This window comes from Hydra vulgaris, chromosome 12 (assembly GCF_038396675.1).
Source record: "Hydra vulgaris chromosome 12, alternate assembly HydraT2T_AEP".
Taxonomy (NCBI): domain Eukaryota; kingdom Metazoa; phylum Cnidaria; class Hydrozoa; order Anthoathecata; family Hydridae; genus Hydra; species Hydra vulgaris.
In genome coordinates, this window is record NC_088931.1 from 64,362,241 (window position 1) to 64,506,419 (window position 144,179).

The following is a 144,179-nucleotide window of genomic DNA, read 5'->3' on the forward strand; positions in this document are numbered from 1 at the left end:
TGTTTGTTTTACTATGTATTTTTGTGCGCTGTTAGGACTGTTTGTTATTTTTTCAGACATTCTCTTTATTGTGTTTTATCTATTTTGTGTATTGTGTATTTATCTATGTTGTGTATTGTGTTTATTAGGCATTGTCAGGTATTGCTTAAATTATCATGTTTTTTTGTTCCATGTTAGTATTGTCCTGTCTTGTTATTATTTTTTCTTTTTGGTTTGTTTAATGTTGTTTAATATCATACATTTTTTAAGTTGAATATATTTTTAAAAGTGTATATCTATATGTGTATGTATTCTTTTTTGTTATTGTTATTTTTATTATAATTATTGTTATCATTGGAATTATTATTTTTAATTTAATTATTATTTTTCTTATTTTCTTGTTTTCTATTTAAATAATTGTTTAATATCATTGTTAGTTGTTACATTTTATCAGTTTTTTAACTGTTTGTAACTGTCTACCATTGTACATATAGCTATTTGTGTTTATAAAAACATATAACTTATTATTATTTTTATCATTATTATTTTTATTACTACTATTGTTATCATTATTATTAGTAGTGATGTTTTTCTATATATTTATGTTGTGATTTTATTGTACATTTTTGTAAATATTATTTTTATTATTACTATTATTATTTTAATCATTTTCATTAGATGTTTGTTTAATATTAGTAATATTACTATTTGTAAACAACTTTAAAATGTAACCATCAACTATTTCAGAAATATATTGATTGATTATATACCAGGGGAGCATTGATGCCAAATTTTGGCAGATTCCGATTGGTATAGGCAGATACATTAGCAATAGGCCTAATTTTGAATTTATACTCTTTTCTTTTTTTTATAAATAGGTAAAGGAGCCCCTTATGATAAAAAATTTTTTAAAAATATTTTGACAGGTTTAGTGGCTGCAGATATGTCTATAAATTTTCATTTATTGAATATATATATATATATATATATATATATATATATATATATATATATATGTATATATATATATATATATATATATATATATATATATATATATATATATGTATATATATATATATATGTATATGTAAATGAATAAAAGTATTCATTTGTTAATATTATATTTATTTATAGGAATAAAAGTATTGATTGTTATGTCATCACGGATAAAGCACCGGAGAAAAATTATTAATGCAAGTATTTATTTATTTACTAAGTCAGAAAGTACTCCAGAAACAAATGTAGAACAAATAATGTTTCAGATAATGAAGTTGTTTCGAAAGCATTTTTTTAATCAATAACACTTACTAGTTTTGTAAAGAAAATCCGTTTAACCGATTTTTCCTTAAAAAAAATGTTGAAGTTTTCCTTTGACATGTTTAAGGCTGATGACAAACATACTTCAATCAAAGTTCAATTTGGTTGGTTCGAAGAGAAAAGTAATTGTGAAATTACCTATTGAAGAGTAAATATTTTCAAAGCTATAAATAGTAGGATATTATTTTGATTTTAAGTGTAAAAGTTTAATTTCAAGTGTTTATTTCTCTTTAATGGCAGCCTGTTGAAAACAAATGAGTTCTGTTAAATTCACAAAAAATAGGTGTAAAACTTTCCTTGAACAAATCAGAAAATAAATCAGTTAACATGAAAATTGTAAACTTCGAGTATTCATTTGAAATAATATAAATTGAAAATTTTCTTTTCTCCTTTCTCTACAGTTACATTTGCTTGACTAAATTTAAATATTTTTACATTTATTTTCTAGAATCGATCAAGCGCTATTATGCAAAAGCAACACACAAAGAAACTCGTACATAATTAGCCTCCTGCTTGAAGTATGCACCTCATCGTTTAAATGGAAGTAAACGGAAATCCTAGAAGTACTAAAAAGAAGATGAAGAAGTTAATAAAAGTAGGTAATAAAGAAAATCAAAAAGATGATACCGGTGAAGTAGAAGGTGACGTTGAGTTAAACGATAACGACGGTAGTTGTGAAAATGAAAAATAAATTACCCTCTTACCATAACTTGTAAAACTTTTAAAAAAATACATTTGGTAAATTTTTTAAAAGTGTTATCTTTCGAAATCGTTAAAAAAACATAACATAAGTTCAACGTTGTTTTTTTGATGTTGTATATTTTTTGTTTCCAAATCAACGCTTAAATCAACGTTTGTAAATCAACGTCAGTTTCAAGTTAAATTATTGACGTTAAATCAATATTGGCATTTCAACGTTTTGTTTCCTTATCAACGCTTCAATCAACGTCCTCAAATCAACGCGTTTTCAACGTTGAATAGACGTCAAAATGCTTGCTGGGTCAAAAACTCAAGATGTTTCTAAAATATTTGTGGTCATTCACAATTATTTTTTAAAAAGTTTAATTGTACATTAAACTTTGTGGTTTGCGTTTAATCACTTGGCAACTTTTGATTTATTAATTATTTTGTTTTAAACATTGATTTTTTTTTTACTATTTTACATATCCATACAAAATGTTGAAAACGAAAGAAATTAGCTATAACGCTCGTAGGTCTGTTTACCTGCCTAACTACTATCTACTTATCTAGCTATCTACCTAAAAACTAACTTCCATCGAATAGAAGTATTTTTCGATATTACTTATTCCTAACTTCAGCTAGAGATAAGCGATTCAAACCTATTAAAACAAACTTTTCATGTTTTCGAGCACGAGAGGATGTTATATGCAAAGGGAAAGACGAGTTTTGTAATTCAAATACCAAAAAATATTGCTTACTCCGACAAATTGTAAATGTTTGGAAGTCTGCTGGTTTTAGTAACTACTTGATTTCTCAGAGAAGTATGGTGGAAAAGTTTAAATCTCTTCACAACAAATACGAAGTTTTTGTGCAACAGTAAAATCTTTCAAATCAAAAAGCAAATTTCCGAACGCCACAAAAATGACTTTTACAATATGGTAGAGCAATTGTTTGACATCAGTGCAAAAGACTTTGAAAAGAACTTGAGACACAATGAATCAATGCCTCGTAATACTTCTGCTTAACGAGAGGATAAGGCCTTCCTAGATGATCATAGATATTTTTTGCTTAAATTTTTTTGCGAAGATTTAACCTATTGAAATGACATACCTACTAATTTTTCCTAAATATAAAAAACCATTTTTTTGAGAAATTTTGTTATTTTATTCAAATTTATCTAACGCTAAGTTTTTAAAAATCTTTCTGCACAGAACTAACAGAAATATAATCATATCTTCTAAAATTGACACAGAGCTTAAAGCAAGGTTTCAGAGAATAATAATATCAAAGTATATCAACTTAAAAGTCAAAGTATATCAAGGTTTCAGAGAATAATAATATCAAACTTTATATCAACTTCTAATTAAATAAAAAAAGAGAATATGAACAATTTTTTCTAATAATGCTGGGGTATTTTAAGTAAAATTATTAATTTTTTGAAGTAAATGTATAACTGAGCTAAAAATCTTTGTATTAATTTAGATGCTGGAAGTGTAATTGCGGAGTTGGAAGTTTTGTCCCAAATAAAAATTTTAACTTTCACAAAGCAAGTCAAAAGGTAGGCGTTAGTTTAGACCAGCATACTTCAAAGTAGAAAAGGAGATAACCAAATCTTTCTAATTGCAAGCGTAGTAAACTATTAAGGAGGAGATGTTAAACAACTAAAGTTAAGCAAAGAATCTGTCAGAAGGGGGCGTTACAGATTTTTAGAAGAAGAAAAAGGCCAGGTACCTAATGAATATATTGATTTAAAAGCTAATAAGGTGTAAGTTTACATTTTGATGGTAAAATTTTTAAGCATATTGAGGAGGACACTAGACAGGCAACTACTGCAAATAGACTATCGGCATCTGTTACTAGCCATAGTTTGAAACCAGAGATGATATTTTAATTGGTGTTTAGCCAACTGATAGTGGTAAATGTACCGATATGGCTATAGGTATTATGAATCTTCTAAAATATTTGGAAATTTGTGACTATATTGTAGGATTTTGTTATGACATCACAGTAAGTAACACGGGATGGAAATATGGTGCAATAACTATTATGGCAAGATTTCTTGGTAAACAATTTCTTAAGTTATTGTGAAGACATCATATTTCCAAGTAATATTTCCGAGAAATATTACTTGGGCTTCTAAGGCAATTTTAAAGGAAACATCTGAAAGCCCAGCAAATAAGTTGCTAAAAGATTTTCAAATGAAATGGGTAACAGAATTTTATCCAAAAGTTTCAGCCAATGGTGCTGTAGAAAAGTTCAAACAATTTCCTGAGCAAGACCTTATTGTTGGCAGTGATCTCTGCACACTCTATTTGAAGTCTAAAAAGTTTGTAACTAAAGCACTTGAACATGAAATCTTCCCCAGGTATTTAACAAAAATATAAAATGAATTGATTTTTCCATAAATATACTCTTTTTTTTTAAAGGATAAGGAAAAAAAAAAAAAAAGAATATTTTAGGAATGATTATAGGCATCTTGTTAAATATTTGCAGTATTACATGAACATGAGAAACTAAACAATTTTCACATCTATCAGCCTGGCGCTTGTCACAATGAAAGGTTTATAGCCTATGCAATATACTTTTTAATGCTCAATATGACATCCACAGTATCTGAATATCTGACTCCTGAAAAGAAACATATGGTCTCAAGGGTAGCATTTATTGTTGCTATTTATTATGGACCTGCCTTTCTTACATAAGGCAAAGCAGAGCATGCCGTTCTAAATGATCTTAATGCATTCAAAATTGCTAAAACAATTAAAACAGAATGGGATTGTGAAGTTGGAAACTTACTTCAGAAAAACATGAGTAACCACATAGGGTATTTGTCTTCTAAAGTTGTCGTACTATCGTTAGGTGATCCTCAAAGCAAATGGTAAGCGTTTAATCATTAGGAAACTTTTAAAATTTCTAAAGCTGAAATCTAGAGTTGAAAAATTAATGGAATATCATAGCTAACTGCATGAAACTATAAACATTGTTTTTTTTCTTCTAAGATTAAACAAAAGTTTAGTTATAAACATATTTTAACCCATAAAAATGACATAAAGTTCAGCTAATCCTAAATATTTGAAAAATTTCATGTTGCACTTCCAACGAACAAAAATAAGTGGAATTTTGTATTTAGACTAACTGAGTGCTATAGAACAGGATAAGCAACTGCGATTATTGATTTTCAAAAAATTTCATTTTTTGACCCTATTTTATGTCACCCTAATATATACAGGGTGGGGCAGAGGAACTTGCTTATTTGAATTAGCCTTCCTGAAGTGTGATTTGCTTCGATAACTTTAAGGAGGGGCTTAATCAAGAGCGCAAACTGTAAAGTTTTGTTTATATGATGAGCCGCATTAATTTATTTTCTTTTATCTTTGCAGTAATCATGGAATGGACGAACGTGGAACGTGCTTTTGCGGTTGAGGCATATTTTTCCTGTGGTAAATCAATTATCGCCACACAGCGTGCATTTCGTCGGCACTTCAATGTTGCACCTCATGGCCGTGTTCCAGGACGACAGTCAACTGTTTCGTGGGTAAAGAACTTCAGGGAATCTGGAGATGTGAAAAAGAAGCCTAGTCTTTAAAGGACTGCAAGATCTACGCAGAACATCGAAGCGATACGGCCTCCATGACGATCTGCCCGCAAGCATGCATCAGCTCTTGGGTTATCAGCTTGTTCTGTTCCTTTATGAGTAATTGAAGTTCCATCCCTACAAGATTGTTGTCGCCAAGAAACTGATTCTTCGGTATTTCGATGCTCGTGAGGCTGCGTATAGGGCCCTTCTCAACTTGCCTGATGACACGCTTGTGTTCTTCAGCGATGAGGCGCACTTTCATCTTTCTGGGGCTGTGAACAAGCAGAATATGCGGTATCGGAGCGCTGAAAACCCACGAGAACTTCACCTACGACCTCTACACTCGCAACGTGTGACTGTTTGGTGCGTAAATCCGGAGTTGGAATAATCGTTCCCTGGTTCTTCGAAGAAAATGAGAGGACAGTTTCGGTGACATCTGAGCGTTACGTGACGATGTTACAGGATTTCTTCCTGCCAAAACTGAACGAGATGGGCTTGGACGATGTTTGGTTCCAGCAAGATGGTGCAACTGCGCATACATCAGGAGCATCCATGGTTTTCTTGAACGAAGCCTTTCCTGGGCACTTGAAATTTGGGCACTTAAAATTGTTGTCGACTCTTTCCAGCATCTCAATAGAAACGTTGGCGACGGCTTCACATTCGTGAAGCCGTCGCCAACATTCCAATTGAGATGCTGGAAAGAGTCGACACCAATTTCCGGACACGACTGATACAATGTATTGACAATAACGGACATCATTTGCGTGATATCATCTTTAAAACTGGCAAATTTTAAAATTTACTTGTTCTTAATTATGCTATTGCAAAATTCATTTGTATATATTCAACACTTTTGTTATAATATATGTTTCAAATAAGCAAGTTTCTCTGTATATATATATATATATATATATATATATATATATATATATATATATATATATATATATATATATATATATATATATATGTATATGTATATATATATATATATATATATATATATATATATATATATATATATATATATATATATATATATATATATATATATATATATACATACATACATATATATCATAATTCATATTATCAAAATTTCAAGATCCAATAGAATTGCATTATTTTCTCTTTACTGATGCAAATTTTACAATTTTTTTTTAAAAAGCAAATTACGCGTTTGTCAGTTTTCCTCCGATTTCTCAAAATCAATTTACTCAGACTTTACTCGCGTTTTGCTAATACTCTTCACGTGTGCGTAACAAAATACATCACAAAAAACAAAACAAAAAAAAGTGATAAACAGTACGGCGTATGCTCTAACTCCTCTCTCTATTTAATTCCGTCACCGGCAATTGATTTAGTTAATGATTTTAGAGCATTATCATCATTTTCTCGTTAAGTTTATTTGACCATGAAAGTTTATTTTATGGTTTTGGAATAAAAATTTTTATTTAACCCTCAACGACTGTATTTGTGCGCCGCCCAAATTAAAGTTTGACGACTTTTTTTTTTTTACGTTTTTTACGGCAAATATCGTTTTCGCGATAAAACGCCGATTTTCCGCCAGGACGGAAAGGAGGAGGGAGGGTAGGGAAAGAAAAGGAGGGGGAAGGTACCACCGCCAAAATTTTTTTCCGAGAATAGGCCCTGCTACAACTAAGATTACACTAAAAAGTTAAAATACGATTAAAAGTCTTGGTAGATTATGCGGCATAGCCTGTGATTACATTTTTAATATTAAAAAAAAGAGCACGTGTTAAGAAAAAATATTAATGCAAACATAATTTTATTGAATTACTAGTTTAACCAGGTTGTTTTTACTGAATTTATTAAAGCAGTGGAATAATTGTTTTCAAATAGTCAAACCAGCTATAAATTATATCACTAATTAATAATATATTGATAATATTATTAGTAATATAGCTGGGTTTATAACAATAATTAGCATGTAGCAGCAGTATCATTTATGATAAACAGTGATAAATTATACCATCAATTATGAGTTAGTACATAATAGGGGTAACTAAATATTAACCACTGGTTAATATTTAGTTATTCCTAAATCAATCATTTAAAAAGAATAAAGGCTTATGAGAAATCATTACTATCCTTTTTAATGGCGTTTTGTTCGTTTGTACAGTTTTTTTTATCTAATATCTTAGTCATACAAATCAAATTATTGAAGAACACTACGGTTATTTTTTTATGTATTGCTTTGCTTTTTAGCCATGTATCATGCATGGCCCTTACAGCCCCATACATGATGTATGGGTAAGGTATTTATAATATTTTAGTGTTATAAGTATTAAATCTTCATGTGGATTATATATGGTTATCACCGAAGTGTTATAAATATTATATCCACACCTTGCTCACATTTATGCTATCCCATAAATCAAGTGTGGCTATCATTTAATGACACATGTGGCTCACTTCAATTTTTTGGTCAGGAAGTGTTATTTGTTTAACAAATATCCCTTTTCAAATCTGTGTATAAAAAATTGGATAAAGCTACAGTTAAGCAGCCTATAATATACAGGGTTCCCGCTCCTACTTAAGAACGTTAAATATCCTTAAAAAATCTTTTTAAATGTCCTTAAATAACCTTTGAAAAAATTAAAATTTGACTGCTCTCCTTAATTTATTCTTATTTTATTTAATTTTTTTAATCATCTAGGAAATTGTATTAAAGTGAGTGGATTATACTTATTAATAAAGAAGAAAATATATAGTTCTTTGATAGTTTGCGAACCTTTACTTTTATTATATATATATATATATATATATTTATATATATATACATGTTTTTACTAATTTATTATTACTCTGTTCTTTAAGAACATTGAGCACTCTATTTGTAGACCACACTGACATATAGTTTATATTTATATATATATATATATATATATATATATATATATATATATATATTATATATATATATATATATATATATATATATATATATATATATATATATATATATATATATATATATTTGGGAATTTCCACGTAAAATAGCAAAAAAAAAAAAAAAAAAAATTCTCGGCGACTTATAATAACTTCATTAAATTTATTTTCCAACTATTTAAGAATACTGTTAAGAAAAAAATTTATTAAAAAAATAATTTTATCATACTATAACATACTCTTAAAGTTGTAAGGGTTATATGAGCATTTTTTGACGTTTATATATAGTTATGTTGTGAAGCGTTGAAAAAAGTTTCAGTGCTGTTTTTTTAAATAACTATTACTTCTAAGTTTGACTAAAAGGCAAAATCAAGCATTATGCATAATATTTTTTATAAAAACGAACTCTAACTAGGTCTATAAGAAGAACATATTAATGAAAACAAGACGTTACGACCGTCACAAAAAAAAGTCGAAAAGCTTTTTCTATCCTTCGTATCGAACTTTTTAAAACTACAACCATGGTAAAAGTAAAGATACTCTTACATATTTTATCATCGTTTCAAAAAAAAAACATTAAAATGCTTTAAATCACCCTTTCAACATATTACTAAGTACGTTACGACCATCACGATACGTTTGCTTTTCCGTAACGGCTTCTTGACTTAAAAAATAAAAGTTTAAGCGCGAACGATATAATCCATTTCAAACGATTTACGTCATTTAAACCAAGTTATAATATTAATCAACTTTGTTTATTGTTTAATTTGCAGTTTGTTTATTCATTTTATTACTAAACTTGTTAAAGTTTTTTTTGAAACCATAAGTAACTGTTTTCAAAAAATTGATGTAAATAATTTTTTTTTAAGAAATAAAAACTTTTTAACAAAAAGGCAATTTTTTTTAGATTAAACGTTGTTTATAGTTTGCCCTGCAACTTTTTGGTTTAATCGATTTCGCGGTTGTTTTTTTATTTACAACATTTCGCGGATTTTTTTAAAATATATAACGGAGCATATATCATAAACAGCAGCCGTTATATTTAATAACATATTTAAAATGCCAAAATCAGATGCTGAAAGATCGAAAGCTTATAGAGCAAGAAACAGAAAAGCTTTGTTAGAAAAAGAAAGAATTAGAAGTTATCTAAGGAGGCAGTTATTGACACCAAGAAAAGAAAACAAACAAAAAAATCAAGCGAAGGTTCGCAACCAAAGGCTAAGAATGAAAAAAAAACTTGATTTCATAACTAACGTCAGTCTAAATTCTACGCAAAACATTTCTTATAACTGCAAATCGTCAATGAGAAAGGCATTAAACAAGTATTTATTATATTAACATATATTTTTTAATATAATTGCTTACACATAATTTGGGTTCTTTTATATCAAATAACATATTTAGGACAAAACAGGCTCTTTCAAAATCTCCAAATAAAAGACGAACTATTTTAGAGCAGTTGGGTGCTGAATATGGCCTATGCACTGCTAAAGAAACACATCGAGTTCACTTTACATCAGAAGAAATTAAAAAAGTAAAAGTATTTTATGAAAGAGAAGATATATCAGTTATGTCTCCTGGAAGAAAAGACTTTATGAAAATTGACGGAGAAATAGTTCAAAAACGCTACTTAGTTATGAATTTGAAGGAGCTGCATCAACTGTATTGTGAGGAGAATGCTGACAAAAAAATTAAATTGAGTAAGTTTTGTGAATTAAGGCCAACATACATTCTTACGTGCAAAGATACACCACTTGAAACATGTGGTTGTATTTATCACAGTAATTTTACTTATTTGTGTGCTGCTTTGGCAAGTAAAATACCTTTTCCTTTGTATTGCAATAAATGGTTAGAAAATTATGTATTGTGCAAGCCCACAACGTACCAATGTTGGATAATGAAATGTTCATTGTGCTGTGATAGTAAACTATTGAAAGTTTCTTTGCCCGAAATCGGAGACATGGATACCTTAATCACCTATAAATGGTGGATTAAAGAAGATCATCGCTGTGTACTTAGTCAACATAAAAAAACATAAAAGATACTTTTAAACATTTCCGCGACTATTTACCAGAGTTTACTGAGCATCATCTCACTAAAAAGCACCAGTCTGAGCAATACCGCAGTCAAAAAGAAAATCTCGAACCAGGCCAAATTTTGATACACTTTGATTATTCACAAAACTATACATGTGGTTATCAGGATGCTGTTCAAGCTGCTTATTGGTCGCAGTCAACTATTACCTTGTTTACAGTTGTAATCTATCGCTACCAATTAGAGTCAAAATCATTTGTAATAATATCCGACGATAATGATAAAACAAAACGCGCCACTACAACATACTTAAGTGAAATATTTGACCTCTATTGCATTGATTATTTAAAAAAAGTTATATTATGGAGTGATGGTCCATGCACTCAATTCAAAAATAGATACATGGCCAAATTCATACAACATTGCTCTGTGAAATATCATTTTCAAAGTATAGAATGGAACTTTTTTGCTACCTCTCACGGTAAAGGAGCAGTTGATGGGGTAGGAGGGTCATTAAAGCGATTTGTTTGGAACAGCGTAAAATCTCGTGAAGTGATCGTCTTAAACGCTAAAGACTTTCTCTTAGCATCAAATTGGTGCAAAACTTATGTTAGACTTATCAACACAGATGATATTAATCTAAGGTGGGCCTTAATATCTGATAAAATAGAAAAAGCGAAAGCCGTTACAAATATTACCAAAATGCATTTCTGGCAAGTAAAAAATGGAAAGTTTTTGGTTTCAAAATTCTCTAATATTTTGTAATGGGGTTGCGGAACTATTTTAAAATTTATATATTAGTAAAAAAAATTTACTTGTCTAAGATATTTTTTTCCTATATTGGATTCCCGGCTCCGCAAAACATTTGCGAGTCGTATGAAAGTACATACTCCTAGATATTGAGCTATACTAAATAGAGTTAATAAAACAAAAAAAACAGGGAGCATAAATAGCATTAAGCGTTCGTTGCCTACTCCAAATAAAACGATCCCAGTATTGAAGAATCACCATGGATAACCTTGATAATGTTATAAAGTTCATATTTTTTAACATAATTTAATTGGTTTTTATAGACATTTATCTTTTTTTATTTCATTTATTGCGTTATTTGTTGTTTTTCATTTTTGGCTTTTTCGTTACGACCGTCACAGTTACGACCGTCACGACATAAAACTTAATAAAATTCATGGAAAACTTCAAGCGAAAACTATGAAACTTACCATATAGTAAGTTCAATGTGTAATTAAAGAACACAGCAAAGGATTTTTTTTCTCTCTGTGTAGATGGCTGCATAAAGATTGACAAAGTTTATTTGTTTAGATTTGTCAAAAAGTAAGCGTTACGACCGTCACGCTACGTTGAGTTGATTTTTCAAATAAATTGAACACTTAAATAATTTAACTTTTGAATACTAAATTATATAATAGTATTTAACATTTCTGGAAATTTTCATGTAAATACCATTCTTGGTTCATTTTTAATGGCTGAAAACGCGTCAAATGTTACGACCGTCACTTGCGTGGAATTGCCCATATATATATATATATTATATATATATATATATATATATATATATATATATATATATATATATATATATATATATATATATATATATATATATATATATATATATATATATATATATTATTACTCTGTTCTTTAAGAACATTGAGCACTCTATTTGTAGACCACACTGACATATAATTTATATATATATATATATATATATTATATATATATATATATATATATATATATATATATATATATATATATATATATATATATATATATATATATATATATATATACATATATATATATATATTGCACTTTCGTCAGTGGAGACTTTTAAAACATAAGGAATATTTATTGGCTTCAGTTTATACATCAACTATCTTATGGCCTCCTTCTGCAAGGGATAGTTAATGTATATACTGATGATGCTACATAGACTATAAATTCGGAACATTTATTACTTCAATAAATATTCCTTATTTTGAAAAAGTCTTCACTGACAAGAGTGCAACAAGCAAAAAAATAAAATTAACTGTAGGTTTACCAGAAATTACTATACACAGTGATTTAAAATGTGTTTAAAAGTGAAATAAGAAAAAAAATTTAAATTTTCTTATGAAATTTGTTAATTTTTTTCAAGAGTCTTTCGATAAATAGTTTCAAGTTATTGTAATATTTTTAGTGCAAAATAGTTCCACAAGTTAAAAAAAATGATCACACAAGTTTTTAATGGAGTTGCAAGTAAGGTTGCCAGATGTCTGGCTTTTGGGAAGGTGAACACATTTAAAAAATTCATTTATACAGGTTTAGTACTGTGTTCTCCTCCATAAAAGCAGGATGTCTAGCAATATCCAAACAAAGGAATAAATAGAAATACTATTCTTTTAAATTTTTTTTTCATTGTTTAGAAATATAATATAATAATATAATTAATATAGTTAATATAATTAATTCTTTATTAATTGATCTTTTGTTTCCAAACATTAAAAAAAAATTTAAACTATAAAGAAAGATACTTTAATCAAGTTTTTTTTAAAAGTTGTTTTGAATAATAATAAAGAAGAGAAAATCTTATTGAAAAGTTAGTTATAATTTTGTTTTCATAATCTCTAATCTTTAAGTTTCTGACTTGATTTTATAATCGGTTCTAGCTTTTGCACAAGACCAAAATATTCAGGACTCAGAATTTTAGAAACAAAATTAGGACTTGAATTGAGTGAGCTTGAGTTGATTTAAACCATATGTGCATCATAGATCAACTCAAGTTCTTTTAATTTTTTGAAATAATCAAATATTTAGATTTATTTAACCATTATAAAACAAGATGGTAGAGCCAACTTTACATATTTTAATTGTGTAATGAAAATATTAATTCCCAATACAGAGTAGGAGTGTACCACATATATGAAATTAAAAGTTGTAACATTAAATTAAAAGTTGTAACAGTTGTAACTGTTTGTAACATTTAAAATTAATTTATACTTATTTTTAAAATTTATCGTTCAGCACTTTTTTATCTGATTTTTTAATACTTAATTTAACAATATTTATACAAAATTTTCAAATTTAAATGATTGAATTCTTGATTTTTAATACAAGTTTTTTAGCCTAAATTTTATACTTATTAATTGAAAATTTTTTTCTTTAATATCTATATAATTTTTATGTATTTTAATTTTCATTTGTATAATATTTTTATTATGCATATTTAAGTTATATGATGATAATTATGGTATGATGAACCCTGATGAACAGAAGTTAAAAAAACTTAAAGATGAGTTTCTTTACATGCTAGGAGAAGAAGCGAAATACAACTGCATTGAATTCAGAAATCAAATGTGCAAGTGCTTAAAAGAGGGTTGGTTCGGAATGTGTACAAAAGAAAGACATGATTATAGACAATGTTTACAAAAAGCTTTTAAAAAGTTAGAAGACCAAGAAGAAAACAAGAAGTTGCTTAGTTTTAAAATAAATGCTTAAAAAGTATGATATGAAAAATAAAAGCCTAATAATATAAAAACTTGATTTTGATATTATACAAAATTTTAAAATAATTTTAAGTATCCAATTTAAGCATATTTAAGTTGACTTTAATTAAACTAAATTTATTGGGACTTACAATAGAGGTTGTTAAGTACTAAAATAGAGATTAGTTATGTTTCTGTAAACCTTAAATCAAAAATCTTTTCCATGGATTTCTCTGTCTCTTTTGGACCAGACTAAAACTTTTATTCACATCTGTTTTGTCTTTAATAGTCAAGAATTTCTCCTCAACTTTTTTTTTCAAAACAAGTTAATTTATATCAAATAAACTTTTATTCTATTTTTTCTCGTTAAAATAGTACCAGCCCAAATTCTAAGTCCTCAGCTGTATATATAAATATACTATGCCCCTGCAAATCAGAAATTTTAACATTGAATTGAATCTTGAATCAAGTAACCTGTATATTCTCAAACCAAATTAAATCTTGAATCTTAAAAAAGTTAGTTTTTTCCTATTTCTAATTCTTATAAGAATGTCTAAAAACAAGATTCACTTACTTGAATGTTTTTGGTTGGAGATTTGGGGTAACTGTTTATTAAAAGACCCTAATTTATAACTTAGTGCAGAATAATATTCATTGTCATCACAAAATAGTTTGTGAGCATGTCCTCTAAAAGTTCTGAGGTGTTCAAAAAACATATTAAAAATTGGTATGCAAAAAATTGTTATTGTAAAATCTGTCGTTTTTAATTACTATTTTTATTTATTCTGACATTATAATACAATATTTACTCATTTTTCTGTAATGAAACGGTTGTAATTTGGATTTGAATTTGAATATTTTTAATGTTATTTTTAACGATTTTCATGTGAGCGTGTATTGTCTATAATTGTTAAATGTGTTGATTTTAATTAGTTTATTCTTGTTAAAACTATTGTAACCATCAACAAAAAATAAAGTTTTTAAATTAAATTAAATTGAATGACAATGAATATATATATATATATATATATATATATATATATATATATATATATATATATATATATATATATAATGGTCTACTAAAGTAACAGGCTAAGTAAATGTGTGGCTTTAAAAAAAACTGTAGGTGAGTTTTTTTATATAAATTTTTAATATGGCACAACCAGAAAAGGTATGTGGTCTTTTAATTTATTATGTTTTGAGTTTTAGTTTTATGTATATTAAGTTTGCTTACTTTTTAGACCTAAATAATTAAATTTAAAGATTATGGTTAAGTGTTGTGTCACTGAATGCAGAGGTAACTACGGTGTTACAAGGTCTGTGAAACTTTTTTTGCCTTGCAAATAAAAAAAATGAATGGAAAAGATAGAGATAATATTTCAAATAGCCCAAATACTTTTATCTGTGAAGATCATTAGCTTAAAGTCTATGAAAAAATTTTAGTTTACAGAAAGTAAAGACCAAAACATCCACCATGTGTATTTCTTGTGTAAATCCAAGTCAAATTCTGACTCCACAGGCACCACCAAGACTAACTACTAAATCATTGCCATTTTTAAGAAGTATTGTTGAATGAAATAGAAGCTTTTGTGAGAGTGGACAATATTTCTCCTAGAGAGATTTGTGTGGTAAAATACTATAAAACTTTTTCCTTTACAATAATAACAAGTATCTATGAAATCTGTTAACATCTTTAATCTTTTTATTGGATAACTTGGGTTTTCCAAAGTTTATTTTAAAATTAAAAAATGATTTATCCTTCAATAGCTATCACTGTGGGTGATAAGTGCACCATAAAACCTTTTTGTTACAATCATTTGTATATTTTTTTGACTGTATTAGCCGTCTTCATGCTGCAATACACTATCTGAATTCTTTACCAATTGATCATACAAAAAATGTTAGAAATGAGCAAATGCATGAATTCCTTAATTAGTGATTTTTAGGTTGGACATTTTTACTAATAAACCTATTGAGAAAGCATTTGGAAAACTTTGACAAGGATCAGGTGGTAACTATTTTATAAATGTTCAGCAAAAATTACAAAAATTTAACATTAAAAACAGTTAAAACAAAACTTTGTTTGAATATTGGCATAGTTGCTAATGATTTAAAAATTTTATAAAGCCTCTTGTGTGACATGTAATTATGTAATGCAAGAAGATATTTTCTTCAATGTGTTTCATAATTTTCTAGTCATTGAAAGCAAATTGTCTAAGAAAATTAAAATGTCTTTGCTTTACATTGCTGTTTATGTCAATAGAGAAGATCCTACAGTTGAAGGTACACATTTTGTTTTGACTGATTTAGAGAATATGTCAGAGAGATTAATTGTGGTAGTTTAAATTTGCCTGGAGATAATATCTACCATTGGATATTTTAATTATTTTGTCAATTGTGTTAGCTTATCGAACTGCTTTTTGATGCTATCTAATGAATTTACCAACATTTCAAAAAACATAGAATCCTTGTCAAAAAAAAATTTTGAAAACTGTTGCCATCTTTATTCCCTGCAATATTCAAAGATGTTCAAAGGAACCCAAAATAAAAATTTTGAAGTTAATTTAAATGTGATATATATATATATATATATATATATATATATATATATATATATATATATATATATATATATATATATATATATATATATATATATATATAGGCCAGAGCAGGAGGAGAGAGCTTTAACTCTCATTTCCTGCCAAGCGGCTCTTACCCACATTCCCCTAAAATGTTTTACAGGAGAAATTTATGGCTCTCACAAAACTATAATTTTTTGTGTAAAAAAAATTTAAATAAAAAAGACAAATTTCGAGTTTAAATTCACTCAGATCAAATTTTTTTGCGTACAAAATGCAATTGTTTATCTTTTTTGCATAAAAGCTGATTTATATTTTGAAAATATAAATCATTTTTTTGCAAGCAGTAAAAATTTTTATAGCTATTTGTCAAATTTTTTATCAAATAAGTAATGAAAATAAATGAGTAGTTAGTGTGAAAACCTCAAGTCCACACTTGTTTAAAGAATTATTTTTAAATATATACAATTTTTTTTAACTAATTGTAATTTTATTTTGACAAGTTATTTTTTCATAAAGATTTTAGCGTTTTTTTTCGCAATAAATAGTGAGTTTTTACTATATTATTTTGTATAAAATGTGATCTAATTTTCTCATTTAAAATGTTTTATTCGTTTATTTCTTACAAAAATCTTTATAATAAATTGATTACTATCAAATTAACTTTTGACAGTAATTTTATTTATTTAAAATCAAATTAAAAAAAGGAGTGCTTTCATTAAAAAACTTTCCTTAATTTTTTTAAAAGATGTATGCAGAGATGCTGAGTCCCAAAAGGACTCCGCTTTAATATCTCTACTTTTTCCAAGTCTGTACTGTCCAGAAGCTCTAAACTCTAAAGCTCTAGTTTGTTGACTTATGATCTACTAAAAGAAAAAAAATCATGAGATTTAATGACTTGAAACTTATTGTTTTTAAGCCCGGAGTCCCGAAGTCCTTACCGCCATTATACCTACGGGCTCTGGGTTCAAAAAATGGTTGTTCCTCTAACCTTAGAGTCCTAATTTTTTTCCTATCAGTTGTCCATAAACTTATTTATATTTTTAGAGCTCCTGGATACCAAACACTAGGATGAAGTAATCTTTTTGTGACTTTCAAATCCAGAGTCCTTTTTGGGACTTCGCATCCCTGGGTGCATGTTTATTTGGCCTGTCATTATAACAGGCTATGATATATATATATATATATATATATATATATATATATATATATATATATATATATATATATATATATATATATATAAATATATATATATATATATATATATAATATATATATATATATATATATATATATATATATATATATATATATATATATATATATATATATATCATAGCTTGTGAACATTTTTTTTCTCATACATATTTTTAGCTTGCCTGCATATCAAAAATAAAAAAATGTTAAAAAATGAACACACCTAATATTCACAGACATAAAGTTGGGAGATTTAAAGCAATTGCAGGATATAATTTTAATTTTTTAGAAAAATAATTTTTTCATCTCGTGCAAGTAGACGACATTTTTTATAAATTTTGAAATTTTTACAGATTGCCAAATATCTGGAGACCTGAGCGTAATATACACATGTATATGACATATTTTATATTTGACCATGTATAGATAATGTGTAGAAAAAATCAAGCTCCTAGCTCTATTGCTTCATAATGCGCCAAACTATTTTTTTAAAGTTATGCAAGAAAACAGAGGTCAATCAATCACTCACTAAAACCATACAGATTTTGGCGCAACATGATACAACAGTCATAGCAACCTAAAATTTTGTGTGCAAACTCCTTAAGAATATAGATATCAGATTTAAAATATACATCTGTGTATCTTGGGGCAAAGCCTCCCCCTCCCCCATGGGGGGGGGGCAGTGCCCCAACTTGACTTCAGTACTAATAGGGCTATCAGCTCAATGTTAGTCCAATGCATGATTAAAATGTATGTTATTTTGTTTCAATTACAATCTTTCATTTTGGAAGGGGGTGGGGATTACACATCCTCTGAACACCTCTACCCCCCCTCCCTCATGCCTACCCAACAATTTATGTATTGAAGGATACTAATTTTTTTATATTTTAGCCTAGTTCAGCAGAATTGAGTTGAGGATTCACTCTTTCTGGCAATAATCTAAACAATTTATCCATAAATGAAGTGTACAAAATAACCTTTAAATATTGGAAGTTATGAACATTAGTACTCAACTTTCCAATATTAACATGTTTTATCTATCCAATCAGTTTTTGTTTAATTTTTTTTTTATATCTCAATTATTTCAAGCATTTATCATATTTTATAAATCCAATTTGTTTAATAAATTAAAATTTCAAAATTATTTATAGATATGAAAACCTGAAACAATGTAGAAATTCCTTTGGAAAATGAAAATGTGAAAATTCCAAAACATTCAAGTAGAAGGAGAGAAAGTGGTAGTACAAATAAATACTTCTTAGTTGGCAAACCAATCAAGATGTCCTCAGTTAGGCTGCCAACCAGGGCTGACGTTATCAAGCACTTCTTCTACCTGAAGGAGAAGAATGGTCCAACTTAGAAGACAAAGTGACTTGTATCCTGTCCTTTAAGTTACCGCTTCAGGTTACTTTTTATAAAGAACCTAACACAAATATAGTAAACTTTTTCAACTTTTTTTTCATAGTAAGCAAATATTGTAAATTGTTTCCTTGAATATCATTCAAAAATTGTAAGGCAATTTTATTTTATTTTTGTTATGCAACTGAGGAATGTTTTATAAGAAAAAAATATTTTTGCTTTAGTGTGCAGTGTACCTCTGTGGATTCTCCTTGCAATGAGGAATGTATTCTAGGCTCATGGTTTCATGGCTAAGATCAGGTTTTTCTATGATTGGACCTGTTACCCTTCAAAGGAATATATCAAAATATATTGGCAGATATTTGAACCTTAAGAAGAGCCAGCATAAGAGTCAGAGAGGGTATGTTCAATCATGTGTGCAGTTAGTGAGATCAGTGAAAGATTATTTATCAATCTTTTTAAAAATAATATTTTTTTGTTTATTACCAATGAACATTTTCTAAAAATGTTTAAATATTTTAAAAATCAAGATTTAATTTTCTTGTTAAGTTTTAAAATGATTTTTTATGATTAAGACTGTTCTGGTTGAGTGATATGTCTGATAAAAGCTATCAAAGCAGACAAGGATAGGCTTCCATCGGACGAGTATGAGGATGTACTTTTTGTAAAGGATCAGATGGGAGAAAGGAAAATGACTCTAGCACCTATTGACAAGTGAAAAAAAGAGATCAAATTGAGGAGAATGGAGCGTGCAAAGAAATCAGTAACTGTTATTGGATCTACAGAAGATGATTTCTAGTACCTCAGTAGTACCTAGTACCTCAGGAGTTGCAAAACATTTATTGTTAGTATTCTTTTCAGAATCAAGTTCTGAGTCCGTCTCAGAGAATGAATTCACACCTGTTTAGAAAAACAATAGAAAGGATTAGATCATTACTGTTATTAAAGAAGTTATTGAGGAAACCATAAGAACTGCTCTGGCTTTGGATATATCAGCTCATAAAATGACTGCAACAATAGTTAAGCTGATTACAGAAGCAGGAGGAGATCCCAATGAATTTCCACTTTCCTATACCTTAGTTTTCAAATGAAAAATTATATCATTAACCAAGATGCAGACAATATAAAGATTCATACAAAATGAGATTAAATATGATAGTCAGAATGTTCAGTTACACTTTGATGGAAAGCTCATCAAGGTTAGTAAATGTGTACCAAAAAAATAAGCAAATTGAACTTAGCTTAGTCTCATATATGAGGAAAAGGCTTTGAGGAAACAGAAGTTTTCCTTTCCAGCAACAGTGAGCTTGACAGCAGTATTGATATTCTTGGAGAGAATGATGTTTTGAAGGCTCTGTGGGCAAAGAATGAGGCCCTAAACAATGCTGAAACCTAATATATTTTTTTCATTGAATATATATATTTTTTAAAAGTTTCATATTAATGCTGAAAGTGCATGGAAGTTCAAAAGAAGAATATAAAATCCCTCCTCCTTTCTGGATAAATAAGAATGGGTTGTAGTTAATAAATAAGGAAAGTCTACAGCTTCCTGCCCCCCCTCCCTCCAACACCTCAAAGTTTGTGAATTTTCCTATGCATTTAAGATTTTATTACTAAATTCCAGTAAGTAGGTTATTACTACTATTAAGAATTATGACTGTGTGGAGGGGGAGGGTCTATGCCATAAGAAACACAAATTTGTATTTCAAATATGCCATCTATATCCTTAAGGAGTATTTGGTCAAATATAAAATATGTCATATACATGTGTATATTACACTCAGGTCTCTAGATATTTGGCAATCTGTAAAAATTTCAAAATTTATAAAAAATGTCGTCTACTTGCATGAGATAAAAAAATTATTTTTCCAAAAATTGAAATTATAAATTTAAGTTTTCCAACTTTTAACTTGCATGCAAATCAAAAAAAAAAAATGGTTGAAAAATGTACACCCCTAGTATATATATATATATATATATATATATATATATATATATATATATATATATATATATATATATATATATATATACATATATATATATATATATATATATATATATATATATATTTATATATATATATATATATGTATATATATATATGTATATATATATATATATATATATATATATATATATATATATATATATATATATATATGTATGTATATATATATATATATATATATATATATATATATATATATGTATATATGTATATGTATTTATATATGTATATGTATATGTATATATATATATATATATATATATATATATATATATATATATGTATATATATATATATATATATATTTATATATATATATATATATATTATTTATATTTATATATATATATATTATATAGTATATATATATATATATATATATATATATATATATATATATATATATATATATATATATATATATATATATATATATATATATATATACACACTTTTGCGAGAGCTGTAAATTGCTCCCATAAACTGTTTTAGGGGAGTGTGGGCAAAAGCAAGAGCTATATATATATATATATATATATATATATATATACATATACATATGTACAATATTATATATATATATATATATATATATATATATATATATATATGTATAATATTATATATATATATATATATATATATATATATATATATATATATATATATATATATATATATATATAGATCTATAGTTTGTTGGCTTTAGGAAGAGCGGAAGGAAAAAAGTGATTCTTACGCCAACACATACGTCACTTTTAATTACTTTTGACTTTCGTCCAACATTTCCGTGTTGGACGAAAGTCAAAACCATTAATTTAATTACAAATTAATTGTTATATAAAAAACCCACAAAAACGCAAATTTAATTGACCAGAATGTTTTTAAAAACATTTTGAATGTTTTTAAAACATTCTGAATGTTTTTAAAAATATAAACAATGTTTTTATTTTTATTTTTTTTAATAAAATGTTTTTATTTTTATTTTTTTTAATAAAATGTTTTTATTTTTATTTTTTTTAATAAAATGTTTTTATTTTTATTTTTTTTACTGTAAATCATGCGCGGAGTGTTGCTACTTGACTATCTTATAGCCTGACTCGCAAGGGAGTGTTGCTACATCGACTATCTTATAGCCTGACTCGCAAGGGAGTGCTGCTACATCAACTGACAAATAGCCTGACTCGCAAGGGAGTGCTGCTACATCGACTGACAAATAGCCTGACCCGCAAGGGAGTGCTGCTACATCGACTGAGGGTTTGGTTGGGGCAGGCAGTCTATCATTATTAAAAAAAAAAAATTCCGGTCTTGCATTTTAATTTTTACTTTTTGTCAACAAAGTATGGAAAAAACTTTCGGACAACATCTAAGGGTTCTATATATATATATATATATATATATATATATGTATATATATATATATATTTATATATATATATATATTTATATATATATATATATATATATATATGTAAATATATATATATATATATATATATATATATATATATATATATATATATATATATATATATATATATATGTATACATATACATATATACAGTATTCAAAGTGGAAAAATAAAAATAATGACATGGTATTCAGTAAATTAAAAATTATATCCTTCTTAATTGTTATATATAGAGAATGATAAAAAGATGGTTTATACTTTATAAAAAAAGTAACTGGATGGCATCCTGCCCCACTTTGAGAACTGTATATATATATATATATGTATATATATATATATATATATATATATATATATATATATATATATATATATATATATGTATATGCTATTTACAAGTATTCATTATATGAGGATTTCAAAAATTATTTAAAATTTATACAGGACAACAGCAACAATTTGTATAAAGTAGCATTAGTTATTATTTAGGTTTAAAATGAATTCAATAATGCAAGTCTTGTTTAAAAGAGCTTGCATTCATCTTGTTCAGTTGTCACATTTACGAGTGCAGTCGTCGCTACAGGGAAAGAAATATTTGACATCAGTACATCTAGAAGATATTGTGGAGTCACTAAGTTCTGAAACATCTGCAGGGTTTCAGCAAAAACTTATTGACTTAGATAACCATAATAAGTATTGGCCATTTGAACTAACTGGACAAAAATCATTAGCATCATTGGTGCATAAATTATACTGTGAGAATCGCCATAGTGATATATCCTTAATCACAAGAAAGTTAAATTCCATTAGTTATGATATTTGGGGTGGTTTGGCAACCACAATTTTATATTCAGCCATTGATCAAAAAAAATGGAAAGAGACTTTTTTGCTGTTTGAGGTATATGTTTAATTATTAGCAATTCTTATTCTGTTTAAATTTTGAATGGTATGTAAATTTATGATAAAGTAATGCAAAAGTCAATATAATATTTAACATTTCTTTATCATTTAGGGTTTTAAAGTAGTTTGGGTTTTTTTTTTAGGTCAAAAAAATTAATATTAAAAAAATGTTTTTCCAAATAAATTATTTAAATAAAAATTATTTAAATACAAAAAACAAAAATAAAAACAAATTTTCAAGTATAAATTGTTACATAAATTTATGATTTTCGGCCATATTTAACATCTATACTATTTAATATCTATAATTATATTTAGACAAGTATATAAAATATTTTCAATTTCACTCTAACCAAAAGTGATTCTTTTTTAAACTTCTCCCTTTTCATGTCAAATGTCACTCCAGAATATACAAAATTTTTTCTTTATGATGTTTCAACTTGTTTTTCTGCATATTGTCATCAGACATAAAAAATAATTACAAAAAAAAATTGTTACAATAACTAAATAAAAACATCAAAGATGGCATTAAAAAGAAGCAATTAATGGTTATATAAAAACATATAAATTAGCAATTATTATTATTGTTGTTTGGGTTTGGCACATTGACTCATTAACTTAAAATGGGGCTTTTTCATTTACATATAAAATTGAGTCTTCAACTTGATCCCAAGTAAGGATACTTTCTAGTTTTATCCAACTAAAAGGTTTTAACTCTTATTATTGGGAATAATAAAATGTCAAAGTTTGCACCTTGGGTAACCTTTTTATCGTTGTAAGTATTAAGTGACCGGGGTTGATATTTGACCGGGGCTGAGGCCGGGTTTAATAAAATATAGCTGGGGCCGGGGCTGGGTTTGTTACTGGAGCTGCATACATCCTTAAGTATATTTTTTTAATTCAAAATTCATGTTGTACTTTGTATATATATGCATATATAAACATCATTATCATCAATATGATCATCATAATCATCATTATTATCATGATGATGATGATGATGATGATCATCATCATCATCATCATCATCATCATCATAATCATTATCATCATCACCATCATAATCATCATCATCATCAAAAGCATAAAAGAGGAAGCCTGATAATGATGATCATGATCATCATGATTGTGATGATCATCGTCATTATCATCACCATCATCATCAGGCTTTAGACTTCCTCTTTTATGCTGTTTTCTAATATAAACAATCTAGAGCTTTTTTTTTCTTAACTAAAGCTCATCCATACAATATGTAAGGCACTCTCTTCAAGTTTTCTTATTTCTACCACTACCATTTTCTACTGAAGCTGCTACATCTCTACATGCTGACACCTAAATTACTTTAATCTTTTCTAACAAACCTTGTTTGATACAACATTTTTTCTAATCTGTCTAAGATTATACCTCCTTTTCTTGTCTTACTAGAGTCACACTACACATCCATCTGATCATCTTCTTTTTCGGCAAATACTACACCATATAAATACTAAAGTTTATATAACAATGAAAGGATATTGTATGCCAGCATTTAAATAAATAGCAAACATATATGTTTATATCCATAATATGTATGCATAAAGTGCATCTTGGAAGCTTTCATTCCTTCTATAATAAAAGTTTGGAAGCTTTTATTAATTCTCTTCAATTTTATATCAAGCCTTATTCTACTCTACATTTTTTACCATCTTGAGCAGTTGTTTTATTAAACATTAATCATTTTTTCATCTTTATTACAAGAACCTCTCTCTTAAAAACAAGTGTCCTTTTATTATTGCAAGAAACCAATGTAACGTTAAAAACGTTAAGATGTTAAGCTCTTTTATTCTCATTTTTCTAAATCTTGTATCTTATCTCAGATGTTAGGTTCTAGAGATTTTTGGTCTTCAACAATGTCAGTAATTAAAGTAAGTCTAACATTTAAACTCTAATTCATGGTTCAATTACTTCTACCTAGAATAAAGCAGAGTTATTTGCAAAGTAATCTTACTCAAATTTGAAATATAATGGCCATACTCTTCCTGAAAGTTAAACAGATTAACCCTTGATAAACATCAAAATCACTCTAGCTTTCAATTCTAAAGTTAATTCTCAATTAAACACTTCTACAGTTTGTGCTCCAGAATAGATTTCCATTATAGTCTTAAAAAAGTGTTCTCCAGAACTCTCTTCAATTTTTCAAAACTCTAGAAAACACTTTGACCTCTCCAACTATCCTACGATTAGTCTTCATTCTGTTATTAGTTTCTTTACATAAAGGTTTTAAGGTTATTAAATTATTTCTTTCTAACTGCAGTAGTAAAGTTATTCTTGAAGGCCTACCCTCTTCTTTATTTTAAGTAACTTTAAGGGTACCACAAGGTTCTATCTTTGCTTTTGTATCTTTGCTTATTGTTTCTAATCTACAATAATGATCTTTATGAAATCTAAAGTGGTTCTATTTGCTGGCAACTCAACTTTATACTCTTGTCTTGACTAAAAGTATAGTCAAGACAAGAGTATAAGTATTATAGATTTTTTTCTAGCCCAGCTATCAACACCTGCCAAATCTTATAATTTTGTTGGGGCAGGATTTGCAAAAAGTCTCATTTTAAGCTGGGGCAGGGCAGTGCCCATTATAGTATTTATAGAAAAGAGGAAGAGAAACAACATTATGACAGTGTGTCCATGGTTGGAGGTTGACTGCAAAAGCAGGTCCAACTATGTTTACAATGCATTTTTGCACCTCGTCTAAAAGAGAAAAGGGTATCATTGGAAGATCCGCCCCAGATATACCAACAATATTTCATATAAAGACACATTTGAGATTCATAAAGATAAAGAATAGAATTGGGAGTAAGTAAGTGGCGAGCACAATAAAGGGATGCAACCTTAGCAGATGCATATTTTGCAATTGATTTGATATATGGTTTCTAAGAAAGATTGAAAGTAAGACTTAATTCTAGAAGATAAAGGGTAGATGACTCATTAAGTACATTGCCGTTCATTAATATAGGAAGATCTAAATTATTGCGATAACAATTAGCTGAAAAAAATTGAGTTTCATCTGAGTTAAAGTTCACCAGTCACTGAGAGCTTCATGCTGTAGCAGAATTACTAAACATTGCTAAAAGTGCACCTATTCTGTTACTTGTTAGACTTTAAACTTTAAGTTCAAGGAATAATCTTTCATGTAGTATCAACCAAAATACTTTATAACCTTAATGTAATTTAATGGTCGCAGCTTTTGTTTTTGCAAGTTTGGATGTGTGCTAATTTTTAGATATTGTGTAATGAAGAGAAGGGAACACGTGTTGTTTGAGCATTCACAATAAATTGGTAGAGAAAAACAACTTACATTTAATAATTTTTATATTTTAAGTTCTATATATACTTAAAATTTAAGTATTTAATATTGAATTTTTATAAAAATTAAATAAAAAACCTGCAAAAATAGATTTCATGTTTTTATCTGAAATCCCCCAAAGCCTTATTTTTTGCCTTTAAATCATGAGATCTCCGGGGAAATCCGGAGATATGTGAACCCTATCCAAACATAGTCGAAAATATGATGGCAAATTTGATTGATCAATTACATCAGGGTATGAAGTACATAAAGTGAGAAAATCCCTCAAAATCAATTACACATTTTAATCAATCAATTACACGTCAACCAAAAAATAAAACATGCTCTTATACTTCTCAAGCGTGGCGTTGTAAAATATTCATAATCAGTTGGAGGAAACTATTTAAAAAAAAATTATCCAAAAACGCAGATATAATAACTATAAAAATTATCCAAAAATATAATAACAGTTTCTAATATTAACATTGTTATGTAATCATTTATGGTTGTTGTATTTTTTAATGTCTCTTTTGTAATTATATTATTAATTATATTTGTAATTATGTCTGATGATTATCTATTTTAAAACAAACTGAACATTTTTTTAAACAACTGTATTTAATGGTCAGAGAAAAGAGTGCATACATAAACTTAGATTTTTGTAGGGATACCTATTCCTAGTTATATAAAAAATTGATTATGAATAAGATACTGTTGTCTGACACTAAAGAAGCAATTTTTAAAAACGGGCTTAAGTTATGTGCTCATAAACGAGGTCCTACAACATAAGTCTTAATTTATTTGAGTTTTTCTTTCTTAAAATTCTTTAAGTATTGTACAGTTTCAAAATCACCATTGTACAGTTTCAAAATCACCATTATATAAGAAACCATTGTATAAGAAATTCTTGTAACTATTAAACTACTGTTTATTTAGCTTCAATTGCAAAAAGTCAAAAATCTTTCTAAAAATCAATTGCAAACAGAGCTATGTTCTAAATGTAGTCATAAATCTATCTCTTATTTATTTTTGCAACAATGGATTTTAGCAGTTAACAGAAAAAGTTTCTCAAATTGAATTGGCAGTCGTATTGCCAAAGGTTTCATGCTCGCCCAAATTTTGGCGACATAAAAAAAGCGCTTGGTAAAAAAATAAGTGTTTTTCTTTTTGTTCATCAAGTACTTTTATGAAAAATCCTCCAAACGCTTTTACGCATAAATCAATTTATCTAGAATTTAAATAAAACTTCGTTTTGCCATTCTTTTTTTTTTTAACTATTTCATTTAGAGTTTATTTAAAGCATTTTTTTTCGCAGTTTTTTCTATTTCACTTTAAATAGCAAATGATTAATTTATTTATTTTTGTGTGCTGACATTAAGTTTTAAACAGAGAAGACTGAATAGGTAAGGCTTAAGTTAAATTAAGTTAAAGGTGCTTGTAAAAAAAAGACTTTACTTTACAAACTGTATAAAACATAACCAAGGTTACTTAATATTAAAAAACCATAAAAAAAGGTTTTAAAACAGAAGTACAATTTTTTTTTTTATCATTACAGAAAACCAATAGAAAAAGATCTGAGGCTAAAGTCCATTATTTTATTAATATGAGAGTAACGAATCTAAATCTTGTATTTTATCTCAAAAGTCCCTGAGATTAACTGGAAAATCTTTAACATTGTCTTACCAAAAGCAAGTCTCTCCATTTACTAATATTTGGATCTGATCTGATTATCTCTCAATAGATAAGCCAGGTTGTTGTTTGTAAAGAACTTTTTCTTTAGTTCATCTCTTGAATATACTGACCAGTCATTCGTTCTGTCATCGCTAGCATCCTTAAAGAAATATGTCCCACTAAAAAATTTTTACATTCTTAAAGAATATAAAATTTTTTTGGTGGGATGATAGAAATACTATTGGTAGTAATAATTCTGAACAAATGTAAAATAATATCAAATCACCCTAAACCCATGAAGAGAACAGAAAGACTGTTTGCTTCTTGTGTCTTCACAAAAGCAAACTCTTATTAACTAACTTTAGTAAGAGTCTTACATAACACAATTGAAAAATTTAAAAAAATTCTAAAGCAATGATATTTGCGGTTGTTGCTGTTTTAACAGCAACAATCGCAAAAACAAGGACGTTCTAACCAAATTATTTAATTTATATAACATTTTGAAAACTATATATGAGCAAACTATTTATTAGGCATTGAACTATCCTTCAAATGATATATAAAACTATGATTTTAATACCATGAATTAATTTTGCATAAATTTATGTTTGAAAAATGGGTCATAAACTCAAAATTTTTATTTGGTCATTGATGCTAACTATTGTGTGTAACTTATGTGTGTAAGTCCTGCTAATTTTCTTCTACTTTCCTCTGGAGGTGTTTTCAATCATTTCTGCCTTTTTGTATGAAAAACTGTTTTTTTTTTGTTTGTTTTTTTAATAATGCTTGTTTCTTTTACGCAAGGTTTAAAAAAGCTTATGAATGTTGGTAGATCCGCTGTAGCCACTTCTGTCCTGTTGTTGGCAGGTTGCATCACTTTCTCTTTTTAAAAAATCCATAGATGCTTTTTAAGTAAGCATGTATCTATTTTTCTTTCAATCAAAACCTTATCTTTTCTGACTTGTTATTCAAAAAAACTGCTTCATTTTGTTGTTACTGTTTTTTCATGTTTAAAAAAAGTTTTTTCACTTAGTTCTTTCCTTGAACATCAATGCTTAAGAATTTTCTTTTGTTGTATTCTGGCTCATACAATTTATAGTTTTTGAAGTCATCTGTCATCGAAGAAAAAAACAACATTTTTTTACCTAAATGATACCTGACTAAGCCCAAACGGTCAAAATGGTCAATATGTTGGTTCGGATCAAAATAGTAGATATGTTGGTTTGGATGAAAATCGTAATTTTTTTAAAAGTATTTATGTTTTCATGATTGTAAGTAGTGATCGACCGAAACAGAAAAAAAGCCGAAACCGAAATAAACCGAAATTTCGGGTACTCGATTTGGTGCCGAAACCGACATTTCGGCAAATATTTCACCGAAACCGATACCGAATTTCGGCTGGTCAAAATTTATTTTATTAGAAAAATTTATTTAAAAATGCACTTTTACATTTGTTGTTTTTTATACTCGTATTATGTTAGAATTAATTTCACGTGAATCCCAAATTGAGATTTAATACTTAAGTTAGCGATAAGTTAATAGCGAAATTTAACAACTAGCAGATTTTCTCTACAAAACAAGATTTTTTTGAGGTATTTTGTGAAAATTCTCAAAATATTTTGTAAAAATTTTAAAAATAACTGTTTTTCTAAATTAGATAAAAATCGGTTTTAGATATGTTTTTCAACCGAAATTTTGGATTTTACCGAATTTTTAAAAAATACCGAAACCGAAACATCGGTATCGGTTCAAATTGAAATTTCGGCCGAAACAGATACCGAAACAGAATTTCGGTCGATCACTAATTGTAAGTTTTTAATTCTATCCCCTATGTAATAAAGTCTTGTCTACAAGCTGAATTCAATGGCAATATTCTTTGATAATAAAGAAAGTTTACCAGTTAATAACATCAGGAGCATTTATTTTATATTTGAATGTTGCTGACAACCATTCTACAAATGTATATAGATATGGACTATTAATTTAAAAACTGAAGATCATCTTACCCTATTCAAAGAAAAGAAAATTTATGTATTTTCCATAAAATTTACGCGGATAAAGAAAAAATTTAAAATTTATTGACAATATTTAAAATAGATTGACAAATCTCAATCTAGTTAAAATAACTTTTTTTTTTTCAAAATTTCACTACCAGAAGTTAAAAGCTATTCTTTGTAGTTTTTTTTTTGATTCAGTGCTCTAATTATCTTGATATTTTTCCATAAAATATTGCATGTAACATCTATTACCATACAGAATAAAATTACATCAGATTCCTTAAGATGTTGAGAGAATGTTCTAGAATAAAAGATATAGTATGTTTAAAATAAAAATCCAAAATAACCTTAAAATCTTCAAATTTTGTAATCCTTTTTGCAAATATAGATGTCTGTACTATATTTTTAACTAAGTGAGTTAATATAATTGTGTGTACAATTTTTTCATGTAATTATTATATAGTTATTGTCATATTACGATATAATTATCTTTAATTATTATTGTATTAATTCCATAGAGTATGAGAGACAAAGGTCAGCTGAAGCATGTGCGGTTGTACAAACGTCTTATAGTTGAACTAGTTGAAGACGATAAAGTTAGTGATGCGCTGAAATATTTCAATGAACTATCGGGCTTGGAGTCTCAACTAACAAGGCTTAAATCGTCTGATGTACTAATGTTGATTTCCATAATAAAAGCAGCGTGCCGTAGCAAAACTCAAATTTCATCTTTACTTATTGAGAGTCTGTTGGTATATTTGGAAACTAAAGATGGCAGGCTTTTATATGGAGTTATTTTAGAACTGCTACAATACTTTAGAAGCAGTGTAAACCATTTTGTAAAACAGGCAGAATTTAGCAACAATACTTGTTTAAACTGCTCATGTAAGTTAGTTGATAAACCAAATTATGAAGTTGTTTGCAATATGATTATAAATTCTGTTAAAAGAACACACGATTTAGATTTAATTGATGAAATGATTGAATCTAATAATGGTTTTCATATCATTATAGACAGTGGTAATGTTCTTTTTCACGGTAAAGGGAAAACACAGCGTATTCTTTCCAACAGTTTAAAATATATTTTGTTAGATGTTAAAAAGAAATTCGATAAAGATGACATTTTGCTTGTTTTTCCAACAAATTATTCAGGTTATGATGACTTAAGCTACTTTCAAGAACTATCTAGCAAAGTGAGCTGTTTTGTGCCTAAAGTTACTCATGACGATCAGCTCATTTTGTATGCGGCAGCCAAAAGTGAATTAAAAAAAAAATTAGTTTGTATGGTTTCAAATGATAACTTTACAGATCATACGCATCTTGCTGCGAGTCATATAAATAACTGGATTCGATTTTTACATGACAAATTAAATCCCTTTAATTTAAATGGTTCATTGGAAAATAAAACATCGATGCCGTCTGTTATTTTAACTAAAACAAATATTCATTTATTTGATGGTTCAAGCTTATGGTGTATAAATAAATAAAGTTTTAATTTCATTTTTATTTAAAAACTTTCTATTATGATTGTTATTATTACTATTATTGTTATTATTATTATTAAAATCGACCAGGTTATTTCGCAATTGCCATAGTCATTTTTTCATGTCTTAAGAAAAATAAAAAAAAGCTGCAAAAAACTTCGCTATTTCTTCTTCAACATTACAATGAAACAAATAAAAAAGCTTTCTTCTGATTGGATTAGAATAGATTGATTTAGGCGATTTCGTCATATACAATACTGTTAAACAGGAGTAAGTCAACCTTTTCATACATACCGCTCACCTTTTCACCTCGATTAAAGTATTCTTACCGCCCACCTATGTTTTAACAATCCATTAAGGAGAGTTACAGAAAATTAAAGCATACAAATACAATATTTTAGTACACTAGAAAAATATGTATAAAAACTTACTGCATCATAAAAGTACCTTATTTAGAAAGTATCACACTTCATCTATTTGAAAACTAATGATATAAAATATATTACTGTATTAATTTGTTAATATTAAGGGGTATACTCCCCGATTTTTAAATATAGACAATAAATAACTTTTGACATAAAATGATTAACCATATCATAAAAGTAGAAAATTTAAAAGAAATTGGTCAACGGTTGCTGTAGTAACCGTAAAAAACCCCCAAAATAAGCAAAAAGTAAGATTTGCGCTGGCCAAGTTTTAGCAAAAACTAATTAAAAAAGGCTGAATGAAACTTTGGAAACACAATTAGAATAGGTTTATGAGTGTTTTAAACAAAACAGATTTTTTAAAAAAAGGTTCTGGGCTTAAAGACTTGTGCTCTAAAGTTGACAATAAAAAAAAGTACATCTTTTGAAAAATTAAATTAGCCGTACTGTTTTATTCATAAGTATTTAATAATTCTGTTCCGTTTAAAAGACAGTTTTTATAAAAAGGGAAATTTATTGAAAATTTCAGATAAAACGCTCAAGCGGTTCTCTTCGAATTTTGGCCGGCATATTGAAAAACCTCAAACTGAGAAAACGCATAAAAACTGAATATAAAAGATCTACAAATATACGTAACATACATTGGACTATATTTAATATTAAAAACCTACTGCTTCATACGCTTTACTTTCTTTTTCAGAGGTTTTGTCACTTTTCTCCAGTTTTTTAGCCTTTAACTTTTGACGATGCAGCTTGTTATCGGGTTTTAGTTTATAGATCGACCATTTACTGCGTGTTTTATTTATGTCGTTAGGACCATTTAGTGTATAAAAACCTGGAACCATGTTCAGTTTTTCATATATTAGGATTGAAGACTTCATCCCAATATTAAAATTGGCAACAGCATCATAAACACCAAACTTCAGCGAGTCATATTTTGTTTTTGGTATGCGATCCCAAATTTCAAAATCAATCAAAAGTCAGCGAGACATATTTTGTTTTTGGTATGCGATCCCAAATTTTCCCATGGAAAGACTCATTTGCATTTTGCGTTTTACCGTGCAGACATTTTTTAAGTTCATCTTCTTTTGTGAGCTCTTCAAACACAGGTCTGATCTTGTATACTTTTGCTATCTCCATCACCTAAAAAATTGATGCACTGCAACTTATGTTTTTTAATTGATCGCTAGAAAATACGACTGGCTCCTTCACACTCCATTCCACCTGCAGAACCAACAAAATTCATTTTACAAATGTGGGAATTTCTCCACTCAGAATAAGCAGTAGGATCTTTTTTAGAAAGTTTTTGATTTAAGGAGTACCCTCTGCATATTCGACTCATCACCTCAACATCTAAAACTTTCCCACTGTCTATTGAAAGTGCTGTAAATACAATATTTAATGATGAAAATCTCCTTCGCTGCCATTTTTAAAACAAGTTTGTCATAGTTTTTTGGCGTCATTGGTTTTGGCATGTTCATGAGGGTTGTAAACCGTTCAATTTCGGAATGTCCTAATACAAGAGTCCTCATTGTATATACTGTTCGATTGTTTATATCAAAGTTTCCTTTTTTATAAATTAACATAGAAGTGTAAAAGTCATTTTGATATTTACACTTTAAACAAACAATAGAAAGTTCATATGCAAGTCCTTGCTTTTTGCTTTTGTTTTCAATGATTGCTAAAGTCGTTTGGAAACAAGTTGGAGAGCTCAAAACGCTAATAACATCAGACAAAATCGAACAATCAATAATTCTATATCCTGTCAGAACTTTGTTTTTAATATTGGTATATTTTTTTGATGTTGAGCTACTGCCTCAACTTTGCGAAGAGAAGAGCTTGGCATAAAGAAGATGTCAGTTTGATAATTTACAGGTAATTCGATATTTACACTTAAAGAAGGAAAATTTACATTTTTTACACTACGTACGTATTGGCTACATAACACTTTTCGATAAAAAGTTTTCTTTCTTTTGCCTGCTTGCTTAGTTCTTACTTTAATTCGATCAGCTTTAACCATGTTTGAGAACTAAAAAGTATACAATTTCTGGCAAGAAAATGCGACAAAAAATGAGCTACAAATCAACAAAAACGAACTTAGTCTTGATATACCAAAAATAAGTTGTTAACAAGTCTAACAAGAAGTCAAAAATGCTTTTAACTTGTGAAATCAATTCGTTGTTTTGGTTTACAAGTGATTTTTTTAGGGTAAATTTTCTCTTTTTTGTACCTAACTCTAAAAAACAAAAAGTTTTGGTATTTATAGATATTTTTAGGTAAAACCATTATGATTTCTGAATCCATATATTTAATTGTCTAAATCAGTTTGTTTTTTTTTGATTTTTTTTTTAATTTATGGGGGAGTATACCCCTTAAGCATTAATAAAAGTTATTGTTTAATTACAATAGATTTTATATTTCTAAAACTTGAGCAATGGAGTATTCAGGACCGACAACACCGGGGTCCCTCCTCCCCCACTTTTTTCTAAAGAACCTTTTTTTATTTTCAGAAAATTCTACATATAAGAGACTTTTTTTAAAAATTGACGATTTGCCCCTCCACTTCGAAACCCGTGTCGTCGGCCATGGTATTAAAAAAGGAATTTATTCTGGTTTAAAAGTTTCCTGTCAAACAAAAAACAATGCATAGTATATAAAGCTAATGAAACCAATAAACACATACTTTGTGGTGTTCCCAAGATCAATTTTAGGACCGCTATTGTTCCTACTATATATAAATGATTTATATTTAGCATCCAAAATTTTAAATGTTGTTTTAATTTTTTTATTTAGATGCCCTAAGAAGTCCTTACGATCTTATCACAGAGCACCGCGGATGAGCATTTAATAGGAAGTTCACGCCTCCTTCCTAACCGATGTCGTAAAATTTGCCCAGAAGGTGGGGTTTGAACAACGGATCCTTTATTTTTGAGGCAAGCGCGCTGCCACTGCTCCACGGCTGATATTTTGCTTTGCTGACGACTCTAATCTTTTTTACTCAAACAATATAAAAGATCTGTTTGAAATATTTAATGAAAAATTATTAAAAGTAAATGAGTGGATTAAAAGTAATAAACTTTCAGTAAATATAGAGAAAACTAAAATTATGTTGTTCCAGAAACCTAGTAAGGGTGACCTTTCTTTAAAATTAGCTAATCTCTTTGTGAATAACACAGGTATTAAAATCTCCAATAATATTTCTGTGCTATATAGACCTAAACCCTTTCTAAATATTGAATTTTTGAAATATATATATTTTTCACTTATTCATAGTTTTCCTATTGCAATATTGCATAGGAAAGTTACGACTATGGAAAACTTCAAAAAATTTATGGTAAACCGAAACATGCATGCAGGATTATATTTGGCGTTAACAGAGCTGTTAATGGAGAATCTTTTTGTAAAGAAGTTAATGCACTCAGTGTTTATAAACTTAATATATACAGTCCCTGGCCACAATCTTATAATCACCTCAGTTTTTCCACATTTCTTGTTTTCAAAGTTATTTTAAAGTAATTTTAAGGTGAGTATATTATTATGACTAACTTATTATACAATACTGACATCTATCGAATAAAATAGAAAAGAAAGAAGCAGAGGCATGTTGCTCGTCTAATCAATTTTAAAGATAAATTTCTAAATATTTTTTACTTTGTTTTATCTACAAATGTAAAACTAACGCATCTCCTATTTCTTTCCATAATCTATATACCTTAAAGATATAAGTAAATACAACTAAAGAAAAGATTTAATTCAACAACCTTTTTTTCAAAGCTAACTTTGGAAAGTTGTTTCATTTCGAGGAGTTGTTATTTGTATACATGTGTATTTTTGTATATGTACATAAAAGTGTATTTGTATCTTTGTATTTATGTATGTGAAGAAATGTATATTGGTATGTACGGTATCGGACAAAACGAGTGCAATTAAATAATGCTAATTTAGTTTCTTTATATAAAAGTGCTGCTTTTTTTCAATTTAGAGAAATAACTATGCAACTGTTTAGAGACAAAGTTCTTCAAGTTTTATTCATCACAAAGTTCATTATTTGTACACGAAAATTAATAAATTAATCAAAAGTATTAAAAAAAGTTGATTTCCTTCCGGACAAAACAAGTGCAACTCGACAAAATGTTGACCAAACTGTATTTTGCTATCAATATTTCGTGGCAAATCCTTTGTTTTCGATCACAGCCTTGCATCTTCGAGACATAGATTCGAAACTTTGTGGAATCGCTGCCCAGGCCTTTTGGATTTTTTCAAACAGTTGATCCTTATTACGAACACCTTCACGATTAATTCTGCGGTTGACGATCTCCCACAGGTTCTCGATAGGATTGAGATCCGGAGATTGAGGCGGCCAATCCATCACCCTTAGGTGGTTGTCTTGAAACCACTGCTTGACTACTTTTGCAGTGTGTTTCGGATCGTTGTCTTGCTGAAAGACCCATTTTATTGGCATATTCCATTCAGCATGAGGTAACATAACATCTTTCAGGATATTTTTATACATGAAACGGTCCATTATTATATCGTTTCGATGTATTGGACCTAGACCGTTAGCAGAAAAACACCCCCAGACCATTACATTGCCTCCACCATGCTTCACGGTCTAATGGCAGTAACGTAAATCGAGGCGTTTTCCGGCCGGTAAACGTACACGGCAATTGCCATCGCTCCCAATGATGTTGAACTTCGATTCATCAATGAACAGGACAGTTTGCCATTTCTGCACATTCTAGTCAATATGAGATGTAGCAAACAAGAGTCTTTTCTTCTGGTTTTTTAGTGAAATCAGCGGTTTCTTTGCAGGGTGTCGAGAAAACAATCCGGCTTCAACAGCACGTCGTCTGATTGTTCGGTCCGATACAAGCAGCTCTAATTGCTTTTGTATCTCAACTGATGATATCCAGGGATCTTTCTTGACGGATCTGACGATCATAGAATCCTCTCTAGAAGTGGTGGAACGCGGTCTTTCACCTTTGTTATCTGCTGCCAACATCCCCGTAGAACGTTATTTGGAACATAGTCTTGATACGATCCATTTTTTCACGCGATATTTATGACAAATACTTTTTTGTGACATTCCACTTACGTAATCGCCAATAATTTTCTTTCTTAGTTCCAATCCAAGACTGTCGGGAGCCATTTTTGCACTTGAAGTCATACAAATAATAAAAATAAACAATCACGCTTCTCAAGGCTTACCGTGTTACATTTACCTTGTGATGATACAATAATGCTCTGTGGAACACAACGTCATGGTTGGATGTGGACTGTATTGATGTAATGAAACACTTGTTGTATTTCACTTCTTGTATTGATGTTCTTCGATAAAACACTTTGATAAAACTCACTTCGATAAACTGTCTTGATATTACTGACTGATTGACTTCCATATACTGACTGAATTACATATCGATTTACATGTCTCTTATATAGTAAAATGAACCTGTGTGAACCTGTTCTGGAATATTCTAGATGTTTCTTTACGATGCTTCTGGAAGCTTCTGGATGCATCTGGATGCTTCTGAATGTTTCTGGATATTTCTGGATGCTACTGGATGCTTCCAGATGCTTCTTCTAGAAACTTTTGGAAGCTTCTGCATGCTTCTGGAAACTTCTGGAAACTTCTGGATACTTCCTTTAATAATTAAAAAACTTCCGTGACGTTGACACGGACCAGACTTAGGAAAATGAAACAAACCAAAATAGTTGCACTTGTTTTGTCCGCTGCAGAATGGCACTTGTCAACGAAACTCTGCCTGTGTGCTGTCACCTGTCAGCTGATTGCTTATGTCATGGCATGCTATGACTCCAGACTCCTGAACTGTTTGCTGTGGTAGTATAGTTCGTTTCGTTTTAAAGACATGTAAAAATAGGAACACTTTTTAGCATTGTTCGATGTTTGATACAAATGTTTTGTCCAATACTGTATGTATGTTAACCTTTAACTTACCTGTTTTGTTGTCTTCTTACCCAACCTGTTTGTGCATTGTCAAAAAACGAAGAACAAGCATTAAGAACTTTACACAAAGTTATATTTATCAATTAATTAATTAAAATTCATAATAGAAATAATGAATTATAAATAACTGCAAAAAAAATTTTCATTTTAAATTTATTTTAAGTGCGCCAAGAAGTCCTCTCGGTCTTATCACAAAGGTCTGCGGAAAGCATTGGAATGGAAGTTCACGTCTTCTTCCTTACTGATAAAACTTGCTCGGAGGTAGCGTTGAACCACGGATCTCTTCTCGAGCTTCTCAGCCAAGTGCGCTTACCACTGAGAATGTTTAGTTCAGTTCGGACAGACACTTGGAACTGAAAAAAATTGACAATAAGACGGTATATATTTTCTTCTTGCTCCGGCTATTTATTTTAAATCTACATTTAATATTATTATATGGCAAAAAAAATTAAACTAAAAAAAAAAGAAAAAATTAACCAACTGAATCATTAATGAGATCCTTGAGGCTGATGCTGGGAAGATAAATTATTATTCTTTTTTGCAAGAAGTAAGCGAAGATCTTCTCTTCCAGAAATATATAGGCTTTATTTTTTGATTTATATCTTTGCAAATATAGTATATGTATAGGACTTGAAAATTTATTTTTAGTTCCGCATTTATTGTGCTTTCTGGCAGCATATCTAATATTCATATATCTAGTAATCAGCATATCTAATATTCATATATCTAGTAATCAGCATATCTAATATTCATAATAATCACCCTTTAAAATTTTTCTTACCCTTTTTTAAAAAGCAAATTTGTATGCTCAATACAAGCGGTGATTTTTTCATGATTTAATAAGGCTTCACATTTAGCAAAAACAAATATTTTAGAGGTTTTTTTTTATAATTTCATGAACCAATGCTACGGCTTCTCTTAAACCGTGTGTACGACATTGCTAAATTTAACTTTTAAAAAAAGAGTCAAATTGTGCATTAAATTGGTCAAATTTAATTAAATTTTTTTGGATTTGCTCAAGCAATTCATACGTTTTTTTCTTCTTCTACTAAATGATCGAAGTTGATTCAAGATTCAAATTTATCTAAAACGCAGTGGAATGCGCACAAAATATCACCACAATAAAGTACAGCTATCATGATATTTTGTACATATTGAATTCAATATGTAAGAATCATTTGACAGTGAATCTCGAGCAGAAGCGCACAATTTAATGACAAAATGGAAAAGTTCTCGTAATTCACATTGTATCTAAACTCCTTTTTTTTCTTTAATTTCCTCAGGTTAATAAAATTAGCTTTTTCCGATTAAAAATACTTGATATTTTTAGAGCAGTAGAGATGATTTTTTATAGTAGTTTTTTATAGCATAAGCGGTAGTTTTAGTTTTTCGTACCAGTAAAGATATTTGCAGTTCTCCGTACTAGCAGAAACGATTGTGGTTTTTAAGGGGTGATAAGGTTAGCGCAAAATGTCAGTTTGTTTTTCAATGTTATTTTTTCAGAAGTAACTTGTTTGCCAATTCACGATAAATATTTCCTTCTTAAATATATAAATTAGTAAAAACATTTATCTGATTTTTAAACCTACAAAAGTAGAAACAGGCTGTTTCTACTTTTGTAGGTTCATCAGGAACCTGATGAAAAATATTTATTTAGTAAATAGTTAATAAAATTTTTAATATTTTATTAATAATAGTTAAAAACAATTAAAATTAGATATGTGTTTTGACTAATTTACTATTATACTATTTATATACTAAATATAAATACTATATATATATATATATATATATATATATATATATATATATATATATATATATATATATATATATATATATATATATATATATATATATATATATATATATATATATATATATATATATATATATATATATATATATATATATATATATATATATATATATATATTTATATATAGCATATATATTTAGTATTAAATGTAAATTAAATACAAATTATATGTTATATATATTTTAGAACAAATATATAATTATGTTTATATACTTAATATATATTTTATACATTTAGTATATAAACATAATAATTGCTATTGTCGAAAAACGTTGGGATTCGCTGCTGCTCTATTTTGTAGTCGGTATTGGCTTCCGCCTTTATGTCATTAAATTGTTTGCTTATATCCATACTAAAGTTATTCAACGATTAAAACAAGTTTGTACAAGTTTTAGTGTCAACTTTGTGCTCTGTAGGCAGAGCTTAAGAGTTGGGGTCGGAGTCGTGGAGTCAGAGTTGTGATATTTGTCTCAAAGTCAGAGTCACTTAACAAAATCGCGACTCCGATTCCAATAGTAAAACTTCTCGGTATTGCATTTGCATGTACAAAATGTTTCTACTTCAAAAATTTTTTCATAAATTTGGTAAAAAAAAAAAAAAAAAATTAAATTATCGCGTAAAATTTTTAAAGAATTCAAAGAATTTTTCACAAGTTTTGCGTCGGAGTCGGAGTCGTATTTCTGAAAATTTCAACAATTGGAGTTGGAGTTGGTACTTATTTTTACGACTCCACACCCTTGTCTGTAGGTATTGAGAAACGAAGTCACTGCAAAGTCCTTTCACAAGGATTTGTTTACTTCGCAAACTCAAACTCTTTATTTTCGTCACCAAACTGTACGCTTTAGCTCGAGATTCAGCGTCAAATATATGGTTTTCACACATTGAGTTCAATTCGTTTAAAATGTCATAAAAGTGGTATTTTATTGTGGTGATTTTTCGCGTGTATTTTGCCGCATTTTAAAGATCCTTAATACGCAAAAATATAATAGACATATAAATATAAAAGTTGTTTAAACACTCTTTTCGCTTAAAAAAAATAACCTCTTGTAACAATTAGACGATTTGCAAAAATTTGTACTTTTTTTACAAATATTTTATGATGGCATATTAATATGTTAAGCATTTTTAACTAACATATTAAGTTGAACATAACGGTTTAACTTAACGTTTTTCATTTGTATACAAATACGCTAATAGTTTTAAGGCAACTTAACCCTGTAAAAATTTTTACTAACATAAAAAATTGTTACTTATTGTTATATAACATAAGATTAGCGTTATATTTTTTGGTGTGGCTGAAGATCCATCTAAAACAACCATTTATTAATTGGTTGTATATATTTTCAGGTGCTTATTACAATGTGGGAATAAAAGTTGGGGGAGGGGGTAGATAATTTAGTCCAAGTCTTATAAAAAGAGGGAGGTGGGGGGGGGGGTTGATAAAAGGGTGGGAGAAAATTTTATACAGAATACGAATAAACAATTTAATTTTAATCGCCATTAAATGCGCATTTTAAAGCAGTTTCATCATCTCATTTCAAAAGAATCTGGTATGTTTTCACAAGTTTTATACTATGGCGAGAAATAAACAAAAGCTTAAATTTTGATAAATCCAAACTTACAAGATTTTAATGGTTGACAATTTTAAGTTTTTGTTAGATCATTGAACCAGGGGCTTGCAAATATGATGGGCTAAAACAAACTTAAGTATTAAACAAACTAAAAGTATTTTTTAATGCCTTTGATTTCAGATCAGGTCTCAGCAGTCAGATTTAGTTTCTTAATAACTTAGACAGCATTCTTTTAACTTGGATAATCTTCTTTAAAAGGTTTTACACCGTTAATCTTAGTTGATTAACGTATATCTGACATGCTATGCAAAAACATTATAAGATTTACCAGCGTTGCGGAGTAGAGCAAAATAAGTTTTAAGGTGCTCAATGAAGTCCTAACGGTCTTATAACATAGCAACGTGGAATTGCATTTACATAGGATGTTTACGCCTTCTTCTTTATCAAAGTTGCATGTATGACCAGAGTCGGCTTCAAACCACAGACCTTCATTTCTGAAGCCAGAACTTTAACCACTACACCAAGCTAAATGCTGCTATATTTCAAATAGTTTTTCCTTTTTTTTTTTGTTGCTTACGTTTACAAAAATGAAAGAAAAACAAAACAATCGAATCAATAGGCAACAAAACAAAGGTTGTTATATTTTTCTTAAAACAAGCCAATCACGGAAAATAAGCTTTTAATTTTTCATGTTTGTATGTAGTAAGTAAGCATAAAATAAGCGTCTAATCGCGTTTTTAGAAAGTTGACATTAAATCTTTTCTGGTTCCGTTCTATCTGCTTCCCCAATTTCAGAAGCGTTTTTAGGCATGTAAGGTATTTTAAAATGCACTCTACAAAATAGAGTGGTCAATGTTCTTAAAAGAACAGAGCAATTATAAATTAGTAGAAAATCACTTAACAAATATTTTTTTTCATTTAACACTGTGTTTCATCAATAAAGACTCATCAGAAATGGATTTCTGATGAGTCTTTATTAATGAAACACAGTGTTAAATGAAAAGAAATTTTTGTAAAGTGATTTTCTACTAATTTTTTTAAATTATGTCACTGCAATTGTGGATTTGTTGAGGCTTCTATTTCAATACTGCAAGGGCTTAAAAATGTGTAAAACGTCCAGCCATTTAATACGTAAAATAATATGACTGAGCGGAATAATATGGTTCGCATGTTAATATGTTTTGGAAGTTGGCTTTATATTTTAGATGTAACAGATTATGTGTATAATCTGTTCTGTAGTTAGCTTTATAGCTTCCACATTGTTTTCGTCATATGTATATTTTACTTTTAACATTTTTAATGCAATATATATATATATATATATATATATATATATATATATATATATATATATATATACATATATATATATATTTATATATATTTTAATTAAATAAAAAGGCATAACTTATGTTATGAGAATAATATGAATTATGTTATGAAATTTAAAAACTTTTGCAAAAGTAACTTTTTAAATGAAAATCTAAAACAAAAAAATAACTTTGAGTTCAATTTTTTTAATTTGTTAATCCAAAATTGTAAAGGAATTTAAAAGAAGCGCAAAGCTACTGGATTTCTATAAAAGAAATTCCGAATCGAAATGTTGCAGACAAAGATTTTGAAAAATAAAAAAAATGTAAAAAGCATATTTAAGGTAGTGCGTTCTAAACTATTTTTCTCTCAAGTTGAAAAATGATGAAATTCAAAAGAGAGACATTAAATTACCAACTACTGGAAAAAAAACTTTTTTTTTCTGCTGCTTTTTCAAAATTTAGATAACAACTTCAAAACTGGATGGTCACAATGACAGCATTCTATACAAAGGCATGAACAACGCAAACAGCTTACTGATGCAGTGCTTTTTTAGAACATTCCCAATAAAAGTTAAAAGTAATGCTTATTAAAAACAGCAGTTGAATGATATAAAGTGTTACTGAAGGGGTGTTCTAAAAAGAGTAGTGTATTAGTTAAAATTTTTGCATATTCAAGGTCTAGCTCTAAGAGATGATAAAGAAGATATAGACGCTTTAAGTAATGGAAGCTTTCTCTTGACCTTGGTGTTCCTTTCAAACTTTGACCCTTACCTTGCTAAAACGTATAGAAAACTGAGAAAATCAGGGCAGAGAAAATGTTTCATAAGTTTCATTGATAGTTTATGAAGAAATTGTCATCTTAATGACAAAAAGTATTCTGCAATCCATTGGTAGCGAAGCTACCAATGGATTGCAGAATACTTTTTGTCATCCAATGTTGTGAATCCAATACTTGCAGAATACTTTTTGTCATCCAATGTTTGTGAATCCAAAGCTAAATACTTTTCACTAATTGTTGGCTCATCATCTGACACTGAACACTTTGACTCATTTGCAATAAATATTCGATATGTAAACCAGGAAGCAGTTGTGGAAAAAGATTTATTGGGTTTGAGTCTTTTTGAGGACATAATGGAAAGGCCAAGATAGATGCAGCCAAAAGATTAAAAGAGCTTAGCCTTAACAATTAACAGTACTTGTGGTAAGTCATTTGACAATGCACCTGTCATGTCTAGTAAATACAACAACCTACAAGCATAACTGAAAAATGAGAACCCAACCCATTGATTTTATTTCAGTGCAGCATATTCTTTAAATTTAGTGAGCTTAAACGCTTTGCGACTACAATGTGTTTTTTTGGGCTTTAATGTCTGTTTAATTTCTGTGCCTCTTCAACTCACAGATGGCAGATAATTTTTTCTGGTCTTGTAAGTGGTTTAGGAAAGGACAGGAAAGTTACCATAAAAAATTGAGTTAAAAAATGTGGTCAGCAGGAGCCATTTTTATTCAAACTTTGCATCAAACTTTCCTACAAATATTGTTAAGGTTCTAGAATCAATTGTTCTGGATAAAGATGAAGTTACCTAATAAAGATGCAGATACACAATAAAGTCATACACAAAATAAAGTTACTACACTTTTCAAAAAAGTGAAAACTTTCGATAATGCTTTTGTGAAAGAGACACAGAATCATGTTACGGTTTGATGCTACTAGTATTAAAATTCAGGACAAAAGCTCAGATTTAGCTCTTGGTGTGCGATTGCTTCGAATATGTGACGTCAGTTCATGAAGATTTTCATGACATTCATGAATGTTCTGGAATGTAAATCAAGCATTATTACTAAGCAGTACAAGCATGAAAGTACAAGAAAGAAGATGTGCAAAGTCAGAGTTGGTGAGTATACAGTGAATGAACTATATTATCTTCTATATATATAAAGGGCAATGTGTGTGTGTGTGTTTGTTCTCTATAGAAATCCAAACCGCCGGACCGATCTCGATGAAATTTGGCATGGGGGTAGTCCTCGAGGGGGAGAAGAATCTTAGCTGGGTTTTGACCCTGTACCCCGACCCCCGGGGTCAGGGGGCCTAAAAATAGGCCCCCCTAACCCCGGGGTCAGGGGGGCCCATTTTTTGGGCCCATTTTTGTGTACAGATATCAGGTAAGCCAGTTTAAATATTGGCCCGGGCAACGCCGGGTAACTCATGCTAGTACTGTATAATAGACAAGTTAAAAATGTGCTTAAAACAAAGACTTTTTGCTTATAAGTTTTCTGAGAGAATATATATATATATACATATATATATATATATATATATATATATATATATATATATATATATATATATATATATATATATAATACATATATATATATATATATATATATATACATATATATATATATATATATATATATATATATATATATATATATATATATATATATATATATATATATATATATATATATATATATATATATATATTAGGGTTATGACTTTTTGACTTTTTGAAAAAAAAAATTTCCTGTATCATAAATTGATCAACTTTTGTTAGAAAACATTAAAAACTTGTTCAATTCCTCTAGGTTGTAAAAAAAGGTCACCCCGCAATTAAAATTACGAAATGTCATTTATTTAATCTTGTTACTGTTACTACTAATACGTGTGGCTTTGCTGAAAATCATTTAAAACTTGTATAGAAGTGTTTAGAACTTTAGAACATTTTGAAAAATTCCAAACTTTAAACATTTTGGAACACATAAAACATTCTGAAACAATTTAGAATATTCTAAAACAATTTAGAACATTCTGGAACAATTTAGAACAGTCTGGAACAATTTAGACCATTTTGGAACAACTTAGAATGTTCTAGAACAATTTAGACTGTGTATATATAGCTGCTTATCTAATTTTATAGTTATTATAGAAGTAATACATGGCGACGTACAAGCCTTGCGATAGTAGCATTCACAAGAACAAGGACGCCTGGACCAATAATCAGGTAAATTTTGAAGACTCTCATAAAAGAAGAAGAATGGTCTTTTTGGAAAAATATTCACTGGAGAAAAGTGCAGAATGTCTCTCCAAAAGCAAATTATCGGACGCTACTATGTCCTTGGACCAAAAATCAAAAGAAGAAAGGAGTTAATAGAGGAAATTTCCAAAGAAGTAACCAAATTGTAAAAGAATAAACTGAATTTTCTTCGTGTATCTGATCAAGTTATACGAGCAAAACTTGATAAAATACTAAAATGTTATGATGAATGTGTCAAGCGGATAGCTACGAACCCCTTGATAAAAATTTTGATATTGCTAAAGTAGATAGAATATGGTTATCTTCCGAGGACAAGCGATTTTACCATCTCCAAGTGGAAAACAAAGGAACAGTGGGATACTCTACAGGCCGAGCAGCCAGTAAAGAAACGATCCACCCCTCTAAAAGATAAAAGCTTTCTAATAGGTTAATGGAGAATGAAATTTGTATTTCATCCTACTCGAGTGTGCCAATTTTTTTTGATGAAAAGGAACATTTTCGATTGATAAGGTTTCAGGAATTACCCAACATCAGCAATGCGAGTTGGAATTCCAGAGCGATCCTGGCCTTCATTTTAATTTCTTCAACAAGGTCAGTTCTGCAGAGAGGGTCGATTTATACCGTATGGCTGGGCAGACCATTGGTTTACAGAATAACCGTAGAACGAAAACGACTTTAATAACTTGGCTGATGTTCTGAACCTATGCAAAAAGGCTTTAAGCTCTTTGAAAAATTACTGGAAGCGAGAGCCATCTATACTACAGATCCCCAGAAGTAATCAATGCGCATAGCGCGCAATCAAAGTAATGAGGAAATGTATTCGTCTTTCAAAAATAAAGACAAATTGCACTTTCTATTTCTTCTATGCAACAAGCAAGAGCAAGAGGAAGGTCAACGGTCTGAGTTATTGTTGGATTGAAAATTTATTGTATTACATGACTATGACATTCTAAATACATTTTTACTTATGTCAAAATCGATTTTTCAATGACGGGGTGAACTTTTATCAAAAGATATGCAATATCTTTTGATAAAAGTTCATATCAATATGCATGTATATATGTATATATATATAATGGTTAAAGATGGTCACACAAAACTTGTGTTGAGTTATATCCCAACTCTGGCTATAATGAATACGACGTGTATGTATTGTTGAAGAATAAATTAGATCAATTATATTTGTTTGAATTCTATATCTGGTGCTTTTGATTTACTTTTGGTCATTTTTTTATTTTTTAGTAAAATTTTATATATTTTTTTTGGTTTAAATTCCTGTAAAAAAGACATGATTTGAACAAAGTGTTTTGAATAAAGCATGAGCAAAGCATGTTTTGAATAAAGCATGAACAAAGTGTTTTGAATAAAGCACTTTTTAAATTGATTTTCATTCCATGCTTTATATAAGGTTACTTTCTATATATATATATATGTTTGTGTGCCACAAAATTTGAAATCAATTTTTGAAAGCTTTTTTCTCAACCAATTTTGCTCAAATTTTGCACACTTAATCATTTTCGATGACAATACAAGGAAATGGAAAAATTTGACCAAAAAAAGTTAATTAAGTTAACAAAAATTTAATTTGTATTTCCCCATAAGAACACTGAATTAATAAAAAAAAAATTTAAAAACGTAATAGTAATTTTTCCTTCTACAAAAGATAACAAAAAAAAGAATTTCTAGGCCCAATAGAATTCTGCTTGCATAAAGCATGGATTTGAAAAAAGAATTTTTTTTTGATTTACTAGTTAGTAAAAAGTTTATTGTTTATAATTGTAAACAATCGCATTTTTAAAAGGATTACTTTGTTCCCACACATCAGAAAAACAGACTAGCAAGGATTTTTTTAAAAATGTGTAACTAAATCTAAAAAAAAATCCGTAATACTGAAGATGTCACTCAAAATGGTATTAATATTTATTGATTTATTGATACTTGCCGCTGTTATCAAAATGGAAGTTCTGTGAAAAATGCAAACTATAAATATTACCAAGTTTGTGTCTAATGATTGAAAATTAAATCGTGTTTAAAGTATATGTCTAAGACAGCGTTCAGATTTTAAAAATCCTTTCGTTTTCTAATTTTTTTTTTTTTTAAATTGTTTTATGCTTTATTAAAGCACAACTATTTTCTGTTTTTAGTTTGATAAATAAATGTTTCTACATTCATTTAATAGTACACTTTATTTTCTAATAGTGTGTATAATATCTTTTTTTCCCTCTCAAGTGTCCGGGGCTACTTTTTCTAAATAGTTCTACGTGCATGTTTTTGCACATTAGGCGGGTGAATAAAAAATGCAATTGCTTTTACTCATTAATTGGTCAGTTTTATGTTAATAAAAACATCAGCGCAAATTTTTATTCACGTAAAGTTAAGCAATTTACTCAGTAATTGCTGAGCTTTACGCGAATAAAAACTTAAGAAAAATATCTAATAATTTTAATCACGTAAGGCTGACCAATTACTGAGTTGAAGCAATTGCTTTTTTTATTCACCCGGCTCAATAGGTATTTTATTTATTCTTGTTTTATTATTCGCTGTGCCTACATGATCATTTTATTTACATTTTAATAATATATACGTAACTATAAAGTAAAGAAAGTATCTTCAAAAAATCTAAAGTAAAAATAATCCAAACTGTTTCAAATTAGTTTTTAAATTTCTTTTCAATCTTTTAACAACAAAAAGTCACTAAATAGTTTTTTAAGAACATTTTATTTTCCTTTTGCTCTAGTATAATATTTTGTATCAAATTGAGTTATTATGTTTGAAATCCATTAGCATTCATTTATTACATTATCTTAAGATTTTTCACAATAAAAACGATTGAAAAATTAACCATTAAGTAATGATGCAGTTATTCGCAAATTGCTCGTAAAAATAACTCAAATAACTTTTTGAAAATAGTTACTTTATTGTGTCAATAAGTAAACCCACGCGCATATTTATATATTTAAATTGACTGAAATCTATATCGTATAAATGAACGTCTTTGTGTTTTTTTCCGTACTAAAATTCATATTACATATTTACGCATACGTTCCATGGGAATTCAATGGAACAACTCCAAATATTAATGAGATCATTATAGGACGTTGTTTACAATTTAAGCTCGTAAGTTATCAGAATCGAAATCCAGCATTATACGTTGACGCAGACTGTAAGAAAGTATGGGACTTATTCAATAGTAGTTTCTCTTTTAAGGATTCATGCCAAAATGAAAGCAATTATGAATCGCTCTTCAATCTTGTTGGATTTAAAAAACTATTAACAGATCAGGTAATTTTTTTTGTCTTAAATTTATTTTTATTTTAGTAAATTCAAAAGCGTTATTCAATTAAATTTAAAAACATTAATTTACTTTATCGATGGAACTTTAAATATGTATCTCCGATGGAGAAAAGACGTTTTTTTAAAGTGAAGCTGTGCTTGTCACAACTTAAACATACTCAGCGTTTAGCTATAAAGTTTTAAAATTCGGAGTAATAAAATATAATCAGTAGCGTAACGATGGGTCCGCTGAGCCACAGCCGCAGAAGAGCCCAGAGTTATTTAGGGCCCAAAGTGATTACTATTATTTTTTTAATTTCAAAAAGTTGTCACTAAAAAATAATATGCACGTTTATAAGCATATTAAAATTAAAACTTTGATTTATTGTTATGTAATTAGAAATGTTAACTTTTTTCAGATTATTTTTTTTTGACTTTAATAATAAACTTTAAATAGTGAGCAAATTTTTATTTATTTATGTCTAAAAAATTAAAACGAGCTACAGTAATTCATAAGACTGTTTTTTGTAATTGACAAGACTGTTTTTGGGCAAAGCCTTTTAACAATTGAAGCAGAACTAGCAGCTTTATTAAATTTAGATTTTATTTTAGATCAATTTCTAGCTATGAAAGCAAAAAAAAAATACTTTCATTAGATTTACTGGTTTTAATGTCAAAGTTGTGTGTAGAAATAAGATAATAAAGTGTGGGTAGGGGTGCCAGAGAAAAAATTTAAGGGCATGGAGTAATGTTTTGCGGGGAGTCCATTTTTTGTTGATACGCTACTGAATATAATAATAGTAGTTATTTTTATAAAAAAAATTATTTTGAATCATTTTATTATTGTCTTTAGAATAGTTGTGTATATAGCTTATATATTGTTATACATTTTATTTATTGTTTTATATTACATATGATATTTTATACTAACAAGCACAGCCTCGTTTTCAAAGAAAGTTTTATAAAAATCGCTATAAAACCTATATAAAAAATATCTAGAACTAATTTTAAAAAAATATTATAAAGCAAAATAATAAAGTTAAATGCAACGTGAATTGATGTATCGTTGATATGTCGATATTTTGTTGTAATACCGCATTTTGGTTTTAACATTGCAATAGGATTAGAGTGCCTAAAAGTCGGCCCTGCCCAAAAGCCTTAAACTCGGTATAGTATAAGATTTTTACTTCCGCGTTTGTCTCTGGCTATACCAAATCTATCATACGGATTAGAAATTTGGGATTATAACAATACTTTTCTTAATAAATTAGACCCAGTTGGAAGATCAGCATTAAAATTTCTTTTTAGTATTTCAAAATACAGCAAAAACTATCTGCATTCCCACTTTAAAATCGATGACGTATCTACCATCTTCGTTCGAAACAAATTGAATCTGTTTATCAGATTACTAAGCAATCCGACTTGATTTTCCTTGATTTTAACTCAAATATCTGATGTTAATAAGGATAACTGCTTTATCAAAGAAGTCATGAAAATTTGCAACCGCCTGGAGCTAAGCTTCATTCAGTGTTATTAATGGGGAAAAAACTTTACCAAACGTCGTAACGATGACGTAGAAGATATTAGAGCGGAAATTTTGAACCAGTCCTTTGAATTCTGGAGCATCAGAGAGCAAAGAACGATATTCAAAAATTTGATGGAAGAAAGCATTCCAAGAATAATCTAAAGAATAATCTTAGAGTATAAACTATTAGTTTTATGCCCTTTGCATCTTTTAGCTTTAGGTAAAATTCGCTATCTTGCAGATCTAGCTAACTAAGGATAATACTAATTGTTGAAAAACATTTTTTAACATTTTACTGCAATTATAATATGTACTGCATGTTGCAAATTACATGTATTTTAACGCACAAGGTATTTCACTAACACCACAAAATATCGAGTTTTTTTTTAAATTAAGCAATGTCATAGGTATTTAGGATGCAGCTATGCCTTGTTTGAACAAGTTTAATGTTATATGGAAAAAACAACTAGCTAATTAGTAATAACTAATTACAAATTAGTAATTGAATCAGGGTGTGGGTTATAAAACTAGTTTGGCTTATCGTCAACATAATCAAGTCTAAACTTTAATATTATATTATAAACAATAATTAGTATATATTATTTTGTACTTTGAAAAATAATAAAATTAATATTAAGTAATTACTAATTACAAATGAGGAAAGTTATTGTTATTATATTTATTCTGTCTATTGTTAGAAATCAGGCAAATTATAATTTAAAAGTGCAATCTGTTTTCCATGCTCAAGCAACAGTGTTTTTTTTTGGGGTTCAAATATGTTTTCCGTTGTGCTGAACAGACGTTCACTTTGAACGGATGAAGGAGATGCGTACAAAATTTTCATTGAGAATGTTGTCAAATCCCACTTGTTAGTGTATTTATCAGAGCAGGTATAATTGTAAGCACCCCACCAAGAGCATTCATTTTATGGTAATGTTGGAAGGCTAAAGTAGAAGTTGACTTCGTCCATGTTTAAACAAGGAAAGTATGAATCAATTTAAAATTTCAACTAAAATTTCAAATCTTTAATCAAGTAAAGAAACATTTATAGTTGATATATAATTATGTGGTGCATTGAAAATTAAAAATATTAAATGCAACCAGACCCGTAGCTACAGAAAGACAAGGACTGCCTGTATATATTATGCCTGCTTGCAGTCTTTGGGGTCGTCCATAATTTACACCACGCTTATTTTGACCGTTTTTGACCTCCCCATCACAAAATTTTAACACTTAAGAAGTAAGTTTTGTATGAGTCGTCACAAAAGCAACAACCCCTCCCCCCCCTTTAGCGTGACGTAATTTGTGGACGAACTCTTTATATAATATAAATATAATATAATTAAATTATATAATTTTACTTACAGATATTACTAATGTGCATATGTGTAAGTAAATATCTAGTGACAGGAAATGCAACAAGGAAAAAAGAAAATAACTAATTTGAAAAATGATTGATTTGAAAATTGACATCAATTTTCAATTAAATTTATAATAAATAAATTGAATGACAATTTGATATTTTTAGAATTCGATTTTTTTCTCTTGTACTATTATACTTTTTCCCCCTCAATAAGTGTTTTCACATTTCTGTCAGCATTTTCATTTGTACCCATTTGGTCAAAGAAGCTGGTTATGTTTACGCTTATTAGTTTTCTTTTTTTAATTTGACCATCACGATCAGAAACTTTAACGAATTCTACTACTTTTGCTTGTTGTAAATGATACTCTGAATGAAAGCGGTAGTACTCTTGATACAAAATTTCTTTAAACATATTATGATCTGTTTCTTTAAAAAATTTAATTTGTAACGGGGTTCGAGCATCATTGCAACTTTTAGAAAAACATTATCTTTGTATTTATGAAAACGACTTATGAAAACTTAAATAAGATATAAATAAACACCTATTGATTTTGATAAACAGGTAAAAAAAAAAGTTACAATATAGTTTGCGGCATGTCGCTATGAATGCAGCGGCAAACATAGCAGCATACGTTAAGGAATCAAAGTAAAGGAGCAAATTAAAAATAGTAGAATTATAGTATTTATATCGTAAAAAATAAAACTATTTTATGTTTAAAAAAGTAAAAGAGTAGCTCATTACCTTTAATTACCTTAAAAAATCTTTTATCTGTATAAAAAAGAACAAACATGCTGATGATATTTAGACATCCATTAACAAGCGATTTATGAAGTCTGAAAAAACGATTCGTTGACATGCTATGAAACTGTTTGTTCTTATGTTAAATGAATATTTTTTAGCTAATATAATCAGGATCAATTTTAAGAACAATATTAGGGTAGTGGTGGGGATGCCCATATGGCGGTGCTCTGTGATAGAAACCATTAGAAAGCAAATAAACATATAAAAAATAAATTTGTATGTTCATTTGGTATAACTAAGCTATGTATTTAGCTAGTTAAATACACGTTTTATTCATGTACATGTACAAAATACATGTTCTAAAGGTATGTTCACTGTATGTAAGTTAATTTTATAAATTTTTAAGTAACTGTTTTAATAGTTATAAAATTATTTTATACACAGTGTACTTACCTTAAAGTTACCTTATATTTATATCATGTTTCCAGTTTTCCAAATCTTTTCTAATTTAGTAATGCTAGTTTAATTTGGTCTATTTCAAAATCAAAATTATAAATGAATATATTTTTAATTTTTTTATAGAGAAAGGTTATTTGGTGTAGAGAAGAACAACAGCATATAATTAAGTCTGGGCAAAATGGTAAAAATATTTCTAAAGAGGCTAATGCATTATCTGGCCACTTTCAACAATAGAACATATTAAAAATAGATTTTTTTAGATTGGAATGGTAAAAAACATTACCACCTATGTTTCAGAATGTGATAACTGTCAAAAAGCAAAAAACAAGAAACTTCAAGTTAAACCATTATTACAAAGTTTATCAATTCCAAAAGGTAACATGAAGCAGGTTGGGATTGATTTGACTCAACTGCCAGAAGCAAATAGTTATAAGTACTAGTAGACTATTTCAGTAAATAGGTAGAGGCTGAACCTCTTTTTGATAAAACCGTAACGTCTATGGCATTATTCTTGTATAAACAAGTATGTAGGCACGGCTGTTTTGAAATACAGATAAACGATCAAGTTTGTGAATTTGTAAATAAGTGATCCAATGAACTTAACAAAAAAATGGAATTCGTCAACGTATGACGAGTGCATATCATCCACAAGTCAATGGTTTAGTAAAACATCAAAATCAATCAATAAAACGCACATTGGTAAAGGTGCTTGAAGATGTTGCTCTTGAATGGCCATTTTTTATTGATGGCATTTTATTTTCAATGCTAATAGAAAACACTAATTCACTGGATTTTGACCCTTTGTATTACTTTATCAAAGAAATTTATTATGTTGATAGATATAAATTAGAACTTAATTGAATATAATGACAATGCTACTCTGACAGACGATGATTAAAATAACAAAAAGGCAATTTTGGAAACTTTCAATAAAGTGAATGAAATAAAAAAGTGCATTTTTGATGAAGCTTACGAAAACATCCAAATCACAAATAAGGCAAAAACGTAACTATGGCAAAAGAGTCAACCCAAAGAATAATATTGCTATTGGAGCAAAAGTCTTATTGCGAAATCATAAACGTGATGACAGAAAAGGTGGAAAACTTGAAAAGCCATGGATAGGACCATAGACGGTAACTAATAATAGTAATCCATAGAATTAAAGGCGATGGAAACTGCTTTTTTAGAGCACTTTCATTTTTCATAACTGGAAATAAAGATGAACATAAGCCAGTTAGAAACAAAGTTATTAACCATATGTGCAACAAAATACAAGATGAAATAACTGGATATTTGAAACGCCGATTCAAACACATATTTGTAAAAAAAAAAATGCTTGAAGATGGTCGACTGATGCGGAGATAATTGGATTTGCTTCATTTATGGAGGTAGATATTCAAGTATGCAGCAAATATGAAGCGAAAACAAAATGGATGACCTACCCATGCAGTTTACGGCTTAATAAGTTAAGTGATTATTCTATATTTCTAAACAATTCAACTGGAATCCACTTTGATTCTGTGATTAACAGTTGAAAACCTAGTGGATTTACTTATGTATTTTTGTTTGACAAATTTTAAATACTGTTATTTAATTTCAATAATTGCATTTTTTTTTTGCTTCATATTTACTGTATATATATATATATATATATATATATATATATATATATATATATATATATATATATATATATATATATATATATTGATATCTGCCCCCATTAATGAAGCGCATCCTAATATTTCCTCGTCAATTCCCTATGTCGTATCATCAAGCATCTTAATAAACAAATCTTTATGCAATATTTAAATACCTAATAATTTCCTCGTGTATCTCGTTGCGCATACGGTTAGATTCTTTGTTTCTAATGCAAGTGCGCTACCACTGCGACACGGCTGCATACCACTTAATCGCAACAAAAGTTTTAAATAATGTTCATATTATACATAATTGCTTCTTTACTGCTTTTCAAAAAGTAGCAACTTTTAAATCGTTAAAAAATATTGTCAAAATACTACAAAGTCGTAAAACATATTTTGCCGCAAAATATTTTATGGGAGTAAAAATCTCATAATGGTAGTAAAAATTTAATGAGATTTTCACTGGGGAGTAAAAAAAACGCGGGAGTAAAAATCTCATACTATACCGGTCGAAAAGGAGAGGACATAATCAAGTTTTTTTTTTCTTTGAGATTGTTCAAGTTCATTAACCATACTGAGGTAAACACAGCGCCATAAATCCATTCATTTGAATTTAATCTTTTATTTATATTTTATCATCGTCAATTTTGATATTAGGAACAGAGTTGAAATTCTCAATTCGTGGTTTCTTTCTCCCCAACCGGTATTTAACGTACGAAGTTACACCAACAAGACGTTGCACAACTTTAATATCGAAACATATTTTTTTTGGTCCACATGAACATGCTTTAATCGAATAATCAAACTAAATATAAATTGCTTCTGGTAAATTTAACCATAAAATATTTTTTAGATGGATTGAATTGGATCGAACAGGTAGGTTTACGAACGGTTTGAGCATGTTAATCTTCAGATAAAATGCAAAATAATTTTTTTTTATTAAACATATTGTTTATCAAATCGATATTCCGCCGTTTCATTTCCGAAACTGGTTCTTCAAGCGGTTGAAATTTTCTGATAACAGTGTCCTCATACGAGGGCAAGATAAGAAAACTTGTCTTTCAGTAGATAATAATCCTTTATTCTCCAAAATTAAGATTAGTGGTGTTAATTCAATAGCACAATGATAAAAGATTAGGATACTTAAATTAGTAAGAAACAATTCCAAAGTTCAAAATCCCATTTATAAACACAATGTATGACCAATCTTTCCAAAATGTTTTGTATTATAAGCAGGTATAACATTTAATTATTCCAAAATTAATTATGCAAGTATAACATTTAATTATTCCAATACAACACAATCTTCTTTTGTACCTTCATGCTTGTGTATTTTTGTATTTTTGTATTATATTTGAAAAGATTGACTCCAGAACTTCACTTTAGAAAAATAAATTTTCAATCACGTTGCATCCATCAGACAACAAAGAAGAGTTTGAAAGTGATCAAAATACACGACAAAGTCTGAAGAAGTAGCGTTACGTTTTTTTAACCATTACTTGGTTTCTCCTAAATTTTAGAAAATAAATTGTTCATTTTTAAAAAAACATCATTAAAAACATCAAATGATATTTCACAAACAGTCACCACAGTGTAATTGGTTACTTTTAATGTTGATTTTCTTAAAAGATGTCAACAAATATCTTGTAAGTACTCTATAACTTTCATTCATGAATCATAAACATCGTTGGTAATAATGAGTTTTTAATTAAACAAACTCCACTAAAAGATATATACAAAAGTCTCCCAAATTAAATATTTGTCATATGTCAACAATTGCGTATGTGTTTTAGAAGAAGTTTATTTATATGAGACAGCAAACCTTTCCACCTTGCAACATTAATTAAGTCAAGAAATATTAGTATCAGTCAAGTTAAATCCGGAAGATTAAAGGTATCATTATGTAAATCAGCTGTTGTTGGATAACTTTGACTTTTAACCCTTTCGCGACTGAGTTAAAAATAGCTATATGACTGCGCGTAAAATAACGATCTAGGATCATGATTAATTAAAAGAGTATAAAATAAAAACTACTAGTCAGTTTTACAAATAAGACCTTGTTTTTTTTTTGTCAAATAATTGACTTTCAGAAAATTAAAAAACTTCAAAAATTTTTTACTACTATCATTAAAAAAAATATCAAGGATTTCATTTATGACAGTATAATTTTTATCTATTTTTGTAATTTTTTTAAATTGATTTTTGAGCGATCTATAACTGCAATTAACAAACGGTTTGAAGCATCAACTTAAGTAATTATTCACATTTCAAGGATAAGTTTAAAGTTTTCCTCAATTGCTATGGATAATTTGAAATATTCAAAATTGTTTATGAACCCCCATGCGGGTCACTCGTCATTTAGAAACAAATTTTATGAACCATCATACGGGTCACTCGTCACGAAAGGGTTAACAACACATTCTCTGTTATTTTTTTTGTCTACAATTGGAAATTTGTGCTCTCTTAATTTAACGAGAAGTTATTTTAAAATCAAGATAGCTGTCTACTTATATGATCTTGTAGTCAATTTCTTGTTTTGAGGCGGTTGCATTTGGGTAGATTGTAAAGTTTTCATATTTTAAGTGAGCATTGTGCAATATGCATTATACAATTAGGAGTCACACGCAATCTATAAATACTAACTTTAATGTTGAGGCTTTAGCTTATAAAATTTGAAAATAAAATAAAGCTGAAGAAAGCAAAAAATTTGTTAAGATCAATTTTACCTAAGAAAATGCAAGAGTTGCAAAACCCAAAAAGCGTCCATGAGAAGGCTGTGGTTGCTTTGTGGCGACTTCTAGCAAATTATCAGGTGATCCACAAGTTGGGGTCGCAATCCACAGTTTGGGAACCACTGTTCTATAAAATGTTTCGAAAATGTTAATTGTAATGTCATTAAAATCGATGTGATTCCAATAGAGTAAAGCTGATCTTTAAATAGTTTTTTTGTTAAAAAATAAGTTCTTACAACTGTCGTTGTGATGATGCTTATTAACACAATCCCCCCCCCCCCCCTTTTTTTTTTTTTTTCACAACAATCTTAAAAAATATATTTTAAAAATGAAAAAAAAACTACTGAAAAATTAAAAAACTTTTTACATTGTCGCTTTCAGTTTATTAAAATTGTATAGTAAAACCCAATATATTATAAATAGTAAATCGTATAATAAGATATATATATTTTCATTTAGCTATTTATTTTTCATTTTTATAAAAAGAAAATAAGAAACAAATAAAAATAAAAATAAGTGAGTAATGATGACTTTTTTCAGTTTAATCATTTTAGGTATTAATTTATATTTTTTTTTAAAGATTTAAGTTATTTTTTAATAGAAATCGTCTAGATTCTCTTTTGAATTGTTCTGGGGAGAAGTTTAGAAGAGTTTTATTTTTAATAATATTTTTTGAAAAACTTTTTCATATAAATGGTCCACGGTTTTGAATTTGAAATGAACTAAGTTTTAAATAAGATCTTGGAACAACAAAATTATTAGTTGAAAACTTTGTGGGGTATTTATGAGTAATTTTGGTGAAGTAAGAGTGAAATATATTAGGAGATAAACCTTGTTTTGACTTAAATATTAGAAGCATAACTTGGTATATGTTAAGTTTATAAAAATTGAGTGCATTAAGTTCCATTAAAAGAGATTCACCATTAACAGTTCTGTTGACACTTAAAATAATTCTACTTGCATGTTTTTGTTTTTGCTATAGATTTTTTTTAGCTTCCCATAATTGGTATTTCCCCATGCAATATTGCAATAGGAAAGATAAGTTCAATCAATATTAAGAAATGGTTTAACTTTATATGACATTAAGATATTTTTGGACATTTTATTTTCGATAGATTTAATATGATGTTTCCATGATATATTTTCATCTATAATCACTCCTAGAAAGAGAAATAAATAAAGCTGTAAGGAGTGATTACTCCTTGAAGAAGAGATAAAAAGAAGAGATAAAAAGAAGAGATAAAAAGAAGAGATAAAAAGAAGAGATAAAAAGAAGAGATAAAAATATAAAATAAAGAAAAATATAAGATAAAGAAAAGATATAAATATAAGATAAAGATATAAAAATAAGAAGAGGTAAAAAGAAGAGATAAAAAGAAAAGATAAAAAGAAGAGATAAAAAGAAGAGATAAGAAGAAATAAAATAAGAAGATATAAAAAGAAGAGATAAAAACATAAGATAAAGATACAAATATAAGATAAAGAAAAATATAAGATAAAGAAAAGATATAAATATAAGATAAAGATATAAAAATAAAAAGAGATAAAAAGAAGAGATAAAAAGAAGAGATGAGAAGAAATAAAATAAGAAGATATAAAAAGAAGAGATAAAAACATAAGATAAAGATATAAATATAAGATAAAAAAAAAAAAAGATATCGAAAAGATATAAATATAAGATAAAGATATAAAAATAAGAAGAGATAAAAAGAAGAGATAAGAAGAAATAAAGCTATAATCACTCCTAGAAGAGAAAAGAAATAAAGCTAAAATATTTAAACTGCCCATGGATAACTAAGGGGATTAGAAAATCATCAAAAACGAAGCAAAAACTCTATATCAAGTATTTAAAATGCAGAAACGAAACTAACTTAACTACGTAGAAGGAATACAAAAATCTATTTGAAAAAATTAGAAAGAATTTAAAAAAATATTTTACTCAAAACAACTACTAAAAAGCACAAGTGATATTAAAAAAACCTGGAACATATTGAAAGAAATAATAGGTAAAAACCATACAAAATCAAATAATTTACCCGATAAAATTATCGTTAACGAAACTGAATATATCGACAAAATTTCTATCGCTGAAAACTTCAATAGTTTTTTTGCAAGTATAGGCCCTAACATGGCTTCAAAAATTCAATGCCCTGATATCTCTTTCGAAACCTATATCACAAACCAACATTTCTGTTTAAATATTTTCTCTGGACTAAACTATGAAGAACTAGAAATTGCAAAAAATTCGCTTAAGACAAATAAGGCCTCTGGCTAGACGACATTTGTAGCTATATAGTTGTAAATTTGTTTCCGGTGATAAAACAACCAATCTATGAAATATTTAAATCTTCAATTATTACAGGATCTGTACCAAATAAATTAAAAATAGCTATGGTAATACCAATACTAAAAACCGGAGATTCATTTACACTAAATAACTACAGACCTATCTCAGTTCTTCCTGTATTTTCAAAGCTTTTGGAAGAGTAATATACAATAAACTGTATAAATATTTAACAAATAACAAAATCCTATATGAAAAACAGTTTGGCTTCCAAAAGCAACATTCAACCGAACACGCAATTCTTGATCTTATAAATAATATAAATAACTCCTTTGAAAACAAAAAATACATCAATGTATTGCTCATGAAAAGAAATTTTCAAAATTACTTAAAATAAAATGCGGTGTCCCCCAAGGTTCCATTCTTGCACCTCTTTTGTTTTTAATATACATAAACGATCTTCCTAAAGACTCAAGTAAATTGGATGTCATAATGTTCGCAGACGACACCAACTTATTTTATGCATCCTCATCAATTACAGAACTTTATGAAACTACAAATACTGAACTTGAAAAAATAAACTGTTGGTTAAAATCTAACAAATTATCGCTAAACACTGGAAAAACCAAATACATTCTTTTTCATTCTAACCTTAAAAAAATACCATCCAATTTACCTTCGCTAACACAGTGTTATAAAATGGGTTCTAACCTTGACTTTCTGACCCGAGAAAACCCTTTTGTGGAATGATAGCCCACACTATGGGGATCACTTGGATATAAGTATTAAAATCAGATTACAACGTCCTGGCAAGTTATTGACAGGGCCGTACCGAACGACAAAGACGTGGGGGGGGGTGTGAAAATGAAAAAAACAAATTTTACCGACAAGATTTTTTTTTTAGAAGCAAAATTTCAGTTTTAACCGACATAAACCATAATTTTCGAGTTTTCCGTCAAAAATCGACAGAATATAGTACAAAATATAGGTTATTCCAATAAATATGAACTAGGGAAACAAAAAGACATATTCTGAGAGTTTATCGTGTATCTAAAATGAAAATTATGCTTTAAAATAAATATTCTAATACAAGAAAAAATCATTCTAAAATGGCTCTTTTTACAAGCAATGTTTACTATTAAAGTCCACAAGGCAGCATTGCAACTTTTTACTGTATTCAGGATGATGGTTAGGTTGTTTGTACCTTTGCCAATGCACTTGAAAGTTGTGATGCATTGCCTCTGTTGCTTGTTCTGAGTAAAGTCCGAGAGCTTGGCCGCGTTTGTCAATGAAATCTTTCACATGAAAAAATACAGCATGAACCTTGGGTGTCACAGAAACATTTTGCAGTGCCACATAAGCCACTCTGAAAGCTTCAATTTTTGTACATAACTTGGATCAAGAACGCATCCAAAACAGGCAGACACTACTGCATTGAATTTTCGAAATACATCAACTAATGGTATTGCAGCATAGCATGAGTGTTTCTCGACAATAGATTGAAGAAGATCAATATTTTTTAGCAGCTTCCTGCACTCATTTCCTGCAAAATGCCCTCCATGATAAGACTGTTGTTTAATGTGCAGTGAATCAGTCCAAAGAGTTCCTTGAGGGAAAACTTTTAGTAGGGCAGCAAAGAGATGATTGAAAACACCAATAAGGAGATGCAACTCCATTGGCGGTATGAAGTCCAAAACTAATGTGCCACCAGCAAGATCAAATACAGGAGAATGAACAACATTCATGTAATCACGAGCTCTTTTGATGTTTGATCCTGCTGCATTGAAAAGTGAGACATTCTGATCAAGAGATTGGAAAGTTCTTAATTTTCCTTGATTTAAAAGGTCCTTTGCACTCGACTCACACCAGGTGCAGGGGTGTGCACTTGAGTGTGCTTGGAGACCACAAATTATATTTGCCAGTTTTAGGTCACAGGACAAAACAAAATCTTGGTCTCTCATATTGATCAATTCGAAAATTTGAGACACATTTGAGTAGTTTTCTTGCAGGTCCTCAGAGACAGCAATAATAAGTTGCCGCTTAACTCCAGTGTCCTTGAAAAACTTGTTTGTGCAATTGAGTTTTGCTGGGGGAGTGTTAGGTTCACGATTTAATTCAATAATTCCAAGGCTTACTTTCAGGAATCCTCCCCCACCGTCAATTCCAACTTTCACAATATGATTGTTTGATGTGCTTCTCATAGAAATGAGTTCATTTTTAAGCTCTTTGAAGTCCTTGCAATGAATGACAGTCCTTCCACATCCAGCATGATCTTTAATCAATGAACTCGTGAAATGGTGAGAAAGCTGCTTACTAACTGCATCAAATTTTACAGCATAGTTTATCTCAACAATATGTTGTGAAGTTGACTGATTAATTGTAGCAGCTATTCTCTTGATGCCATTGTTTGAAAGCCCTGTGTTTGCCTGAACTTGAACAAGTTCTTTTATACTAATTGATGGGTTTGGAGGAAATAGTTTTCTAGCTGATGAGGAACCTAAAATAAATGCAGATATTGTTTAATTTCGAAATTTCTAAAATATCTTTTCATGAAAGATAAACTTTTACCTGGCATTATTGGAAGCATTCTTCCACCTTGTGGTTGACTCAATCGAACAGTGCCATGTGGAGAAGAATCCTTACTTGAAACAACAAGAGCAGCAACTCGTTCAGATGCAACAAGATCCTTGGTTGCAACAGCAACAAGGTTATTTCGCAAAGTGCCCTTTGTGCAATGATGAGGTAATCCTCTTCCAATAATTGAAAAACAGTCAGAGCATCGTTTTTGGACAGTTGAAGATGGAGTATTTTGTGCTGAGCTCTGCAAAAGCTGAGTTTTCTGTTGACCATTATTTCTCAGTTTTCCAACAGAACAAATCAAACAGTCACATTGTGTGTCTCTAGTTTGAGGTCGAATTTTTATAGTCTCAAAATTGTAAAGTGATGGGAGATTGATGTGTTCTCCAGAATCCTTTCTTCTTAAACAAGAACGACACTTTTCACAAATTCCAAGTGGAACTTTGTCATTACTAAAATCGATCCTCTCATTGAGTATTGTTTGGCATTTTTCTTTTAGGAAAGGTGTCAGTTCCCTCTGACATTTACTGAAGCAAAGAAAACAGACAGTTTTCCTGCAGTCTTGGTGGTTTTTTGGTGTATTCGGCATTTTTTTGTAAAATTAGATGTGCGCAGTTTTGCTCTCGTGAATAAAGTAAATAAATCATGCCTTTTCCCGAAATTTTTATTTTCCCGAAATTTTCCCGAAATTCAAAAACTGTCTTATTTTCACAGTTAAAAATAATTTTTATGAAAAGTTAAACAGAAAAACAGAAGAATAAAAAAATATTATATTTGTTTGGTAATAAAGGAAGCTTATCTTCTTGATATCTTTTAATTTTTCAACTTTTTTTTATGTTTTCATAAAACATAATGCTCTTTATGCTACAGTATGTTTGTTTACTTGAATTTAAAATTATATCTTACTGTAAAAATGCAAAACAAGCTGTCATTTCGAATGTGTGTGTAATCAATAAATTCAGAAAATTTAAACACCAATAACTTGCCAGGACGTTGTAATCTGATTTTAATACTTATATCCAAGTGATCCCCATAGTGTGGGCTATCATTCCACAAAAGGGTTTTCTCGGGTCAGAAAGTCAAGGTTATCCCGTTTTATAACACTTTGCTAAATATAGGTACTAAAGAAATAGAGAGAACCCAAGCAAATAAATTTCTAGGGATACTTATTGATGAGAACATCTCATGGAAATCACATATAGATATTTTAAATACTAAAATATCAAAAAACATTGGTATCCTCTACAAAGCTAGTTCTATACTGTCTCCTGATAATTTAAAGTTCCAATACTTCTCATTCATACAAAGCTACTACATATACGCTAATGTTGCATGGGCGAGTACTCATAAATCCAAACTAACCTCACTATATTGAAAACAAAAACATGCTACAAGAATAGTTTTTCATAAGGGAAGAATCTCGCATGCTGAGCCACTTTTAAAAGATTTGAAAGCATTAAATGTATATCAAATCAATATATTCCAAAATTTATTATTTATGCTCAAATATAAACATGGACTTGTTCCTTCTTATTTTTCAAAGAATTTCTTCCAAAATAGCAAAAATAGATACCATACCAGAAGAACGGGAAACTTCAACGTACCTTTTAAAAAAACTAATCTCTCACGCTTTTCCATTTCGTACCGTGGTCCTTGTCTATATAACAAATTAATATCCAAAAATATTCAACTGGAAAAAAACGAATAACTTAAATACTCTGAAAACGTTATTAAAAGATCTCATTTTGAACACTAACAACTTTATGAATTTTTATTAACCCAAAAGCATTTAAAACTAAGTATAAAACTAACTTTGTTCCGAAACCAATGTAAACTCTAATAACTCTAAAAACTCTAAATAACTAAAAAATAACAGCAATAACAAAAATACAAAACAAATAATAGGCTTACTTATCAACACTTGAACGACTATATATTACCTATTTAGCAAATCGTGTACCTACTTATATTTATGTGTATTAAAATAAAATTAAAAATTTTTTTTTTGCATTTTGGATTTTTATTTTCATTCTGCCGAAAACTAATAACATTTTTTTGTTTTAATATAAACTTATTTTAAATGAAGTATCCAAAAATATTTGTAACGCATAGCGGTTTCTTGACGACAAGACCTTCGGTCTTCTGGAAGTTTTCCGCGTTCTTTGAAGTAAATTCTTATACTTTACAGTTTTATTTTATATATTTTTTGTACAACGTAACTTTGCGATTTTTTTGTTTGTTTGTTTTACTTACTATGTAAAGATTCTATTATATATTACAAGTTTGTAAAGATTAAAGAACAAAAAAATTAAAAAAAAAAAAGAAAAAGAAAGTTAATCGTTGAATCTCTTTTAATAACTGTTTTATTCATGAAGAGATAAGGTAATTTTAAAGAAAGGTTATCTCTCCTACAAGGTTTGTGGAACAAAATAAATTTAGTTTTTACAATATTTACTGAAATTTTATTCTTTGTAATCCAGTCATTTATTTTTAATAGTTCTACGTTAGATATTCTAAACAGGTCTTTTATATTACTGTTTGAATAAAACAAATTCAAATCATCGGCAAATAAAAAAACATTAATTTTGGATAATAAGTATAAATCATTTATATAGAGTATGAGTAATAGCGGGCATAAGATTGATCCCTGGGAAACATCACAATCTATAATATGTTTTTCTATTTCATTTGCTGAATATTATGCATTTTTTTCTGATTGACAGGTAACTTTTAAACCATAGTAAATTATTGTTTAGTATTCCATACCGTTCTAGTTTTTTATAAGAATATCATGGTTAACAGTGTCAAATGCTTTTGACAAACCAATAAAAACTCCTTATGTTTAGCAATCATTATTAAAACCATTGGAAATATAATTTGCATTGAAAGTTTTATGAAAACAACCTTTAAAATAATAAGAATTGTCATTAATAAGAATTATTTTTCAACATATTACTTTTGCATTTTTTTTTTAAAGATTTGTAGAATTCCAGTATCTCAGGTACATTTTTTATTTCAAAGATTTTATACACAGTTTATAATGTAAATTAGCTGAAAATAATAAAAGTTGTATACACATTTTATGATTTTATTTAGTTGAAGGATTGTCTATTTACAAGTTTTCAAAATAACAATTTTTTTAAAGATAATTTTTTCAAAACTAAAAACGTAAAGGTTAGTAAAACTGACGCTTTTTATATCTTGAAAAAGATTGGAATGAGCCACAAAAATTATTTTTTTTATTCAACGCTTATTAAGTCTAGAACAAAAAAAATAAAGAAAGAAAAAAAATAAATTTCTTCAGTACGATAAAATTTTCTAATTTTTCTCTTGATGGGAGTCATAAGATTTTGCACTAGGTGAAATCCATACACTGTAGTGGTTTTATCCCACTTCTTCTTAAAGTAAGTACTTGGTTTTGCTTGCCTAAAATTTTTACGTAGTTTGCTTTAATAAATGCCCCATGTTGCTCAGTTAGACGAATTTCAGGCTAATTTGCAGGGTTGTGTGCTCTAGGTATCGATAATCGATACTATTGGCAATGAAGAAGTTTAGCGAAGATTAGGACTAATGACAAGACGCTAGGTCAGGCTAAAAGATTGCATTACTATCGTGGGCGTTCCACAGTGACAATAAGCGCTTTTTAAAGCATTCTTTTTCATAAATTTTACTATTTACTGTGGAGTTAGTGACAAAACTTTGTGTTTTCAATCCACATCGACACATGGCTTGCTAAACCATAACTTTTAGAGGGAGTATTTTTAGCTTTATTGTTTTAAATTTAGTCTTTGCCTTTTTCCTTGATATTACCATATAAAAATGATGTCCTGAAACCTTTTTAAATTTAGTTTCACATAAGTTTCATCATCCATAGTTTTTTTCTTCTTCTGCGCAATAGCTTGTATAATTTTCCGGCACGACTACTTACCACTAAATTTTCTTCAGCATTGCGATTTGGAGCTTTATACATTTTTAAAGTGTTGATTTTATGCTTTTTCTTGATAGTCCGGAACATTTGTCTAACAATTGATTTTAGAAGCAAATTAGAATTTTTTAATTGAGCGTGCGAAATTTCCTTACGCGTTTGTTGCTGTTTCGTAACCGATATGAATAGTAATAAAATTTTTCTAAAAAAGAATATTTCAAGTGAAATACTAATATATAAATAATTGTTCTTCTGTATAATAACACTCTGTATGATTTTTTAAGCGTCCTTATTATAAGAAACAAAAAGTGTCAGCTTTACTTGACCCAACCTTTATCTCGTTGCCATTTGTGTCCAAAGGATGTTGTATAAACTTTATTTACAAGTAAAAATAAGTATTTAATTTTTGTAACTTGTTTGTCAGAGTATTAATGAAGCTATTAACGGTTTCAGTTAGATTTACTAGCTCAAATCGGTATTTTGTCTTCCATTGTTTGCCATCTATTCAAGAACCATTATCTTCATCAACATCATCCTAAAATACGATTAATTTTCATGATAAAGTCAGTATCATAAAGACTCTATCTTAAAATTTAAGTCTTTATTACAAGATTTTATCTTGTAAATTAGTTTTATTTTCAGGATGATGTTGCAGAAGATAATGGTTCTTGAACAGGTTGCAAACAATAGAAGACAACATACCAATTTGAGCTAGTAAATCTAAAACAACTAGTAGCTTTAATAACAAACTGACAAATAAGTTAGAAAAATAAGAATTTATTTATCTTTAATTTCAAAACTGATGAAATTATTAAAAAAATGCTTATTTGAGAATATGGGCTTTAGAGTGTGTGTATGTTTGATAAATGATAACGACTCATGGATTGGATCATTTAAGGAGACTAATATTGATAATGAGGACTTTTTTAAAAAAATAAAAAGATTTGTGTACCCATATTAGCCTTAAAGATAATTATTAGCATTCAAGAGATGTGTTTGGGTTTATTACAAGCCAAGATCATTATAAGCCTTAAAAAAATAATGGAACTCAAAAATATTAATCTTTGTTATTGTTTAATACTCCAACCATTGTTAAAGAAAGACAATACAAAATCAGTGAGATTAGGCACCGAAACATTGAAGACATATAATCGAACTCGAAACCATATAACTAAATTTTTATCAAACAGTTTTAAATTGTTAATTCTTACTAGATTTTAATTTTAGTATTTTTAATAATTTCCTAATTTTAACGGTTTGTTTTTATTTTTATGATTTGTTGTTATAAAAATTTCAATACACATAAATCAGATTTAAAAAAGAAAACCTATGATTTTGCAAAAAGAAAATGCAGTTTTCTTTAATAAAGAAATTTGTTACATATTAAACCAGGGGCGGATTAGGCTTTTGAAAAGGCCCGGGAAATGCTATCATGAAAAAGGCCCACCAAGTGACCTTTTTTTTTAAATCGTATTCGCTTGTAACCCCTCACTTTTAAATACTTTTGTAACACTATTGAACAATAAGGACTTGTATACACTTGTTTAAAATCAATAAAGATGTCATTTAAGTTCATGTGTTATATTTGTATTATAAATTCATATTTAAATCACAAAAACTAAAAATCATAAAAACAGTAACTTTCACCACTCGATTTAGCAAGTTCATCAATAATTTCATCGTTGGTTATGTTACTCAATATGTCCTTTTCAATGCACATCATCAACAGTGAGTCCAAGTGATCTTCTGTCAACTGACTTCGCAATCTTGTTTTGACACATTTCAACTTGCTGAAACTCCTCTCACAAGCCACTTGGGTAATTGAAATTGTGAGCATGAATTTGTAAGCCCTGTGCAGTATGCAGTAGCTCTTGCCGTAAAGATTATATTTTCGAAGCACATGGTAGCAACAGTAAATGCACGAGCGACACTTCTTTAGAGGGCCGCATTTATGGTTGGTGGCGTCATCTTCATTTTCAACCTCATCCTCATCAATCGTGATTTGATCAGAACAATCGTAACTATCTTCCAATTTTTTTTTTAAAACTGGCCGCTTTTTTGCAAAGTCCAACAGCTCAAGCAACAGCTGCGCTTCTTCGCCTAAAATATAAAAAGATAAAGATAATCTTATAAATATTCAAAATAAAGAACAAAAGAGATAACCTTATCTAATGCTAATTAAAAATTTAATGAAGTTTACCAATTTGGAAAACAAAAATACTTAAGCAATTACTAATAAAATTTAACAAGAAACCAATCAATTATATTTATAAGTAAATTTACACACCTGTTACCGAAATATGACATGAGATTTTCTGAAGGGCTTTTTTTGGAATATTACATTCCAATAACTCAGAAAATCCGTTGGGGTCAAAACAACTCGTATCAGAGTACAGTTCACCGTGTGATGCAAACCGAGTCGACAGACTTCTTAACACTGTGTCTAGAATACCATTATGGACCTCTACTTCAAACTTTTTTAAAGGATCTGTAAGTGGATCATCATTTGCTAATTCTCCTGCCATTACTTTTCTTATTCTTTTGCGTACCATTGGCAAATCTGTCTGTATAACACAATCACATTCTTTCTCGTCAAGAATGGTTGCGGACACATTAATAAAATGGTCTGCAGCCACCTTAACTTGATCAAAATTGCGTGATTGAGTCTGAATTTCTGAAATAGTTACTTTAACCATCTCAAACGCCTTTATGAAATTCAATCCAGACGTCTGTAGGTATTTGGACAGTGGTGTGGTTGACTCCATTATTCTTAGATATACAAATCCCGTCAGTACAGTCTTATACTTCAATAAGGACGTTAATAGACACTGCGCATCATAGCGTGCTTCAACACTTAATTTAGTGGAAGAGACTGCTATTTCCAGTACTTGAACGACGTCTGTGTATAATGCTCCTTCACCGTCGCGAAACGTACCAAAAAACTTTTGAAGGGCATCGTGTTTGGACCCCTATCTAGTAGCACCGATAACACTTAGTCGTTTGTAAATGTTAGGCCATTTTTTTCTTTCATGTGATCATTCCAAAGGTCCATTCTCAAGTAGGACTCACGAAAAAACATAGCAGCCTTTTGAAGTATACCAAAAAGTGTCATTGAAGCTTCATAACTGCTGGTGGCGTCACATACGACCAGATTTAAAACATGCGCATAACACCATGTGTGAATGTGTCCAGGAGACGCTTTTTCTAAGAATGTAGTAAATCCATTGTATGCCCCGGCCATATTAGACGCGCCATCAGTACTATCTGACACACATTTAGTAATATCAATGCCATTTTGTTCCAAAACATTTGACATCAATTTGCACAGATCACTGCCTTTTCCAGAATGCGAATCGACAACACCAATAAGTCGCTCCTAAACTTTGTCGGTAACGTATCGCAGGACTATCGCACATTTATCCGCTTGTGTTACATCTTGAGTTGTGTCAAGTTGCACTGAGAATATTCCCGCTTGTTGTACTTCTTCAGCAATGGCACTTTTCATTAATTTAGCGATTCCTAATATAATTTGGTTTACAGTGGATTTGGAAATGAAAGTATTTCTGTTAGCTCTATTCCTCTTATCCTGTTTATCATTCAGCATGCCTTTGTCGATAATTTCCTTCAAATGCGCTTTTAGAATTTCATTGTACTTCGCAACAAGAATCACGATTTCAAGAAATGTTCCATGATCCACTCTGTCGTTAGCCAAAACATTGACGGCTTCGCAACCAGCCTTACCTCGATATGGCATACCACGTTTACCAATCACTTTGACAATTGACACTACTCTGTCCACGATCAATCTACGATGTAAAACTTGCTGTTTTCGTAGACTATATTGCTTACCTTGTACCATATCTAGAATGGTTCGATTAGCAGAGAAATGTAGATAAGCCTCGACACATTCTTGGTGTCTCTTTGACGATTCGTGTTCCACAATACGTTGATGAATATGAGTCCAACTGTTAAAACCTGTTACAAACGAACTTGGTTTCTGCTTCTCATTTCCATGTGCCAAACAAACACTGCAAAACAGGCACTCTTCTTCTTCTGAAAATGAAATAAACATACGCTGCATGCCATCTTCAGGACGATAATATACTATTTTTGAATTAAAGTGACGTGTTTCAGGCTGATGTGGGTGATATTTATAGAAAGTTGTAAGTTCATTTCTCTTTAGCAACGTGAGATTGAACCTCATCAACAGGCTCAGCATCAGCATGGTGTTGCAGGGTATTTGAATTCAGTTTAGAAAACATGGATAGTAGATTTTTAGTTGTTTTAGCATCTTCTCGCAGAAGCTTTATGTTTTTCTCACGTAACTTTTCATGTCCACTTTTTCGCTTAGACATCACACCTGTAAAAAAAAAAAAATAATAAACATTTGTATTAGCCTTTTAACTACTACTATTTTTATTGATTATTTTTAAATAAGTGTTATGAATGGAAGACCTGCGACTGTATTGTTATTTGTGTGAAGTTTGTTAATCTGATTATTTTTAAAGAATATAACTTAAAAATTTTAGAATATACTAATTTTAATATTTTTTTAAATAAACCTACATTTTATTAAACCTACATTATTATTACCTACATTATTATTAAACCTACATATTTATTAAAATAAACCTACATCTTCATTAATAATAAATCATTCATATTTATTTTTATAAACTGTGTAGGGATTTCTTGTTAATATTATACATACTATATAAAATATAAATAGATTACTTTTAATTTTTAAATAGTAAAATACCATATTAATAAAAAACCAATATTTAGATAAATACCTAATTACTTTTTTTGTTAGATATTTTATATTATATTTATAATATTGTTTTGATTTAGAAAATGTTTATTGAAATAATAAATTATAAAACTAGCGTTACATTAAATTAAAAATTCTATATAAGATATGTATAATAAATTATTTAACGCGTTTTTATTTAACTCGTTTTATTTAAACAATAATCTATAGTGAAAACAAAGTTGAATAAAGCAAAATCTGAAGTATATTTCAACTCACAATTTTTTATTACTATTCTAGAAATTTATTAAAAAAATTAAAGAAAATACGTTTTAAAATATTATAAAACTTTAAAATGTTGTATTGCTGACGGCCCACCGGGAAATGTCCCGGTGTCCCGGTGGCCTAATCCGCCCCTGTATTAAACCAAAGAAAAAAGATTTCAGAATCATATATTAAAGTCATCGCAAAATGCCTTTGACAAATGATTCTGAAATCTTATATTAAATATATATACAATTTATTATTTGCAAATGCTAATTTTGCAATAAATTGTATATATAGTTCAAATGAGATATGTAGTGAATAATAATATAAAAAGACATAAAGAAAAGGGATCCGTGTGAGGGTTGCCATTTAATAATAAAGGAATATCGACAATATTGCATTCGTTAATTTCCGTGGGACACAAAAATTTGAATTAAATTGTTTTTTTCATTAATTTAAGCTATATGTATACTAAAGTTATTAAAGATGGCGTTGCGTCAAGCATAAGTTGAATTAAACTAGAATGATCCATTAGTGGTTATATATTAGGTTAACTAAACTTGATTTAATTAATTTACGTTCAGTGCAAAAAAGTAAGATTTTCTGTCACCATTGTTGCTTTAATAACTTTTGAATCTTTATTGCAAAAAAAGATTCCGTTATTTAAAAGTCGTTGAATGATTTAAAACATTATTTCCAGCATTAAACAACTTTTTAAATAAAGTTAAATTTAATAAAGTTATGTTTAATGATTTAAAACCTTTTTTATGAAAACATAATAAACAAATAGTTCATGTGTTTTCAGAATTTTATTACTAAAATAACTATAATTTAATTGTTAAATTACTTCATAATATTTATGAAAATTCTGTCAATATAAAAATGTAAATGATAACACACAAAATTTTGAGAATTTCGAGTTTTTGTTAGACTGTAGTAATAAATAATTCCATCTTTATTTAATTACTAATTATTATAAATGTTATATTTAAATTAGTCATGGGACCCCCTACCGTGAAGAAGCACCTACCGTGGTTTTTGAAAAAATCAGTAAATTTTTAATGTTTTTTTCTTAAAATTTTTTTTTAGTATTGTTTTATACAAAACTAACTTATTTCAGTTATAATATATTTTTATAAAGATATATTTTTAAAGATTTGAGATGTTTTTTTACCCGCAAATGATTTTTTATTGCTTTCTTAAGAAAATCTTTAACAGTAAAAACAATTTTGTCTAGTTTTATTTTATGGCTTAAAATTTATATAATTTTTTCGATAAAGTTTAAAATAGTTGTAAAAACATTGATTATTTTAAATTTTATCAAAAAATATTAGTTTTTTTTGTATAACATTGTTTAATCCTTTACACGATAGGTGATTACGAAAGTTATAATAGTTAGCACTTACCGTTTATAAAAATATTTTATCGGACGTGTTTTATTTTGTGAAGTTTTCTCTCTAAAAACCCATTTAAGTTAAACTAAATTACCAAATAAAGGTAATTAACCCAAGACACAGTGGGCCAGAATTCACTTTTACTGGACAAAATTCATTTAATAATAGGGCTATATTCACTAAAATTAGCATGAGTACTAATATCAAGTCTGCCTTTTTATGAAAGTAATATTTTTCTTATTTCTTTGCAATGGATACCTTTATTTTGCTAAGCAACAACCTATTTTGGTATTTGCAGATTTTTACCAGTGCTATATTCACTAAATTCGGCATGAGTTCCAATATGAGATCACATTTCTTATAAAAGTGATAAATTTTTATTATTTAGTTGCTATGGATACTTATATTGCTTAGTTACCGATACTTTCCTTAGTTACAAAGGGGTAAATTGATTTTTGAATAACTTTTATCGAATTTTCGACCCACCTAAATTTAATAACAGTTAAGTATTTAGGTAAGTAATGGTTTAGCAATAGTAAAAACAAAAAATTGTGAAAGAAAACATTGTCATCATAACATTTTACCAAAAATTATAAAAAAATAGTATCGTTTGAAGATTGTTTAAATAATTGTAAAACATCTGAAGGAAACGTTTTATGATTTGTTAGGTGTGATGTTGATCAACGCAATGATGAAATAACAGGATCACTGGAAACTAGGAGTCTATTGATTTGATCAGTATTTGTGGATCTTCTTACTGTTTTTCGGCTGAAATTTTCGCGATAAGATTTGAAGTGTTTATTTCTAGCCTCTTGAGCTTCATCTGACATAAGTTCGATGGATAATATACAACTTTTAATTATGTGATGCGCATGTATCAATGTTTTATGAACTGATTGAGCCATGTAATACCATGGATAAAGGGACACACATAATCTAAGAGTGTCAAAGCAATAATCAGTCTATTTTAAATCCTGAAGAGAGTGTTACCATGAAAATGTAAAATTTGAATAAAAGGTTTTGATATTTTTATAAATGCTTTAGCCAGTAGCATTATCAAAACCAGCCTTACACGTGAGTGTCATTGTTTTTATTGCTTTGTCGTTTAATATTGAGTGCCTCAGCACAAGTTCCTGAAGTGAACAGATTCTTTGCAAAGTATGAATCATTAAATCTTTTAAATGAACTGAAACCAAACTGTAATATTTTCAGAATAACATATCAATTTTGCATCCCTGACCTCATTGTAAGCGGGGTAGATGTTATATTCTTTCTTCAAGGCTCCGCTTTTAATCAATTTATATGAAGCTTTTGTCAGGCTGGCATCAATTATTTAAGCCAGTGCTTTGTCTGCTAAATAATTACTTGCTTTATCTGTATTTGAAATATTTAAAACGTCCTTGGCAGCAATAACAATAGATTCATCTCTTAGTTTTTTACTAGCAGCAAAAAATAATTCATTGGATGAATGAGATTCAAATATACCAGATGCACACCATTTTTTTAGTTTTAGTATAACTATCATCAAATGTAACTGGTTTTCAACCACGTCTACTTGCAGTTGGTTGATTGTCTTTTACTGACAATTAAGCAGCATGCCTAAAATCAACGTCTTTAAATTCAGAAATTTTTGGCTGAATAAATTTCTTCAGTAATATTTTGTTTTGAAATATAAAACCATATCTAAATAATTCTTCTAACAAATATTTTGTATTTAAAAGTTTAAATGTTAAAATATATATGCTGCGTAGGGTACTAATTCTTGTTAGTAATTAAGTTATTACAAATGTTAGTAATTAAAATTAAAAGCAATTAAATTACTGTTGGTGTTAGTAATTGAATTACAAACAACTACCAAAAATATGTTGTTGCTATGCTATGCAAAGTAAGTATCCATAGCAACAAAAAAAATTAACTTCATAAGAATTGTAAATCTTATGTTAATACCCAATATTGTGTACTGCAAATAAAGAAGATATCAAAAAAATTGAACGTAAAAATAAGGCTGCTGAAAAAAAAATTAATTAAAAGAAAAAGAAAAACAAGAAAAATCTAAAAGAAAACAAGTTCTTACAATAAAAAATGAAAATAAAAGACAAAAAAAAAAAACATTTAAAAAAAGAATTTAAAAAGAAAAAAAGTTTAAATTCTGAAAAAAGTTTAGGAGGATAATTTTATAACCAATGTCTTCTTTGTTTTATAATCATACTAAATTTATGTATTTGTAAATTTGAGTATAAAATATTAATTCGAAAACCCTAAAAAAAAATCTGTTATGGCTATGGAGTTAAGAAATTTTGAAGTTAAAAGTTTTCTTAAAGTCGCGGTAGGGGGTGCCATGACCCTACCTTTTTTTTTAAACTACCAATTATACAAGTCAGAAAATTTATAAGTCTTGTTCAAGCTTTTCTAGTTACTTGCGCGTATATTGTTTAGTTATTTTTAATGACAACCCTTAATACAGTATATTTTAAATTGCTTATGAGTTATACTATTTTTTAAAAAGATTTTAAATAAATGCTGCCAATAATTGTCCATTTTTTATGGTTTGTCAAACCCTGTCATGCTAGACCCTGTTTTGCTAGGTCTTATTTGTACACCATGAAAGCTTCCTTCATTAAAGTTGATATAGTTTCCTTTTTTTATAATTCAAATTTAAAACTACATTTATAATTAACTTCTATTATTCATTAGTTAATGTAATTTTTAATGGTATTAGCTATAACTAATAAGATAAAAAATGATTTTTTACTAAAGTATAACTATAATAATTATAAAGTTTACTAAAAACAACAAAAAGTTGTAATCGTGGAAACAGCGTATCAAACAAAAACATAGTGCTGTATAAAAGTGTACATCAAAATATTAAAACTAATATTAATATTTTGTTTGGTAGCCCTTATACTTGAAAACTTTATCGCATCTTGATCATGGCCGTCGACAAGTGGGGGCTTGAGGGGGGATATAGTCCCCCGCTTTTCGATTTGTTGCGCCTCTGATAATATTTTTATAAGCAATTTGAAAACATTTATACAACCTTCGTTATTTAAATATCTATAACTAATTTCTTTAATTGCAAAACAACTATAAAAAATTATTTCGCAATTGAATAAATAGTAAAAATAAAAATGCCGCAAATATGTAAATAACTTTACATTTTACATTTTGAATGAAAAAAAGAACTCGTTGTATAGAACTTGTTTTAACGTGGTATTGAACTTGCTACAACTAATAAAAAGTTGTTTTGCTCATGTAAGGCGATTTTTTTTTAATAAATTTGCATTTTCCTTTTTTTTTATTAGAGTTTTAAGTTTCATGAATTTAATAATTAGATTAAAATATTATTAGATAATATTTATTATCTAATAATTACAGTTTGCAAATTAGATTTAAATAAGTTTGTGATAATTATAGTAACATTATGTAACAATTTATTATATGATTTACTTCGGTGGTATGTCTTTTAAACGAAAATTATCTTGTGCGGAAGGGAAGCGTCGTAAACGACTGAAGGAAATGTTGCAAGGGGCAGATACCAACCGCACTATTACTTCTTTCTATGCAAAAACTGTTGTCTCATCAATTTCACCTAAGTTTGCCACTACCTCTAGCCCTGAAACTACAGCTACTACAGCGTTTTTTTTTTAGATAATACTTCGAATTCTAATGGTTTTAAAAATACTTTTACTACTGCATCTCTTGCTAACCCTGATACTACTGCTAATACTTCTTCTTATGCTGGCTCTGTATCCACTGTTACTTTGGCATCATCTTCTAGTTCTGTCTTTAATTTTTCTTCTTTAATTACTAACTCAGCGAACAATCATGTTAACTCTGCCTCCAATGTTACAATCTAATAAAAAAAGCATCTAAGTGATAGTCCGCATCAACCTGTGTTGATGCGGACTATTACTTAGATGCTTTTTTTGTTTTTCCAAAACGTACATGAGGTAGCAAGGCCATAGACAACTTTTTTTAAATGCTTTGGGTAGTCAGAAGCGATCATTTTGTCAGCAATGGTACAAACTGTTTCCATGGTTGCATTATAACGAATGTAACGATACAGTTTTATGCTACTATTGTATGCTAATGGAGATGCATAATTTATCATCTTAAAAATGCAGCGAGGATGTTTTCACAAAAACTGGATTTTCTAATTGAAAAAAGGGTTTACAAAAATTCCAGAAACACCAAAATACTCTTTCTCATCGAGAAGCCATCGAGAAGGTTATAACTATTCCTTTAACAACTAAAGATATTGGTGAACTTCTTAGCAAAACTCATGCAGAGGAAAAAATGGTAAATAGAGCAATATTTCTCACCAGACAAGGTATTGCTCTGCGTGGTGATTACAATACAGACAAAGATTATAAAGAGTTTAATTCGAACTTTTCTCAGTTACTTAATTTCAGAAGCAAAAATAATCCCGCTTTAACTAAATGGATGAGAAAGTTGCAAGATAAATTTACGAGTGCAACTATCCAAAATGAAAGTCTGCAGATAATGGGTCTCACTCTACTTAGAAAAATTACGTCCAACATTTCTGGAAAATGATTTACTATTATGGTAGATGAAACCACAGATCAGTCCAACACTGAGCAAATGGTGATTTGCTTGCAATATGTAGATGAAGATGACTTGGAAGTGCATGAAGTGTTTGTCGGACTTTATAGTATGGAAAACACATCGGCTGAAAGTATTACTGCAACTATCAAAGATGTTCTTATGCGGATGAATCTTTTAATTAATGATTGTCGCGGTCAATGTTATGATGGTGCCGGCGTCATGACAGGTTGCAAGTCTGGAGTTGCAAAGAGAATATGTGACCTCGAACCCAAAGCACTATATTCCCATTGTTATGGTCACGCTTTGAACTTAGCAGTACAAGATACACTTAAAGCTATCAGCATCATGAAAAATGCTCTGAACACTGTTCATGAAATTACAAAGTTGATAAAAAATTTCCCAAACGTGAATGCTTTTTCAAAAAGATTAAAGAATATATTCTCCCTAGGACACCCGGTATTTGTATACTCTACCCTACACGCTGGACGGTAAGAGCGGAATAATTTTATTCCATATCCGAAATATGAAGCTCTACAAGTCGCTTGGGAAGAAGCTAAATCTGAGACAAAAGACAGTGAGATCGTTGCTCGAATAGGCGGAGTTGCAGTACACTCGGAAAAATTCCCTTTCTCGTTTGGAATTGAATTGGGCTAGACTATTTTATGCATGGTAGACAGTTTATCAAAAAGTTTGCAAAAGGTTACACTTTCGGCTAGTGAAGGTCAGAAAGTTGTTGAGAGAACTTTAATTACATTGAAATCTATCTGGTCTGAAAATTCATTTGGGCTATTTTGGAACCGCATTGAAATTAAAAGAAAATTACTTCAACTAGAAAAACCTGCTTTGCCCCGCCATCGCAAAGTACCTCGTTGTTTTAGAATAGGAGCATCTGCATCAGTATTATCTGAAAATTCTAGTTTTGACTTTTTTAAAGATATTTTTCGAAGCTATAGAAATGGCAATTGGTAGTATTCAATCTAGATTTGAACAACAAGGATATTTAATGCTTCAAAAGATAGAATCAGTACTTAAAAATGTTTTATATGAAAGTAGTTCAATAAATAACGAAGTTCTTGCTTTCTATGCTACAGATTTAAATGCTTCAAGACTGCATGCACAATTACAAGTTATGCACGAATCCACAACTGAACTAATAGACACTCTACAAAAAGTCCTTAATTGTGTCAGGTAAGATATGAATGGATTTCCTATAAACCTTACTGTTATATATTTAATAATTACGACTGTCAGTGTATCTCAAATTGACTAACATATGCACTAAAATGCGTATTTGTATGCCAATATAACACATAATTTTTTGTGTATTACAGAGAAGCAAATGAAGTTGAAAAGGAATCATCACTGGTGCATGCTCTTAAATATACACACACAAAAAACTAATGAACTTAACATAATAGATATAGCCAATGATTTTTGTAGCCGAAGTGAAAGAAAAACTGTATTTGGACAATTTTGAAAAAAAATCTAGAAACTGCTGTAATGTTTTATAATATTCTTATACTATATAAAACTTGAAGTTTGTAAAAGTAGCCAAAATTTGGTTTCTGTTTCTTATCTATATAATAATTTCCGAATCTCGTACGCATTCGTAAATTCGTAAATTTTTAGGCCAAATTTTAATTTTTTTTTTTTTTTTATTATTTTTTTTTTTAGGTGCCCCAAGAAGTCCTTACGATCTTGTCACAGAGCACCGCGGAAGTGCATTTAACCGGGAAGTTCACGCCTCCTTCCTTACCGTGGCGCGAAAATTTGTCCAGAGCTCGTGTCGAACCTGGATCTCCTGCTTATAAAGCAAGCGCTCTAACCACTGCGCCACGGCCGCAGTGGTTAGAGCGCTTGCTTCATATTATTAAAAATATTTTTAAGTAATAAATTGCTTCAAAGACCTACAAGATATCACATTTAAAAAAGTTAGTGTAATACATACAGTATAGGCATTACTACAGAGTTCCGAAGAGTTTTATTGTTAAGAGACATGTTATTTGCGCCCCTACTCTTTCAAGCCCCCCCCCCCCCCGATTAAGTAAGTTGTCTACGGCCATGTTGATGGCATTCCACCAAAAAGCATTTGACATTGTACGATAGTTGTGATATTTTAGACCTTTTAAATCTTTTTCCAAAAACAAACAGTTTTATTTAAGAATACTTATGGAAACCTTTATCACTTTAGCTGATTTTGTTTTAAAATATAAGGTTTCCTCTTTTGTATACAGTCTCGAAGACAGACTTCCTGTAAACAACAACGAGTGGTTAGGGTTGACTCAACTACGTGATACTGTTCTTGAATTTTGGTTTTTATTCCATTAGAACTTCAGACTTCTTTTATTCCTTCTTTAATTCCATTAGAAATTCAGACATCCTAACAGTTTGGCAATCCATATTGGTAAAAGTTTTTCTTAGCGGTGGCTTTCAAATTTTATCATCAGTAGTATTGTATTTTTCTATATGTTTACGACTGTTTTTAATTAATTTCCTAGAATACTCTAGTTGACGCAAAGTTTAAAAAATTTATATAATAAAATATGTAATTAAGATATATTTTAAAGAAAAAAATAAAAAAACTATCAACATTATTTATTTTCGATAATTCTTTACGTTGAATGCAAATCAGAACAGTATTTCGGAATGAAGGAAGTAATAAATGAAATTCTCCACTAGCATGTGCTATTTCTTTATGCACTTTTGTCCAATGAAGTTTGGAATAAAATGTTTTTATTTTCACATGGTCGTACTTACGTTCAAACAATAATTGCAAGTTTCAAAGTTATCATAAGAAATGCCATTAAAATTAAAATTGTAAAGAATTGTAAATAAAAGAAAATAATATAGGGTATGTATTTCTATAATCACCTGAGGCGATTTTAGGGAAGGAGGAGATAGGGGGTGGTACACCCCCTCCTCACCCAAAGAAGATGATTTTCAAGTTATAGTCGGTTTTTTACGAAGTTAGTCGGCTAGTCGGGTATTTGACACAACTTAGTCGGGTAAATTTTAGTTTTGAGGACCTTTTTTTTTTTTAGAAGCCAGTCGGTACTTATTAAGGATTCATCCCCCCTCCCCCCCTTATATTGTTTGTAGAATCGCCTCTGATAATCACCTTTATATATATCAGCATTAAAAAAGATGATGTATCATGTATATTATGTATGATATAAATCATGTGCCAAAAAGGTGTTAAAAAGATGTTATATACATATAACATCTTTTTGGCACCTTCCTTTATAAAATTTTAAAAAAGTGACATTTTTGAACTCAAAATTTTTTTTTTTAATTTGAGAAAAGTTTATTTTAAAAGAATTAAATAGGTTTTCATTTACATATAGCATATATAACTTTTTAATTCTAAATTAATTTCATGTCAAAATAGTATTTCTATGATAAATTGTAAACAACCAAGTTTTAGATTTAATTTAAAAAAATATTTCTTTTAAATCAAGATTTTTTAAAATTTTGATTTAAAAGAACACTTTATAGTTAAAAATTATATAAAACTATTGAAAGTTATCTCAAATATTTTAACTGTTTATTTTTGTATAGTCACCTTTTTTGGGTTGTTGTTTATTTCTGTATTTCAAATGTTTTAAGTGCTTGATAAGTAATGTTTTTTACTGTTAGGCATTATTTTGGTCAGGCACTCGACAAGTTGTACACGATTATACTGCTGTTCAAAATTATTTCTTTACACTTGAAGATACGTTTGCGGGGTATTATAAACATTTTTACTTTTTGTAATAAAAAAACTGACATAATTGTAGTCACGAAATGGTAATTTTAAAAACAAAGTACGTAGCATGATGCAGCTATAATTTTTTTTTAACATCTAGTTACATTGTTAATAATCTTCAGTGGTGTGGTTGCAAAAGTTGTCAAGGGGGGATAAACTTTAACAGTTGTAATAAAAGTTGCACAAATTATGCTTTTTACTCCTATTGGTTAAAAGCTTCAAAAACAGTACGTTTAAAATTTTAGTAAAATCTTGCTTTGTTTTTCTTTTCTGAACTAAGTTGTTTTAATTATGAATCTTTTCTCTGATGATTTAGTTTGCCGAAAATGCTAATGGAACAGCGTATGTGATGGTAAATGGAACAACTGATTCTGGTCTAACTGCCTATTACAGTAAAAGGTTTAAAATAGTATACCCTAAAATTTGTCACAAAATATGTATTTTTAAATTTTTTTTTTTATTTTTACATTTTTTGCGTCCTCTGAAACTCTGATGTTTGATTATTATTTGGCCAATTCCTTTTACGATTTTTTTTAGTTAAAAACATTTTTTACTTTTTTTACGATTTTAAGTTGAAAAATGAATAACATATCATTAATTAACTGAATGAATTGCAATTATTTTTTTGCATTTATGCTAAATGTATCTTCTGAAAAAGAATTTAGACTTGTTCTTGAATATTTATTTATAGAGGGCTTCTTTTCTTTATTAAAAATTTTTGTCTGTTGTTCATTCCAGAAATTATATGCACATTTATTTTCACATATTATACTGTTTCTATAAATAAGAGATATAAGTTTTATAAATTATGATATTATAGCACAATCAAATGAAAAAGTTTGACAGTTAAAATGACAGTTTTAAAATGCGATTATAAAGCATTACCAAAAGCACCATAAATCTAACTATATTTAAATTGAAAAGCATATAGTTTTTGGGGCTTTCAATACCGCTATTAAAAACTGGTGTGGAACTAATTTATTATGAATTATTTATTTAATAATATACTATTACTAATTTATAATAATAAAACTACATAACAAACCCGGTTTTTAAACTAAACATGTTCAGATGAGAAACCAGGTAAAGAAGATGAAAGCCATGAAGTGAACAACTCTGATGAATGTAATGATGCAGAATCAGATTGTAATGACTAAAGTATCAAGTTGTAGCAATATTTTTAATGATATTATAAAGAAAACTGCTCATGAATGCAGTAAGAAAACATTTTGAGGAAATATCAAGTTTGTATAGAATACTTCATATAGACTGAATAAGTTTTTTTGACAACCGTTTGTAACTAGTTTTTTTGACAACCGTTTGTAACTATGCGGTAGTGGTGTAGTGGTAAAGCGCTCGCTTCATAAGCGAGAGGTTCCGAGTTCGATCCCCACCACGTCCCTGGTAGTACCGCGCTCAACTTGTTTCTCTGCGCAGCGGCCTTGTTCGTCAAGGTTCGTGTTTCGGAGTTATAGAGTCGGAAGAGGGTTATAAACCACTATTAAGTAGCCTCCTCAACTGTAGTGGCCTTCTCGGCCTTGAGGAGGTGAATAACAAAAAAAAAAAAAAAAAACTCTATATTGCAAAAGCATGTTTTTAAGTATGAAAATAAAAAATTAAAATAAACATCAAAACTTAATGAAACTAATTGAGAGATTTGTAATGAAATTGATTGGTTCCCATGATTGAGAGGTTAGTAATGGAACTGGTTGGTTTCCATAATTGAAAGGTTAGTAATGGAATTTATTGGTTCCCATGATTGAGAGATTAGTAATGGAACTGGTTGGTTTCCATAATTGAAAGGTTAGTAATAGAATTTATTGGTTCCCATGATTGAGAGATTAGTAAAATTTAAACCACGCAATCAAAAAACAATTTTAAACATTGGAAAAAATAGTTTTAATGTGGAAGTTAATTTTAAAGTTTTAAAATATTTTTTTAAAGTGTTAAACTCTATTGAATTGGCTGTTAAAGAGCTAACCAAAACTAACTTCATAACTTTAACCAATAAAGATGTTCACATGTTTTTTTTTTTAAATCTTTCTCAGAAAAGATTTTAAGTTTAGGTGTGCTAGTTTCACACAAAATTCAATACGAAGAGTTTAAGTGTGCTGGATTTACTCAGAATTCAATGATGATTAGTTTAGGTGTGCTGGATTCACTCAGATGAGGAACACAATAAACATTTAGTATTGTTAATGAGATGTTTGCAAAACCTAAACTGTTTTAAAATGGTGATTGTCCAATAAGTTGCATTACTTTTCTTATATATTTTTTTGAGACAGTAAATGTTTTTTTAAACACTTTTAGTTTGATAAAAAAAGAGGATGAAATTCTACATCAAAACAAATTATTATATTTTTGTATCAAATTTTGGTCAAAAATCTGTAATTTTTGCCACTTTAATATATATAAGATATACACAAAATTTGATGTAACAATCAATAAATACTGACGCAACACAATCTTCATGCAATGAGTGAGCGACATGATTTACTTGCAATGAGTGGCGCAACATGACCAACTTGCATATGAAACACTTTAAATTATGATTGCTTGGATTTTTTTTTCTAGCTGCAATTATGAAAAGCGTTTATATAAAACTGTTTGAATTTTAAGCATTAAAACAGCAAAAAAAAAATTTATACTTATATTGCTTAAAATTTTATTTTATTTATTGATTAGGGGAGAGGGGGGCACATTAGGACACTTTTTTAAAAAGATATTACAGATTTCGTACTGTTTGACAAAAAATTAAATTTTTTGCTGAAAAAGATAATTTAGGTATTCGTTCTTCAAAAAAAAGCAAAGTCGAGCTAGTTCAAATAAATTATGGTTGTTTTTTTTTCTTAAAATCGAAGCTACCAATAGTCCAAAACTACCCCACAAGAGGGGGTAGTTTAGGACAATGTTGGGGAAGTTTAGGAAATATAATAAAAAGACAAGAAATGTTTCTTAAAACCTAATTTTTTCGTTTAGCAGTAATTATTAACAATAACAGAATCAACAGAACTATTAGGAGTAACATAATTATTCTTATAAAGATCTCAAACCATTAATGAGTTTTTTTGTATATTCAAATAAACTAAAATGAAAATGCTATTCAATCACATATCACTCTTATTAATAAAAAGATAATAAAAAAAACAAAAAGTTTGAATATAAAATGGATGTAGATAAACATAAAATTTTTCTTTTTGTTCGAATTGAGAGAATTCATAACATTCAACCAAGTTTAAATGTAGAAAAATCAAATTTAAATATTATTCCAGAACCTCTTGAAATGCTTCCTGCATTGTTTGGCATAGGAAGTTTAGCTAAGACTTCTGCAATTGGCACCGACCACTTATTTTGTATATCAGGAAAGTAAAATATATTAAATCCTACTTTTTTATCCAATAAATTAACAACCAAAATGTTTCCATTTATTTCTTCAATTCTGCAAACAAAAGCTAACGTTGCATTGTTAACTGTTGAAGCACATTGGACTAAACAAAAATCTCCATGATTTAATGCTTCTGTTTTCAATTTTTCTGTGTATACAACAGGCTTGTCTTCAAAATCTAAACTTATTTTATTTTGCAAACAAGAATTACTTTTATTGTGCATACAGGTAGAGCCAGAGACTATTGCATTAATTTTTTTTTTTGGGGGGTTGATATGCTTGTTAAATATTTTCTGTTTTGTGTAAGTTATAGATTCTGTTTTTGGTGGTCTTTCTGGTGTGTCTGTTAAAATTCTTGATCTCCCTTTTTTTCTGCCTCTTGATGTTTTCTTTCTTGGATATGCTTTTGGGTATTGTCTAATCATTTCAGGAGATAAAACTGGTGCAGATGGCTGTGACGGCTCATCAGTTGAGTTTTTATATGCATTAAGTGACTCATTATTTGGCACAGTAGCTTCAAAAGTTTTTACTATAGAATGATTACTAACATTTGAGATTTTAAAATCTATGTAGCTTTTTTTATTATTGTCATTAATACTAGATTGATAAGAGATGTAATTAAGGCTTTGGCTTGTTACCTCTGAACAGTCAAAATCTTCATTTGTGAATGCATTTCTTGAAAAAGGAAAAATACCACATTTTTTGAACCCTGCAGTAATATTATTTGGTGTAAATGAGCTATTATATGCAGGGGTTACTATACTGGCTAAATCGTGAATTGTTATAGTTCTTCCTGGGTGATTTAACAACCAGTCATTTTGAGATACAGAAAGTTTTTGTTTAAAAGGACCCAATACTGAAACATCAAGAGGTTGAAGTCTATGTGTACAATGTGGTGGGAATGTAAGTAAAACAATTCCATTTTCTCTGCAAAAATTGATTGCATTAATAGTACAATGGCTTTCGTGGTTATCTAGTAATCTTGTAAAATCTTGTTTTCTTTATTGCACTTTGAATGGAGCTTTAAATGTTTGAGCACTCGTATAAAAAGTTCTCCTGTCATCCATCCACTACTAGGGTTGTTAGCAAATCCAACACAACCATTAGGTCCTCCTGTTAGCATACGCTCTTGAAATCTTGCTCTAGGATAAATAAAAACTGGTGGTATAGTGTTTCCGACTGCATTAATAATAGCACACATAGTTACAAGCTGCCCTCTTTCAGCTGAGACGTTTTGACCAACTTGCTTTTGACCACGCAGAGCTATGACATTTGGTGCCTGCACAACAGTCATGACACTTGTTTCGTCTATGTTAAATATGTGTTCTGGAGAATATTTTGACTTACAGAGTACTCTTTCTAAGTTGAGTTGAAATTCATTCACATTTTGTAGGTTAAAACTTGTTGCTCTTGTTAGACTTGTATTTTCTGGTTTGCGCAGAGAAAGCTTTTTGTGTCTTATCATAAATCCTTTCATCCATTCAATGCCAGCAATTTTATTTTGGCTCCATAGTTCAGGACATTTTTTCAAAGCATTACTATATTCATATGCTAAAATTCTAGCTTGGTAATAAGTTAAACCATAATTTATTTTTGATGATTTCAACATATAATTTTCTAACAATGCTTCTTCTGCATTAGTAAATACTTGATTCACAGAATATTTGGTTGAAAAGTTATCACTTTTCGATTTTCTATTATTTCTGAGCATTTTTATTCTGTAAGCTAACGTACTTTTAGAGAACCCAAATACACCTGCAGCTTCTCTTAACTTCATTGTTTTATCAAAAACATGTTTAACTGCAGTTTTTAAATTTTCCTCGTTTATAAATCTTTCACATTTTTTTTTATAATTGCGCACCATTTTTAAACTAAGTATAATTTTATTTGAAGATAAGTTTGTTATGATCCGCGCAACACGTCCTAATGTGCCCCGTGAAAATCGTCCAATGCTGCCTCAACCCTGATCTCAGGAAACATTCCACAATTTTTTTGTGAAGAATTTGTGTTTTATCGTTGAATTTTTTTATTTACGTCGCAGAACATATACCTTTCACATAAAATGCAAAAAATAATTCCTTTGGTGGAGAAAGTTTCTTTGTAAATCCTTACACTTAAGAATTAAAAAAATTAGAAAAAATATCAAAAACCACAAAACGTTTGTAGAAAAGCTACCTGAATGCCTTTGTGAAAGAAATCCTATGACACTTACGTGTGAAAGTACTTTCAGTCGACGAATATATTTAACTTTGTTGAAGAGTTAGTATTTTTTGGATTATTCGCGTTGTCCTAAACTACCCCTGTCCTAAACTGCCCCCCTCTCCCCTATAGATCTTAGAATTTGTGACATTTTGACTCTTAAGAATGTCAAAAATTCTAAGAATTAAGAATGTTAAAAATCATGTGCATCTTTAATCAACTTTTGAAGTTGAAATGTTCTTTAATTATTTGAAAAATTACATTAAAGTATAACAAGAATTACAAATTACTTTTTGTGATGTTTTTAACAATAACAAAACCAGAGGTGGAAAGTAACAAATTAATTTACTCGCGTCATTCTAATAGACCTCTTCATAGTTCCAATAATTTCGTGCGCACGCATAGTTAATAGTACGTCATGGTTCCTTATGCGCAGAATCGCATGAAAGAAAGTAAATGCACAGATATATTATGAAAACAATCTTGAAAGAAACAGTTGTTTACATGAGATTTCTTTTCTTTTTTTTCATGATAAAGACATCAAATTTGCTTTATTTAAGTTTATTTTAACTATTTTAAGTCTCACTTTAATGTCTAATATATACACAATATATATACATATATATGTGTGTATAAAACATATGTATGTATGTGTGTGAGTGTGTGTGTGTATATATATATATGTATATATATATATATATATATATATATATATATATATATATATATATATATATATATATATATATATATATATATATATATATATATATATATATATATATATATATATATATATATATATATATATATATATATATACACACACATATATATATTACCATTTCGCAATCTTCTTTCAATTTTATTACTATTTAGAGCTTTTACGTTCAACGTAAAAACTTTTTTGTTGTTGTTATTTTTTTCTTTGATTACAAATATTATATAACAAAAACATATAAACAATGTGGGTAAAAAAAACTTATAATAGTTTTTTGTAAATTTTTACTAATAAATTATTTTTTTTACAAATTTAAGTAAAAGTACACATAATGTGAACTTTTTTCTTTTGCTTAGATATATTTTTTTAAGTATTGTATTTCGCTGCATTTTAAATCATATACGCTACAATTTTCGACCGGTAAAGTTTACTTGTTATTTGGTAAAATTTCACTCAAGTAGCAGCACTTTTACTTAAGTACAAAATTGTGTTACTCTTTCCACCTCTCGACAAAACCACTTTGTCAGTTAAACCTGGAACTAAAAACTTCTGAATAACTTAGAACAGCCAGCCAATCTTAAATCTGATTTCTCCTCTATAACAGTCTGCACTGGCTTGTAAATTTTAATTCCAGAAAAAACTCATTTATTTACTTCCAAAAATTGTTGTAATACTTTTGATGGATATGCTAGTACTAAACAAATTCCTATGTAAAAGGCTCTTACTCTTACTGAGTTACTTTAACTAAGTTTTCTACTTTGCTTTTTTCTTGGAATATCATTCACGGTAAAGTTCTCATGGAAAGCATGTACACAATCCATTAGAAAGTTAACATCTGCTAAGGTTGCCTCTCTTTATCATGCTTGCCATTTTCTTATATTTGACTCTATTTTCCACCTCTTCAAATCTCTTATTTGTTCCTGTAAGTAATTCTGTTGTCAAATCTGGCCTGGTTCTTCTAAAAAAGTTTTTTCTCTTTTTAACCAAACGCAGAATGTAAACTTTATTGAACCTGCTCTTTTTACCAAGCTTTAATCACTATCTAATTGCCTCAAATTTAGATTTCTTTCACTTTTCTACAAATACTTTCATGGTTGCTACTCAAAAAAGTTGTTTTAAGCAACATAAAACAATTGGGTTGTTGAGTAAAAAGGAGGGAGAATGTTTCCTTAACAACCTAAATAAGGAATGCAAAGAGTTCCATTCAGTTAGAAATCAGGAGCAAAAGCAAAAGCCTTGTTTTAAAAGCTTTTGAAGCTTTTGAATTGCAAACCAAAGCTGATAGTGAACTTTTAGCTGAAAAGTAAAAAAGTGTGTTGTGTGTTCTGAGCAAAGTGAAAATTCATTTTATAGAAAACATTTTTGTCTTGTTTTTGATCATCAGACTTAATATAAATATAATATAGTTAAAAAAAAACTAATAAAAATAAGACTTATAAATGAATTCTAAAGTTTCAAACTGTTATTATTGTATGTCAGATTGCTTTGCTATTTCATTAGCATTTTTATTATTTTTACAGAACAAATTTATTTATAACAAATATTATTAATATTTTAAAAGTTACATAAATTTTAGTGATACTCCTTATGTGAAACTTTCAACTTCTGAAACTTCTGAAAAAACTTGAAACTTCTGAGTCTTTGCTAATCTTCATTAGGGTGTCTTATAAAATGATGAAAATTTGAAAATCAAGAGACTATACCCTCTAAACTATCTGATTTGGTCTATAAAGATAGAATATATAAAGAAATTTGATCCAAAGTTAGCAACTTTGCTAGGTGTGTAATTATAAATTCAGAGAGATTTATAATTTTTTACTGTTTTACGCGCATATTACTGAGAAAACGTTCCTTCAATAAATATAAAAAACCCAAACTTACAAACTTATTTCACAGAATTAAATAATGAAATAAACAACCTTTACAGTAAGAAAAAATGAATTAAAATGTTAAAAACCTCTTTTTGTTAAATTAAACGCATAGGAAAACAGTTATAAAGTATAATATACTTTATAACAAAAAGAGGTTTTTAACATTTTAATTCATTTTAAAAAAATTACAAGCCAAAATGCCAAAAGATCAACTCACAAAAGCATATACTGTATATGCTTTTGTGAGTTGATCTTTTGGCATTTTGGCTCGTAATTTTTTTCTATGATCTTTTTTAACAAGCATTATATTTTGCCTATCATCATTTGAAGATATCTTCACAAAGTCTTGTATAAGCTTGATGTTTCTTTCTGGGCAGTCGTTAGAAATATTATCCCAAGATTTTACTCCAACGTAAATCCATTGTTCAACTTCGCTTTTTAGAATTCTAATAATTTTAAAAAGATTTTTGAAATATTAAAAAGATTACCTAAGGCAAACTTAAATTCTTCTACTAGAATGTTATGTTTTGTTTTATCTTTAAACTCAAATGTTTTCATTTTTAGCATTTTAGTGTATTTTTTAATGAACTTCTTTATTTTGTCCCCAAGTAAATAATAAAAAAAAGTTATTTTATCGATAGCAATTAAATTTAAGTTAACTAAAAACGATTACGAACTAAAAAAATATTCGTTATTTTAAAGGTAACTAATTACCATACTTGAGCTCCTTTCGAATATTATCTCCAAAACCTACAGATCCATACAGATATAACTTCGGTAACAACACAATTGATCCCAAAATGATTAACACAAACTCCTTCAAAAAACACAAGTTCAAATCCAAGACGTTTTTTTGGACACGCAATGTGAAACTTTAACAGCCTGAATCTGTAGCTTTTTTCAGAGTTTAAAAATAGGTAATATCTCAACACACTTTCAACAGAAGGCAATTGGTTTCTTGGTAACTTGTTTATACGGTAATTAAAAAGGTAAACAGTTTTTCTAGGACTAATAGAGCAGTTGTATTTTCTCTTTGCACCTTGCTTTATTTTAGTTTTTGAACATTTGGTGTTAAAAACAAATAAAAATTGATATTGAGAACACTTCTGCACTAGTTAAAATTATTTAACAAGCAAATCAAAAAGAGAAATTTATAAACATTCTTTAGCTTATCTAATATATTATTCTGTATGATTTTAACAACAATCTTTTTTTCATAACAATTATTACAAAAGCGAAAGTAATAAAAATACGGAAAAAATTGTTATATTTAAACTTTCAAAATATACATCTTGCAATTGTCGACTAGATGAACCGTAACATATGGGTATTTTCTTTTTCTACAGTCCAAATCCCAAACATTTGAGGGTATAGTCTCTTCTTTTTTTTAGGACACCCTAAATGTATATATATCTTTAAAATGTTTAAAGTAACCCTGTTTTATAGTAACCCTGTTTCAACCTATCAATCTATGAATATATTTTGATAAAAGATCATCGAGGTCATTTAGAAATAGTTAAAAACTAATCCTAAGTAAATACCATAAAATAGTACTAATAATACAAGTAATAATGATAATAATAATGATGATAAATTAACAATTATAAGAGTTATAAGAAAATTATATATTAATAAACCAATATCAATTTCTAAATAACAATCGAGTATTATACACTAACAAGAAAGTTACAAACAGTCATGTACTGACAAAACGTAACAAAAAACCATGTAACTTGATTTAACAAATATAATAATTTTAAAATCAATAATCATAATAAAAATAATAAAATTCATATAAGTATTTCATTAAGAAATAAAAATAAATAAACAACAAAAAATTTTCAATAACACTCACAATTAAAAACGTTTCACACGCTCAAACAAATATTTAAATATAAAAATATTCAAATATAAAAGGGAACCATATTAAAATACCCAGCAAACGCACATCGTCCCTCAAACTTACTTTTCTTAAAAAACTGAACAAAATTTATATTTTGCTTTAATTCTTTTTAATTACTTTCCATTTTCAAATTTTTTTCTTTTAACTTTGGTTTTTTATCTTTTCTCGTTTCTTTTTTTCGTTTTTTTTCTTTTGTTAATTTATTTGAATTGGTTTTTAATTATTATTATGTTTTTTGCTTTTTTATTTCTTTCTTTTTCTTTTCTTCACTCAATTTTTATTTCATTCATTTATTCCTATTTTAATCTTTTTGATTTTAAAGTAACCCTGTTTTAAACTAACCCTGTTTTATAATACGCTTATTATGTAAGTAGCTTAAACTTCAATGATTTAACTCATATGCTTCAGCTAGGCTATGCGGAATATTTGATATTCAGCAATATTACTATTTATGGCATCATTACTTGAAACAGTGCACCATAGACAAGCCCCTAGTTTACTTTACTCTACACTCTAAAAAAAAAGGTAGAAATTTCTACCTTAGGGTAGGATATGTGATATACCCTTAGTAAGGTATAATTTTCTACCCTTTAGGGTAAAAAATTATATTATAAACAATTATTTTTCATTCAATTTTCTAACTTAAAGGTATAATTTTCTACCTTATAAGGTAGAAAATTATACCTTACTCAGGGGAATCACATATCCTACCTTAACTAAAAATTTCTTCATTTATTTTTTAGTGTGTAGCACTTTGTGTGAAAACTAAATATTCATATATTTCTATTTTTAGTTATTTTGGAATGGTAGAGTTGCCAACTATGGGACAAATGAAACAAGTAACTCAATTGGTAGTGATTGTGGTAAACAATTTAGATACAAAGCCAAAGTAAGAATAATTTTATAGGCAGTTTGATTAGTCACTGCGGTGTCATCAAGTCATAAAGCATTAGTTTGTATGAGTCATTTTTTGTGTACTTAGCATATAAGATAGCTGTATATTTAACGTTTGTATTGTAATATGAAACTACTCTGTTTTCAATGTGTTAATAGAATCCGCCATTTTCTATAAAACCAAAAAATTGTATCTCTTTTTCAAAACAAATCAGACTATTTTTTGTTTAAAATAAAAATCAACTAGTAATATAAAATAATATTTATGCTAAAAGTTAACTAGTAATTTTAAATAATTGGTTTAATATATTTTAAATTTCTTGAACAATATAAACTCTGAACATATAACTTTTATATAAAAGTAAATTAGTTATAATTGTAATATGCAGAGGCGTATTAGGGCGTTGGGGGGGGGGGGGGGATTTTAACCCTCCTAGAAAAAGTTTAGTAAAAAAATTAGTCGGAAAAATCGGACACTGAAGTTAGCAGATTTGGATTTTTAGTTGGAAGTCGGCAAATGTCAGCCAACTAAGACCTTTTGTTTTTTAGGCCTTAGGCAACAAAATTTTTTTTGCCTGTAGTCGGTAAAACCCCTTTTTTTACTCCCCCTCCTCTTTTCTTCAACCCCCCCCCCTCCTCTTTTCAGCCCTGGTTATACAGTTATTAACAAATATAGGTTTAATAAAAATAATGTTAGTCATTCAATAACTTAAAATATGAAGCAAAAAACTTACTTTGTAACTTAAATTTTTCTTTACCCTATCTAGCTATAACTTGAATAAATAAAAAATAATTAAAAACAGTTAAAATCAAGTAACTGAATTTTAATCATTAAGAGTCATTTTTTGTAAGAATCAGGCAGTCAATGGAAGTGACCTCCTCCAAATTGCTTGAATTTTTTATATATTGATCAGAATATAGAAAAAACCTGTTGGGGAAAAAAAAAATTTTCAAAAATGTTTCGTTCACTCGGAATCTGGGCTTAAATTTTTGAGATTTTTTTAAAAATTTTTAGAAATTTAGTTTTTGCCACCTTTGAACCCATTTTTTTGGCAAGGCAAAAAGTTGCACATAGCTTTTGTAGTTAATATCAGACGTAACCCAAAAGCTCTCTCCAAAAAATATAAAAAAGTTACGTGACACTGTGCGGTTGGCTAATTATCATAGTTCAAAAGTACAAAATCAATCAGTTTTGTCAACTTTTAATCGGAGTTAATTCTAGCGGCGAAGTGTTGCACACAATTTTTCTTTTAGGATTTGAAATTATCAAAGGTATTGAGTCTAAAAATGCAAAGAAAGTTATGTGATACCTAAGGCCTATTAATATATTAAGGCTTGAAATTGGAAAAAAATGTTTTAGTATACTTACAAAATGAACCATTACGGCAGAGGCGCTTAGTTTTGTAAAAATGTAAACATATCCAACTGTCAATACAAAAAGGTCCTAACATAATAATAAAAAAAATTCGTGTGATCTTTAGATGTTAAGTTAAAAATAAAGGTACAAATTGTTAAAAATGATTAAGTACGAAGAGATATTTTTTTGGACACACAGATGAGGTTTTCGCTCACAATAAAATTTCTATCATCCAAAATTAGCATTTAGCATTACACAAAACATTGCACGTAATGTTAAGAAAAAATTTAAGCGTTTCTGACTATGATTTAGAAATCATAACAATTGAAATAAATAATAATAAAAAACAATACATGATCAGAAGTGAATTATTTAAATTTACGTCATAACCAAATAACTTGTGGTGATCGAATGGAAGAAGAATCGCTGATATCACGATTGTGGAGAAACAAGTTAGTGGGCGGTTGTTTACTTTACCATAAAAATGTCTTAACTTTACTTTAACGATCTTTAAAATTTGCATAAATAGAGTAGATATTTTATCATTGCTATTGAGAAATAGGTGCTGCATAAATAGAACTTATTTTTAGTTGAGTATGAAACAAAACAAATATTTTTATGAAAACTGTTGTTGCTTTTCAAAAGGAAATTGTGGATCATTCAAAAAACATAAAATTATAAACAAAATGTTCTACATTCATCAGCTGGGAGATGTTGATGTTAAGAAACACCTCATCAACTTAAAGGTAATTATGTATTTTAAATTTACGCAGACTGTAATATAATTTTTATAATTACATACTTTATAACTTCTCTGCAATAAGATTTTGAGACAAAGTTCTTTAAACAAAATAAAATAGCTCTTTTAATTAATTCCTCACTCTTTTAATAAATAATCACTAAATTAATCACACTCTTGCAATATTGTATTTTAATAATAACAACAATGTATTTCAAACTTGTAAACATTTTTCGTGAAGAGTCAGATTATAAACAATGCTTTAAATGACACACTTAATAATTGTTTAAAAAATTGTTTTTAGGTCATGCGATTAAACGATAATAATATTTGGGAAGAAAATGGACTTAATGCAAATAGACTTAAAAGAAATCTTGAAAAGGATGAACAAATATGTGCTTTTCACCGGTACACGTTTGGTATTGCATGGAGTCCTCCAAAAACATGATTTCGTCCTCACCATCTAAATATAAAAGGAAAAAAATCACCCGCTTTAAGGGCGTCACCAATACATGTCGTCATATCAAAATGTCAAAGCGATACAATGAAGTATTTTCAGTTGGTGCAATGCTGTGTTTTACCCATTTAAAGCAAGAAACTGCTTTATCTAGAGTCAACGAAAACACCAATTTATGTACAGAAACACAAACACAACAAGAACAAACATATACGACACCTGCTACTCCAGATGAAGAATTTGATCCCGGTGAAATTAATGTTTCACAGGAGATTTTGGACGAATCTCTAAGAAGCCGTGAGAGTGTAACTGAGGTTCTTAATGCAAGTCCAATAAAATTTAGATTAAAAAGGAAGTTCGAATATCTAGAAGATACTACTAAAGATAAGTTAAAACGCAAGTATTCGCCTAGAAAACTTATTAAAGAAAAAATTTGCGGAAGCTGTTGCTCCTGGACAAGAGGAAATACTTATAGATTTTCTTAACAGTAAAAATGTTGATGAAATAAATAGCCCTCTCCCAATTGAAATTATTCGTGCTCAGAAAGTATATAAGCAAAGTGATTCCATGGGAAAGTTAGTTATCCTCTCATTATTAGACCATACCAAGTATACCAAAAAGTTTATAATGAACACATTTGAGTGTACCAAACGTCGTATAGAAACAGCAAGAAAATTGCATGCATCTCATAAAGGGTTGGCATTTCCAGAGAAGAAAGTATTCGTCCGATCTAGTCTTGATCAAACAAAGTGTGAACATTTCTTAGACTTTATATTTACAAGCGGTATTTTGCATGATGTTGCTTATGGAATAACCAAATTAAAATACGACAGCGGTGAAGAACAAAAGATAGTGCATGCAATACTGACGACAAAATATAGCCACGCTATCATGTTCTATCGAAAAAGTTGTAGTGAAAACAGTTATATACCATTATCTGATTCAAGTTTGTGGAAAGTATTGCATGCAATAAAACCTTCAAGTCGAAAAAGCTTAGCTGGATTAGATGATGTTACTGCTTCAGGCATGAATGGTTTTCAAACATTACAAAAATTGGCACAAAGATTTAGTTCTAAATCTCTCGAAGCTGCCCTTGAAAAAGAAAAAAGGTATTTGAAAACAAGTTATCAAACCAATTGTAGTGTCAATGACTCAAACATTTCTTCTCATAGCTCAAAACATGCCTTATCAGATCCATCTGAAAAAAATCTTCAATCCAACACAGAGATATCAGAAGTGGTATGTGCCGATTGCTATGATTTGTGCAAAGCTATCGAGATGATCAAAGAACTAACAATTCAAAATTCTGACGATGCTGATTCTATTTATGATTTGGAAATTGCTGTAAAGGATGTATTCAACTACATAAAACACCTGATGAGAGATTCTCAACAGTAAAAGGCAAAAATCGAAGCTTTTAAGCAATTAAACGATGAAACTGCTTTCTGGCTTAAAGATTTTTGTCAAGAAATTCTTCCGGTTCGATACAGAGAGGGCCAAAGAGAGTATTTTGGCAAGAAAGGAATGAGTTTACATGTGGATATATTCTTCATAAAAATAGCAGGAAAGTTATTCAAACGTGTTTACTTTACTTCAATGTATAGGTGTGATCAGGGAATAGGTGATGTTGTTTCGTTAGCCACTGCAGTTTTAGACCAATTCAGAATTGATCAACCGCATATCAAGAAAATGTTTACCAAATCTGATAATGCCGGCTGCTATCAGGGAAATCTTTCAGCTGAAGCAATCTACAATGTATGCAAAGAGAGAGATATAAAGTTGCTGAGATATGATTATAATGAACCCTGTTGTGGAAAATATCAATGTAACAAGGAGAGTGCAGTTGTAAAGACAATTTTAAGGAGTTACGTTGACTCTGGTAATAATCTTTTGACTGCTGAAGATATACACAAGGCTATGCATTATAGTTTTGGCGCTAAAGATGCAAAAGTAGCAGTTGCTCAAATTAGCAATGATAAAACTGTAGTTACTGGACCAAAGATTAAGAACATTAGCAACTATCACTCATTTGAGTTTGGTGAGAAAAGTATGAAGATGTGGCGTTATTTCAATAACGGTGAGGGAATTGAACAAGAGTATGGAAATCTTAAAATTCAACCCTCGATTAAGTTGTTGTTGCCATATAGCAAAACAGATAATTCAATTAAGCGTAACAAGTCACTTAAGGAAAAACAGAAAAGAAGTGACAGGCAATTATATTCATTAAGATTTTGCACTGAAATGAATTGTACTTTATCATTTGAAAGCGATGCTGAGTTAGAAGAACACATGCTATCCGGTCTTCATACAGTTCCGAAATCATTAACATCATTGGATAAAGTTCGCAACTCGTTTGTTCATAAGATGAAAATTACTTCACAACTAAATATGCCAATTTCTTCATCCTCTAACAGTGCTTCCGTAAAAGACAAACCACATTGCATGAACATTTTTCTATTGCAAGGTTGGGCATTACCAGTTCGAAGTTCTTTTAGATTTTCAAATCAGCAGAAAGAACCGTTGTATAAATACTTTATTCGTGGAGAAGAATCAGGTAATAAAATGAGCCCTGAGCAGGTTTACATGCAGCTGAGGAGAGAACTTCCGCCTGATCAATATGTAACTAGCCAACAGATAAGATCTTTATTTTCAAGGTAGGCATTGTTGCTATCAAAACTTTTGCAAATTAGATTATGTTTCTGACTGTTAAATAGTTCTTTTACAAATATGAAATTAAAATTTAGGTGAAAGTTATAATTTTGTGTGTTTGTTTACATATGTTTAAAAATATGTACAATTGATATTGTTATAGATTTAGTAACCTGAAAAGAAAAGGTAAGCTGGTAGAACCGACAACAGAAAATAATGAAAATAGTCAGGTTAACGATAACAACGAAGTTTATGGCGAAAATGATGACTTTAATCTGGCAGGAGACAATGAAGATGATAATAAATATGAGGAAGACATCGCCAATCTTGCAAAAGAAATTTGTCTTGTATGGAAAGTGAATGATTGGTTTGCTGTTGCATATGAAAAACAATGGAATATTGGATATATTGTGGAGGTAATATTATTCAAAGTATATATTAGTTTCAAGTTTTTATTTTGTTTTACAAAACAGTGCTCTAAAATAAAAGGAATATAAATAAAATGTAAAAATAATTTTAGAATGACATTATATAAGACTTTACAAGTTTTATTGAATGTAAGCAAAATTAAACAAATCATAAACTCTTTATTATATTATTTTAAATGTTGCGCTAATACTTTTAGGTATCTATAACTGGGATCAGAGTTAATTGTATGATTAACGGGCAAGAGAAGAATACTTTTCGCTAGCCAGTTACTACCGAGGAGATAAATAACCAAACTGATAAAATTATCTGTTTAGTAAATGCTCCTTTTCTAATCAGTGGTTGTGGCGATTATTCATTATCCGAAGAAGACTATAATACAGTCATATCATTATTCTTAGAGAAACTTACTGCAGCAGAGTAGAAATTATGTGTGATGTGGTGGATAATGTGTGTAAATGACTCTATTAATAAATGAAAAACTAATTTTTAAATGGAAAAACATTTAAATGTTTGATTTATGTTTTATTTAATTAGCAATATAGTTATCTTGATGTTAGATTTTTGTTCAGTTTTTAATTCATGTTATATCATGCGTGTGACAAAATCACACGAATTTTTTTTATTATTATGTTAGGACCTTTTTGTATTGACAGTTGGATATGTTTACATTTTTACAAAACTAAGCGCCTCTGCCGTAATGGTTCATTTTGTAAGTATACTAAAACATTTTTTTCCAATTTCAAGCCTTAATATATTAATAGGCCTTAGGTATCACATAACTTTCTTTGCATTTTTAGACTCAATACCTTTGATAATTTCAAATCCTAAAAGAAAAATTGTGTGCAACACTTCGCCGCTAGAATTAACTCCGATTAAAAGTTGACAAAACTGATTGATTTTGTACTTTTGAACTATGATAATTAGCCAACCGCACAGTGTCACGTAACTTTTTTATATTTTTTGGAGAGAGCTTTTGGGTTACGTCTGATATTAACTACAAAAGCTATGTGCAACTTTTTGCCTTGCCAAAAAAATGGGTTCAAAGGTGGCAAAAACTAAATTTCTAAAAATTTTTAAAAAAATCTCAAAAATTTAAGCCCAGATTCCGAGTGAACGAAACATTTTTGAAAATTTTTTTTTTCCCCAACAGGTTTTTTCTATATTCTGATCAATATATAAAAAATTCAAGCAATTTGGAGGAGGTCACTTCCACAGTTTCAGGAATTTGCCTGATTCTTAGAAAAAACGGCTCTTAAAAGCTATAATATCAGCAGAAAAGGTTGTTTTCAAAGCTGGTTTTCTTAATGCAATTGAGATCATTAAAATTATTATTTTTTATTAATTAAGGGGTTTATTATGTATAATTCGTTTATTTTTTAGAGAAAAATGTGGCCAAGGCTCGTTGATAAACTTAGTTCAAGACGCTTATAAGGTTGGAATCAATAAAGTAAAATGCATTGATCAGCCTGTGTAAGTAATTAAAAGTTTTACATAAAAATAGCTATTTCTTATAAAGAGAACACAGAATCAAAAGAAGAATTGCGCACCGTGGACCATGTTTGATGGAGTGTCACCCTGTATTTTTTTTATGTTAATGCAATCTTTTCATTTTTACAACATGTTTAAAAAAAGTTTAATTCAGTTTCACTTACTTTGACAGTAAATTTTCAAATCTTTTTTCAAAGTCAAAATGAATAAAATTAAAGCTTGGTATCTAAATGTTGCAGAAATGTCGTACAACAATCATGTTTTATAATGGAAACATATTCTTACGCAAGTTGCACAACTTAATGTCAGCTGTACAACAAAATTTATGTTGTAAAAAAAGTTGCAGAAATAGAATCAAATTAATATCGGCAATAATTGTTGTACAACAAAAGCGCGATGCTGTTGAATAACATTTCTACCACTATTGGAATCTAAGCTTAAATTTGCACTATAGGTTAAAAATTCGAGTATATAAAATTTTTTATATACTCGAATTTTAAATGTATACCATTAGCATATTTGTGTATTACTATATAAAAGTTTGGAACTTTTTACGTAACATTAACGTAGTATAACTATGTCAATGCTAAGCAAAAAATTTCGTATGTTTGGTGTATGTACTTTTATATATGTTCTTGTATTCCTGCTTATGATGTAGCTGGAAGCTGCAAACACAAAAATTAGTTATATATAATGTATATTTAGATAAATATTAAAATAAAACAAACCTTTAATTTTTATTAATTTGATATGATAATACTGTTTAAAGAAAAGAGTAAAATTCTTTTTAAATCTGATTATATACTTCAGTTTTAATTGAGTTATGTTTTTGCTCGACATTTAGCCTAATTCATATTATACATAAATGTGTGTATATATATTAATTAAAATTTTAGTTTTGAAATGTTTTAGATAGTTTGAGTCAACAAAAGACATTCTTCAGGTCCATGTTTAGGTGTCACGATTCTACAAGTTTACTGAACAAAAAGTATATGAAGATGTATGCATTATTTGTTTTCTTGGTATTAGACAAAAAGTTTTTTTAAATTTTTTTAAATTAAAAACTTGAGGAATGTCTATTTCTATTAAAGTTGGAGCCTCCTATTTTATGTGTAACAGAAGAAGTAAATAACTTTCTCTTCAAACAATTATGAATCCTTAAATCTCACTTAAACTTCATGATAATGTAACGAAAAAACTTTATTCTATAGTTAGAACCAAATTAAATAAAAGAGATTCTTAGAATTAGAAAATTATTCTTAAAATTAGAAAAAATATATATTAAAAAAAAATCTTAAAAAACAATTAGTTTTACAGTGTTGAGTAAGTTGAATTTATTTCTAACAATAAAAAGTTTATCAGAAATTTAGTATGTATTAAAAATCCCTAAGACTTGATCGTGCATATTTAAGAGGAAGAAGCATAATTCTACTTATTAGGTTTAGTCAGAGTTTTTGAAGAAAACAAATAACTTAAAAATAATTTTAAGAGTAACAGAGTTCAAAAATATCTTATTATAGCAATTGTTATATTGTGTAAACTATTCTGTTACCCTGAATAATATAAAAATCTCAGGTTTATGCTTGCGAAACCTAGATGATCTTGAAGATGTAGATTACTATATTGCTTTTGATCTTAAATTATATTATTTAGTCTTTCATTGCATTGTAAAAAAGCTTGTTTGCTATCTAGTGGTAAATGTACACATGATATAGGAACCAGAAGAACAATTGGTTTTTATTCATGTTTTAAGGCATATATACAAATTAATCCATCAGATCTTCCACGAAGGAGTTAAATAGTATTGTGGTTTAACGTCTTATATATCTTAACACTGATAAAAAATACTTTGCTAAAAAAGTGAGTAAACAAACAATAAAAAAAAATTAAAATTCTGAAACTTATCAAAGCTAATTGATTTTTTGATTATTTAACAAAAGACTTCATAAACAAAAACTAATAAAGAAAGTTTTTGTTTCTATTAATCAGGAAAGTTCTAGCCATTTCTTCAAAGTTCTGCTCAATCCTAATTCATAGACATGTTTTCAATCATCCTTAATCATTGCCAATAGTTTTATTTCATGATGAATAAAGTAGCTGCTCTGTTTTAAAAGAGGAACAATCGTCTCTTTTAGTTTAACAGACATGTACTGTGGCAGACTATATCTTCTCCACATATGCCTGGAACCAATCTTATAAAAAAATTTGTGATTTAAAGCAAAACTGCATTGAAGTATTGACACAAACAAATTTATCAGAAAAAGATTTTCAGCTTGTTAGATGGCTCTAAGGTACAAATGCTGATGATCATTCACTTAGAAAGGTGGCAATTGTAGTTTAACGTAAATATTTTTAAACAAATAAATCATTATTATATTATATTACGTAATTGAGAAACACAGCACGTAATTTAGAAATTAAAATATGTAACTGAGAAATACAACATATAAATAAGAAATTATAATATGTAATTAAAAATACATAAACTGTAACTGCAAATGCACAGTATAAGGTTATAGGTTGTTTTAAAAGGTTTTTTATAATATGAATTTAACTTAAGTTAATATTATCAAATTTAGAATTTTTATGCATTAGTAATAATAAAGGATTTAAAATTTTGCTATATGTTATATTATATGTCAATACACGACCCAGTGGGCACACCTCGTCCAGAGGACGTCCGTTAGACGTCCTCTGGACGTCTAACGGACGTCTCGGGGGAGATCCGTCGGACCTCTTACGGACGTCTGGACGTCCGTAAGAGGTCCGATGGATCTCCACCGGACAACGCATCCCATTGGATATGAATCAAATGTCTGTAATTAAGATAAATCCATTTTAACATTTATTGCACCAAGTTTGTTCACATCCACTTCTGGAACAATTAGATCCAACTTGTCCAATTTGGTGGCATGAAATAAAACCAAACAGCTTGAAAGCATGCATTTATGCATTTAGCATAATTTAATGTTAGCATAAATAATGAACATCAAAAAACATAAAACAAAAAATAGTTGTCAGATAGTCATAAAAGATCATATAGATAACATATAAAGTCATATAGATAACATATAGATAAAATATGATGTCACAAATATAACATATCAAAAATGGTTGTCAGATGCATGAAACAAGTTCTAACCTTATTTGGAGAAAAATGCAAGGAGAAAGTTGAAGAGTAATAATGAAAATACCTGCTTCAAAAGATTCGAGTATATATTTATTGCTGCAATATCATTATCAAACTTGCAGAGGATCATTTAAAGAAGGTTAAAGTAACGAGCGGCTATGCTGGGTATGTTTTACCAGTGGAGAACATCCGGGAATCGTTTAGAGAATTTGGTATTTAAGATAGAAAAAAAATAAAATCAGTAAAAAAAGTTGTTTAAGTACTTAAAAACACATATATTAAAATAATTTTAAAAGTAATTTAATTTTCTTTTTTAATAACAATTTAATAAATAATTTTTTAAAACAAGTAACAGAATAAAATCTGTAGTCTAGTAGTAAAGAACTAAGCACATGGGCATGGCTTTTTAATTTTAAGAGTTCTATTTTATTAATCATGCCCTAAAAGTTTCTTAAGAATTTCTTAAGTTATAAAGAGGGCTTCTAGTACTATTTTCCTATTTACATTAACTTAAGAGTAATTGCTTGAGAAACAAGTTGTGAATTTTTATTTTATTATTTTCCTTAACACCCTTATTTTCCATTTACAATCTTAATAATGTCAGACTGTCAATTAACATCCGCTACAAAACAGAAAAAATCACAAAAGTGTTGGAAGGACAGTGTCAGCAGTGTAGAAAAATAATAAAATGCTCAGAAAATTTTACAACTACCTTAAAAATTACTGAAAAATTCATGTAGTTCGTTTTGGAAAAATGAAAGCAACGTAATGAAACTTCTGCGCAAAAATTTGATGAAAAGCAGGAGAAAAAAAATGACAGCATAAAATTAAAAGTAGTAAATGATTGGCATCTAAATTAAAAGTAGCCCATGGAGTAAAAGTAGCCGATGGAGTAAAATTTAGCATGACTGTCGATGACTACTTTAAAAGGACGAACATATTTTGGATCAGACGAACATGTTTTATGCATCAGTTTTATAATGAATATTATATTCATTATAAAACTGATGCATAAAATAGCATAAGTTCGAAATTTCATGCGTCGCACTTGATATGATTGAAATAACATCTAGTTCATGCGTCGCACTTGATATGATTGAAATAACATCTAAGTGTTTTTGAAATATCAATATAAGCAAGAAGAATATTTGAAATTTAGATATTGTTAGTCAAATTTGTCTTAATCGTGGTCTACATATTGGAGTACGTAACACACTTTATAAGAAAAAGATTTAAACGGCGCCTGTGATCGTGATAATAGTGAAAATAATTTTTTTGAAAAAACCAGTTTTCAAGTTATAAATATTTATTGTGAAGGTAAATCGATTATGAAAATTTAGCTAAGAACTCACCCAAAATGATAAATCACAGTAAATTGCCAACTGTTTGAAATCACGTTTATGAATTAAATGTCTAAGTTCATTTCGGAAAAAAAATTGAGCATCATCTTGATGTAAAAACTTGCCGGAACACAATACAAATAATGCTTGAAACATTGATAAAGGCAGAGTCGACATATAACAATAGCATAACAATGGCATTAAAGTTTATGCTGGATTTTTTTAATTCCCAGTAAAGTTAGCAAAAAGTTGATGGTATAGTTTGAGGATTAGAATCGATGAATGTTAGGATACAGATGTCATGAAATTATTACGAAGTTTTAACAACTCTACAAAAACACCATCCAGAGATACCATGAATTTTCCATGCATGTTGGCGTCTCAACTCTTTTGTGTTAATGATGTTAAAATTATTGAAGCAACTGCCGATACAACATTAAATAAAATTTTAATTCTACAAGAAGAACTTAATGTATGCTAAAGAAAAAATATTCATTAGAAATGTCTTCTGAACCGGAAAATTTTAGATGAGTTAAGGCTGAATTTACTCTTTCTCAGAACACAGGCCAATGTACAAAACACCTACAAAAGTTTAATTATGCATTATTATCAACTAAGCTTACATCTACAGGTGTTGAAAGAATATATTTTATGTGTGCGCCAAATTCTTTTTTTGAACAAAAAGAAGATCACTTCTTTCTAATAGGTTGTTTTCAGCTCTTGTATTTCTGAAATGCTATTACAAAAAGTGAGGCTCATATTAAGATTTAAAGGATTGAAAAATTTATACTTTTTTAAAAGAATATTTATTTTAACTTAAATACAGTAAAACATATTTTAAAAATTTAAAAACAGTAAAGCTACATAAAAATCACTATTTTCAGAAACCCTAGATCAAATATTTCGCTTTAAAACTTAGTTTTGATTTTTTTGTTTTTAACAAAATTTTTAAACTTTGTTAAAAATGTATTATTTGAGTGTTTTTTATGTGTTTATAATCTATATTAGTGTTAAACTCTTTAATGAGCCATATGACAACCAAAAAAATAATTTCATTTGTTTTCATATGGCTCTTTAAAGTGTTAAAGCAGTAACATTTTTTTTATAATTGGTACACAATTTTAAAATTATATTTCAAAAAGTATGTTAATATTTTTTGATTAGGGTAAGGTTGCTAATATTGTACCGATGCTTACATTGCACTTGGGTTGTAAACATAACTCGTTATTTTTACAACCCACAAGAAACTTTTTGATTTATATTTTATCTTTGCTGAATGAAATTAAGGAGTCAACTGCTTTTTTTTTTTTTTTGTCATCCAACTGCATTAAGGCCAGAGTAAGCTCTTGTCGGTTTGTTATTAGAGATTTCTTAATTTAGGGATTTATGGCTAAGCGCATTTCACTAAAGAAAGTAGAAGATATGATTTGTTTAGTGTATTTATGTTAAAGTATAATTTATCTAAATTCGAAATAACTACCTAGAATTTAAAATACCTTATTATTAGTTGTCAAATTTTTAAATTAATCGAATGTCAGATAAGTTGCGTAAATTGTACCTCGAAGCAGATCCTAAATTGTACCGACGCTACCATTTTGACTACTAAAAACGCGTCTAAAGTTTAACAAATCCCCTTTAAAAAAAAAAATTTGAAATGTCAAAACAGAGATATGGGTTATGGAGAAAACAAGAAATGGAAAAAATTATATTTACTTATCGTAATAGCGATACCGGATTAAATGCCGTTTGTTCAAAATACGGACTTCCTGAACCAACCTTTAAAACGGATGTGGAACATAAAAATGTATATGCAAATGACTCAACTAACCATTTTGGTAGGTGTAGTAATTTACCTCCTGAAATTGAGAAAGAGTTAGTTAAACATGTCTTGAAACTCGAATCGTGTATGTTTGGAGTTAGTACTAAAGACTTAAGACGATTGGCATTTGAAATTGCTGAGAAGAATAAAATACTTAATCAGTTCAATAAAGATTTGGACATTAACTACACGTCAAATTGCTGCAGAAGCAGGTGTGATTGCTAATTTATGTACATTTCAGCCAGTTATTCATAATACTTTTCACCTTTCCCGCAAAAAAACTTTAGCGAAAACTAACTTTGATAACAAATCACATAAACAATCAAATAAATTTTGCAAAGGACCACGTAAAATGGAAAAAAAAGTTGTAGCGAGTAGTATTTTTTGACAAAAAACAATTTTGTCTTAATGGGCTGGATAGATGAAATCATTATTATCACGAGTTGCGTAAAGAATCAGTAACACAGCAACGACGTCAAATGAGTGGTGGTGTAATGATTTGGTGCGCGATTGAGTATCATGATAAATCAAAAATTCATTTCATTGACGGAAAAATGAAGGCTAAGGCTTATCTTTTAATTGTTCAAGAATTTTTAAGACGTGAAGCATCTGTCATAGGTGGAAAAAATTTTGTTTTTCAGCAAGATAATGCTAGCGTTCATACAGCTAAGATAATAAAGGAACATTTCAACAGCAATAAAATTGAAACATTGAAGTGACCAGCTAGATCTCCAGACCTAAACATTATTGAGAATGCTTGGGTGCAGCTGTCATATACAGAGTTTGAAGGTAGTAAACAATATAGTTCACTAGCTGACTTGAAATCATCCATCACATCTGCATGAAATGCAATTGAAATTTTGTTCATAAAAAAAGTTGTATGACTTACCTTCTAGAATGATTGAAGTGATTCAAAAAAATGGTAAAAGTACCCACTATTGATTTTTTGAAAATTGAGTCGTCTTTTTTTATAAATGACAATTTATATGAATTTTTTCCAAAAGTGTCTTATAATTTTGTAAAACTAAAAAAATGCAAATTACGTTTAAAAATTTTTTTTCAAATGTTGTTTAGTCTTGTGATCCTTTTGCTCTCATTTACTATAAAAATTCGTTTTTAAATATAAATGTATGGTAGAGTTTCATAAATATTTTTTGGGTGTCTTATGATTACGTCGCGCAGTGTAGTTAAGGCGAATTACCAATTATTTGAATTCTTGTATTTAGAATTAGCATGATTTTATCAACGTAATACGTCTAAACAAGAGCTTTAGATATCATAATTTTTTTTTTGCTTCAGGTTTTTTAAATATTTTTATTAATGTATTTATAATATTTATAATATTTTTTAAGAAACTTTTCTCTTTTTTTATATAGTGAGTCTGAAGAACACTATTTTTGAGTCTGTGACTCGAAAATAGTGTTCTTTAGACTTCACAGACCTGATCATTTAACTTAATTATTTCGTAGTCAACAAAATATCAGACACTATAATATTTTAAAATTGCTTTAATTACACCGAGTAAGCGTCCATCTATTAATACGTCCTTGGTCTGAAGTAGTAAGGTAGTGTAAAATATTGCGCTGTATTCAAGATGAAGCATTGTTTATTTGATCAATTGGCGAATAGAAGTCAACTATATTTTATTTGGCAAACAATTTTTATTGTATCAACAATTCATTTTTTTACCGTTTCTTGTTTTATTATTGTAACAGGTCAAACCTCTGCTCAAGGAGATCAAGTGAACGAAAATTTTTATTGAGCTCTGAAATTGATTTCAAATCATAAAATAACATTGAGAAGTTAATTTCAACAAAAAAAAAGATGGAAAGTAAAAAAAATGTTTATTTGTGTAGAAGACATTGAGAAAAAATAGAGAGAATATTAATAATCTATTTTGAGTATCAATTAAGAAAGACTTGCAAGATTTGCAAAAGTTCTTCAGCCAAGGTTACAACAAAGGCTTAAATATAGTTGGAGTTTATTTTGGGGCTCTAAATTTGTAGAAGAGTCGATTAGTCTTTTATATTTCATTTGAATTTTGCTCTGAGATCAACACTTTTTTTGGTAACATTCGAGCTCTTTGCGTATTCTTTAGCTGTAGTCCGGCTAGGTGAGAAATTTTGCAAGAATCGACAAAAATCTATCTTCACAAGCTTTTAGATACCAGGTGGTCATCTCGGATTGCATATTGGTAACTCGTATCAAGCTCAGATACCAAGTGGTCAGCTCGAAACAATATATATATATATATACTTTGTAATATAGATATTGTAGCTTAGCAAACTAACTTTATAGTAAAAATTTTTAAATCTTTCGAAACTATTGTACTTCTAAATTTTTTACACAAAACTCCCCAAGTTGTCAACAAAGTGAGTCGTTTTGATAATGATGTCAAAAATATGACTTTATATCAGAAATTATACACCTTAATTGTTTAAAAGCGTCTTTTTACTCAAGGAAGCATTAAAGGTTTACAGTCTATTTTCCCATCTGCATGCATTCTAAGTCAAATTTTTAATACATTGTTGCAGAGGGTGAACGATCCTTTAGTAAGTTAAACTTGATCAAGAGCATTGGACCGTAGATAGTAGGAAAACTATGGGAAAAGAACATCTTTCGGGTCTAATTATCCTATCAGTTGAAAATAAAGTTTTCATCATATGATCACACAATAACAAAACTTCAGGTAAAAAAGTGAGAACATAGAGTGTTTAAAATAGACGGTTTTCTTTTATCATTTCTGGAGAACAGGTTTAAAAATTCTAGCCAGTTTATGTTGTACTTGTGTTGCATAAGTCATATTTTTCCAAGATATAGTTTATGAAACTATTTTAAGGTATGCTTTGCCCCGGACGTCATGAAAGCTCTCGGTGGCCATAGCTTCATATAAAGCAAGCTTAAAGGCTCTATTTTGTTTGTAATTCTTGAAAATGTATTTCCTTCACTAAAGCTATGCAAGAAAACTTTTTTGCATCCAACGAAATAAGTTGCCCAGCATTTTAGGAAACAAAAAAAGCAATATAAATTAATAGAAAAACAAAAATTATTAGAAACATAACGTGCGTTGCTGCACGATATTTGCAGCAATCCAATATTGTAAATATCAAGAATAAATAAAATTGCAAATATCAAAAATAAATAAAATCAAGTTAAGAAACTCGAATTTCCTTTTGGTAAAGATATATATAGGACTTAAATTTAATTTTTAAAGTTCATTACTTCTTTACCGAAAAAAATTTTATTAAAAAAACTGATCTTTCTGCATTAAACATGAAATTGAATTTATGTAGTTATTTTTTAATTATACCACGTTTTAGATTAATTTATAATCACCTCACTCACTAGTTAATTATACCTTCTTATCTAATTAGTTATCCCTTTTTAAAATAGTTTTTAAAAATAAAACGACTGATAAAGACTTATCTGAAAGTCGTTATTTCGTTTTTGTACAAAAGTTGGCGAACACAGGAAATAACCTGTCAACATTCGTAAACTTTTTAAAATATGGTTTCACTACTGAAAAAATTTTAATTTCTCAAAATTTTACTGCACTAAAGATTAAGTTAACGAATTTAAATTATTTAGTAATTAAAAAAAAATCTATATTATGTTATGTAATAGAATAATGTTGAATTAACTAAAGCTTTTAGTTTTTGATATTTTAAAAGTTTTATGCGTTTAGGAAGTGGGAGGGGTGATTTTGTAATAAATGATGCGTACGTATGCAGAGGGGGAAGGAAGGAGGTTGTTAAAAGCGTACTAGTCCAAAGGGTAGGGGGTCTAAATTAAAGGTTTTTATGCATGCGTACTTCATGTAGGTCCCTTTTACTCACTTCCTAATTATACTTTGTACATTACTTAATTATCCCTTGTGCATTGCTAAATTATTACTTACTGTTAACTTACTGTTTTAGTTTTGGTTTTCATTTGCTATCTATATAGTACATAAAAATAAGCAAACAATATATAGTGCAGGGGAAGGTTGCGTATGTTGAGCATGTTAACAGTGTAATGTTTTTTTGCAGCCGAAATATTATAATATTTATATTTATTTTTGCAGATTATCATAATTTAATCTTTCCTTTTAAGATTTTAATGAATTATTCATTTATAAAAAATATAAATGGATAATTCAAAAAATTAAAAAATCATTATACCATAAAATGCATTATTTTCAACACACCCAATCATCTCAACATAGGAAACCATTTCCTAAGATGAGCTTTTTTTAATGGAACTCAAAAAAAACTCAAAATAGCAAAAAAATAATCACACAATAAATTAAATTGTATCTTTAAGGACTACACTTAAGTAAAAAGTAATTATCTCAACCATAAAAAAGAAAAAAATAATAATAAATTTTTCCTACCTCTAAAAAAGTTTGCGATACTATTTTTTGAAACAACTTTTGCTCTTGAAATACCAAAATAAAGCTCCGTTGAGAATAACTTTAAAAAACGCGCTTTTCTTAATAAAAAGCCGCACCTCATCATGAGCGTGTAAATCTAACGTATCATCTAAAGCAACATTACCAAGTACTATCATAATTTAAACAGCATGACAACAGCTTATGTATTATCTCATATAACTAATGGAATTAGCAGTAGATAAGCATAAAATATTGAGGATGTAATAAATTTTTGTTGATCTTATTTCGTTCTGACGTAATTACAAAATATTGAATTATAAAAAATTATAACGGGGATGGTAAATTTTTTCAACAATAAAACAATCAAAAAATATTTACTATACAACTAACGAATTAAAATAAATAAGACCATCAAACTTGTTTAAATATCCTTAACCGAAAAAATTCCCGAAAAAATCAGTAGTCTACCCGTAAAAGAGGTTATACCATCTTAGGAACCTGTTCATCTTACGCAACCTTCTCCTATAGAGTTTTTATTTTTTAATTTTAAATCATCTCTAATTAAATTTATAATTTTTTATTCAAAATTTCATTTAGAGTTAAGTTTTTATAAAAATTTTGAAACTCATTTTATAATTAATATTGATTTTTAGTGATTGATCTAGTGATTTCATCTGATTTTTATTACAGAGAGGTGATGTTTTTGTTATGCTCTAAATATCCAAAAGCAAAGCGATGTCTTTCAATGTCAAATGCCAATAAAATCAAGTATGTTCTTTTAATTCTATTATGGCTACTCTTTTCTGTCGTTAATAGAGCCGAATTTACAAGTTACAAGTTGGTTCATCATGAAATCAATAATAATTTTTTTTTTTTTTACATGTTATAGATCGAACCGTTTTTTCGTATTAGCGTTTTGGAGCATGGTGCATTTTTCTTGGTCTTTTTTTTAAAAGTTTGTCATGTTTTTTTAAATATATTTGTTGTTTTGAATATTTTTTTTATTCAAAGTACATATTATTAAAGCATTTTGTAAACAAATTTTTGTATAAAACATTTCTTTTTTTCTTAAAGAATGCCATTAAATGTTTAACGAAATGGTGTACATTTTATTCAGTAAATAAAGTTTAAAAATATTTATAATTGTTTTAGATTTACAAAAATACTGTCGACTTTTATATATATTGTACTGCTGAGTATGCGCAAAAACAAACGATTTAAGACAAGTTTATTCCAAAATTATAATTGAAAACCCTGTTAAGTAAGTACACATGCCTCCTTTGAAGTAGTTATGATGCTAAACGTCACACTATACGTCACTAGCGGAATAGGATTTTTTATAGATTTCTTAAATTTGTTTTTATTTTAACTTTTTAAATATTTTTTAACGGAATTTTTTACGGTAAGTGGTTCCTAATTAAAAAAAGATTTTATACAATTTCTTCAATTTTTCCTTTTTAAGAGGGGGATGTCTAGGGTTTAAAAAACACATGTTTTTGATAAATTATTGAAATGTTTATGATAAAATTCAAACTTTTGCATTATGCTTATCAACTTATTAATAAATATATTAATAAAAATTCAAAAAAATTCAAAAAAAGCTTATAATAAGTTGTTTCAGTCTACAAAAAATGAATTGAATAATGGAAGCCAGTTGTTTATTTGATAAATGTTTTTTGTAACAAATCGACTTTTTATTATTAAAAAAATATCCTGGTTGTAAGTTATATTGATATTTTTACGGACGTGAACTGTGTAGAAAACCTACTCAGATTATTAGCCTAAAACCTTATTTATTTATATTCATAAAATACAAAATCATATAATAAATAAACATGCTTCAATGTTTAATAAAGAAAACTATCGGTTTAATACTCTTTATTACCGGTAAACTAAACAAATCGGGAAAAAAAAGAAAAAAATCCAGTTTTTTAAATATTTGAATTTTTATTTAATACGTACTAAAGGATCTATTATCACCAATTCTAGCGAACTCTTGATAAATTAAAGTTTTAACCCCAAAACATCATGGAATGTCTTGCAAAACCAAATAGTTATAATAGTGCGCAAACGTTAATAAAATATAAAGCTTTTGCATTAATAATATATATGACAGCGCATAATGAAACATTTTCTTTGTAAATTAAAATAACTTTGAAGTTATACACTATCTTAAAATTAGTAGCCATGAACATGTAAGAATTATAATTAAAACATGTTTTAATTTGAGCTCAGTCTGAAATATCAATGTAGATTTATTAGGTTGTTTAGATACTAGTTTTATATTTTAGTTTTAGGTACAACTTAGTTTGTTTAGATATTTGTTTTACATTTTCGTTTTAAGTACAACTTTGTTTGTTTAGATACTAGCTTTATGTTTTTGTTTTAGGCGCAAATAAGGTTGTTTAGATAATAGTTTTATATTTTAGTTTTAGATTCAGTTAAGGTTTTTTAGGTACTAGTTTTGGTTTGAAAAGTATTTAATAATACAACTTACTGGATTATTATGTTAACGACTTTCGTCAAATGTAGAAAAAAAAAACTAATTTATTTTGTTTGATAAACGTTTATAAATGTCAAAACTATTCCTAATATATTTTTTGACATTTTAATCAGTAAAAAACAAAAAAATTGGGAAAAAAAATTTAATAACTTATAAGATGAAAAGTTTAAGTGAAAATTTGTCACAGAGACTAAGTATTAATATAGCAGAGATTACGTTATAATCTCTTTATATTACATAATTCTATGTAAAAATATAACAGAAAGCTGTAGTAGTTCGAAAACTACAAATGGAATTAATTCCCAGCTAGCACAAATACATTGGGGTAACGTTGAAAAATAGTTGGCCGATGATCGTTAACCGACGCTGGTCATTCTTCGATTTGGTAGTTGGCGCGACGTCGCTGCCAACCGTTGTCTCAACGTTGGCCCAACGTCGGCATTCGACGTTTGGCCAGCGTTGCGTTTCACTATTTGCCTAACGAAATATTTAAATGTTTTAAATCATTTTTTGTTTGCAAAAACTTTGTTTTTGATTTAAAAGGTAAACGAGTGCAACTATTTCATTGAAAAGTTTCTTAAAACTGTTGCATTATTTAACTGTTTTCTCCTAATAAGTTTGCATAAACTTTGATTAACTTTGAAATAAAGATTAAACACAAATGTTGATCAAAAAAGCAACTTTATTTTTGTAACAAAGAGAAAAAACAGAATTTGTCATATTATTTATAATTTGTCATAATATTTAAAATTTGTCATAATATTTATAATTTGTCATAATATTTATAATTTGTATGAACGTTGAAATGTTCATACAAACTATACACATTTTTTAAATATTATAACGTTCTTTTCGTCTTTGTAGTCATTTTCCTTTCGAATTTTATGCCTTTACTTCTCTTCAGAGAAACTTGAACGTTCAAATGCTCCTCTTTATACGACCATTGACATAAAATAGAACTGCCATTTTAAAAATAAGACATAAACAAAAACAAACAAAAAACTTTTAAGCTGAAGACGCTGGTCACAACAATCCAGCGAAAATTTCATTTAAAAAATAAATTTAGTATCGAGAGAAATTCATACTTATTGATGTTTATAAAATAGTAATATTATATATATATATATATATATATATATATATAAATATATATAAATACATACATATACATACATATATATAAATATATATATATATATATATATATATATATATATATATATATATATTTATATATATATATATATATTTGTTTACACAAAATGAATGAAAACAAATTTTTATGACAAATTTATTTTTATATAAATAAGTATTGCTTTATTATTTAATAGTATTGAGCACTCTCACATTCACAAGAGTATTGAACACATGAATAAACATCTTTAACACCGCCAAAAAATTATAAACTTTTTATACAATATCATTACCGCGTCCAAACCAAAAAGGTTATTTGAACTAACTCTCTTTTATAGCTCTAAGTTATTCTACTAAAGTCTATAATTAAATAAATTTAAATAAAAAGTATATTTGTAATAAGTAACATATCAAAATAATAAATAACAAACAAATAAAATTGAGAACTATATGCAAATATAATAGTATCAAATACAAGACAAAAAAATACACAATAAAGTCAAAATTATAATTTATTAACTCCTTAAATAATAGAGTTAAAATAGTAATAGTATTCCACTGCAAAACATCAGTTTATAACATATTCCAAAAAACTTTTTTAATAAATAATATAAGAAATTAACTTACCATAAAAATGCCACAATGGCGTATACACTTCGAATTAATCCTTGGATTTTCTTTTTTCCTCTTCAACAGCTGTTAAACAAATTAAAAACAAATTATTCTCTGAATAGCATTGAAAAAAAAAACAACTAATTAAACAAAAACTTTATTTAGTAAAAAATGTATGAAAAGTATGTAACCATGAAATAACATAAAATTATTTATAATCAATGCAGTATTGGAATGATAATGGAGGAATCTTCTGAGTTAGGTAAACATAAGCATTAACTAACAATATCTGTTAACTGATTAACTAACAATATGAACGCACCAAATTTGCTTCTGAGTAATATACAGATACTTAGCCTTAAAGAAGGCAAAGAAAAAGAGAAGGCATCAGAAATAATGCTTAAGTTTTGACATATTAAATTTATATCACTTTCTTTTTTAGTAGTATTAAGAATATGATTTACACTATCATCTTTTCTAATAAAACAGTTGTTACTTTCAGATGTTTTAAAATACCAATGCTCTGTTTCAAGCTGTAAATATTGTCTTACATTAAACTCTCCCGGAGTTATAAAAACTCCATCAAAATGTTCTTTTGCTAAGATAGGAAATGTCTTTTTCATATCTTCTTGTTCAATATAAAAAATTTTTTTTCAAATTGATGCAGTAATTATTCAATTGGGGTTTGAGGTTTTCAAATTAGTTTTTTTAATTGACTAAGCATATTTTCATATGGAAAACTACTAAATTCATCTAATGGTCCTAAATATTTTACATCTTGCGCTATATGAACTAATGAATGCACAATATATATTAAACACTCTTGTCTGTAAAGGTTAGCAACTTTACTGAAAAAATCAACTAATAAATTTTTTTCAAAAGCTGTGTAGTCTTTGAGAGTTCAGAACTGGTAAGAATTCTTGATCCAACATACAACAACAAAAAATCATTGAGCGAATTTGTGGGTAAAACTATCTCTGCTTTAGATAAATTAAGCCTTGTATTGTGGTAACTATTTTCAGAAAATTATAAAGTAAAACAAAAAACATGTAATATAAGTAAGTTAGAATAAAAATTATTATTTCAAACAGCTGAAAATGTTTAATTTGATTTTCAAATCATATTAAATGCTTAAAAAAAATTTAACTACCATAAAAATGCAACACGCGTACATTATCAAGGAAAACAAACAAACGCGGCCGTGGTTTAATTATTTATGTAAAAGAAAACCTACGGTATTTTGTTAGGCATGACATGAGTATTTCTGACGTCAATATAGAGGTTTTAGCGATTGAAATATTAGGCAATAAAACTAAAAATATTGTAATTAGCTGTTGTTATCGCCCACCTACTGGCGAAATTAATACATTTAGTTCATTTTTACATGACGATATTGTAAATAAAATCAACCACGAAAAGAAATTACTTTACATATTAGGTGATCTGAATTTAAATTGCTTTGAGTATCACGTCAAAAAAGACATTAATGAGTTTTATAATGGCCTATTTGAAAATGGAGCAGTTCCTCTAATAAACAAACCAACAAGAATTACTCAAACAACAACTTCCTTAATTGATAACATTATAACCAATGATATTTTTAATAATTCGCTTAAAAAAGGCATTATTAAAAGTGACATATCTGATCATTTCCCTATTTTCTTTTCAATAGATATTTATGCGAAAATTTTATATAATGAAAAAAAATCATTTTAAAAACGACTTTTTCATAATAAAAACCTAGAATCTTTTAAATATCAACTTTCTTTAGTTAATTGGGACATTATTAACTTTTCTGAAGACATTAATTTAATAAACAAATCTTTTTTTAAAATTTTTTATGAAATTTATGACATCAATTTTCCCAAAGTAGAAATTAATTACAAACATAAAAAAATTAAATCGCCATGGATTACTAAAGGTATTCTAAAATCATCTAAAATTAAACAAAAACTTTATATTAAATATTTAAAATTGAAAACAACTGAGAGTAAGACCAATTATAAAAATTACGTAAGACTATTTGAACGCCTAAGGAAAAATTCAAAATTAATATATTACACTAATTTACTTGAAAAATACAAATTAAACTCTAAACGCACTTGGCAACTAATAAACGAAATTACGGGTAACACTAAAAAAACATCGCAATCTTTGCCCTCAGTTATTAAAGTAGATGAAAATTTTATTCTTGATCAAAAAACAATTGCTTCCGAATTTAATAAATATTTTGTATCTGTAGGACAAAACCTAGCCGAAATAATTCCAAACCCTAAAAAATTATTTAAGGCAACATATGACCCTCTAAACTCGTATCTAAATTTTTTTGATTTGTCTTTTGAAGAGTTTGAAAGTGCTTATAAATTGTTAAAGTCAAATAGAGCAGTTGGTCCAGATGATGTCAATGGGAACGTTATTATAAACTGTTTTGACGTTTTAAAAGACATACTTTTCCAAATTTTTAAATGCTCTATTAATCAGGGAGTTTTTCCTGATGATTTAAAAATACCAAAAATTATTCCTATATTTAAAGAAGGAGAAAAAACTAATGTTAAACACTATCGTCCAATTTCTATCCTCTCTGTTTTTTCTAAAATTTTAGAAAGAATTTTGTACAACAGAATATACAATCACCTTTTATCAAACAAATTGTTATATAACATGCAATATGGGTTTAAAAAAAATAATTCAACAGAGCATGCAATTATTCAGCTTACAAGAAGTATATCAGACTCATTTAATAATTCTAAATTCACATTGGGAGTATTTATTAATTTAGCGAAAGCGTTTGATACCATTAATCATAAAATTCTTGCTAAAAAATTAAAATGTTGTGGTATAACAGGCAATGTTTTAAAATTATGAAAAAGTTATTTAACTAATCGCAAACAATTTGTTTACGCCGATGAAACATTATCATCAAATTTGTTAAATATTACATGTGGAGTTCCTCAAGGATCCATATTAGACCCTCTTCTTTTCCTTATTTATATTAATGATTTATACAAAGCCTCGGATTTAATAACAATTATGTTTGCTGATGACACCAATTTATTCATGTCACACAAAAGCATTCCTACTTTATTTAGTTGCTTGAACATCGAGTTAATCAAAATATCTGACTGGTTTAAGACTAACAAATTATCTCTTAACATTGCTAAAACTAAATGGGTTCTTTTCCATCCTCTTATCAAAAAACATAAACTGCCAATTAACATGCCTCATCTTGTTATTGACAATATACAAATTAAACAAGTAACAGTAACCAACTTTCTAGGTGTTTGTATAGATGAAAATCTTACATGGAAAAGTCACATTAAAAACTTATCAAGTAAAATTTCAAAAAGTATAGGAATATTGTACAAAGCAAGAAATGTTTTAAATAAACGTACTTTAGTACAATTACATCACTCATTTATTCATTGTCACATAAACTATGCAAACATTGCTTGGGGTAGTGCAAAGAAAATTAAACTTAAACCTCTTTATTGTCAGCAGAAGCATGTAGCTCGGCTCATATATTTTAAAGACCGTTATACTCATGCCAAGCCTCTATTATTTGAAATGAAAGTTTTTAATATATATGAGCTTAACATTTTTAATATTCTTTGTTTTATGTTTAAATGTAAAACCAATTCATCCCCTATTTCTTTCCATAATTTGTATTCATCGAAAGATAAAAATAAATACATTTTGCGGAATGATAATTTTATTAAGCAGCCCATTCAAACAAATCTTTTTAAATTTTGTATTGATTATCGCGGACCATTCTTATGGAATAAAATAGTTTTAAAAAATTTTACTAAGGATTTTATTCACCAAAGTAACTACTTTTCTTTTAAACGAAAGCTAAAAGAACTTATTTTTACAATTGAAGATGTAACAATATACTTTTGACATTTTTTTTTTTTTTTATTGATCTTCCTTTTTACCCCCTATTTAACTATTGATTTATAAAAATTATATATGCATCATTAACAATTGTAATATATAATAATGTATCTTGTATTTGTAACGGAATATTTTAAGTTTCTTACTTTGTTAACTTATTTCTTATCTTGTAAATATTTTATAAATTTTAACATGATCATTTCTTAGCGGTAATCGACGACAAGACCGTATGGTCTTCTACGAGTTTCTGCGTTTTTTTTCATTATTTAGTAACGATTATTATATATATATATATATATATATATATATATATATATATATATATATATATATATATATATATATATATATATATATATATATATATATATATATATATATATATATATATATATGTATATATATATATGTTTTTATTATTATATATTTGTATTTTAAATATTGTAACGAAATGCTTATTTATAATGTAATAAAAAGAACAAAAAAAAAAAAAAAAAAAAAAAATAAATGTCCAATCGATTTTTGATTTTTTTCTCTCTTCAACTGTTGTCAAAAGAAAGTAACACAGAATTATGACATTAAATGATTTTACGGACTTGCATATACATATATGTAAGTAAAACTTAGAATATTTGTATTATTTTTGCATATTATATATTGTTTTATAATAAAGTAAACTTAACTTAAATATGAGCATTTTATCCATGTTTTTAATGATAAGTTAATGATTCCTTTTTGTTCTGCAACAAACAATTATTGGTATATCTTCACAAAACAACTTCTTGCCGTGATTCAATCTTTTTCGATTCTCTTACTACCACTTCTTCTCGTAATTCAATCTTTTTATGTTCCAAAACAAAATCTTTTCTACTTTTTAGCATATCTTGAACAAACCACAACTTATAAGAAGTTGTATTTGATTCAAATTTAAAAAAATCGTTTTGCTAATTATGGATAATAAGGATGATAAATACCTAAAAATGATGCATTAGCTTAGTAGTTATTAAGTACATTAGTAGTTATTAAGTACATAGTAGTTATTAAGTACACGTGTTTATGTAACTACTTTGTAGCTGTTCAGCTACAATTAAATACAATGTGGCTGCACAGCTACATTGTAATTAACTACATAGATGAAGTTCATATTACTTAAAGTCATGATTTCAGGGAAAATTAAAAAGTGCATATTTATATAACGGTATCAAAATTCAAGCATGTTTACAACATGCTTTTTTTATAATCTGATATTACATCCTAAATTACTAACAATTATTAACAAACCCAATAAAAATTCTCAAATAAAAAGTTGCGCTATAACATCTTCGAAAATGTCCGGAAAAAATTTCAACGCTAAATCTTTTACGCATTTTAAGTTGTTTAAAATTAATCGCAGTGCGACGTCGGCCCGACGTTGGCTCGACGTTGACGTTGATATATAAAAATTGTCCAACGCTTCCGACGATGGCCCGACGTTGGCCAACGTATATGTGCTAGCTGGGTGGTAATTAATTTCACTTTGACAGTATTTGCATAGTTAAGTTTTTCTTGGAAACGAAGAATACGGTAGATTTGGGTAATATAAGCACTTAAGTTATATGAGCATACCAAAAGATTTCTTTAAAACTTTATTTAAAGACACCATTTTAGTATAGTATGAGCATACTCAAATTACCCAGAGTTTTTCATTCAAACAACCTTTTTTTTTATTTGTTATTAAGATATTTTGTACAATTGTATTAATTCACTTCTTTCACGTTTTTTTTCCAATCAGCTTAAACCAATTATTGTAATTTTTGTTTCGTAACTTCGTAAGTTTTTGAATATAGTAGTAGCATAAAGTAAAGCTTTTTTAAGTGCATTTTTATCATATTCAAGGTATGGGGATCATATTAATATCGCAAATTAAAATATGGTTTTATAAATATTACATATACCATTTAAATTTTTTTCATAATGTATAGAAATGATTTTTTAAAATTTTAAGTTTTTGAATAAGCTTTTGATGTTTAAATTTTTATGTGGCTTTACCATTTGAGATTTGATAACATGGTAATTGCAGGTTTCTGTTCCATGTTCCATTTCCAGGTTCCAAATCCAGGATCTTTTTCAGTTTCAGAAACTGTTCTTATTTATTCGCCTAGTTTATGAATATAGTGATGATTGATTTTTTTTGAAAATGCATATTTTGCAAGTTTTCCACCATACAATATGCAAGTTTTCCACCATACAATATTTCTTGATATAAAGATATATAGTTGCGCAAGTTGAATATGATTTTGAAGCAATTGATGATCATCATAGTTTGTTACTTTTTCAGTAATCTAGATTTATTTAAAAATTTTGATAAGTTGTTTCATAATTAGAATGGGAGAGAAATCACAGTAAAAAATCACTGTAAATCTATTCGAAATGACCTCTTAAAAGTAATTACATATCGTATAAATAAAAATCAATTTTAAGTTATTCATTTTCAAAAAGCTATAATTTTCTTTAATTAAGGCTTAACTTTGCCGTAATTAATAATGCAGTAATTAATAATGCAAAAACAAACAGAGCTAAAATATAATTTTTCAAACTTTTTATTGCCAAAACTTCATAACTTGGAAGAGAATTTCATAACTTGGAATTACTTATTCGTCTCTGTTTTAGGCGTATATATTTTGATAATAAACAAGTAATTCAGTAACAAGTAAAATAAAACTACCATGATCGAAGTTTCCAGGTGAAATGCATTTACCTGGAATGAACTTTGTAGGTCCTGGCACTAATTTAGATAAACGATTAACTTCTACTGACTCATATAAAGAATGGAGTAAACCTGTAGGTAGAGTTGATAACGCAGCTTACGATCATGATCTTGCTTATAAATATTTCGATGACACGGCAAAAAGAAATTTAACTGATAAAATTACAATCGAAGAAATGGATGCTATAAAAAATCCGACAATACGTGAAAGAATTGAACGGGGTATTATAAAACTTATTATATCATCTAAAGCAAAGTTTTGATTGGGTGTTGAAGCTAAAACTACTCAAAAAAACTACCAACGATCAGTAAAAAAGACGAGAATAAAGAAGTAATTCTTATGGGTCTGAAATGGACTGAAAAACTTGCAAACGAACTTCATAGACCAGCTGAAAAACATTTCAGAAAAAGAAAAGTTATTGTAAATGGAATCGATGAGATATGGGCTGCTGATTTAGTTGATATGAAACCTTTTTCCAAACTCAATGACGGTATAAAATACTTATTTATGGTGATAGATACTTTTTCGAAGTATGGATGGATTGTTCCATTGAAAAGTGAAATTAAAAATTAAGGAAATGTGATTACACATAAATTTTGAAGTAAAAGTAAAACTGAAAAACCTGATACAAGTTTTAATATTACATAGTTTGAAGTTTACATAAGTTAAATATTTGCATATACTTTTTTTCACATTTTCCATAAAAAAGTGACTCTTTCTTGCTAGTTACGCGGACGTAATAGCAGACGTGACATTTAGTGTCTATTACTCACGAAAGGTTAACGGCAGGATTGAATTCATTATTAAAATATTATAGGATAACTGAAAAATGAAAAGACAACATGAAAGAAAATTGTATATGTTATAAATATATAAAATTTAAAAATACTTCGCATTTTAAATTTGCATGACAAGTTTATATTGTTGCAATCTGGGGTTTTCTTTCACGTTTGTTTCGTGATTTTTCTGGGAAAACAATTGGATTCTGAATATGATGGCAGGATGGAAAATATTTACACAGTTTATCTTTGCAATAAAAAATTATCTATTTCTAGTTCTCTCGTAAAAAACAAATGCAGCATCAAAAACTCCACAGTCATACAAGTTCTTAATTCGCCAAGTATATGCCAAGGATACTTTTTCCAGCACCAAAAACGTGGTCATTTAGCCTTTTTATTAAATTCCAAAACATCTTTATTTTCTTATTTTATATTCCTGTATTCACTATGCATTATAGGGAGTGCATCTTATGAATCTATCATTTGTATTTTAATTATCTCTTGCACCAAATGATTATCTTTTATTTTCAGATTAGAAGTAAAGACAAGAGAAGCCAAAGAATTAAGTTTCAAAATGTTTAGTTAATCTAAAACTGTTTGTTATGATTAGAAAAAGTTAATGTAAAATTAAAAACCCTAAAAATAATGGCGTCAAAATATGCCATAATTTTAGGATTTTTTGTCAGATAACAAGACTTGCAAAAAGTTCCCATTTTTTTAGCTAGCTACTTGATGCTCTTGAAATTACTTTCAAAAATTCATTTAAAATATCGCAATATATTCAATAGTTCTTTTGTTCTTAAGAGCTCTGTTCTTTTAAGAACATAAAGCTTTCTATTTTGTAGAAAACATTTACAATTATTCTTGTGTGTGAGTGTGCGTGTATATATATATATATATATATATATATATATATATATATATATATATATATATATATATATATTTATATATACTTGACATTGAGGGGTAACACCAAAACGGAAAAGATAAAATTTTACAGAGCAGAAAGATCTCGGTCTAGACGGGCTTTGTAATTGTTCATAGTTAAGTACATGAGCAGACACAGGGTGCAAGTATGAAGAGCGTTTAGTGTTAAAATGAAGTAGATTTAATACTGCTCCTGTTTGGATTAAAATCTTTAACTACTTGTATATGCGCCAAATAATAAAGCACGGATTAAGGCGGCTTTTATAAAGATACGATATTGTAGAATTACTTTTTTTTAAATTGTATAATTTAGTTTGTCTGTTGTACCTTAAGATGTTGATTTTACATAGCACTAACTACTAAAGATTTAACTCGTGACAATGTGGTGACCAAGCTAGAGGCATTAGGACTTTTTCTGCACGAGAAACTCATTCACTTTATGGAGCATGCAGCTGGCCAGGCACTTTTAAAATCAGAGCAGTTTAGAATAGAGTAAGTTTCAAGCAGAGAATGACAGGGGAACAACTCAGAAATACTGGGCTTACTTTACGAGAAAAAAACAATATAGCCATGGTATAGTGTATTAAAAGTTTTATTCTGAAATTCAGACCAGGTCTACAGCAATCAAGAAACTAATTTGTTTAAAGCTCTTCAAACTAAATTTTCCATCAGCAACAACAAAAAAGTAGCTGGTGTCATTTCCAAAATAGATGACAAATTGTTCGAAGTTTTTAAAAAGAATACTATGACTGAGAAGACTCATGAAAGCAGCAGATATTTATCTCCACAAGCAACAGTCAGTGATTGCTCTGTATTTTATGTTTTGAGGTTCATAGCTGAATGGAACTTTCTTGAGTCTCTTCCAATACTTTTACTTAGCTTCCAACTTACAATTTATTACAATCTGTGTGTCTGTAGCTTCTAACGAGAGGAGTTTTCAAGACTGAAACTATGAAGAACTATTTGCAATCAACCATAGAACAGTCAAGTCTTTAATATCTGGCTCTACTACCATTTTGATTTGGTAAAAAAACATAGTATTTAGTAGAAGTGTTAGTTTTGACGATGTGGTTGACAAGTTTGTAGGTTTAAAGACCAGAAAGAGAAACTTATAAAGAAAATAAAGTTTAATGTAAAATTAAGTTAAGTAACATAAACTGAACTTTATCATATTGTTCTTAACTTACATTTTGTATGAAGCTTTGATGTTAAGTTGTATAAATTTTTTTTTATCTCCTCATTACTTTCTGACTAATTTTACAAACATTTTATAAAAGAATACATACCCAGTGGGCACAAGACTAAAAAGCGTATTACTGCGTTTTAAAACCTGTTCTAGGCACTTTAAAGACGTTTTATATCCACTTAGTATTATATATATTACAGGAACACTCGAATTAGTAAAAGTGTAGATGGGTGACACAAACTCCAGTGACGCCTATGCTAAAACTGAAGTTGGAATACTATTTTTGTAATCTGCAAAAGTAATAATTAGAGGGGAGTTTGTTCAGCTTGTTTTAAAGGAAGTTGACCTAATTTAAAATAAATTAATTCCTCGATTAATTTTTTACGCAACCGGAATTAATCTATTATGGGAGTTAATTTATTTAGGGGTTAATTTATACAGGCGCTATTTATATGTTAAATTGCTTCTAGTGCAATAAATAGACTTTAGCATTAAGTTTTCTTATGTTTTATAGATTTGTTTTGAAACGTGATTTTTTTTTGTCAAATCAATACGTTTTCGCATAAATAACTCGCGCATAATTGCGTATAATTTGAAAGTGAACTTTGATCGCCTTTTAGTGATCTTCTTCAACCACCTTTTATATGATTTAAGTAACCAAACAATGTGACGTATTGGAAAATTTTTATGCTTGTAATCACAGAGAATAAGCGAGAGAAAAAGTATGATAATTTGTATTAAGTGCGCTGAGTATGAGACGCAAAGAAAAGAAACAAATCTAAGCACTAGGAAATCGGTCAATGGTGGTGGAACCTGCCTCTTCAACATAAATGACTACGTGAAAAAACAGGTATGAATTACTCACATATAACCCGTAAAAAAAAACAATAATGTATTCAAAAATTTCATTGACCACCTATCAAAAATATACATTATAATCAAAGATACCATGACTCTACTCAACATTTTCTCAAATTACCCATATGTTATACTTTAAATGATGTGGTTCTTATCTTGCTTCCCTCTGCCTATTATTTCCTAATACCTGAGCTTCCTAATTCTAAGCCTGTCCTCTGATATACGTATTTAGGCAACAACTCATTGGTCTCCTGCTTAACTAAGTGACAACAGCCCAGCAAGATAAAGTAATGCTTTTACTCCAATAATCTGCGGGTTCAAAGCGTGTCAAAAGTAAATCATTTATCTTTTTATTTGTACTTTTCTATTCCGCAGGGTGATAATCTACCCTGTACCAACACATAAAACAACTTAAATACTGACGATACTCAAGCATAATGGGCTAGGCAAAATACTAATTTTACAATATAACAAACAACATATTCCGGTTGTCAATGTTCACAATGCCAAGACTAAAAAATATCGAACTTAGCACATACAACACATAGCCACATTCAAACAGTATAAGGTAAAATAAGAGTATATCTAATTTTCTTTCATTCCCCCACCCCTCCTCCCTCCTTTTGCATAATGTTTGTTTTTTCACTGGACATCTGTCAAACTTTTGATAACTTTGTAATAACACTTGAACTAAATAAATAATTTTTCCTCACTTATCTTGGGCTGTTACGGCTTAGTGTGATCCAATCAACACCCGAACCTTGTGTTGCGCGCGAAATTAAACAAGTTTAAAAAAATTAAAATATATTTAAGTACCTATAAGGGATTTTGTTAATAATTTTTGGTCTTAATCATTACTTTTATCATCTGTTTCCAGCTCGTTCTTTTTGCTAAATTTTCTATGCGGACATTACAATTGATAATTTCATGACATTGTTTTAATTTTTGAATTACAATGTTCATGTCAATCCTTGCTCTAGATGTCGTATTATCATTATTATTTCTTTATAAGTAACCATAGTTTTCACAACTTCTGGTAGATTTTGGTTAATACTTCATGAAGATAAAAAACTAATTAGTTTAAAAGTGCATATTGCTTGCCTAAATACAATAAACGAGTTGGATTCTATTTTCTAGCATAATTTTGTTTTCAGCTGATTTTCATGATCTCTGTCGTACAACTTGTTTCTACACTTTGAAGTTGGTTCACCTAATGCGGAAATAAAAATCTAAAAAGGTTTTGTAAGTTTTGTAATAGCTTGCAAACTTAGTAGGATCAACAGAGTTACTGCAATTGGCTGTAGTAACTAAATCTTATTATCAAATTTTTATTTATACCGAGAACTCCACTTAACAATGTTAGATAAGAAAGCGCCCTGCGATTGACATTGCCTGCTGTGCGGCTTGTTAGGATTTTGACATGTTTACCTTAAATTCAAATGCGTCATTCTTTTTTTAATAAAATGTTTCCTCTTTTTTTTTTGAGTTATTTTCCAAGTATGGATTTCAAGTCTATAAGATACATGAAGTAGACATTATCAATCTTCTAACTAGATTGTGTATGTCTTGATGTTCCATTCCAGTCCTACAAACTTAAACGACCAGTAGATTGTTATAGTATAGAATATATATTTATTCAATCGAATAAATATATTCCATTTTTTGCTTGTTTGTTTATTTCACTGTTTAGAAACATTTACAATTTAGACAACAACAGCACCAACAACAACAACAAAATACAATATATTTACCAGAAATATAGAAGTTTTACATAAGAATGTTATAAATCACAAAAATATATGCACAGCCAACATTCTATATTCTTCACTCTCATATAGTTAAGCTAAATCGAGGAGAGCGATCATACAAAATACGAAACAAAAAAAATGCAAATAAAGTAAATAATACACTTACAGAAGGTTGCTGTTAGTCAACATTCATATTTATATCTTTTACATTTTCTATGATGATATATCCTTTATCGCCAGTGATACAACTGTTGTTTCTATTTGTCTTGATGTAGCAAGTAGTATTTAATTTGGTTATTAGAGCATATTTTTTAATGTTGTCAAAAAGGATTGATTTTAATTTATTTTGAATATGATTCCAGTCCATTAATGCAGAGTATTTAAAGGAAAGTTTACCGCAGGATTTTTTATTATATGTTTGCACAATCAGTGCACCTCTACAAGAATTTCTTGTACGTTGACAGCTATTTGCACTGCGTAGAATAAACCACTTATTAAATATAGGAGGTAGCTTTTTTTTCAAGCAGTAGTGAATAGATAAACAGTTTTCAACTTTGATTATATCATGCACTTTTAAAATTTGTAATCCGTTAAAAGATGTGAATGTATGTGAATTTTTTGGTAGAAATTCAATTATTCTGATTGCTTTTTTCTGCATGATAAATAGGCAACTTACAATACTTATGTTTTGACTCCTTGATAGAAGGCAATGTGTGAGACGAGAGAGAAAAAAAGCGTAGTAAATAGTTTTTTGTTGTATAAAATGTCTTAGCTTTGACAGAATGACAAGGAATCTATTTAACTTATTAGATAAATTGTTATAATGGTAAGTCTAGGCTAAGTTTTCGTCTAGCTTTATACCCATGTAGTTTAAAAATTTTTTTCACTAAAGTTTTTTTCCCATTTTACTTAATTTTGAGCTGCTGATCTAATTTTTTGTGACGACTTTTAAATAATATTAAATCAGTTTTTTTATAGACTTATTAAAATAGAGAAGATTTGTATCATCTGCAAAGAAAGATTTGAACCAGTAGTTCGAAACTCCTCTAATACCATAGTAGCATAGCTTATAAAGTAGAATGTCAACATCTACAGTGTCAAACGACTTTTGAAGGTCAATAAAAATGCCACATTCAAACATTCCTTTATCCAGAGAGTCCTTAACTTTTTCTGTTAGACTTAGTAAAGCAAGTGATGTAGAATAGTTTATTCGGAAATCAAATTGTAATTCAAAAAAACAGTTTATTTTAATTGAAGAAATTGTTTAAGCGGTTAAACATTATTCTTTTAAGAATTTTATCAATATCGGAGAGGAATGAAATTGGCCTATAGTTTGACATTATTAGTTTTGAATCAGCTTGAAAAAAGGTATTACTCTGGCAGTTTTTAAGTTTTCTGGGAAAATACCACTTAAGGACGAGATATTAAAAATGTTAGAAAGAATTCTTGAAAGTTCCGTTTTTAACAGTTTTAGAATTTTAACTGGCAGACCGTTTGGTCCAGAAGCTTTATTTGCGTCTAAAGATTTTCAGTAGGTTTTATAAAGAGATATTTTTGAAAAAGATAAATAATATAGAAAAGTAATATGTGAAATGCTTCATAGATGAAGGAATTGCTGCGTGGACGTCCTTACCAATGTTAGTAAAGTAGTTGTTGAATGAAGTACAAATATCAAAGGGATATGTTTTTGTTTTATTGTTATATATGATTACATTAGGAGTAGTTTGAGAGTTACTTTTAATATTAATTATGTTTTTGATACCTTTCCAGGTTGCTTTTATATTTTGTATGTTTTCAGTAAAATAAATATCATAGCAATTTTTTTTTTTTTTTGCTTTCTTTGAGTTTAGATTAGAGGTTGTTACAAAGTACTTTATACTCATTATGGAATATGGTTTTATTTGTTTGATTTTTAGACCTAATATATATTTTAAAGAGATTGTTTTTGTGTTGTATTGAGTGCTAGAGTTCATCTGATATCCATGGTTTAGTCTTGAATTTAATATTTTGTTTATTAGGCTTTTTAAAAGGCGTGGATATCAAGTAGTAGATTAATGTTGGAAATAGTATTCTCAAGAGACCGAGTACAATTTTCAGGGTATATTTTTGATTCTCTGTCTAAACTAATTTTGTAAAAATCGTTTCTAAATGCAACACCATTGAAACTTCTCCAGTTTCTTTCCTGGATGAAGAGTTTTTTTTGTTAGCTGGTGATTTCAGAATATTATAAGCTGTCAGAAATTGGGGAAGATGATATGAGATTGTGGAGGTAAGGTTCCCTGCTTTATGTTTAAAAGTATATAAATAAAAACACTAGCGTGCAAGTAGAAGACATTATTTTACATTATAACCTATTCGAACATATTTACAATAACCGTAATACATATGAATACTTTACACATTTTTATTGAAAAATACAAACGTAAAATAAATAAAAACTAGTTTAAAAAAACTTAAAGAACAATCCCAATTAACCATTCAAACTGAAACTTTCGGAAACGGTTTACGACTGGTTTGAAGATGGGACGAGAGTGGTGTAATGGTAGCTGTTTTTCTCGATCAAGAGCAGTTTTATTATCATCGTTTTTACAAAAAAGTTTTAAATAAATAAAATACATAAAAATTTTTAAAAAGACGTTTAAATGTTTTAAAAAAACGTGCTGCCTCTATAGGCACCACATGTTTATAAATATTAATCTGTCTTAAAATATCTATAATAAAAATGTGTTAAACATTTGAATAGAAATATTCAGATATTCATTGAACTAACAATTTTTCTAGTGTAAAAAGGTAACACTGCCCAGAGTAACACTGTCCAGAATAAATTCTTTTCTTTGACTTCAAGTCATAGATTATTCGAGATCTAAATTATGGGAAATAAAAACTAGTTTTAATACTTTTTCATTTGATAATCAAAGGTTAAACTTACACCGGTGTGTGTGTGTGTGTGTGGGGTGGGGGGGTGGGGGGGGGGGAAGGGGGTGGGGGGGAGGGGGTTGGGGAGGGCCTATGCCATGTTGATGCGGAAGACCATTCTCCCACGAGGGTCCTGGGGTGTAAACTCTAGAATTTTTTTTTGAAATCAAAATTTCAAGAATTTCTTTTTGAAATAACCTAGGTAAGTTGATCTGTTATTAGTTTTTTTTGTTCGCATAAGATTTTTTTCTTGATTATAGTGTCTACAATGATCAAGTCGTCAATATTGTTTGTTTGGTTTATTTATGATTAACAAAATTTACAATTTATTGATAAAGAGCGGCATACCAGGCCACTCTCTAATGCAAATATTGTGTTTAGATTTCAGATAAAGTTAAGACGCCAAAAGCAAAGAAAGTTCATATTTAAAATTGTTCAGTTTCTTTGAGTACACCGCATTCAGGGTAGATGCATTCCATTCGTGTTTGACAACACGGTTAGTGAGAAAGTTGCTTCTTTCTGCACAGTTTCGTACAAGTTGTGCTCTCAGTTATTTTGTTTGTCCGTGCGCTTGGAGGTTGTATTTTAAAGACTCGGTGTTTGGTTAAAGCTGAGAGACTGAGAAGTTAACTCTGTCGATTTTGCTGATAATTTTGTATTGCTCAGTAAGATCTTCTCTTTTTTGTTGTTCGGTTAGCTATGTCAAGTTAATTCTTGATAGTCTCTGAATATAAGGCAAGTTTTTGAAGTTTGGCAGTATGTTTCGCGGCTCGGTTTTGAACTTGTTCGAGTTTGGCTATGTTTTAAGCTAAAAATTGTGGCTTGTACAGCAAATTCTATATGCAGGCAAACGTATACATTGAAGTATACAGTGTGCAGAAGTATACAGTGTGCACCATAAGGCTGAACTTTGACCTTGAAAAGCTTTCTTGAGCTTGCCAAGCATTTTGTTGCCACCTGATGCAGCCGCGAAGACTTGTTTTTTAACCTGCAGATTGTTAGTCATAACAACACCTAGGTCTCGTTCAAGTGTTGTGCATGACAGCTGATGCAGTTGACATGCCAAGTTATTCATAGAGTAAACTTAAATAAATTTTGCGGTATTGCTGCGCCCAGGTGCATTATAAAACACAAATCAATTTTTTTATTTTTTAGTTTTTGGGGCACCTAGTTTTGTGGGGACTCCTGTACCATGGCACACCCAGCTTTTGTCTAAACTCGGACCTCTAATTAAAATCAAAATCTATTTTGCTTTTAATTATGGATTAAATATTGGCTACTAAATAATTTTTTAACTGCCACTCTTGTTGATGGAAGCGATAAAATTTAACTTGCAGAATTGGACAGTGTTGGAGCATATGAACAACATAGTAATATGAATAACAATACAACAAGATCGAAAATTCCTCTCACACACTAAAAAATTTAAATCTTAAAAATTTACCTTGTGGCTGTCCATTAATATTGTCGACATTTTCTTCCTCCTTGTTAACAATTTGTCAAAATTCCAGAGCCTGCTTCCTCTCTTTCCTATTAAATTACGTCAAAATTTGACTACTCTTCCTTCTCTCCCCTCTCCCTATCCTCATTAAGAAATTAAATGAAAAAAAACATCCTTTTTTTTTAATAATTTAATTTATTTTATAAAGTAACATTGTTGGCGTCAATTTTTCTTGACTTCCCTCTTTCCCCCTGTCAACAATTGTCAAAAATTTTTAGACTTCTAAAATCTTTATGAAATAACTAATGGTCATACCTTAACTATGTTAAAATTTAATACAGTAGTATTATAAAAGACTGACTTTACAAAACACAATTTTTATTTATATTGTGTTTTTTTTAACAATTTTTTTTTTTTTTTTTTTTTTTTTAACAATGATGTGTAAATGTTTATAGCTAATACACATTATATTAAACAAAAAAACATGTATATTTTAAAGTTTATTAAAGATGAAACTGTTTCAAGGTTCATTAACATCCCAAATTTAAAGAATATTGAGGCCGCATTTGGAGCCCTTTGTTACGGTCAAGTGTTTATTAATAGTAATAGGGTTTGCTAATATTTTAAAGGCAATTGCTTGGATAATTAAATAGTGTACTGAGAATTATCTGAGCTTTAAGTCAAGTTCTTTAACAAATCTAAAAATCGAGTAAAAAGAACTAAAAACTATAAAACAAAAAAAATTATCGTCTAAATCTATCGTTCATGATTTTCTGCTGGAAAGCGGTATCTGTTATCCCTATTTTCAAAAAATCTGGAGAGCAATTTGACTTGTCTAACCGCCGTTCCATTAGTTTTCTTACTATCATAAGCAAGGTTTATGAGCCTTTAACTAAAAAACACTTAGTCTCTTATCTTGAATCTAATTACTTATCAATATAGATTTCAATATGGATTTCAATCTTATTGTTCTACTGCTGATTTGTTAACGGTAATAACCAATAGGTTTTATCGTGCATTAGATAGATGCGAAGAGGTTAAGGCTATTGCTCTCAACTTTTCAAAAGCCTTTGATAAAATATGGCATGCTGGTTTTCTCAATAAGCTCTTATCTTAGGGTATATAAGGGTACATCTTTAAGATAATTGAATCCTTCCTTTCCGATCGTAGTATAAAAGTTGTCTTCGACTGACAGCGTTCTACTTCATTTCCGGTAAATTCAAGGGTTCCTTGAGATTCAATCCTCAGATCTATACTTTTATTAATTTACATTAACGACCTCCTAGAAATTATCTCATCAAATGTGTTATGATTCTACCAATTATTCTTGTCTTCATAAGAAGCCAACACTCGCTGATTGCTTGGAGGGAGCATTTGAGCTTGAAAAGGATCTCACTTCTGCTACAGCATCGAACATCAGTTTTTTGGTATTCATTCCCTTTATCTTGTTTTCTTGGTTCATTTAATTTGCAATTAATTTAGTTGTCGATAAATCGTTACCTTGCTTATAAACTTCATCTTTTCTTTTCTGGTATTTTCTAACTATAATGGTGGTTGCTTGTAACCTTTAGAAAAATAAAGATGCTTAAAAAAAAAATAAAAGTCTCTCACAGAGTTAATGGTTTTAACGCGCAGATATGTTTATATAAAATATGCGTTTAAACTTTAAGTTTAAACGCTCATGTTATATATAAGACTATATATAAAATTATTTTTTTATATGACTTTATAAAAAGAGCTGAATAATGACAAAACGCATAAGCCAAACACTTTAATGGAAGCTAGTAAACTTCTTTGAAAATTGATCAACTGGAAACGGCCGTCATAACTGTCATCTGGAACATAATTATGAAGAGGTTCAACAAAGTGAACAGATATATATATATATATATATATATGTATATATATATATATATACATATGTATATATATATACATATATATATATATATATATATATATATATATATATATATATATATATATATATATATATATATATATATATATATATATATAATATATATTTATATATATGTATTTCTTGAGCAAAGTAATAGCAATAAATGTGAACATATAAGTAAGCTATATAAAAAAAACTGTGTCGATCAACACAATTTTTTTTTTATATGTAGTTTACTTAATAAATATAATATTACTTAATAAAAAATTTGCCAAAAACTAACCAGTAAATGTAATAAATAACTACTTAAACTGAAGTATAGAGTATTTGGGGGTTGCGAATGGGGAGGAAAAAGTTGAGGAGACCATGATTGTAATTTCGCACACACCATTGCTCCTTGCATACACCATTGTTCTTTATTTGCTTTTAATTTCTCCAATTTATGTACTGTAGCTTACTGAACTGTAGTTTCATGTTTTTTTGAATTTGTTTATATGACCATACAAAAAAATTTGAAATAAAAAAAATAAAAATATACAACTGTTGAAACTTTTCACAATAAAAATATACAATCTTTGATCAAAATTGTACGTTAGGAATGTTAAATGATCAATTTATTGAGAAATACTCATAGGTTTTTAAAATCCGTTGAGGTTTTTGAATAAAAAATCGTAAATGTTTTTGATTAAAGTATAGAAAGTTAAAGATAAGAGTTTGTTATGAAAATTTTACGGTGTCGTCCTATTTAATCAAATTAAAAAGGTTTTTGAATTGTGGATTATAGAACTAATATAGAGATATAAGCATCTTTTTTTTACGCAGAAAGACTAATATTATAATTTTTTTTTTGGTAAAGATGTACTATTAGATTAGATAAATATTGTATTCCAAACACTTTTAATTTTTTTTTTTTTTAATTTTTTTTTTTTTTTTATCGATGTTTACGCATCTAAAAACGAAAAAAAAGTTCGCAACTCTTGAAAAATTTTGAAAAAAAAACTGAAACTGAAAATACTTTGTTAAAAGTTTGTGACTTTAATTGGCGTTTAATAATTTAATAGTTTAATTGATTGCAGCAAAATTAGTTAAGTTAATGAACGCAATAATTGATGGGCGTCTCACCGTTTTGAAAAGTATCAACTGGTTATAAAATAAAATATAAATACAAAATAAAGTAATAAGTTAAAAAAATAAAGGTTTTTAAGTATATTTTTGTATGCTTTAACTAAAATATAACGAGTATTTTTACTGTTAAATCGGGTAAATAAAATGTAACGTAACATATATTTCGCTGTTTATACAATTAAAAAAAAAACAAACACAAAGAAACGTTTTCGTAAAATAATAATAAAATAACAACTAATATAAACAGACAGGGACTCTAAGAAGATATGGATGACCAAAGTCATCACATTTTTTTCATTGAACCCCTATTAGGGCTTTTAACAAGTGTAAAGTAAGACAACATTGTTATAAAATTAAACTAAAACTCCGTTAAAATATGAAAAAATAAGCATCTCCATTATATATTTAGAGTAAAAGACAATAAAATAGAATAAACTCCTATAAATATAAAATAAGTTACACTAAAAATAAAACATAATGTAAGAAATTAAGTTTAACAAAAAGGTTTATCAAAAAAGGTTTGTTCATCAAAATTCAAAGCTTTAATTTGATTTCAAAATTTCTTTTTTTATATGAAACTTAAATGAATTTACTGATTTTACCATATTGACATAGTTATTTTTAAAGCTGTTCCATATTTTAGGTATTCGATATTTTATGCTGTATTCTTTACATTTAGTTATTTTACGAGGCAGTGGATATATGAGGCTCTCATTAGATCATAGAGAATAGGTACTGTTTTAATTTATTTTAAATTTTGTTTCAAAGTTATTTAGTGCACGATTTTTAAAATGATTATACATGAAGATCATGTTTTAAAATCTGTTTATCTCATATACATTCAATATTTTCATTTCCCTCATTAATGGCTTTGCATGCTCAAATCTATTTTTTTGTTATATAATTCTGTTCTCGATCTGTGCTTGAAAAAGATCAGCACTTTAAAAGTGAGATTTAAAGCTTGGGTATGATTTTATTAGACGTTACTACCAAAAATGTTCTTGCTACGCTATACAAAGTAATATATCCATAGCAACCCAATATTAATATTATCATCATAAGAAGTGTGTATCTCATTTTAATACACCCGTCCAATATAGTGTCCAAAGCGAAAATAAAAAACTGTTAAAATAACAATAATGTAAAAATAGATTGTTGCTACCCAAAATGATTAGGTACCATGTTAACCCAATCGAAACATATAAAATTGAAACGGGGATTTCAGGGAACGAGAAATCAATCGAAACTTGATTAAAGCATCATAACTCAAATAAATATTAGACAGCACATCGCAAATTATGTCAATCATTAGTTATAATGCAGCAAAATAATAATTTTTTTTAAGATTATTTTTTTAAATCTGTGATATTCAAAGTAATACTGAGATAACATGACAAATTAGAGTTTTCATTCATAGAAACAAAAAGAATTCCGAAAAAAAAAGAAATTTTGATCCGAGAATTGCCTCTGTTTGCAGTGCTCAGTAATATTGACAGTTAATGTTAAGACTTTTTGAAGATGTGCTATGTTGTATTAAAAATAATTTCAGTTACTTATATACAAAATAATATTATGTGATAACCCAATTGACGTCATATTTTTCTTTAATTACTAAAAAAATTCTTTCAGGATTTTTCCGTAAAATAAAAAGAATAGTGAGTTTGCTTTTGGCTTCTAGATTGCAGTTGTTTTGTTTGTTGGTTTATTTTTTAAGGTAATCTAAGAATATCAAACAGCCTTTAATTAAATAGTTGTTTTTTCTTTTTTTTAATTTAGCTAATTTAATCAATTTTTTTTTGTAATGGTGTTAATAATGCCATAATAAGTTCCGACGATGCTAAAAAATTAAAGTCTGGAGCGGTTTGATTTGTACTTATATTTAATTTTTCAGAGTTAAAATATTGAAATTCTTTTTATAATCTTATTTGTTTATTTTCAAAAATGGGAATGAATACTTTAATCAATGAAAATTTTGAAAATTTAAACTTTGACCCTTTTCGGAATGATATTAGTAATAACTTATCTAATGGAAACTTAAATAATTTTCAAAAAACTCAAATGAACTTAATTAACACATGGTGTGCAAATGACTTCAAAGTGACAAAAGATCATAATTCATTTTTTGCAATAAATGTAAATATTAGAAGCATTCAGCAATATATTGATAAGTTAAAAGATTTTTTAATCCTTTATCCATATTTTAATCCAAATTTTAATCCTTTTAACTTCAAAGTAACTAAAGATCAAAGTTCATTTTTTTATTTTGCGTAAACATCAGAAGTATGCAGATAAATATTGAAAAGTTATAAGACTTTTTAGGCATTATAAATGACGCGTTTGATGTCGTAGCTCATCCGGTGACATGGCTTAATACTAAAACTTCTGTTAATTGAATTCTAACTATAGTTGGCCATTTTATAAATTAGTTAGTCAACCAAGAGCCACGGGAAAAATAGGTGGAGGATTGGGGGTTTATGCCTTCGATAAATATATTTATAAAACAAACAAAATTACGATGTTACTCAAAGACTTACTTTGAATGTATTTGCATTGAAATTATTAGCAATAAATCTAAAAATATATTTGTAGGGTCTGTCGTCCGCTAAATCGTATAATGAAACCATTTAAAAATTTGATTAATAAAACTATTAAAAAGATTAATAAAGAAAATAAAAGCAAATATATTTCATTGGGGACATAAACCTAGTTTTTTTTTTATTTTTAGGTGCCCCAAGAAGTCCTAACGGTCTTGTCACAGAGCACCGCGGAAGTGCATTTAACCGGGAAGTTCACCCCTCCTTCCTTACCGTGACGCGAAAACTTGTCCAGAGCTCGTTTCGAACCTGGATCTCATATAAAGCAAGCGCTCTAACCACTGCGCCACGGCTGCACTTATCCAAAAAAACAAAATCTTTTCTTCGACTTTAAATTTTATGTTTTATTAATTATTAACGACATACAACGTCTTACAAAAATTCAGCAACTGGATTTGACAATATTTTCATTAATAACTACCTAGAAACAACGTTCAAAACCGGAATATTTCAGACAGATATTAGTGATCACTTTCCTATCTTCTTAAAAGTAAATTATTTAAAAACTGCTCTTAATAGCAGGCCTGTACTGTGATGATTTTTAAAAGGGCAGGGTTTGTTTTTGAAAAAAAAAGGCAGTTTGGAATTTCAAACAAAAATTTTGCTTGATTTTTATAATAAAACTTGCGTGAGACAAAGAGAGTTTTGTAAAAAAGGAGAGTCAATTAAACCTAACAACACCCCCTCCTTCCCCCCACAATACGGGCATGGGTAGTCAACCAAATGTTGTTGATTTAAAAAAAATTGTAAACAAAAATTTAGTATTACTATTGAGCTAACATATAAATTAAAACAAAAAAACGTGGAGAAAATAAGTTTAAAGATATTAGAATGTTTGAGTTAAGTACATTATTTTAGCACTAATGGCAAACTAAGGAAAGATAAAAATATTGCAACTTCAAGAGAATTATTATCGATAACACTGATAAACCCTGTCAAAACTTAATCTCAAAAGAGTTCAACAAGTGTTTCACAAATTTTTGTCGAAGGTAGAAATTTCTCCTTTTTTTTTTAGGGAGTGGATTAAAAGTTATCTTACAGATAGAAAGCAATATGTTTACAATGTACAATCGGAATGTTATATGTCGTATGTGGAGTTCCACAGTGATCCTTGGTCCGCTCCTATTCTTAATTTATATTAACAACTTTTGTTATGCATCATCAAAACTCCTTAAGTTGCGCAAACTTTATTTACGAAACAATAATTAAAAAGCAAAAAAGTAAAAATTTTTAAGGATTGAATGAAAACTTGATGAAAACTTATCCTGGCTCCCTACATAAATTATATTCAGTAAAAATTATCAAAATTATTGGCCTAACGTATCGATTACGGTAAAGTCATAAAGTTCATTTAAGTTTTAAACCAAAAAAGAAAATATTTAAATATGATCATAAGAAAAAATTTTTCTTTTCTTTTTTTAATTAAATTATTTTTGTTGTAACTTTTTTAATGTTAACTTTGTTATTATTATTTTTTTAATTTTTTACCATAACGGTATATTATTTAAACTTACACAAAGGCTATATGATTGTGATTAGGTAATGTTATCCTTATCTTCTTTGAGCCCCTTTCAGCTTTAACTTTATTCTTTGTTTTAAACCCAGTATATAATTTTGTCGTTTCTTTTATTTTTATCTATATGTATATGTGCATTGTTAAAATAATATTTATTCTGTAATAATCTAAAAGAAAAACATATTATAATAATCAAAGGTTTTTCATTGATTTTTAACTAATCATCGGCCTTCGTTTGGACTTTATCAACACTTTGTTAAGTCTTTTTAAAATTATATAGAATCTTGAGCCGCCTACTAGCTTTATCTTTTTTTATCTTCATCTTTTATCAAATGCTATTTTTTAAATGTTTCACGATTTTTAAAAAATCAATTTTAAAATTGGTTTAATTAGTATGAAAAAAAGAGTAATTTTGTCTATATTAGGAACTTTTCAAACCTTTTTTTTGCAATTAAAACTACAAAATAGTAGATTTTTAGGAATTAAAACAAGATGTTACTTTAAAATCATTTAACAACTAAAAGTAAAAAAAACCAAAGAAAACTTGTTGCCTCCATTGCCTCAAGAGTTCAAGTTTTGTTTTTATAGCTTTATTATTTTTAACATGTTAAAGCTGTTATAAGTTTTTTTATTTATTTTTTAAAATTTTCTATTGATTAATTCATAAATTACTATAAACATTAATTCATAAATTACCATGTGAATTTCAAAAAGTTTTGTATCACTTTTAAAGCATAGGTTGCTATAGTTATGTCAAAGTTATGTATTTCATATATTAATCCTTCAAATAAGTTTTACATCAATCCATTTAAAAAAAAAAAAAAGTTCTTGTATACTATATAAAAGACTTTACTTTCTTGTTTCAAATGAAAGTGAAAATTTTGTTTTGACTTTTAATCAGAACTATATTATTCGATAGAGTTAATGATATACTCTTATAGATTATATCGGTAGAGAGATTGTTTAAACTATAATTTATGTATTGTTTTTTATGAATTTTATAATCATTAAAAATTTAAGAGATATAACAAATTTTGTTAACTTCTCTTTACAGTACAAAAGGGAGATAGAACCCTATACTTCTAACGTCACGATATGTAAAAACTACATGGGTTATTGAAAGTTTAAACAACTCAATAACGAAAAAAAATAAAATAAAATAATGCCATTCTAATAGGGGTAACTGCGTAAAAAAATACATGCATTTAAAAAAAATGAAACTAAATTAATAAACAACAAAAAAGCATAATTATGAGGCTTAAAAGTAAGATTTGTCATAATAAGAATAATACAATAGCTATAGAACTTCAAATACCCATAGGATTGAGCCTATTTTTACATACACGGATACATTTTTAAACCGGCGTTTCCAGGTGGATGCATTATGGTATTAGTATTATTTGATAAGAGATTATTTATTACTTAAAGTAACAATATTAGATAAACAAATATAGACAATAATGGACTTATTAGACTGATAAATCTTATTTCTGCATTAACCAATAGCATTTAATTTGCGTCATAAATATTTTCAATATAAAAATATTCAATTTTTTTAAAAATCTTTTACAAATAGTTTTGTGACCAGGAAGTTTTAAACGTACGTGTTTGTGGTTGGAAATACAAAACGTCAAATTTTAATTTTAGGGAGGTAAACAAGACTTTATTATTTTGTTTTTCTATTTGATTATTTACTTTTAGGCAAAGTTGATATTAGTTGATAGACAAAGTAACTTTTGTCAAAAGACCTATAGTTTAGGCAGGCTGAACCCGTTTGCGTAGGCTACCCAATAAATTTTTAGCGGCAAAATGTTTTTTTCTTTCCGCTTCCAGTGGCTTCTGCCTTTCTATTGGCGGCCGCAGCCAGAGTTTTTTTTGGAAGCAAAGTGTTTTGTAGCCCGATGCCTGTTGGAAAACGAAAGCCATTGATAGTCGCCTCCAATAGAAATTTCAGAGCCAAAATCATTTTGAGGAGGTGAAAATATTTGCTTCCCGCCGGCGGATGTAATGAAAAATTTCACGTTTGTTTTTAAGTGAACGAAAAAATACGAATTAAAATATTAATCACAAACAGATGTTAAATATTTGACACCGTTTTTTATTATTTATTGCTAAAGTTTTTATAATTCAAAAAAATTTTTTTTTAATTATCAAATAAATTAGTAGTTTAATATTCAAAACAAAAGTCAAAAATTAAAAATTTTACTTTTATGCTATTAACAAAAAAATAATTTGGATATAAAAATTTATATATATATATATATATATATATATATATATATATATATATATATATATATATATATATATATATATATATATATATATATATATATATATATATATAAATTATATTTTGCCGTTGAAGAAATGTTACAATCTACGTAAAATTACAAATATTTGGTGAAACTTAATTAAATAACTCATTTCCAACTAATCAGCTTTTATATTCGGGTTAAAAAACCCCTATCGCTTTAATATTTCTCAATATAGCCGAGACATTTTGTGTCCATTAATGATAATATTCCTTCCAAATAGTTAACAAAAAGGATTTTCCCAATGCAATGACATTCATATTATCACTTTTGAAATTAAACTAAGAATGCGAAAATGGCTAGTGATAGCTCTTTATAAACTCCCAAATCAGAATTGTGAATATTTCTTCAATCAAAGGAGTGCTTGACTTTACAATTATATATAGATTATATTCTAATTGGAGATTTTAATATGCGACCTTCGGATAAAATAATAAAGGAATTCTTTCAACTTCAGAAAGTTGTGCTTCCAACATTCGAATACCTTTTGTGCAGATGTAAGTGATCATCATTAGTGTGAGTGATCATCATCAACATACACAATTCTCAGATCTAAGTTTTTTAACTTACCAGGTAAATAACTAATATAAAGATCGCTTAAAAATTTTCAAGCGACAAAATTTACATCAAATACTTAAATTCCATAAAAACTGAAATTCTTGTTATGATGCTGATGCTTATGAGATATTCAGCAAAATTCAAGATCCGCTTTTAAATCTAAAATACTCAGAGGTAATAATAAACTATTTATAACTAAAGACTTACGAAAAGCAATTAAGTTCCTCTTTACATTGTGTAAAAAATTCCTTATGATAAATCTGATATTTCTAATGTACGCGCTAATGTACAAAAAACTAAGAAATTGGGAGGTAAGTTTGAACTGTAAACTAAAGAAAAATTACTTTGAGCTAATTAACATCTCGATTTCATATGCATCTCTCTGGAAGTTAACTAAACCTTTCCTTTCAGATAAATCAGGTAAAACAAACGTATCACTTTAGTTAAAAATAGTAACACCATCTCTGACAACTCTTTATTGACTAATACTTTTAATGAATATTTCATAAACGTTATCTGATAGTACAGACCTCATACATCTGTTTTTATTATTTTGCTTTATAGACCCAGTTGATGCAGCTATCAAAAAGTATTATTCAGTATATAAACAGTATATAATTGATCATCCCAGTATATAAACATAAAGGAAAAATTTAGAATGTGTACACATAGTTTCCAGTTCCGTCAAATCACACCTGATGATATTACAAAAATTATAGAGTCTATGAGCGGTAAGAAAAAGACTAGTGGTGATATACCAAATTTTATGTTGAAATCCTTTATTTTTCTTTTTATGGACAGTTTAACAGATTGCATAAATTATAGTATTCATGTAAATTCCCGTTATTTCTAAAAATGGCTGATGTTATACCGAGCTTAAAAAACACAAAAAATCTACCGCTAAAAATAGGTGATATAAAGGATTTTGCCTCCAATATAAGGTATGACAACTGATAAAGATCTAAAGTTTGGGCAACACATTAAACAGTTATGCAATAAAGCAAATAGTAAATGTTTTGATTTTTCAGGCATAAGAAATTTTTTATCCCGTGAAAAATCTATTTTGCTGTTTAATGCTTTTATTTCGTGTAGCTTTTCATCTAATTTGGATGTTTTTTTCAAAAAAAGATGACAAACTAATAAATAGAATTCATAAAAAAGCTCAAAGTATAGTCTATAAAAGAGTTTCTTTGTCTCTGGATAAATTATTACATTTTGATAATAGTTTTGATAATAATAGGATTTAATAGTAGAAGGATCAAATTTCTTAGAAAGATCTAAGATATTTGAGATTTCTTTTAATGGAAACCTTTAAATCCATTAATTGTCTAAATCCAGAATTTATGAAAAATCTTTTAATTGCGGTAATGCGGTAGTGGTGTAGTGGTAAGAGCGCTCGCTTTGTAAGCGAGAGGTTCGGAGTTCGACTCCCACCACGTCCCTGGAAGTACCGCGCTCAACTTAGTTTCTCCGCGCAGCGGCCTTGCTCGGCAAGGTTCGTGTTTCGGAGTTAAAGAGTTGAGAGAGGGTTGCACCACGAATAACAACTAAAAAATAAAAACACAAAAAAATGAGTAGCCTCCTCGACTGTAGTGGCCCCCCTCGGGCCTTGGGGAGGTAAATAATCTAAAAAAAAAAAAAAATTATAAAAAATCTTACGTATAAACTTTGTTGTAGCAAAAAAACTTATTCTACCTCCTATAGGCTCATTATATAATGATACATACTGAACGTTATATTGAGCCACCTCGCTCTGGAACACTCTAAATAACGAAGCCATGTCCAAAAAAGTCTTGAGGTGTTCAAAAAATATATCAAGAATTAGTATGGCAATAATTGCGTTTGCAAAATTATTCGCTTTTAAAAATAATTTTTATTTTATACTGACTTTAGCAAGGAATGTATTATTATAATTATTTTTATTTTATTTTATTGAAACAATTACAAGTTTTCATGACATTTTTTTTTATTGAATAAATTCTAATTTTTTATGACACTTGTATGTGCAAGTGTACTGTTTATAAAGTTGAATGTGTCGATTAAAATTATTTTTAATGTTAAAACTATGTTGTAAAAATCAACTTTAAACAAAGTTTTTTTAAATTAAAAAAAAGATTAATCGCCGGAGCAAGATGAAGGCATTAGTTTTGTCTTATCACCGAGTACCGTGTTACAATATATATTTTTTCCAATATTTCCAAAAGCATAAAGTATAAATTAAGAAATCAGATAAATGTTTACTAAGTTATTAACATTAAAAAAAACAACAATAACAAAAAAAATATATATATATATATATATATATATATATATATATATATATATATATATATATATATATAAACTTTTTTAAAACAATATTTTAAAAATGAACCAAAAGTAAAAAACAAACTATTTCACGGGACCCAAGGACTTTGTGTACGTACACAACCTGAAATATCCATTAAAGTCAATGTCTGAAAATGTACTTAGTCGCCCTACAAGTTTAGTCATTGACTTTAATGGATATTTTAGGTTGTGTTCGTACACAAAATCCTTGGGTCCCGTCAAATAGTTTTTTACTTTTTTGGCCATTTTTAAAAAGTTGTTTTTATATATTTTTTATTTTTTACTTTTTTGTCCATTTTTAAGATGTTGTTTTAAAAAATTTTTTTGTGTTTGTGTTTTTTTTTTTAATTATTCAACAGCGATTCTATTTATTTTTGGTAAGGGGTCGTCCATAAAGTACGTACGCTTTTTTTTTCGTCCACCCCCCTTCCTGCATTTTGCAATACGCTTTTTTGAGTACCCTCTACCTTCCTAAAAGTACCTAAGCTTTTAACCTATTTATCTAACATGTTACGATTTTTTTTTAAATTTAGTGTCTCCTTTCTTTTATAATTGACCCACTGCCCTCCCATCTCATATGCGCAGCTAGCAGACCTCCTCTTCCCCTCCAAACGTACATTTTTTATGGACGATCCCTAAACTAAAACGCTAAAAGTTTGTTGTTAATTGTTTGTTTTAATTACTTGTCTAAACGATTTCTTTTTGTTTCGCTAAACTAAAGTCTGTTTGGCGTCGTTTGTTTTAATTACTTTTTTTAACGATTTCTTTTATTATTACAGCAGACATCGTGTCTGTTTTGTGCGAACACTATAGTGTTCCACTTTTTCGAGAAAAACACTATTTGATATACATTTTAAATTTTGCAGTTTTACAAGAGATTTTTTATTAAATTATTTATTTATATATAACCGTAATAAATATACGTTTTTAAAAAATTTATCTTTATCTTAATATACCAAAAATATAAATTTTTAGTCTATGAAAATCAATATTTTGACTTTTATTAAAAATAACATTTAATTTATTT

General features: G+C 28.4%; 3 protein-coding genes and 1 long non-coding RNA gene across 7 annotated transcripts in view; all 4 read left to right on the plus strand.

Moving 5' to 3' along the window:
- Positions 1-1,495: 1,495 nt before the first annotated feature.
- LOC136088343 (uncharacterized) lies at positions 1,496-1,871 on the plus strand. The gene is made up of 2 exons (XR_010642166.1): positions 1,496-1,582; positions 1,748-1,871. It is a non-coding gene; the product is annotated as an uncharacterized LOC136088343 (long non-coding RNA).
- A 13,334-nt stretch (positions 1,872-15,205) lies between these two features.
- Positions 15,206-32,035, plus strand: LOC101239361 (uncharacterized). 3 transcript variants are annotated; one of them, XM_065814096.1, is made up of 3 exons: positions 15,206-15,311; positions 23,049-23,457; positions 30,968-32,035. In XM_065814096.1, exons 1-3 carry the CDS (start codon positions 15,262-15,264, stop codon positions 31,934-31,936), a joined length of 1,428 nt encoding a protein of 475 aa, XP_065670168.1. In that variant the 5' UTR covers positions 15,206-15,261; the 3' UTR covers positions 31,937-32,035. The 3 variants fall into 3 exon arrangements, with proteins under 3 accessions (XP_065670168.1, XP_065670169.1, XP_065670170.1); XM_065814097.1 differs by having other exon boundaries at positions 15,235-16,278; XM_065814098.1 differs by having other exon boundaries at positions 15,235-15,623.
- Positions 32,036-48,987: 16,952 nt separating this feature from the next.
- LOC124817494 (ADP-ribosyl cyclase/cyclic ADP-ribose hydrolase-like) lies at positions 48,988-111,208 on the plus strand. 2 transcript variants are annotated; one of them, XM_065812068.1, is made up of 9 exons: positions 49,003-49,352; positions 81,207-81,295; positions 81,416-81,542; positions 81,632-81,714; positions 92,188-92,283; positions 99,300-99,389; positions 100,324-100,407; positions 110,759-110,836; positions 110,958-111,208. In XM_065812068.1, exons 1-9 carry the CDS (start codon positions 49,056-49,058, stop codon positions 111,019-111,021), a joined length of 1,008 nt encoding a protein of 335 aa, XP_065668140.1. In that variant the 5' UTR covers positions 49,003-49,055; the 3' UTR covers positions 111,022-111,208. The 2 variants fall into 2 exon arrangements, with proteins under 2 accessions (XP_065668141.1, XP_065668140.1); XM_065812069.1 differs by lacking the exon at positions 100,324-100,407 and having other exon boundaries at positions 48,988-49,352.
- A 28,301-nt stretch (positions 111,209-139,509) lies between these two features.
- LOC136088925 (ADP-ribosyl cyclase/cyclic ADP-ribose hydrolase-like) overlaps positions 139,510-144,179 on the plus strand; it is a 101,433-nt gene continuing 96,763 nt past the window's right edge. The window contains exon 1 of the mRNA XM_065814099.1: positions 139,510-139,602. The gene's annotated coding sequence lies outside the window, so the exon portion shown is untranslated. The remainder of the gene's footprint in view (positions 139,603-144,179) is intronic.

Coding starts and splice junctions, on each gene's coding strand:
- LOC101239361 (XM_065814096.1), top strand. CDS start 15,262: ATGGTTAAGTGTTGTGTCACTGAATGCAGAGGTAACTACGGTGTTACA. Junction 15,312..23,048: donor GGTAACTACGGTGTTACAAG/GTCTGTGAAACT, acceptor GTTATTATTTAG/GTTTAAAATGAATTCAATAA. Junction 23,458..30,967: donor AGACTTTTTTGCTGTTTGAG/GTATATGTTTAA, acceptor TTAATTCCATAG/AGTATGAGAGACAAAGGTCA.
- LOC124817494 (XM_065812068.1), top strand. CDS start 49,056: ATGAACGTCTTTGTGTTTTTTTCCGTACTAAAATTCATATTACATATT. Junction 81,296..81,415: donor CTTGAAGATACGTTTGCGGG/GTATTATAAACA, acceptor TTTAACATCTAG/TTACATTGTTAATAATCTTC. Junction 92,284..99,299: donor AATTTAGATACAAAGCCAAA/GTAAGAATAATT, acceptor TTTATTTTTTAG/AGAAAAATGTGGCCAAGGCT.